Source organism: Melospiza melodia, chromosome 9 (genome assembly GCF_035770615.1).
Source record: "Melospiza melodia melodia isolate bMelMel2 chromosome 9, bMelMel2.pri, whole genome shotgun sequence".
NCBI lineage: Eukaryota > Metazoa > Chordata > Aves > Passeriformes > Passerellidae > Melospiza > Melospiza melodia.
In genome coordinates this window covers 6,834,533-6,971,367 of record NC_086202.1, presented here as the reverse complement: position 1 = coordinate 6,971,367, position 136,835 = coordinate 6,834,533, and the positions used below count along the sequence as shown (strand labels likewise).

Genomic DNA, 136,835 nt, shown 5'->3' with positions numbered 1-136,835 from the left:
AATGGCATTTGCTCTGCTCTCTGTGAGCTTTATTGCCCCTGAGGACTGAAGGTGTGGCACAGAATTTAAAGCTGTAAATATCTTCACATCTGCACACCTGAGTCATCTCAAAAGCCTTCACCCACCCTGCACACACTTAAAAGACTGTTTCATCCTGAAATCCCATTGTCTCATCCAGGGAAAATGCAGAACTCATTTCTCCCGCCTCCCAAAATCAGCTGCACAAACGGGATTTTCTAAATGCTGGGACAGCAGCTCATTCCTCTGCTCTCATGGGAGAAACCTTCTGTCCTTGGGGACACTCAGTAACTCCCACGATTTCCAAAGGCAAGGACAGCGTGCAGTGGGACAGGGGCGCTGGAATTGCAGCTTCTTGCTCTTCCCTTAGCTCCACAAAGCCAGGCAACAAAGGGGAACATCTGGCCAAGAGTCAGCTTTAATTACCTATTCAGAGTCAGGCTGAATATTTATGCTGTCATTAAACAGCCTCGGAAATAAGAAACCAAACAACTCTAATACTTGGTTTCCTGACAAGAGACTTAAATAGCAGAAACTTTTGCTTCAGATTAAATGCACTTCAATAGCAATTAATGGTAGGCTTTAAACGAGTATTGAGGAAATTAACAAAGGCAGAGGAAAAGAAAAGAAGCAACCAAGAAGCTTGTAAATACACACCCAAATCATATACTTTCTGGGAAATAAAATGTAGTACTCAGGCTAGTTTTTTGTGATCCCTCAAGCAACAAGACAACACACAAAAATAGCATTTACTGGGTACAGACATCTGAGTGCCACGGCAGTGACTACATTATTCAATATCAAGCCAGGTTGCCTAAGTTACACACTCAGCTGTAGGTGTTCTGAATAATGCAGAAGGAGAATATTTGAAGGCATGTGACTGACTGCTAGTTTCAGAAATTAGACCCTTTTCCAGAGAGCTTAGTATGTCCTTTTAAGACCTAATGAGAGGAACCACATTAAAAAAAAAAAAAAAGGCATTTGAAGTAAAATTAGATTCTCAATCTGAAATATTAAATTAAGAACTAAAGCCTCTTTAATTTTGTTTTATAAAGGCAAAAAATCATAGAAAAATAAATTATAGAACAATAAAATACCGGAGTTTTTTCTCTTGTCATCTCTCTCTCCTGGAAATGAAAGAAAAAGTACATTTCATGTGAAAGAAAAACACTTTTTGAAAAGGTCACTGTCTCAAGTGAGCCTGCCCTGGGGCTTCATTTTTATTATTTACTCCATAGGAAGTTTGTCATTCTTATGGTTCTTTTGCAAGGTTGTTTGGAATCTGTGTGATTTTAAAGGTTATCTTATAAGCACCACAGAAAATGAGTCAAAATATAGTGATCAAAATGTAAAATGGATGGTCAAACTTTGAAAAGGAGCCACGAGTAGTCATCTACATGCTCTGAACACCTGCTCTTACAGACGCCTTAGCCTGTCCCTTGCACAAGAGTCAGGTTTTGTGTGGGTCTGGAAAGAGTTCCTTTCCTTCTCAGGAAGCTGACATCAGCTGGCTTAGTGCACTGCAGAGGAGGAGCAGCAGAAAGGAAGAACCTTTTTTTTGACCCTGAAACATCAAAGTGGTTTTGTGTCAGACAGCCAAGGCACCCATCAGTGTTCAACTCAAGCACCAGCTCAGTTGTTATGGTGCCACTCTGAGCATGGAGAAAAGCAAGATTTCTGCAGGAGCTTGGGGCAGTGTCTGCTGGTAATCCCCCCTTGTATCTGCTTGGGAATGAACACCTCTGAGGAGCAATCAAGCAGTGATTTAATACTCTGTACTCTTTGTCTGCAGCCTGGGTGATCCCCAGAAAGCTGCAGCCTCAATCCATTCCATTCACCACACAAAGGGCTCAGATACACTGGCATAAACTGACAGGACAAGACAAACAACAGCTTCTTAACCTAGCCCTGATTTTAGCAGAGCTACCACATGCATGTTGTCCATTAGCATCAATAAAAATTTCATGAGGGAATTGGAGGTCAGCACAGTGTCCTCTCAGAGCCATTCCCACTCGGGGTAAGAGCTCCACAAAACTGTGTCTGGTGAGTGAAAAGAGCTATGTGCTTCTCACTCCTGAGTACCAGAGAGGCACTGGTGGGGTAGCGCTGAGAATCAGTGAGCTGGAAACACCAGGCACAGAGATCTGGAAGAAATAGAGTTATTTGAACATTGTTTTCAATGCACCTGGCAACAAGATGTCCAGACATTACCACAGACGCAGAAACCAGTGAGCCACTGAAGCCCAACACCCAGTTCAGTCCTGGCACCAGGGAGAGTTGAGTCTTTAATAAACTACATCACATTTAAAACAAAAGAATAGAAGGCAGGTAAGCATGCCTTGCATCTTGGCAGCTCAGGAACCCCTCATCAAGCGCTGTCTTCATCTGCTCAATTAAAATTCCTAGAGTAATGGTTTCTGACTTCAAAATTTCCTCTTATGTAGTTTCTGGAGCATCACTAAACATACAATACCTGGTTTTTATTTGTCACCTGTGTAACTGTTACTGCAGTCTCCTCCTTCATTCCAGCTGTTCAGTTTTTCACCTTTACAGCACTTTAACCTCTCCAGTTCTGCTTATTCCTGGAATAAAAACTTAGAAATTATTTTTATTACAGAGCCAACTGGCAATCTGTTTCCCTAGATGGAATTTTATCTTCCCCCTCCCTAAAACCAGCCTTTTATTTTAATACTCAAGAAATCTCTATAAAGATGAAAAGAACGAAAAACTCTTCATCACTGTCACAGCCTTTCAATAAAGAAGCTTATTGTGCACTGAGGAACATGAAGGGTTTCTTCAAAAGGAGCAGGTTGCATAATTTTCACCTGTCTTTTATACATTTCTCATTTCCAATGTCCCAACATCTGTTGGAAGTGTATCACTGCCTGCAAAGAGTTCTCCTGCATTTCTCAGCAGGATGGTTTTCCAGGAAAACTGCTGGCCTGGAGACACTGAAGTGTGTTGTGCTCACAGATCTCTGGCTCACTTACTTATCTCAAGAGTACTTTCAAGTGTGACAGTTCTCACACTGTCTGGGTGTGAGCAGCACTCCAAAACATAAATGTTCTATAGTCTGCTCGTGGACCCAGTGGTCTGCGTGGTCTGTGCTAGGTGCTGTGTGCACAGAACTAAAAGGTAAGTTCAGTCCCAAAAATCTCCACTCACGCTGTATGTCCTGAACACCATTTTTTCCTTAAATTCATTGCTCTTCCTCGATCTTGGATGTATTAAAGCCAAATTAAAAAAAAAAAAAAAAAAAAAAAAAAAAACAACAAACAAAAAACACCAACCACCAAACCCACACAAACCTCAAACAAACAAACAAAATCCCAGCAGAAACAGATTTATTATATAACAACGTTGTCGCCCCATCATTACTCTCCAAACAAGCACCCAACCATATACAGTAAAAACTGCTGTTCTGTCAAGGCATTTTTAAAATATCAGCCAGATTGTGCATCCATATTGGCTTGCTTCACGACTCATTTCTCATCACTCTAAAAGAAGCAAAGCTCTAAATGCATCAAACAATTAATTTAGTTTTGTGACATGGCTCTTTTGAACATGCGCACTGCTCAAGTAAGTGATGAGCATGTTGGCTTCCACTAAAGTCAATAAAAGTGGCAGATGGCTCAGCCACCTCTAAAACCAAGGAACTACAGAAAATTCTGCAAAATCATCTGCCTACTTTATGTCTTATTTCTCTGTCCCAGAGACAGTTGTACCCCTCAGGAGGCAGGTTTGGGTATTGTTCACACCCTTGCTGTGCAGACCGCTTCACTGAATTTTACAGCATTAGAAAACGGCAGGGCTATTTCTGAAATAACAGATATATTCTGAATTAACAGATATATTCTGAAATAACTCTTTCTGAGTTAAGAGTTCTGTCCCTTAAAATATCCTGCAGCAGCTCAAGAATATAAAATTTGCCAATGTAAAGGGGAAGGGGCTCAGAAAATCATCAGACTCATCAAGGGACATGGGAGTCCATTCTCTCACTGTGCACCTGTGACAGATAAAAATGTCATCACAGAAATACACAGAGCATAGGAGAGCTACCAGGCTCCTTCCTAACTGCTTCCTGAAGCTGCTGAAAGAAAAGGCAGCTTGCTGAAAGACAAGCAACACATGATTGACATGGTACCCAAAACAAATTGAATCCAAGGGGAAAATCTGAATCTAGAGTTATATGTAATCTCCACAGACTGATTGCTCATAAACAGACATTTAGGTTTTATGTAGGGATATATCAGCTTCATGGTTTTGGGGATTTTTCCCTCAGGTGTTTGAGAAACTGTGTGGAGAATATCCAAACCTGATAAAAATGTCACCCAGATCCTCCAGATTGGAACAGAATAAAGTGGAAAAGTGGGAACTGGGATGCACGTCATATTTAATCCACCTCACCTCTGTCTAGGGGTTGGAAGAGATCCCACTGAGATACACACACAGAGGAATGAAAGGACTTCAAAGGCCAACTGCAGAAATGGAGGTGAGCAAAGTCATGGAGTAAATGAGAAATAACAGCAGAAGCTACTTGCAGTATACAGAGGCATCTGTGGCTCCACCTAAGGCTGGACAAACTGATTACTTGCTGGAGTAAATCTAAAGAATTCCATTGACCTCCTGCTTCTATCTGACATCTAAATGCAGCAGGGACATTTTAGATTTTCCAGGGAAATGAAAAATGACTCTTAAGAAGTGCCTGGTAAATATTTAGTTTTTTTATCCTTAAAAATATTTTTTGATAGGTTTTACAACCTTTAACATATCATATATATGAACATCATCTATATGACTATTTTATATTTTGAATTTTACTTCTAAGAATATTATCAAAAATAAAAGGCTAAGCTCTTGTAACAGATGTTTTACAAACTATGTCTTAAGAATGCTCATGAAATATAAATCAGCAGATATAAGTGATGTTGAATATTTTCAGACCATAACTTATTTTAAAAAAATATTTGGTAGAAAAATAAATTTAGAACATCAAATGGTACTATTTATTCAGTCCTGGACAGAAATAGCTCAGTAAATCACACACAGGAAAGAAAAATAGAAATGCTTTTAGACATAGTAGATATTTTAGCATGAATCTACTGGTTGAAGTATGTTCTTAGAAAACATTTGAGAAAATTCTGGTAACTGACACATTTGTAAAAATTAAAAGGCTAAATCATCAGACAGTCACCACTGTGAGTAATTTATTTACTCTTGATTAAAATGAATGGTGTCCTGAGCATCATCAACATTTTCTCAAAGTCTTAATGTGCTGCTCCTCTCTGCTCATTCTCTTTTCATGCCACATAGTTCTATTTCTGGAATCTGTAATGAGGGCATTCACATATAAATGGAATATATCCCAAATATCCCAAATGAACCCAGGGAGGTTTTCCACTCAATGTCTAATTTATCTCACCACAGGTTGCACAGACCTATGATAATTTCTTTCCTCCCTAATCACTAAAGGCAAGGAAATCCCATAAAATTATACCATTCTATCACTTCCTTTAAAATCTCCCTGGGGAAAGACATCAGTACCATTTTTTTTACAATTTCTAAGCATGGAGTCTAGTGTGCTAAAATAAAGGCTATGAATCAATAAGCTGTGTTATTCCTGCAAAGATGAGGGAATGCCATGAGTAGTAGCAAGTAAGTAAAAAGTCAAATTATATAATAAGTAACAATCCAACAGTCATCTAACAAAGACATGATTATTTTTAGGAAAAGCAGTTCATCTTACAAGATTAGCATCACTGAAATATCCAGTACATCTAGCTTCTATAAATGAATGCTGAATTAATTACAACAGCTATATAAAAAATGGAAGCAAAAATAAGCAATTTCCTGTATTTACACAAATGTAAATGAGAGTACAATTTGTCTCTGACTTCAGAATTCAGTAATTAAAAAAAAAAGAAAAAAGATAGCAGAGGTCTACTGCCTTAAAATGCCCTTGTAATCAGAAACCATGATTCAAATCTTGCTTTGGTGAAGCATGAAGCTGGGAGTTGGAGAAGTTATTTATTTTTTCATTCCCATTTAATTACAACAAACTGCACCAAAATCTTTAAATTGGCACATACAATGCAAGAAACATCCTTCCTCCTATTAAACCTGTTGGATTTCCTTGAGGTATTTTCAATAATGATTTCCTATTTTAGTCTTCTTTTCCAGCAGAAAATAATGTTGTTGACATTCCTCTAAGTGTTTAGCCTAAACTATTACTAAACAACTCAGGTCTGGTAATTCAATAAACCAAGAATTTGTTCAGGAGAAAAACTAATACTTGTTTAAATGTTGTCACTTTCTTAAACTTAACTACCAGAAAAATGATGCTTTAATTCCTTGAAGAAACATAATGAAATCATACTAATTTGCTTTTTCATTAATGAAAGAAGAATCCCATAACATTAACCCCATTAGCTGCAATAAAAGATCTGGTTTTTATTTCTTGGTGAAGATTACAATTTAGAAAAAGACATAGATTATTATTTTACTGCTCTGTGTATGCATATGTGCCTTATAAAGCCAGGATTTTCACTGAGCACAGGAATACTGCAGTACTTGAGACGTGAGGGCAAACCTTGGTTACAGCTTCTTCCTCTGCATCCAAAGTGTTTTTAAATCAATGGAAAATCTCCCAGGGATTTTTTTTTTTTTTTTTAGTTTTTTTATGTCAATAATTTTAAATCAGGTTAGATGATAGCTGCCTTGGTGGTGCTGTTACACAGGAGCTGGGTGTACATCCCACAATGGCTGTCACAGAATTTGGATTCAGGCTTTTAAAGAAGGCTGTTACATATTAGGAATTTGGATTTTAACACACAGGGACAAATGACACATGCTGGAAAGGAGACTGGGTTGCTTTCATAATCCTGCAGCACCAGCAGATCTCAGGAAGGATGTTTGGAAGCCCAGACAGAGGAAATGCTCTGAGATCAATGCATTCACACCTTGCATTGTCCATCCAAGTTCTCCTGGCTCTGAAACACAGGGCAATGAAGGTAAATGTAAATAAAAGCTTCTTTAAATCAGTTCTGCAAAAAGCATCTGTCATATGGGCAGGGTGCAGGCACAACAAAAAAGCCATCACCACAGGAACTGCATTTGGTTTGTTTAGAATGGCAGCATAACATTTCTTATAAAAAGAAATGCTTGACAGTGTTTATAAATAGTGAAATATGTGTAAAAATACTCTTCAAATCTGTTTGACATCTCTCTTCCAAAGGACTGTATTTTTGGCTGAGTTGTATTTTCAGTCTTTTGCCTTAAGCTTGCATATGACTGCTCTGTTATTTAGAAAGTAGTGACCTTCTTTTATTGATATAAAGAATGGGCAATTTTAAATTGAAATGTACAAAACTACTGCCATTAAATTATAATTTAGTGCAGTGCTCAATGCAGAAGCAGTCCTCCTCCTGGAATAGCCTTTTCCAAAGAAATGGAAAAGAAACAGCCAGAGATGACAAGCTTAAATCACATCAAGTGGTTCACTGACATAATTCTGTGGCTAGCATAAAAGTAGGCCTTCAGGTTGCACGACTTAAACAAAAATGGGTAGTAAACAAAAAAATAACTATGAAAGTACTGCTGAAGAAACAGGAGGAGCACATGGTGAGGAATTTACAGCGAGGAGTCATGGCCTGGAGAAGAATAAGCATGAGGAGATAAGAATAGTATTTTTGAAAACAAGGTCATTGCAGAAAAGGTTTCAGATTCCAGACTGTGTTTATAGCCTTTGGTGTCAAGCTGCCTAAAAACAGATTCAGAAGGACTGACTTTGTAAAAGTAAATTTTCTCTGTCATCCTTTTTCTCACCCGAGGTGCTATCTGTCAAGGCCTATCAACCTACTGTAGACAGATTATGTTAATAAGACATGAAATAATGTATATGGCTACAGGGAAAAATAGGGTGCTTGTATCAAATACATTTTCCTGTTCACTGACGCAAGATCTGAGGGGCCCTTTCTGCAGATAAATGGGCCTGGAATGATGCTAATTTAAAAGTGTGTTCCCAGTTATAAACAGATCATGCAGACAGTGGACATGTAAGCAATCTGAATGCAGCCATAAACAACTCTTCATAGCTACCCTTCCTTCTTGGAACTATTCAATACTGGATATCTAATCCATACAAGAGCAATACACTTAACTCTCATCATCTCAATTTTGCACTTGAGGTGACTTAAACAAGGGCTTATAAAGTCAGTTTTTCCCAGGAATCTATAACTCATTTTCAATAGCACTGCATGGGAGCTGTGAGGGTTCTGTATCCCTCAATACTTAAGGCTGGGGCAACAATAGTTCAGAAGTGCTCACTAATTCTGAATGGTTACTTTTGGGTTTTCAAAGAGCCAAACTTACTGCTGCTTCCTCTGAGCTGCAGCTGCTGAACATCAGAAAGAGCATTTGGAGTCCTTGGATACAGCTAGGTTCCTGTCTTGGTTTTCAAACCCACAGAGGCACCTAATCCTTTGTGAAAATCACAGGAGATAATTGTAAAATTGCTTTCCAAGCCAGCTGTAAAGTCATCTCCATTTCCAGGTCCTTTGACAACTTTACTGGCACCAGTGTCTTTCCCTGTAATAGATATTTCTGTGTACTCATGCATTTGCAAGATTTTAAAGTCTGTTAGCAATTACAGGGATTTTTGCTGGAAAGAAAATTAAGTTTGCCTTGAGGTAGAGCTCTTAAATCTGTGACTTCCTGCAGGCATTTGCAATTTTAAGGACCTTGAATGGCTGGATACAAACAGCTATCACAGACAAAGAAGGGAAGCAGTAGTACTTACAGATGAAATCTTGTGTGTTATGCATGAACAAGTTTTATGTGGATACATACCATAATTTCCCATCAATGTGGTAAAGTTTATAGGAAAAAATACAATTTCAGATGAGTCATTCCAATCATTACTCCTTTCAATCCACTGCTAAGTCTCCTCTTGATAGACACTTTAGTTTGTAATATTTCTTTATATGTGGCTGGCCCTTCTCTGAGAAGGAGCACCAGATAAGAGTGATGGCCTGGCCTCTTTGTAGGTCTCTTTGTTCACCAGACAGGGACCACTGCTCTCACCAAGTGCTGCTGCAGCATATTTCTGTGTCTGTAGGTACCTGAATTCCTGCCAGCTGGCAGCTGCTGGTACTCCTGCACAGTTAATAAGCTGCCTGCAGCTTCAGCTCCAGCTGAGGCCTCAGGAACAGAAGCAGGATTTTGAAAGTGTGACTTTGTGTGTTTTCACTGCCTGTGCTTTCTGATCCTTTCAGGTGCTCTGAGCACACCCAGGCCAAAAGCTGTCCAGATGTGTGTGGTGGGGGAGAGAGGTGCCTGTCACACAGGTGCTCTAACACCGAGGCTTGAACTTGTTCTTGCTATCAAGATTTGCAGGTTCAGGACCTTTCCAAATCATGTTGAGGAAATATCAGCATTCCGCAGGCATATCTACCACTCCAGGACCTTTCCAAATCATGCTGAGGAAATATCAGCATTCTGCAGGCATATCTACCACTCCCTTCATGGCTCCTGTTCACACACTCAGGGTGTGCTCACACAATATGATTCACACATAACCCTGATTCTAGAAAATCCCCAGGTTTAGGAATCCAAATGGAAGTGTCTGCTTCTCCAAGACCATCTAAGTTCTCATCTCAGTTCCTGATGTAAAGATCTTGTTCACTCAGATTTTCTCTCCATGCAGCTGACATATGTGGAGCTGCTATGGGTCACCCAGCCCTTCCCTATAAATTGCTGGAGGGAATTCTGGAGCTGAGGACTTGGTTTAGCTTCGAAGCTCACTTAGAGACATGGAGAAAGGCAGTGCCAGGGACTCAAGTGTTCAAATACCTTTAAAGGTCTAGGTTGAAGCCAGCTGGATTTCTTTTTATCCCAGCAAGAGGTCTTTTAAATACCTCCATGTAAGTAATGTCGCTTGTCACAATAAATAAATCACAACAATAAGCCTGGAAAGCATTTTCAATTTTAAGTCTTTAAGGGAAAGATGACCTAAACTCTCTCTGAAATACAAAATTAATGAGAACTCAGAAGAGTTTGTTAGTGTCTATGTGCGACACCCACCCTGAACATGAAAAGAGAGGCAATACTGTGAATCCATTGAGGGATGAATTTCTGCTCAGTATCTTTGTTTGCAGGTAACCAACAGGTAGACTCCAACTTCAGACTTGTTTGCCTGACAACCATCCCCACAAACCAGCAGGCATTCCACCCCCACTAAACTAAAAACCTACAGAACTCAGATAAAAAGATCCAATTTGAATTCTTCGCAGAGGCTCCTTGCTCCTTCCTACTGAAAACAATCATTCCTGCAGGAAAATCCACGAGAACAGAAAAATATTATGCTCAATATCAAAAGCTCAAAAGCTGCACAGAATGCAAGTTAAACACATTCCCATTGGCTCAAAGTTCCCTAAATCCTTGTACCAAACTCCCTCGAGGTTTAAAGCAGAGAAAGGATGCACATGAGCCCCTAAGCCTGTACTCTCACTGTAACATCAACTCCTGCAGTTAGAAGTCATCCAGACAGGTGACTTCAGAATCGTGCTGGATCCAAATCCTTCAGGACTTTGAACACTTCATCATTCTCTTTAAATAAGGCAGCCACCACTTTCCACAGAAGCCCAAGTTCCCAATGACTGCAGTGTGTTACTCCAGATACCATGTGCTCCCCATATCTCCTCAGGAGGTGATGGAGGCACAGAAAACCCTGTAAGGCCAAACTCTGAAAGGAAAGGTTGCAGACTCCTGGGCAAACAGGGATGATAAAAGCATTCCTGGCAGCTGTTGCTATCTAAGCATTCTGGAACAGTCAAGGACATCTTCAGAATGGCACAATATCATCTTCAGAAATCCACTCCCATTATCTATTTTGTTTGTGCAGTGCTTGTTTTGCCCCTCAGCACCCTTGCATGACCCTGTTTAAAGCTAATGGATGTTAAACATACTCAGGCAAGAACAAAATGGAAATCAACACCTTCAAAACATACATGCATAATCTTTGGGCTAAAGGCAAACCTGAATCCAGTAATTCATTATCCAGTATCCATTATTTTTGGATAAACATCACTTTGATTTGCCCCTCCAGACCCAAACATGTAACAGAGAATCAAAACCACAATTGCCAACATATTGGCAATGAACTGAACATATGCTAAAAACAGAAACAAAACCACAAACAAAATTCAAATTTAAGATCAAGAAAAATCTGAACCAATCTGAGAGAGCATAAGTTTGAGACCATGTCCTTACATTTCACAAAAGCCACAATGCTCAGACCAAACTCCTCCCAAGGCCTGAATTTTACAATAAATTTGTATCCTTAGGTTGCCTTTTCTTCTCCGGCATAAATGAAGCAGCCTGGAGGTTTTATTCAGTTCTCTCTGCAAAATCTGTAAGCACTCAACCACTGACAAAAACACTCATGCCATCTCAGTGTTATTCTCACTGTATCTGCTTTTGGGCATCCCCATGCATGGCATTAAACATGCCCAAAAAACTGCTATGACAGGAGCTGCAGAAACACAGAGCCAGGGCTTTCTTGATAGCCCATGACACTGTTCCAGCTGATTAATCTCTGCCCTGTGATGTGATCTTTTTCTTTCAGCCAAGTTGATATGCAAGCTTAATTTTGTGGAGGAAATCAGTCAAGTTCTGCTTACAATTCCAGCAGGGAAGGCAGTTCACTGTTCCATTCCCAGTGTTGCATTTTAGACCTACAGCACTGTGAAAGGTGATGCATATCTAGAATCAGACACTGGTAATGCAGAGAGATTACATTTTAGATAAGCAGCAATGTCCCAGTGGTGCACAAGGAAAGCAATGCAAGGAAGCTTCAGGAAGAATAATTTGAATATCCTTACATACAGTAAATTCCAAATGACAAGTGTTGAGCTCTTCTATCACCTGCAAACTGAGTAGAGTCAACGGGGAAGGAGTTCTCAAACAATGTAGTGAACAGCTTTCAGCTGCTCATCAGTGGGACAAGTCTGACCTTTCCTTTCCCAAACTGACCCAAAAGATCTCATGTATCTAATACATAAATATGTGCATAAACACATGTTCTAATACATAAACATGTGCATAAAAACACACCATTTAAGAACTGTGTTGATTGCTTCTTGTTGTCTTTTCACATAGAAAAGATTTGCAGAAGCAAAAGGGCAGAGGAGCCCCAAATTCTCACCTTCTTTTGGAAAATCTCTGCTGAAATATCATCATGGAAAGTCCATACTTTTATCACATATTTGTTTTGCATATCTTGTTCACTATCCCATAGATTTAGCTTGTTGAAAATTCTTAATGCCATTTTGGTGCTATGAAACACATTAGCACTGGTGTTTTCTCTGGATGGCTCCTTTAATCTTTTCCTAGTGGCCCTTCAGTTTTATTTTTCTAAAGAAGTTCCAGCTTATTCAGAATCATGCTGCTCTTTTAATCTCTTGCTGAACCTGCTGTTCTCTTTGTGATAACAATGTTATGTCTTGAGCTACATTAAGATGACTTGAAAACTGAGAAACAGGATTAAATCTTTGTTGGTAATCTTTATGACTGTAACAAAGCCTAATGGGAAATTGGAAGGGATTCAGAGAAGAGTGAAAATTATGAAGGTGCTTGGGTAGTACATATTTAATTACCTTCAGAAGGCAGCAGCTCACTGACACGGGTATAACCAGTGTTACCCAACCTTCAACACAAATCCGAGGAATATGAGGTCAGACTCACAGTAATGGGAGGTAAATTTTTACTGTTAAAAAAAAACGTAATGGGACAAAAGGAATAAAGTTGTTTGTGCCAAATACCAGAAAGTATTTAAAAACTTTAAATCTGATGTTTTGAACAGATGATGTCACTGAGGAAATGGTTTGAAGGTGGAAGTGGGTGGCTGTTGTCAACTGCCCACCCAGGCTGCAGCCTGTCCCCAAGGCACTCTCAAGAAAGGCATGGCCCCAGCAGCTCCTGGACTTTGTGACCTGCTCTGCTGCACAGCTGGAATCCCACTGGCTGGAAATCAGCCCTCGTGCTCTCTGTAAGGTGCTGCACATACTGGCTGCACCTGTGCAAGTCCTTAATGGCTGTGTTTGCATAGTTGCCTGTAAACCCACAGAGCTGGGATTCTTCTACAGCTCCTTTAAAAAGCTGGGCTACACAACCCAGCAGAGTTTAAAGCTGAAGCATTTTGCCCACCTTTGAAAATCTCAGCCCAAATGACCAGTTTGGTTTCCTCAGAAACAGCCCCTCTCAGCAGTCTGGGTAACAGCAAAGATTCATCAGGCCTTAAGCTGCAACACTTCTCCATTCAGAACTGTCTAGGGGAAGGGAAGGAGCCTTAATTCTGGAGTTTGCTTTGCCTCTAATCTAGCAGACCTCAGCTATCAAACCACACTGTGACACTCCTTGATTACACAAAGTTAAATTTCAACAAATGTGAGAGGAAGGAGGGATGGGCTGTTCCCCACTGAAAACTCTGCCACACTTTTTGCGTGCTTTGTTTTGCAATTGTTTTAAAACTATGCTGAGGATTATGGATAAGAGTATTTTAGGCCAAATAAATAAATGGGACAGAGCAATTCTGCAGCATCATTCTCCCCCCTCTCCTTTTTCTGTGCTTTGAACAGCTAAGCCCACTGCAGAGAGTATTTGACTTGGCAGTTAATCACCAAGGCAAAAGGTCATGTACAAAATCTCAGCTTCCAAGAAACACTCAGTTTAGCAGCTGCCACTAATTGACACCAAGAAAAGATCAGACTCCAAGCACTCAGACACTCCATTTCTCCCCACCAGCAAGTTAATTGCTGCCTCTTTCTCCACCTTAGGAGACTCACTGGCCTCTGCAACCAGAGTGCCCAGCTTTTGAAGGGAGTCACACACAGTGACCCAGACTTTTGCAAATGGCCCTTCAAAAGCCATTCTGCGGTGCTTCTTAAAAAACACATTAAAATTGTGATCTTTCCTTGCTGTCCCTAATTATAAGGCTAAGCTAATTCTCACTAAATGTTACAGCAGTTTTCATACTGGCCCCAGCAGGAGCGGAAACATGGAGTTATATTTAGCATCCAAAGATGATCCAGTGTTCACAAGGTCACAGAGCCTGGAACTGAGAAGAAGCTGCCACTTCTTGAAGTTACTCTCGTGCTCTAGGGTTTATTGGAAAGGAGTTTCTGCTGTTTTTCAGAGATTCTTTGTGGATATTTTTAACCAGATCCCTGGGAAAATCCTCCTAGGGCTAAAATGAGGATTCGATAAGCCTAAAAACCAAAAGTTTCAGTAACCCTAGGTGGAAGTACATTCAGCAGAGTTGGTGTTCAGCCCGGTTTAGCAGTCCTTGTCTTTAGCCAACAGCACACTGCCATCGTGTGGTTCAGGTTGCCACCGGCAACTGGTGGAACATTGGGATGTTTTAATTTTAATTATGTTAATAATGTACCAACTTTATATTTTCAGGGTATTTATTGAAAGAATTTTTTTAGTGAAAGGTTTTACTGCGGTTCCCTCTTCAGTCTAGAAGAGTCAAAAATGTTCAGTAGCATTATTCAAAATGAACTGTATTTTGTTTGCTTTACTTTAATAGCGGGCTATTTCTAATGCAGAACATTGCCATCCTTCCATTTCCTTCGGTTGATCCAAAATTTATAGGTTATTTAAATAATTACATTATTTTTTATATATGTGTCTTCATGCACATAACTTCAGTGATCTGTTCAGCTGCTCTTCTAAACTGAGAATGAACTTTCTAGTCATTCCCTCAATCAATTTGGATAAGTCTTCTAATAATAACTTGCCACTCCTCTCCCAGTTTATATTCGTGCCTGGTTTTACTCCATCCTGGGAGTCCTGGGATTGTCAAATTTCATCCCATTAATTATTGCCCAATGCTCCAACCTATCAAGATCCCTCTGCAGGATGTCTTGTCCCTCAAGAGACTCAATAGCATCTCCCAGTTCGGTATCAACAAATCTGCTCGTGGTGCATTCCACTCCTACATCCAGACCATTGAACAGAAATGGCCCTAAAATTGAGCTTTGAGGAACACCGATGATATTCTGGTGTGGTATTTTTTAGAAATTTGATTGTCAGCAGTTGTCACTCATAGCTGTTATTGCACCAGATCACTCTAAAAGGCTGGCTTTATTTTATTCACAAGGATTGCAGCAGCACCTCCAAGGGACACTCAGTTGTTACTATCAAATTAACAACTTGCTTGGAGAAGATAGCATTCAAAGCTCATACCAGGTATTTGTTATTGCATGCCATGGAAAAAGGTCTTCCTGACTCAGTCCCTACCACGATTCCGTGACATCCTGGCTATTTTTCTAAGCTGGAGTTAATAAAAAGTCAGATTTGCTTTCCTTCTGGCACTTCTATATTCAAACATTTAAAAGTAATTTACATGCATACAGTTTTGTATATATAAACATACACATTTATATCCCCTTTCAGTTTCCTTTTTTTTATAGTGTAGCCTTTAACTGTTGTACTGAGAGGACAGATACACTGGAATATCCCACAGGTATGTCATGCCATACATTATTTTCCGTTTGGTTCCAGAAAACAGAGTTTATAAAGAAGTCTTTCACAAACCCTTGTCAGTGTCTTGTTTGTTTCCAAACTACACACCCATAATTCAATTTTGGAAGCCTTCTCCATTGCCTCAGGTGAAATGCAGTGTTCCCTCCCACGGGGGTCTGTGCCTTTGGGCACGGCGAGCCCAAATCTCTCAGCGTCAGGGTTCCAGCAGGGGCTCTCCCTTCCCTGTGCTGCTCCCAGGGATGCTCCCCGTGCGCAGGACGTGCCCTGGACACGGCGATCCAGAGGAGGGCGTGCTGTGGCTTCGGAAAGTGACCGTGTCCCTGGAGCCGGGCACAACGCGGGCAAACAGCGCGAACCCAGCGTGGGGAGCGGCGCTGGGTGCGAGGGGAGGCGGGAGAGTGCGGGGAACTGTGACAATGCATTTTCCCTGGGCACAACGCGGGCAAACAGCCCGAACCCAGCGTGGGGAGCGGCGCTGCGTGCGAGGGGAGGCAGGAGAGTGCGGGACAATGCATTTCCCCCGGGCACAATGCGGGCAAACAGCGCGAACCCAGCGTGGGGAGCGGCGCTGGGTGCGAGGGGAGGCGGGAGAGTGCGGGGAACTGTGACAATGCATTTTCCCTGGGCACAACGCGGGCAAACAGCCCGAACCCAGCGTGGGGAGCGGCGCTGGGTGTGAGGGGAGGCGGGAGAGTGCGGGACGATGCGTTTCCCCCCTCTGTGCCCGCCTCTCTCTGGGGATGCTGCCCGCCCGCATCCCTGCGCTCCCAGCCTCGCCCTTGCTCTTCCTTGGATTTCTCCAAGCAAACCATCACACAACACTCAGGTTTCAAGAAGTTTTGTAGCGTGGGAGGTCTGCAGTGAAAGGCGAAGGTTTTAAACCTGGTCGGTTTTCTGAGCTGCTAAACGCTAATGGCTTCTCAGAATTTTAAGCTGAACTCACAGCAAAATACGTGAAAAAACATATTCAATATTGAACCTGAGCTCTTTTCCTACCAGAAAAAGAGTGTGCAGGTATTTCCTTTGGAATTCAGAGATCCAAATCCTCTGATAAGCTTTTTGTGTTGGTTCCTGTCGCAAAATTTCATAATATTTTGCAGAAAATATTCTGAGTTGGAAGTAATCCAAGGAAAAGAGCTGCCATAATTTCATAATTTTTTACAGAAAATATTCTGTAAAATTTCATAATATTTTACAGAAAATACTCTGAGTTGGAAGTAACCTACCAGAAAAGAGCTGCCATATCCCTTTATGAGAAAGACTGTTCAAAATTGGACACTTAGCAGGTCGTACAGTCATTAAAAATAACTAATTTATATCTGTAAACAGATAGCAGAAGGGACATCCCAAAGACGAGCTCAGGTGGTCAGAGCATGGTGCTGGTAACACCAAGGTTGTGGGTTGTACTTGATGATCCTTGTTTTACTTGATGATCCTTGGGTTATTTCCGCCTCAGAATATTTTCTGTAAAATACTATGAAATTTTGGGACAAGAACCAACACAAAAGGCTTAACAGAGGACTTGGATCTCTGAATTCCAAAGGAAATACCTGCACACTCTGCCCTCCCCAACAATTTATGAGATTTACTTTATCAATCTTATGCCTTTGGAAACCCTTAAGAATCATGAAGGAAAGAAATCCTGCCTTGAATAAAAGTTCTCTTTAAGTTTAACATCTTTCCTGCCTTGAATAAAAGTTCCTGCCTTGAATAAAAGTTCTCTTTAAGTTTAACATCTTTCCTGTGGTACAAGAATGTTTTTAAATGGGAGAAGCTAGACTTCTTAAAAATATTTCACCAACAGCTGGCTCCTGCCTTTTTGCTTAAAACAGCAAATATATTTCAAACCATTCAGTGATGAAAATAAAAGAAAATGTATAGGAACAATATATTTAAAGAAAATTATAATGTAGATGAATGTCGCATTTTTTAAAGCATGAAGTATTTTTAACCTTATCAACATCCATATAATTATATTATGCAGAAATAACTATTACAGGCATTTTTAACATTTAAATTCTATTGCTTTTCAATTATTTGATTTGGTAAGGATTTTTACTAAATGAAAGCTAGGATAGCTTTCATGTCTTCTAATGCATTCTGTTGTTGTATTACTGAAGTCAAGGGCAGCTTTTCCATGGACTTGAGTAAGAATTGAACTTTACAGTTCCAGTCAGAGGGAGGGATCTTAGTTCATCTTGATCAAAAGTGGGTACTTTGAATTATAAATATAATATAGTTTTTGATAACTTTTGAACAAATTAGTATCTTGAGGCACTTATCAAAAGAGTAGACAATGTCATACTCTGCTGCCCTGGAAATATGCACTTTTACTTTTTCAAAGTCCTTTAAACCTGAATTTCCCGTCTTGACCCGTGAACTGTTATGATGCACAATTAAACAGTTACAACCTTTTATTTCTGTGATGTTTCATTCCACAAGACCTGCATTTCAACACCTCACATGCTGGTGCTGTGTCTGCAGGACAGTTTGCAAAATGCTCTGAGGTCCTTTCAAATGAAACATAGTGTGGATTTAAGGTGGTCAAGCTGACCACTGTAACACATCAGAGAGCTGACACAGTCCCTGATATCTGACCAATGGAAAATCCTCATTCTTTCCACAATATTCAGCAGGTCCTGCAATTTTTCTCTCAACAGGAGACAAAATGTTAGGTTACAGAACCCTTAAAATTCCCTGCTGGATCTCACAGAATCTGCAAGTCCCACCCCGTGGAGAATGCCACTTTGTGGCAGTCTCTGCACATTCCCTGAAAGAGTTCAAATTCTTTACACCAATTGAGTGCATTTCTGTCTCCTTTGAATGGCAGAGTGAATGGGGACACTTGAGAGTTCTTGGTCGCAGACATTCTAATTGATCTCTTGGCTGCAGTATACTGTAATTTGTATGGAAATATGCATTTCTCTCTGGAGGCTGTCCTGCAGTGGACTAAGCATAGCCATGTCACCTAACAAGAGCACTCTATGAACCATAATTTTCTCGGTTCAAATTATATCTCTCAACTTAGGACGTGCATGAAGAACCTTTCCACATACACACACACACACACACAGGAGAGAACCTGTCAAAACATGTAGCTTTGATAACATTGACTCAAAACCTGAAGGCTTAACAGGAGCTCTCTATGAAACAAATGGAGAAGAGGCTAAAAATCGTGTTCTCTTAGGCTAAACTGCTTTCCACACTATCCACAAGACAGCCTCAGCTGTGGTGTCCGCGGTGCAAATCTCATTAGATAGGCATGCAGAACTCACTTCTAAGGAGGGCTCTGCCAGGAGGGGGAATTGGCAGCACACAGAGCACTTCCCCTTCCCGTGCTGTGGGATCTGGTGAGTCCCCAGCTGCTCTCCAGGGCAGAGCTGTCAGGTCTCATGGCCTGGCTGCCTCCTTTGTGCCCGCTCTGCCGCCAGCAGCACCGCTCGTTTCCTCCCGGCCGGAGCGCGGCCTCGCTCCCACTCTGGGGTCCCGCACAGCTGCAGGTGCTCGGTGTGCTCGGTGATTATCTGACCAGCTGCACTGACACCAGGGTCAAGGAGCAGGAGAAAGGTCACAGCCCTGCCTCTGCAGCTGGGGAATGTGCTCTTTAGCAGGGCCCAGTGCTGACAGGAGCCCTGCTAGAAGGCGTGCTCCCCTCTCAGGGCTGCAGGGTTTGGCTCTGTAATGACTGGATGGAGGCTTGTCACCTAACCTTGCACTGGAATCTGTGCCCCAGCACATGGAATCTCATGTCTGAAGACCAGAGACTTAAGAGGTTTGTTTCATAGGCTTAGCTTTCCCATGAAATTTCTGCAAGAGACACGAAGAGACCTCAGAGATCTGGCTGGTATTTCCACAAGGAACCTTTTGTTGACCTTACCTTTACCCCTGTGCTATTACTGATCAGCTATTGGAGACACAGAAACAACAACATGAATTATGACTTTTTTAAAAATTTTATTTACAGAATAAAAAGGCAATAAAGAAGTACTTATGGTGAAGGTAACAGTTGTGGACTGATTTATGCTTATTTCTGAGTCTCTCTTGGTGGCAATCAAAAATTACATGTCATAAATACATGTTTGTATACAGTTACTTAAAATGAAAAAGGCAAGTTTTCCATTGCTGAGATTTTAAATGTCATCCACCCAAAAAAAGAACTGTTAACATTTTAGCTGCCCTCAGTAGAGGAGGCCAGTGACTGACATATTAAAAGCCTCAAGGCTGTAGTTATTTACAAATTTTGATTTTCTAGATTCTTCCACATGTTTAATTCTGCTCCTCACCATCAACCTTCCCACTCTATTTCATTGACTGGCATTTTAAGAATAATTTTATTTATTCCTAACATTTCATTTTCTGGCCTGATCTTTCATCACCTTCAGTACCATGCCAAGGAAGAACAAGAACTGGGAAATATCTTTATGCAGAAAACTTCCATTTGGTCTTGTGTACCATTTATGCCACACTGATGGATGCAGCAAGTTTTCACTGCTGCACATGACCCTCTGTGGTATTTCCATAAAAACAGGAATAGCACTTCCTAAACAGAGGCATAATAAATTAGCAGAATTTAACAATTTTCCTCACAAATGTAGCCCCAAAATCCAGTAAAATAAGATCAAGGAAAAAATTAGATAAGCTGTACTTTATATTAATTAGAATCTTATGGTTTATTTGTCAGAAGAACTTCGTGTGGCACAGTCTCCACTGACAATCACATTTTGTTTAGGGTATCATATTTGTTGGAACATAAATATATGTTCTTTAAGGCATTAAATCTTTCATTATACAAAAATGCACAGTCCTCACATGTAAGGAGAATTTCTGATCCTAAAGATTTATAATTTCTGTTATATTTCCTGAATCTCAATTAGCAGTGTGCAATTGCATTTATTTTATGTCCTGAGCACTAAACATCTGCGAGGCTGGAAAAATCTTAGTGCATTTTAAAATTTCATTTTATGTAGAGATGCAAAAACAAAAAAAATAAAAACCTATAAGAAACCATAAACATGCCACCCTATCCAAATAATCCAATGCAATTAAAATTATAATGTTATTTTGTAAGAAAATCCCAGTCAGAGAGTCTTTTAAAAAGTTAAAAATAGTAGTTCACAGTAAAAAAACTTTAAAATGGAATGTGTAAGTTTGCTATCCATCTTATAAGATAACAACACAGAAAAGATATAAAAATTAAGTATTACTTCAAGAATTTAGAGTATGTTTCAAAGACAGGTGTATTAATAATTCCCCCTCAGGAATCTGTATCCATACTCAGAGGAGTCATTAATTATGCTTAACCTTCAACAGCAGTCTGCCCACAATACTCTTCTGCAGAACTTAATGTGTATCTGCTTTCTCTAAGCATTTTCCTCCTAGTTGTAGCATTTTTAGCAACCACTGTTGACTGCTGTATCTGATCAAAGTGAAATAAATATTAGCCCCTGCAGATATCGTCCACCCTCCTTTTTCCTGTGGTCAAATGAAGCCAGGTACTCAGGAGCAAAACCAGCAATCAGAATTCCTCACAAGATCTAAACCCTCAGTTGTCAGGTTCCAAGAACTTGACAATCCTGTTCCCATACCTTTATTTGCTATATTTCACCCATTATATTCCACTTGCTGTCTTTCCATGTGCTACCACCAGCTACAAGTGGGTTTGCTGTTGTCATTTCACTAACACTGAAGAAATTTAATTCTGTCTTCAAAGTCCTTGTCCAGGTGGAGTCTCAGGCATCTCCCACAATGTGTAAAATAAAGCAGAAGCAGGTGGGAACTTGCTGGGCATTTTTTCTGTGGCTAAAGTTGTAACCTGCATGCAAGAAGATCTCAAGGAACCTTAAATTCTCCAGAGCCAAGCACCCCTTCTAAAAACATTCCCACCAGTTCACTTCTTCTTTCTTAATTTTGCTCACAGTTCTAACAATAGTTCATCTTACACGTCTGCTTTAACTCCAGTGGAAGAAAGAATGGGATCTACATTTCCTGGGCATTATTCAGCTTTGAGCAATGCACCCCCATGCCTCCACTCAGAAAGGAAAATGTTCTTGGGAAGGTTTGGCAGATGAGCCACCTCGCGCAAAAGTCAAAGTTTTAAATATCTGGTAGCTTTGGTTCCCTGCACTGCACATGTTGGAGCCAAGCCCAAAGGAACAGCCTCACTTCCCAGTCCTCAGCAATCTTCTCTCCCCTTCCTCCCTTCTCTCCCCAGTATTCCCAGTGAGCTAATCAGTTCTTCCACAGCTGCACAAAGGGCAGCTTTAAAAAACTCTCATTATTACACCGTGCAGTACATCACAATGGTGATAAAGGGGGCATCTCTATTTAGCCTTACCTGGTTTCTAGGTTTCAGTCAAAAAAAGGCTTAATTTTAAGGATGACTCTTGCTACTTTCTCATTATTACATAAGATTCAGATATTGCATTTCCATCTTTATTAACTGATAATCCATGCTGCTCTGGATGTACTTTATTTACTTAGTTTCCTGAAGAGAGAATAAACAATTTGATCCCTGAAAGCTTTCTGATTTTTCCCTCCCCCCCCACCTTTTTTTTTTTTTTTTTGTTTCATTCTGCTATTGAACATAAAACAGATGGACAAGAAAAAAACAAGGGTGGAAAGAGTGTTCTAATGGACAGGATTAACTAATCAAAGAAAGATGAGAATAATGTTTCCTACTGGCAGGTTTGCAACTCTGTATTTTGCTATTTTGCTTCAGATCCTTAGCAAAATCTAGACTTAAACACAGGACAAGGAAATGAAAAGAATGCAGAAGCTGCTTTGTGTTTGGGATTGATTCTACTTCCTCCTATTCCTTTCCTCCATTATTTGAAAATAAAGAAAGAAAATATACACACCCCATGACTATATTTATTTCCAGTTAAAAGAAGATTCATGCTTTCTTTTTTTAAGATACTGTAAAGGCTGAACACTCAACTAACCCCCTGCGTTTAGGTTTTCCTGAGTGCTTCACAGAGATTTGTTAAAGATATAAAATAGCACACCAAACAATGAAAGATCTTGTTTCCCCAACCATTTCTGTTGAAAGCTACTTTGTATTTGTTCCTATGCAACAAAAATTAACTTTATGTGTAGGTGTTCCATGTTTTTACAAACTCTACACTCCTTAGTTGTTATAAGATTAAAACAATTTTCTCCCTCAGTAAATGCTTCCCTTGAAAACCGCTGGAAGCACATAATTCATCTGTCCATTTATAGCTTCTATTTTCTTCCAGGCACTGAGAAACTACTGATTGTGATTGTTGTTTTCCCTTTTAAGAAGCTGATGTTGAACAAGTGACAGATAAGACAATTTAATGTTTTGGTGACCATACAGATCGATTTTTCATTTATTCTGAAGTTTAAAAGACAAAAAAGACAAGCAACTAAGGTATGATTGCAGAGATTTTGTTTAGCAAATTACTCTTCTATACCCAGAAAATTTAACAAGGCACTCTCATTAAACCTGCAGGGAGTTTTAAGGTAGCTTTAGTACCAATATTTTTCAAAAAATGCATTCAAAGATTTTTTCCCCTGAACCATTTTCTTCTCTATGGAATCTATCAGAACAGTTTAGAGATACAGTATGAGTCTTTAGGTGTGAATAATAGAAAAAGAAGAAAATAAAAAGAAATTTATTACCACAGGCCGCAGAAGGTCTCAATAAAAAGATAAGTGAAAAGGGAACATTGTGGGATTTCTGAATTGGACGGAGAAATGGAAAAAACATTACAAATTTGGGAAAATGTTTGTATGGAAAAGGTAAGGATTGGTATCACACTTTACATAAAGACACTAAACACTGCTGAAATTTGCTGTTCTGCATGAAGAAATCCTTCTGGGGAGAGCAGGGGGCTTTGGGTATCTGACCTGGCTGTCCTCAAGATGTTTAAGAATGAAGAACACCGAAGTCAAAATATTCTTTCCATTTATTCTTCAGGAGTCTAAACTTGGATGCCAGAACTTTTCATCTGTACCTAGTCCCGATGCCAGGTAAGGTGCCACTTGCAAGGAATATATGCAGTTTTCATTATATTACACAAAAATAAAAACTGAGATGACTGATCAACTCTGAGTAGTCAACAGAGACATTTAAATTGCTTTCAGCATTATCCTAAATAGCTTTCAGTCATATCCACCATTTTCAGCTTACTGGATATTTGCAAGAAATTAAAAAATTATGTCAAGGATTTGACAGTGATATCTCAAGCAATCCTAGAAATGTCCTGGAGATACTATGTTATTTTATATTCATAAATCTTACTGCATTCACAATGTTAAACATCACAGAATCACTAGAAAAGAAAGCAGAATTTTAGGTTCAGTAACTCCAGAAGTAATTCTAGAGATAAGCTTGGTTCCATCTATCTCTAGATAGATAGATATAAAAAACATAAGGCTACTAAAAATAGCAGAAAATTCTCATCTTTGTTCTTATGAAGCAATTTTTTTTCTGCCTGCTCATTTTACTGATGGAAATTTTACATCCCAGGGATCAATATCTGTGAAAATAATTTAGAACATGTGTCTGTAGATAGTAATTTGGCACTGGTATTCACTATGAGATTTTTCCATGGGCTCAACTGTTATTCTCATTATTAAAAATACTACAAATCTTAAGCCATATTAATGAACATGTTTCTATGCAAGTTTTGCAGTACAATAGAATTACATCACTATCAGTATCCTAAAAATAACCATTGGCTCTGCTAAATGCTAGCAGCAGATTTTATTGCCTCATATACTACTCTTGACCACTTAATTAACTACCACAAAAGCTAATTAATTAGACATCACAGTCTCTAATCATTCTGGAATTTGCTCTATTATGTTCAGCTGGAATATCCTCTTTCCTCAACAGACCCCCTAAAGTTTAGATGAACACAATAAAGCACTATGGGTTTTTTATTTTCATCTTTCCAGATACTCAAGATCAGGATTGATTCTTTTTTTTTAAGATTTTCCCTATTTAACTCTGTCTTTAATTCAGTGGATGTTTTTGTGAGCTTTAAAGCCTTCAGCCTGTTTGGTGTTAGCGTTCCAGCATTTTAACCTAACATTGCCAAAAAAAATCATTCTTGAGAAGGCAAGAATTTCACCAGCTTAACTCAATGACTGCCTACTGCTGCTCTATCACAACATGCATGTCACATGTGCAGGTATTTTATCAAGTGACTCATCAATTAAACTCAAAAGCTGCGCCTCCAGCATTCTAAACTGTTTTGTCAACAAGATGCAGCCGCTCTGTAAAGTCAGCCAGTGTATCGTGGTGGAATGAAAGTACCAATGAGAAACAAGCTGATAAATTGGTTTGACTAATCATTAAAACCCATCCAGTATAATCGTTTTAGCTGATCTTGTTTAAGTCATTCCGAGGAGCTGCCAAGAGAGTTCAGGGACAGGTCGATCTTCTATTCGCATCATGCAAGGATCAGGCAGATAAAATCCGATCAGTTACCTGACCGTTCTTGCATTTATATGTAATTATTCCCTGTTGTTTTAAAGCTTCCATCTGGAGGAAAGAAATCTGTTCTGCTCCTGACCTTTTCAGACCTCATGTCACTGTATTTAGCTTTAACAGATGGATTCCACTGATCTGATATGAAAATAGAAATAAAAGATTGAAAACATGAAAAGAGCGGAAAAATATAGAATCATTAAAGCCCTGATTCACTGCTAAGTGCAGGTCAGTGGGTGAATCTTCACTGGATTCATGGGTCATTGGTCAGGCCTCACAGCTTGTTCCTGCCCTAAACTGCAAAAGAATTAAAGAGACTCTATTAAGAAGGTGACTGGCACTACCTTGCTCTGGGTGGGAGAGAGCAGCAAGGACTGCTAGCACACACTGTATCCCCAAGGTCATGACTACTCCAACACACAGCTCCAGTCTAAAGTGCCAGCTCTGAACAACACTCACATCTACCTTGTGGCAGCGAGAGCAATTGCTCTGAGCACAGCAGATTTCTGCACAAAAGTAGAATTCTTCCTGCCTCTGCATGTCTTTTTGTCAATTTATTCCATTTCTTATTCAATTTCACTGAATGCAACAGAAGAGTATTTGTTGTCTCCAGAGTGGAATGTTTTTTGAGTTGTCTCTTGGATCAGAGATAAGAGCAAACAAAATAAATAATTTTTTTTAAAAAGGGAGTGTTCAACATCATTAATAACAAGGGATGCAACTGTTTCCTATTTTATTCTTCCTGTTTAAAAAACCCCTACACATCCTATCATTACAATATAGCTACAACTATCAAGTGATATAATTTCCTTTATTGTTTCCTGCCCTTAATACTATTGAGTATTATTAACCAGTTGTCTGTAATTCTCCAACTGCTGCCTTTTACTGCATTCCATAGAGGCCAGAGCAATTCCTGCACGTAGTGACTTTTATGTAAATGGGGAATGGTTAAATTCACCAGCCTAAATTTAGGAGTCACAAGTCTTGGTTGTAAGTTCTAGAAACCAGACAACTACTGAAAATTACATTCACCTTACATTAAGGAAATCCAGTAAATGATTTCACCCTTCATCAGTCTAATGCTTTGTGCCATTTCTGGGTAAACAAGTTTGAAAATCTTGACTTACTTTTACAATGGTCAGCAATGTGTTTATGTTTTAAGGGCTATTTTCTCAGTTAACATAACTCAGTTGAAGTCAAAGTGCTATCAGCTAAGTGAGAATTTATGTTTTAAAAGCCAATTCTCCAATAAGTTTTTAATGCAATTTTCAAGACTCCTAAAACTGGCCAACTGTTCCAAAGCATGCGGCCACATATGAAGACAGTCAGTGTGCCACTAAAAACAGGTGAGGTCAAAGGAAAACTTTATGTATTCTATTGTTCTTACTATTTTTAAGAAACTCGTTTTTCTACAGTAGTAATGACATAAAATTTTAAACGTGTATCTAGGCTTTTTATTGTGACTGCAGAATCATTTTATGTTTTTAAGTGCTACCCAGGGTGTTTATTTAATATACATTAAGAATAAGGAATAAGTTTGCAACAAAGAAGTAGGAGGGATATTATTTATGCAAGGATCTACATTTATTTCTTTTCTTTTCCATATCTGGACTGCCCAGTGCCTGGCTCCTGGAACCTGTGCTGTTTCTGCCCCAGTGCCTAAGGTTTATTTGGGGAGGGGAGGGAGAAGGGCTGCTAATGATCTCCCAGAGATAAATGAAATTGCTGATTTAGTCAAGCTCATTCTTGACCTTGACACAAGATGGGACAGGCAAAGGGAAGAGCTCAAAATAGAGCAAGTGTAAGAAAGGAAGATCAAACGAATGCTCAGGTCTGGCCAAGACCCCCCCTACATTCAGCTAACACCTGGCTGGGTTAGAAAACATGACCAGCCCAACCTTCCTGTAGGAGCCGATTGAAGCTGTCAGCTCCCGGCTTGTCACCCACTGCATCAGGAGGCCCCTGGGCTGCCACAAGAGCCCTAATTAGGCAGAAATGGCACTTGGGCAACTGACCCGCCAGGACCTTTGGCAAAGCATTTAACATCATTAGTTAACATTTTTATTAAAAAAAGTGTGAATGTAAATGAACAGCCAATGCATTTCAATAGGGTTTGTCGGTGGCATTGCACGCCCCCCCACTCTCCCAACCACACACACACTTTTTTGCATGAATAGTTCACTTGTTTTCTCTAAAGGGGGATGGGGAGGTAGAGACTGTTTTTCAAAGGGAACAAGACATGTTCAAAGCAGAAACAAGGTCTTAAACAATCAGACACAAACTCTTGCCTTTTGGGAAGCGTGTTGGGGAGTGAACAAACAGCCAAATGCAATCCTACCTGCAACATGCCTAAGGGGATGTCTAAAAGGGAAGGCAGGCATAACCCACACCTGAGCACAGAGATACAAAATCACATGTTCATCTGATTGTTCCAAGGGTATTCATTGTGCTCTTGTTCTTTTCTGTTACATCCAAGAATAGGTGCCTAATCCAGTAAGCCTGCAACCCTTTGCCACAGCTATCAAATGCTACAGCAGTGGAAAAGAATGAACATTTAAGAATATACTGTCCTCCTCTTTCTTTGTAATTCCTTTATTCATTGCACATTACCTTTGACAGAAGATTACCAAAAAATACCACTCAAGCATATTAGCAACCTACCTTAATTAAGTCCCCACTAGCAGCAGTTTATCTGTGAAAAGTTATTTATTCATACAGAAGAGTATGCAGCCTTGAGGCACTTTATTGGTACTCCATTTTTTCTGTGGGTTATTTAACTGAAGAGTTTCCATAATTTATCAATACCTGCCCAAAATCCTGGGACAGATTTTGGAAATAAGAGACACATGAAAATTAAACTATTACAAATACTTCCCAATAAAGAACAGGACAGGGCTTAGAAACGTGTACTGCCCTGTGATAATTTATGTCTGCTTCCTAGGAACATTCCCCAGTCCAGGCAACTTTTATTTTCTTTGAACCCATTATGTCCTTCTTCCTCCAATGGAAGCTACAAAATTCAGTACTAGGGCTGATTCCTTAGGCCAGAAAAAGCCCATATTACCCCAGATTTTGGAATTTCCTCCCTCAGTCTATAAGAGCCATACGTTACCAGCAACACTTTTTTCTCACCAAAGAAAAGATTTTTTCATTCCATAACATTCTACATACATTCCATTACATTCTATATACATTCTAGCTATATGGCCTATCACTTATGCTTTCTAATTAAAGTACAAATGTAAGAAGAAAATAAAATAGATCTCCCACAATTTGGGACTCTTCAGGTACTGAAGATATTGGTTCAAAACCCAACTCATCAGTCTTGCTCGGAAGCCCATGGAAGTTTATCCTTTTTCTCAGAACCATGTTTAAAAAAATGAAATAATAATATTATCATTTTATCATACATTGGCTTACCCAGAGATTCCAGTCCCTGACTGTTTCCAAGTCATGTACATGCCATATCAGGGAAAAATAACCCCAAACCCAAAACTTGGCTATGCATCTCTCCTGGTTTGGGCTGGAACAGAGCTCATTTTCTTCCTAGTAGCTGGCACAGTGCTGTGTTTTGGATTTAGCAAGAGAATCATGCTGATAATGCACTGATGTGTTTAGCTGTTGCTAAGTAGTGTTTACTCTAAGTCAAGGACTTTCAGTTTCCCATGCTCTGCCAGTGAGGAGGTGATCAAGAAGTTGTGAGGAAGCAGGGCCAGGATATGACCCCAGCTTGCCAATGGGATATTCCACACCACAGAACTGGAGGGAGGTGGCCTGGAGCCACTGGTCACTGCAGGAGGATGGGCTGGGTATGGCTCAGTGGATGGCAAGCAGTTGCATTGAGTATCACTTGTTTCTCTTTCATAAATGCTCTGGGATCTACAGATTATGTCATGTAAATTCTTACTCTCTTTGTGTGTGTATGTATACACAAACAAGAGTTTGCATTCTCTTTTTAAACAAGTTTGTGTAGCCTTTGAAACAACATGGAATTCTAGATATACATTTTTAAAGCACAATACTAAGTCTGGGAATCCATGTAAGAAGTCTGGCTTGATGTCTTGACTCAGCTGTTGACAGCAAGTGAGCAGGTAATTTTGGCAGCACAGAAATAATTTTTATCAGTGAATTAACAAAAACAAAATCCATGTATTTCTTTCTAGAGCAGAAATAAGATGAGATAGATATTTTTAAAAATTTATTTGCTAATGATACTCATCTGGTGACTTGTCTATCCCCATGATGCAGGTTTTTGCCTTGTAAGCAGTAATAGGGAAAAAAAAATCCTTGGGAATTGCCCAAAAGCAGAATCATCCAAGGCTCAGAGAGTTGGTAACTGTAAAGAGTCTATATGTGAACCCTCTTCCCATCACATGACTATTTTCCAGTCTGGTTCTTCAGTATGGCTGCTCCTCTCCCGCTGGGAGCTCGAGGGGTGGGCGAAGGGAGAGAGAGGTGACAGCCCATTGAAAAGCCACTGCTCCCTGCCTGGTTTTGGCACATTTTCTGCAGGTGCCTCGCACTATAGCCACAATAGGCTCTGGAAGAGAGGATTCAGACCTGTCAACAGCTACAGGAGGCAACTGCACAGCTTTGTCTTACAGGCTAACTGCATTGTCTGCTGCTGTGAACCCTGCAGCACAGGCACCCGTTAATGAGATGAGCCCCTTTTCCCTCCATTTGTTCCTCCCTCTGCTTCTCCTGCCTTTCTGTAATGATTTCACTCGATCGCATTGGTTGCTTTCTAGTGGGGATTGCTCCAACAATCAGATAAGATAATTGCCTGTAGAATACTGCTCAGCAACAACTATTACTTCCTTTGCTGAAAATGTCAGAGCAATTGAAAGCTCTTAGTGAAGTTCAAGAACAAGGAGGCAGAGAAGAGGCAGCTCCTCTATAGGTACCTATCTGTGTATATTGAGCAAGTTTGCAGTGGCCAGCTCTCCTGGGTGAGAGCTTTATAAGCAACATTTTGAGCAGACTTTATATTTCCATGACTTAAACATACCAAGTATTTCTCACATTTACTTCAGCCTTGGAAGAGAATATTATAGAATTGCTTGATTTGCATTTCCCCCAATTCCTATTTCTACAGGCCAAATTAATGCAATTTCTTTTTAATCTTAAATTTTAATCTTAGAATACTGTCTTCATACAAAAGTTTCTGAGGTGAAATGACAGCTGATAGAAAAGTGACATACCAAGAGAAGATCATTTACATATTGCACTCCAAATGTAAGTACAATTAAAATACCAGAAATCGTTTGGGCCACTATTTAATTCACTCCTTCACCTGAAATACATACTGCCACTGCCAAACCATGTGATGTTACGCCCTGATGAACAATTCAAGAGCAAACCCACAGACATAATGCTTTTTATCACTAAAGTATACAGGCTCTAGAGATTTTGTATGACATCAAGATCTCCATTTATTTGACAGACAGGGCAAATAAGCAAGAAAAAAAAAACCACACATGCAAAAATTTACTCAGAGCACAATTGGAAAAACTGCACAAAACCTCCTCCTTTATCCTTTTCCATTTCCCATTTTCCTGTACTGTATATGCACTGTCAACAATAACACACCATCACATAGCCATAGCCATCAATTCTTTTTACTGTGAATTTCATAAAGAATAAATAGCTTTTGAAAGCTTCTTAGAGTTCTGTGAAAAGAGCAGAGAGTTGAATCAGCAGCTGGACCATTACAGGCTATTCATATGCTGAGTTACTGAGGAACCAACACAGGGAAATTCCTTATTCTTTGGAGAGGAACTTCAACATAGGCAACCATATGACAGCTGGTTTTTGCAGCATCATGGGATTACAGCACCTAAATCAGTGACTGATATCTGGAGAGATATCTGGAGAGATATAGGCCCCAGTCTTGCAATATTATTCAACCAGACTTACACTAGTTTAACTCTGTAGAGAGCCAGATGTACAGCTTGTTTATACATTGGATGTTTCAGAAACTGAACACTATTTGAGAGTTAATTTCATGGTTATGTTTTGCTATATAAAGCTATGTGCAGTAGGACTTGCTCCTCAAAAAACTGAATTAATCATAGTGTGGGTATCCAATTAAACCAAGCACTGATTTCTGAAGTCCATTTTAACTTCTTCTCAGTTACTTAGAGGCTTTTGCTGGATAAGTTTTGCAGCAGTGAACTAAAAGGATTCTCTAGACATATTAAATATTATTTCCTCATATTCTTTTAATTAATATAGTTTGATCATTGCAATAGGCACATTTTTTTTAATAGTGCCATAACTTGTTTGTCAAAATTAAAGTTAAAATTCTGCCTAAAACTTCAACATGAAGAACTGTCATACAGAAAATGGAGAGTAAGTGATCTCTCTTTGTGTCTGAAGCTGAGGCTAGCAGTCTGACTCTGGAGCCCTCGACAAAAACTCACACTTCTGGAGAAAAGCTGGAAGTGGTAATTGCTACTGATGCTTGTCCTGAAACAACTTGGCCTTTGAATGAACTCCCATTACAGGGCAGACTGGTGCAGGAGCTTCACAAACACTTCATGACAGTCCTGAAAAAATGACCCTTTAGAAGCAGGAAACACAAAAGAAAAGCTCTGCTATCTTCTAACAAGGAGCCAGGGAATTTAAGATGTTCCTGTGCTCTTTTTCTTGATTTTAATCCTCACAAAATGTGGGTAGAATTAAAACAAAATTGAGAGCCATGCTCTTTATTAAGATGTTTCGCTGCAAGCAGGCAATAATCCAGCTCAGATTTAAGCCTAAAAGCCTTTCAACTTGTACATCATATTCTTGATATACACAGGAGGTGAGGACTAGATGATCCAACAGCCCTTTGTGGATTTCAGCTAGTAAGTGCCAGGATACCATTTAGCTTTTACAACAGAGCAATAGCGAGCACTTCTTAAAATAATTTCATTGTGTCACCTACTTATACACAGAATGTTCTAGTCTGTGTGTGATGGGCTGCTTCTCTCCCCATGGAGCAGGTGTCTGAGAATTATTAAACTGGCACAGTCAAAAAACCTGAAGGTTTTACACCCTGACAAAGACAACTGTGTACATTTGGTACTAATCTTGGCTTAATAACTAAGCACCAGCAATTGACAAAAAATACATCCTCTTTCTTTGCTGAGGAATATGATGAATTTTATGATGGATGTTTGGGCACATTAGGTGTAGTGATTGTTTTCCTGTTGAAGCTTCATGAGTTTTACACCCAGTCCTTCTCATTGCTTTAGGTGCATTTCACAAAACACACAAATGAAAATTTACTATTTCTTCCTGTTCTACAGTCTTCTGTCAAAAACCTCTTTTTCTCACTCCTCCCTCATTTTGTTACATTAGCTATTTGTAAGAAATGGAGATTAGAAAAAAGTTAAAGGTACATTCCTATCAGTGTAACAGACAGCAAGTAGACAATATTTTGAGTGGATAGCAAGCATATTTTCTAATAAATAATACATCCTGGCAGAAATCTGACACTGAATTCTATTCTTCAGCACAATTCCAGTTACGCTCCATTGAGCCATGACTTTTCTTACACTAACATAATGAAATACACCATATCAATACACCACAACCAAAGAGGGTTGTGCAAGTCCATCAGGGCAATTAATGCAAGAAAGAGAAGGACTTACTGGAGTGAGTCCTGTGCAGGGCACAAGGAGGATTAAAGGGCTGCAGAGTCTTTCACAATGGGAGAAGCTGGGACAGCTGGAACTCCTCAGTCAGGGAAGGGGAAGGCTCAGGGGGCTCTCATCAGTGTGTGTAAATACTTGATGGGAGGGAATGAAGAGGAGAAAGACAGACTCCTCTCAGCAGATCCCATTGGCAAAACAAGCAATAGGAAAAATTTAAAAATAGCACATTCAGTGTAAGACAAGAATATAATTTTTGCCATGAGTGCAGTCAAACACTGGAGCAGGTGGCCCAGAGAGGTTATGGAGTCTCCCTCTGGGGACATTCCAAACCTGAGTGCACATGGTCCTGGGCAACCTGCTGGGTGGACCCTGCCTGAGCAGGTGAGATGGAGTAGATGATTTCAGAAGGGCTCTTCCAACCTAAATTATTGTGAGTCTGTAATTTACATCGTAGGATACCTTCAGGAAAGAAAGATCAAATTTTGTGAAAATTCATTTGAAAGCTGTACCCTTGTGCTCTAGGAATCTGAAATGCTGTGTTAATATTAAACAGCATTTTCTTCTAAAAGTCATCATGTTAATTACCTTATTTATTTAATAAAGTTTACAATTGTTCAGTTGAACCAAAAATATTTTCCAAAACCAAGCCACATTCAGAAGCAGAATATTTCTACATTGGTCCATATGTGTTTGAATTTTGAAGCATTTTTATCAATGTCTGAAGATAATGAATGCAGGTTTTCTATTAGAAACATTCACTATCTCTATATTTATATCAGCCACTGCTAAATTTTAGAAAACAGAGATATTTGAAATCTGAACTAATCCCTTCTGTGCAAATGCCCATGCCTGGTTATTGCTCCAAAAGTCACATCTCTTCCAAAACACTACAAACCCAGGAGAGACTGACCTCATGGCCATGGAACTCTTTAATTTCCAGCCTTTCTGTCAGAAATGCTATGCATTTACAAGTGTCATCGATTTTCAATGGAAGTCAAAGGTGCACAGGCTCACTCAAAATCTTCTGCTTTGAGACAAGCCACACAACAAGCTTCTAATGGGATTCTCTCAGTACAAAAAATTTATAAAAATAGTATTTCATGGATGAGTACACCCCTGAGCACTAATGCCAGTCAATGGATTCTTTTCCTACAAAATAAGGTATATTTCATTGCAGAAGCTGGATGCCATTCAAACATGTCTGAGTGTCTTATATGGAACTGGTAACATTATGTATTCTTCAAAAGTCAGACTTTGAAAAGCTTTTCAGTTTACACTCACATCTCACTTCAAAAATGTGCATAGAGTATGTAAGATCATTATTTTCTTTTCTTTCTTTTTTAATTAACTGAGTCCTGAAGTGAAGAAACAATTAATGGTAACAACAGAAATAGGGGAACATCAGGAATTTTGCCTCCACACCTCACACAGCATTTCCCTAGCCTCAGGGGAACTGTTTAAAACTTGTTTGCAGAAAAAAAGGGATCAAAATGGTTATAAATGTCACAACTTTCATAAAAGATCTGAAAATTTTGCAGAGTTGTGTAAAAATACTGCAACAGGAAGCAAGTTTTTTGAAAAAAACAGACCAAATTTTTGAATTAAAGAAACCTAAATTAGTGAAATGGAAGAAATGAAGTCAGTTATAAATTCATATGATCTTATGGGCTTATCACGAAATGATAGTCAAGCTTTTGCTCCAGATGGTGCAATAGTGCTTGTGACATCCACTTTGAACTGCAATCTAGTTATGTGTCAGGCAGGAGAGTCCATTATTCACTGCATCAGTGCTGGGGAAAGAAGGTTAAAAGTTCAAGACATGCCCCAAGTGATTAAGGTTGTAAAAATCAGGAGATATACCATGGGGAAAAAATGCCACTCTTCCTTTTCTTCCATACTCAGTTGGTTCCCCAAAAAAATGTGCTTAAGAAAAAAAACAAAAAAACAAATCCAAACAAAACACCAAAATCCCAAACCAACAACAAAAAAAAACTAATAGGATGCAGGAATACCACAATTCCCTACAGTAATGTACAAATTATCTTTTTATTTTAACTCCTTAAACCATTCTGCCACCAGCTTCATTTCACCTACAAAGAAACAAAAAGGCTTCTCTTAAAATCTGTCCACAAGGACTTGAGTACTGAGTTAACACTTTCTCACTCGTTGTGATCTTCTTCTCAGATATTACACACTTGTAACTAATTCAAATTTAAAACTTTATTTTTCACGTACCCCACGGATCACCAGTTCATCTGCACTAGTCAGGCTTCACTTCTCAGCCATGGAAACCTTTGCTCTGCTGACCAGTAACACAACCTACAAATTGCTTCCCACCACCCCAAAAGTTTCTGCATTTGGAACTCCAAGTGCTACTTCTCCAGTACTTAAGCAAATTTAGATTTCTAATTCAATATAAAAAGAAGAAGATGCAAAACTTAAATGGTGAAGCTAAAAACATTCCAATTAAAAAAAAATCTCCTGCTAAATTCTTCATAGTGAGAGTAATGTATGGAAAGTATTGGGAAAAAAGGTGCTTTAGTGCTCAGAACCTTTGAAAAGGAATGAAGTAATTATTTTCAGGAAGGTCTCATCTTTCAACAAACAGGTAGAAGAGAATAATTCCATTGTAATAATTTTTCTCTCTGCCGTTTTCTAACTCTCTGTTTATCTTGAGCTTGACTGCACATTTGTATGAATTGTATTATGTATTATGTACTATAAATGTATTACGGCCATGTTGCTGCATCCTCATTGAAATTACCTCATATGCAGTAACTGATGTATTAGCACACATTTCATGTAAAGGAAAATACTGAATATGAATCTCACAAAGCCTGATAACATTCAGACTCTGTATATATTTGTAAGTGTGTTAACATTTCAGAGTAGCATATTGACAATGCAGACAAAAATCCTTGCAATCCATCACATCAGGGTCCTTGAACTATGTAGGATTTAGTAATGCCCTAAAGTTCACAACAGTTACTTCAAAATGCACACACAAAGAAATCCTGTAGCAAACTCCAGATATCCAAGACTAAACCTAGCACTCATCAATAACCCATGCATTACATTAAAAAAACCTACACACTACAAAACTATATCTAAATTTGAGGACGACCTTCTGCAAACTCAAAACTCAGCTCAAAAACTTGTCTTTAAATACTGTGTGTACCAAATCACCTTTGGAGCTAGGATGATAAATGAAACCCTGTGAGCTCCCAGCCTGCAGATCAGCAGGCTCCTGCAGACAGGGCCAGGCTCACCCTCGCACAGCAGGAGCTGAGCAGACCCACAGGAAGGATCCTCAAAGTTTAGAAAGAAATTAGCACTAAAGCCCACTCAACTTGAAGCAAGCACTGGAGCGGAGAATGATTACTCAAGGCAAATGAACTCACATAGGAGTACTTGGGAAATTAAAATAATAGTGCTGGGGGAGCTGGGGGAAGTCTTAAATAATTATTAGAAATTTCCAAACATGCCATATATATGTTACTTAAGTCCCTGCAAGTTTTTATCTAGACTAAAAGTCTAATCTAAATGTTGTGTTCAGCCACGTCCAAGGACAGAATCTTTTGTTTAATCTTATACATCAAGTTATATTTAGCTTTGTTACTGGAGTTTTTTTCTTAAGAGGATCTAGAATATTAAGAACAAAAAGAAACACTACAGAAGCATTTTATGTAAAAAAGTAATTTTAAAAAAGCCTTTAGGAAAATTAAAATGTGTCAAAAGCAGTAATATACCTGTAGAAGAGAATTTGTATCACCAAACTAAAAAGACAATCCCAGTTTTATTGGAAATGTCATGCAGTTTTTATGTACTGAGAGCTGACTTCAAAGAGGCCTTTGTCAGTGGAATGAGCACACATTACTCCTCTGTGAAATCCTACAAGAACACAGACGGCAGTGAGACCATGATCTTAATTGATTTAAGGGTCAAGTTTATATCTTTAAAGAAGCATTTTAGAACAGCAAAAAGCAAATCCTTCATACAACCCTTAAGCATGTGGTTTTATATTTGGGTTTAGAGCATTAGCACCACATATTTGTACCCAAAGGAGATGCAGGTGAAAAAGGGAACACACACAACACAGTGTCACAAAAAAGGAAAAGCTGATTGTCATTTCTTTCCTGGCACAAGAGTTATAATAAAGGCTTGAGGTGAGATAAAACTGTACAGTTGCTCTCAAAAGGAACATGACCCATTTGTCTCTGAAACCAAAATAAGAGGCAATCTAGAAGATTTGGGGCAAAATCTGCTGCTAAAATATGATGCCACCCCTAGGAATGTCATGATTGCAATTACACAGATGGGGTTTTAATGTATGTGTTGATATAAGTGAAGTATCTTCACCGTTTAAAAACAAAAACAAAAAAAAAGAACTGCTACAGGGTGTCATTTGTACCCAGTCATTTTTCAAAGACCAGAGTTACACCAATCACAGGCTTTTCCTCACTGGGCTTGTTCCTTGGCTCTTGTTACATATACTTTGATTAGAGAGTTTTTAATTACACTTTAGCCTGTTAGCACCATGGGGCCAATAAAACTAAGAGAAATAGAACTAAATTCTTTTCATTCAACACAACTGGTAACTAAACACCAATTAATTACACCCACACAAGCCTAATGAAGATAATGGGGTTGCAGAGAGTTCACGGATGGTATGAAGTGGCTTGTGGTATCCTAACCTTAATCAGTTAACTACTTTGTAATAGGGAGGATCACAGGATAAGCCACCCTCTTTCTACATGCTTACAATTACTATTACTGTTAATGGAAATTACATGGCCATACAGATAATTCATGTAACATTCACTTGATCAGGAAACAAAAATGATAAATACTTGAGGGACTCCCTAGTAGTATTTCCAAGAGTTTATTGAAAACAAGAGTGTAGAATCATTCTTTTTCATCTCATTGCTTCACTTAAGGCAAACCTGACGAATTTCTTCTTTTCCAGGGAGGGGACATCCATAGCATCTCTGGGAAAGCTGTGCCAATGCCTCACCAGCCCCACAGTAAAGACTTTTTTCCTAATATTTAATCTGTGTCTGTTTCAGTTTGAGGTCATTGCCCTTTCTTCTATCACTAAATACCCTTGTAAAAAGTCTCTCCCCATCATTCTTGTAGGGGGCCCTTTTAGGTACTGGCTCTAAAGTTCCCCTGGAGTCTTCTCTTCTCTAGGCTAAACAATGCCAACACCCTCAGCCTGTTCCTCAAAGCAGAGGTTCTCCAACCCTCTGAGGATGCCAGCTGCTTTCCTCATTCTAACATTCTACATCCTCCTCATGCTGTGCCCCCAGACATGGCCATAGTGCCCAAGGGGGGTCTCAAACAATGGACTGAGAGCCACAATCACCTCCCCTGGCCTGCTGCTCCTCACCCCTTTCATGCAGTGCCCAAGGGTGGCTTTTGGGCTGGCAGCACAGACTGCTGACTCAGGCTCAGCTTCTCCTGCACCCACAGCCCAAGTGCTCCTGCTCAGCCCCTGCCCTGCCCAGCTCCCTGTCCCCTGCAAACACCATACTCCAGGGGAGCTCCATCTGCTCCCTGTGCTACTGGCAAAGCCATTCAAGAGCCCTGGGGCCAAGGGCAGAGCCCTGAGGGACACCCTTCATCCCTGGCCTCCACTTGGACATGGAGCCAAGTGGTCCATCCATCAAATCCATCTCTCCAGTTTAGAGAAAAGGATGTCATGCTGGCAATGTCGAATGCTTTGCACAGGTACAGGCATCAGTTACTCTTCCCTCAGGTACCAGCACTGTTACCCCTTTGTTCTCTCAGTCCTTAACTTTTCTTTTGCAACTTGGGTGGTGTAGCTGCAGCACTTGCCAGTGAATGGTAGCACAATGGCCATTGAGTGTATCAGCCTTCCTCATAATCCTGGGCAATCAGTTCTCCCACTCCCTTCCAGAGAAGTCTGACATTTTCCCATGTCTCCCTTTTATCTCCAACACGTTCCTTCACTGTCACTCTGAGTTTTTAAGATTTTCTAAGCCTTCTGATGTTTACATTCTTGTAGCAAACTTTCTCACACACTTTCTGTAAATAACTTGTTGTTTTGCATTCTTTTATGGAGGAGGAGAAATTCGACGGACTATTGGTTTGTCTAGTGTAATTGGAGAGGTGGCACTTTCAGCCTCGAATCCACTGTCACTTTTGGAAAACTATAAATGTTGGAGTCAGAAAATAAACTTCCCTTTTTCTTCACCTTGAGAGCAGCAATGTGCTTGTGTTGTTCCATGTCCTATAGCCACACTTCACATTTTGTTTAGAGCCTGTTAAAGGGCAGAAGGTGGGAAACTGGTAGAGAGAGGCACTTAAACATATCAGAAGGCGCAACTCTCACAATGGATGGCATTACACAGCATATGATCGTGCTCAGAGACCACCACACCAGCACCATTTACCTCCAGAAGCCTGTTCTTCCAGGACCATTTAATTAAACTGGAGCTTTCTGGGGAAAGCCTGTGCATGTGACAAATATCTGGCATTATGTCACTACTGCCACCCAGGCCTCTGACTGCACAAGCCTCTCCTGAGACAGTTGTGTGCCCAAAGGACCAGCCACCCACCACACCAACTCCTCCTGAAGTAAGAAAATCTAATGAGGCATCTTGCTACCCACTCTCCTCAAGGAACAGGTAGTGTCAGTTTAGAAACTTTTTCAGAGGAAACAGCTTTAAAAAAAAAAAAGAGGGTTTAAATCTCTGGAGAGGTACCATAGTGTTTCTAAGGGATGTGAAAGGAAAAGAAAATGATTCCTTGGGGATTTTTCTTCATTATCACCCCACCTGGAGAAGTGAGCACACAATGGGCAAAGGTCCACACATATTGATTTTAGAGCTGGGGAAGTGTGCAGCTAACAGCTTTTAAGTATCTCCATTTTCAGTTACTTCAACAAAATTACCAGTGAACAGTGTAAGAAAGTGAAAGTTTTTGTAGGAAATTGCGGGCTAAAAATGATCATTTAGGTCGCGAAATGTTTCCTTTCATTGAAAATGAAGGGCTTTCAAACGTAGGAGTTACTGCGGGCGTATTGCAGCATCGTCTCCACCAAACATTTCCCAAACCACAGCCTGTCCCTCTCTCAGAACCGTAATACTACAGAGTTTTGCTGCTCGGAAGCTTTTAAAACCGAGGAGCGCTTGGTCGGGGCGTCCCGACTCCGGAGGCGGTGACCGGGCTCTGAGGGAAGTGCGAGCACCACGCGGCTCTGAGGAACCAAACCCAGACCGAACCAGCTCTGCCCCGACCCTGGGTGCTCCCTGAGGGAGCAGAGCCTCGGGAGCAGAGCCTCAGGAACTTTGTGGAGCCGGGCACAGCGCCCTGAGGCGCCGCTGTCCCGCCGTGGGGCAGGCGGCGAGCGGGGGAAGGGGCGGGCGCTCCCTGGCTGCGTTGCCCGGCAGCGGCCGCGGTGCCGCGATGGAGGCGGACGAGCGGCGGCGGCTGCGGCAGGAGGCGGCCGAGTATTACCGAGGGCTCCGGGTGCCGGAGCGGATGGAGGAAGTGCTGAACGCCCTGTTCCCGCTGCCCCCCCAGGATCTCTACGGGGAGCTGGTAGCGCGGGGCGGGGAAGCAGCGGGGCGGGAGCGAGGCGGCCTCTCGGAGGGGCCGTGTGGGTGCCCGCCGTGCCCGTCCCTTTGCGGTGCCCGTGCCTTTGCTGTGCCCGTCCCTTTGCCGTGCCCGTGCCTTTGCCGTGCCCGTGCCTTTGCCGTGCCCGTGCCCCCTCCCGGCCCTTGCCCTCAGCCAGGGCGTGCAGCGAGGGGCTCGGCGTCTCTCTGGTGGTTTGTCCCCTGGCCCGGGCAAGCATTGCCATGGTTCTGTGTTTGAGGCCCGTGGCAGCTGGGTGCTGTGCATGTCCGCAGCAGCCGGGATTCTTGTCTGGACACAAGAACAAAATAGTCCACAGATGGACTAATGTTTGTCCCTAGCAAAGCTGCTGCTCAGCAGGGATGGCTCCCGGGCCAGCGGTGGCAGGAGTCTGGGTGCTGTTCACACTGCATTTGGTGAAGGGCAAATGGGCCCCCATGGAAGGGTCAAGAATCAGACCAATTTTATCTGTTCCCACTTGACAAAATACTGTTGACAATAGTCATAATGAAACTTCAATTAGTGGCGATACTGAAATCACCAATACTAGAATAGTGAGCAGCTCTTGAAAAAGAAAGTTTTCTAGTATGGTCTTTGATGGGAGAGTGGCTGTGGGATGGAAATATTTCATTCCATCTTACACTGGTTCCCATCTCCAAGTGTTTTGACATCATCAGTGGAAGGGACTGGAACTGGTAACATCTTTCCTTGCTTTGCTTGGAAGTTGGCATGTTCCTCTTCTTCGTAGCCCTACTTCATACTTTTCCCACTTGATAACCCATGGTTTGGTGCCTCTCCAATACTGGATTAAATAATGAAACTAAACTAGTAAGGAAGTATGTAGTAAATATTAGAGGTATAAATGCAATCCTTTTTCTAAACCAACATTAGTGTTTATTAACTACGAACTCACACCCAGATGTATTGAGTTATGATATTTCATCAGGCCCAATAAAGACCATGTTGGAAGAAGAATGAGGACTCTGCCTATCAGAAGTCATGGTTTTCACTTTCTCACAGGGCTCAAAGCTTGCTGGAACATATAAATCATGGAATAATAGAATATGCTGGGTTGGAAGAGACCTGCAATGGATTTGTTTAGTGGTGGATTTGATTCTAAGGTATTTCATGGACTAAAAGCCTCTTTGCTTGGAAATACACTTTTAATTGAGTTCTTTCTCTTTCATTTAAGGCTAACTACTTTTCTAAATTTTCAAAAGCTCCAGTAATATGCAAATTAGTTGGAAGAAAAGTTATTGATGGAGTTGGTGAGCCAACGTTAGAAGTGGAAATATATTGTACAGTTAAGAACTATGAGAAGGTATGAGCTGTTTCTTCTTGTTTTATTTATTTTACTAGGACAGTATCTGAGAAAGTTACTATTCTTCTCACATCCCAATGTATGTTTTATTTTCCATCTTTATGACAAGACATAAATCCTAGTTGAGTGTTGTAACTTGGAGAAAAAGGTGTAATAAAAAGTTAGACAGTGGCAGCAGCTATGAAAGCTTTATTTTTCAGGAATTAGACAATATTTTGTGAGTGGGACCCGATAGTGTATCTCTGTATATTAATTTTTTTTCTATCTTAATGATCATGTAGGTTTTCCTTACACATCTACTAACCTTATACATTCACTTTCATTTCACCTTTTCCTTTAATTTTCAGATCTTTATATTTCTCTTTGTGTGACACTTTCAGAAAAATACAGTACAGCTGAAAAACAGTATGGATAGAGGCTCTTCTTTTACATTGAGCTAATAGGTTGATGTGGGTGACAGTAAAGTCAAACTTACCCATTTAGCACCTGCAGTGCAGAATTGATGGCTCATCTCTTCCCCAACCTGAAATATTCAAACTATATCTTTGCAGCTCTAGCTATTGTGGAGTAATTATTTCTACTTTCCCTCAGCTGAACTCTGGTTCACTTAATTCTTGAATTACATGTAACCTCATAGATATTCACAGGATATAAAGTTAATACTGTTAATGCAGGCAACTGTGGGAAATTTGTAAATTATGTCTTCCTTTAAGTGAATTTTCTTAATATCATTTGTTGTTCATCAGAACAGAAAGAGAGGTTTGAATTATCTAAGTAGGAAAAAAGTAATTGATCATGAGGGATGGCATTAATGCTGATGAATCATGGTACAACAGGCTACCAACAAATGCAATAAAAGGTGTCCTAATGACTGTGTGGTCCTTAAAATAACTTCATTCTATTCTGATAGCATAGGGCAGATCTGTCAAGAGGGGTTTTGCCTATGTAGTTATAGTTTTAGGTCAAAAAGCTTGAGTAATGTCTGCAATTACCAAAGTCTAAAAAGAAGGTGCTGGATGAGAAAAGACAAGTGGAGGAAATATATTTGGAGATATGTACTTGTAGAGTTGGTAAGGAGATACCTCTTAGCATTTCAAAGGACATTCCAAGATAGAAATTAAATAGTGTTTTAACCCTTTTACATTGTTTTGGTGGGTTTGTTTTTGTTTTTTGTTTTTTTTTTTTTTCCAGAGGATTTGTTCCAGTGTAATGGCTACTCATTCTCAAATACCAGAAAATGCTTTACCTGAAACAATTGAAGCTGATGAGAGAGAAAGAAATGAGTCTGTTTATACTGCTGTGGAATGGGTCTGTGACTCACTGAACACAATGTTAAGGGACTTGGACCCTACTGACCAGTGTCAAGCTGATAAGATCCTTGGGTAGGTCTTGCATATTATGAAAATTATTGCATTTGAATATTTGAAATATTCACCATTAATTTATAGTGCAGTGAAAGACATGTAGAATATTCAATGTTTTCTACTTTTTAAAAAATATTTTTGGGATATAAGGTCTGTCTCAGACCCATTTCACTACATTATTGCCTGCTTTTCATAATTATTATATAAAAAGCATGCTGGTTTGGGTTGCAAGACTGAACACAGGCTGTAGCAAGCAGACCTAATTGCCTTCCATGTGCATTTGGGAAAACCTTGATTAAGGGAATAAGGACTCAGTTGGAAAATGAGTCAAAATAAGATTTTAATGCATTGTTTACACTACTTTATGTATCTCACATACTCAGTTTGCCTGAATTGGCTTTCTGTGACCCTTGGGTGAAGATTTCACTTCATGCATGTAATTGAAATTCATTTCACCTCACTGTCTTAACCTAGGCCAGGCTGATGGATGTCATGAAGTCATGACAGGATCTGTTCCTACCCATGCAAAGGAAATAAATCCTTCATGCTCACTCTGCTCAGAGCTGACTTTCAAACCACAGTGATTTACAAAGCTTGTCCTATGGTTTGCAATCATTGTGGTCCTTTTTTTGTTTAATCAGTGCTGCAGATGACTACCAAAAAAGAATGATATAATAAATTTATGGACTTCTCCAGCTTCCCACAAGGAATCTATGGCAGTAGCTCAAATACAAGCACTTTTCCTCCTAGCATGTTCTTCACCCTGCATCACATCTGTCCACATGTCACATGTCTAACAAAATTTTGACCCAGTAATTTTTATGCATCCTCCCTCAGGGAGTATTTTGAAGAGAAGGTAGAAGAAAGAAAGGAAATTGAAAGGCAAGAAAAAGAAATGAGAGAGGAAGAAGAATCAGGAAAAGTCACTACTTCCCCTGCTTCAGGCCATTCAGGCGCGACGCCTAAGCAAAAAAAGGGACGAAAATCAGGTTGTACTTTATTTAATTTTAATATTTTCTGCAATACAGATATTGAAAAAGGTCCTAAAAGACACCCTGTCTCATGTTCAGAGGGTTTGGTTACTCTCTCCTGACCTTTTTGATCACAGCAGTTTCTGCAGCAAAATGAGGGAGGGGAAAATACAGTTTCCTCATCATTCACATGCATTGGTTGAACAGTTTCTGCCTTTGTTTTACTGTTGGTTTAGACAGGAGGTTATTATTCTTCAGAGTGAGGAATAAGAATGGAGGAGGATGCAAATGAAGAATGAAAATGATAAGGAAAGAAAAGGAAATCACAGAACTGAGTAGTAAAAAGGAAATAGAATTAAGATAGAAGCTGAAAACAATTGAAAGAGGAAGGAAAGTTTCCTTCTAACACTGAGAAAAGGAGGAAATACAGAGAAAAGCGAAAGAGAAAGAAAAGGGTGAGACAGGAATGAAGGGTAGTATAGAGTAAAAGGAAGTAAGCAAACATCCTACTAGAAGAAAAAGGAAAAAATTATGTGAGACTAGAAAAACAAGGTAAAAGTAGACAGCCAAAATGAAACAACGCAAAGAAAAAAACCACCACATGTTATCTCCATCTATACATTAAACTCAGACAAAAAAGGGTTGTTGTCATTTGTTGGAAGGGCAGAAAAATTTGGCAAATTATTATTTCTTATCAGTTTACTTGCAAGTATCATATACTGTCAGTAAAAAACCTCCTACTTCGTATGGGGAGGTATTTTACACTTCATATTGGATGTGTGCACAGTAAGTTCACCTTTCACCTGAGATTTAACTTCTGCAGTTGTCAGGTCCATCCAGATATCATCATGGTGTATTTGATATTTGAGTCAAGCTCCTGCTGATACATCTATTTTGTGTTTTCACTAATTGTGGCATTGACTGTAATATTATTGTCAGACTCAGTGCATGACTATTTGGAGCCAATATCAAACAGTTCCCAATGAGGTGATTCTTAGGAATCATCACTTATTTCAGCTTCAGAAGGTGCTCCCTCTAAGTGTTCATGTAAGCAGTGTAGGCAATCAATATGGTAGTGGAAACTGCTTGGTTTAAAGCATTTTGAACAAAGTTATTGTATCTGAAAAGGAAATAAATTCTTCTGAAAATTTAGAGTGTAATATTTAAAATACCTGTTTTCTCTTTGGGAATTCCAATTGTAATAGGCCTGAATTTTTTCTCACAGTCATTACTAGATGAAATCAAGTACTCCCAATCAGGTTATAATGTAATCTGAAATTTTAATGCAAAATCTGAGCATTTAAGGAACACAATAAAGAAGATTGAAAACAATACTTTTGAAAGGAACCTGAAAAACGATATAATGTTATTAGATTCAAACACAGATAAATAAAAATACATATTTCAGTGGCTGAAAGGTCTCCAAAAGAAACAGACTTGAAATGCATTAGAAACCAGAGTGAGGGCAGGTACTCTTCTTATTTGTAAGGTCATTCCATATAAAACAGCTGACAAAATTAAGTTTTTAAAAAATAAATTATTGTTCTTTAGTGCATTGAGTACACAGTGAATATTTACTCACATAACTTGTGGGATCTCAGCACCTCAGGACTGATGTGCAGAGTGGCCGAGAACACCCTTGGGGGGCTCGGGAGTCCTGGAACGTTGCCAGAAGTGTCTGGTGGCTGGACTTTGATCCTACACAGGAGACGACACCTGTATGAGGATGGGGGGATTTCACTGGGTGAATGGTGAAGGGATAAGTTAATTAGAGTGTAAAACACAGGGTTTAGGATTTCTGTACAGGGGGGTCTAAAGAAGTAAGATGGAGGAATTGGGGCGTGTCCTGTCCTTCTTCTTCTTCTTCTTGGCCTCCATCTTCTGCGGTGATGTTGGCACTTTGGGATTGGTCATTACTAAAAGTGCACTGGTTAATAAGGGTAAAAGGTATTGGGGAGAAATGATAAATATTGTATATGTAACTTCAAGTATAAAGATAGGTGACCGCCCCGGGGGCTCTCAGTGTGCTCATGGCTGGCTGCTGTGCAGACCTCTGTCGGGCCGAGAGAAAATCTTTTAGATAAACAATTAATAAACACCGAGACCGAGAAAAGATCTGGAGCCTCTCCTCGTCCTTTGAAGCGCGGGCTGTCCAAGGCCACCTCGGGCCTTTCCAGGCCACCTAAACAGCCGAGAGACCGACAGTAACTCTGATCCACAAGCATATATTTAGCACCATGAAAATGTTTAGCTACTCTTGTCTGTGTTGCAGGAAAGAAGGTGTCAGAAGACACTCCCATCCCACCTGCAGAGCCTGCTGAGCCAGTGCTGTGTGGCAGCTTGGCCATTGGGGGAACATCACTTGCCATAGCCAGGGCTGGGGCCACCATCAGCCGTGTCCCACTGTACTTGTACACTGCACTGCTGAAACACAAGGTACATGGGGCTTTGGTCATCTGCTTTATTTCATCCCAGTTATCATAATTATTGCAGTTGTGACAGTGTTATTAAATCTGCCTCATAGAATACGCCCTTAACACCATTGCCCATGTTTGAATCCTGTACCATAACTCAAATGTGTAAGAAATTATTCTGATTTTTACATTTTTATTTTCACCTGGCACTCCCAATTACAGGAGACACCTAAAGAAATTACTTTACCACTCCCAATGGTTACTGTGTTGTACTGTGAAAAAAATTCACCTACAAAACTGAAGTTAGTCAAAGAAGTTATGCTTATACCACCAGTTGAGTTATTACTCCATCAGGTACTGTTTCCTTTTTTTAAAAGTGTATTCTATAGACATCATACTAACTACATATGTACATAAATATATAGGTCTTTTCAATATAGTCCTTACAAATGATAATTTTCATTTTTTCTTAGCTTAGAAGGCCAAAGTTTTGGCCTTCTGCACAGATGTTAGTGCAGAATTCTAACACTAATAATATTAAATTAAGTAAAAAGATGATTTAAAAGAAGAACCATTAAGATTTGAGTTAAAAATGGATGCTTGTATAGAGGAGAAAATCAGTGCATTGAAGAAGATGTCAAGGAATTGTGTTACACAATAATAGATTTTGCATTAGTGGATTATAAATATTACCAGTTGTTTGATATAGCATACAAAACAACAAAACCCATAACAAATTCACAGGAAAGCAGGAAATATTTGGGAATAAGTTGCTTTAAAACGAAATTGTGACACTAGAAGGGAATACGAAGAGCAAGAAGGATGGGTGAGACAGATGGGATCAGCCCTCTCTCTTTTTGTTTAGCCATGTGTTGCATTAAGCAATGTATCTGCACAAGATGCCTCCATTAGGGCTGTGATTTCTACTTTGTGTGCTGCTGACCTGAACAAATAGCTGAGCTCGATTCTCTTTCTTTTTGCTTTTCCTTTGACTTTTCTGGATTGTCCCCCAGAGCTGATAACAAGGTCCCTGATTGTGCCCCATTCAAAGGCAGGATGGCTCCCAGTGCCCGTGGCAGAGCAGGAAGGTGTTTGCTGCACTGCAGAGCTCCAAGCTGTTTGCCCTGTGTTGGTGCCAGCTGTGACTGACTTCTGCCCCCTTCAGTATTCCTGTGCTGGCACTGTTTGAGAAAATCTGAAATGTCCTTTACAAAGTTCACACTCAGCATTTACTAGCTCAGCTGAAAGAGGAAAAAGAGCCTTGCGTTAAAAACAATGAATTAATTTAATTGGAGTGTTTAAAGTCCAGACAGTGATATTTTTTTTCCTGCTCCTTGGGAGTATTCTGAAGGTAAATGCACTCAGTTCTTGTCAGAGTTTAGGCAGTCTCAGGCAGAGTCACAATTGGGAACAGGGATTATCACCTTCCCACTTCTCAGATAGAAATGCACACCCAGATGTTTTTTACTTGTTAGATATCTGAAGGGCTGCTTCTGGGGAGGAGAGTGCTTTCCTTGACATCCCATAATCAAATATTCCTGCTCATTCCACTGCTGCTAACCCTTTATCGTTGGACATGGCTGCATTTTGTGGATGGAGAGATTGTGATAAGGAGTCTGTAATGGTCTGACCTTTCTTGAAGACTTTATATTAAAATTTTCATTTAGAATGAGTGTTGTCTCTTCTGATTTAAGCTGCTAAAATGAATTAATATAACTTTCTTTTGAAGATTACTCTTGTTTCATTTCAGGGCATAGAAATAGTTCTGGAAATTCAGAAAGAAATTACAAGAAAGATAGAGTCTCCAGGCAAAACGGTACAATAAAAAATGTGTTCTTACAGTGAGATGTACTTCATTTGATCTTTTACTACCCTTGTCCTTTCAAACATCCTCATGGAACACTTAGCCTGTTACAGACCTGTGACACAGAACAGAGGATGTTTTTCTCTCACAGATGAATAAAACACTGCCCATTTGATGATACTCAGTTAAAATTTAGAACAAATCATTGTTCTAAGCTTAAGGCTTTCTGTTTATCTGAAGAAATATACTGGGAGTGAGTGGTATCAGAGGGCATATACAATATATATTCTGATCTTGCTACACCTCTCACACAGAACATATTTTATTCCAGGTACTACTACTGTAGCAGCAAATCAGACTCAGTGTGTGCATGTGCTTTTTGGAAAGCAATGTTGTGTTTCTCCAAGTACAGAGTCTAGATTCTCATTTTTGATGGACTGGGTGAGAAAGTCTTGAAAAACGAATGATGGTTGGACAGATGTCCACCTAGAAATAAATATTTTAAATTAGTAACCACTGCAAAATAAAACTATTAAACTATTGAATAAAGCTATTTCCTAACTGAAATATTTGGTCTCTTATGACCAAAATTCAGTCAATTCCTGTCCTTTTTCCTTTCCTTTCCTTTCCTTTCCTTTCCTTTCCTTTCCTTTCCTTTCCTTTCCTTTCCTTTCCTTTCCTTTCCTTTCCTTTCCTTTCCTTTCCTTTCCTTTCCTTTCCTTTCCTTTCCTTTCCTTTCCTTTCCTTTCCTTTCCTTTCCTTTCCTTTCCTTTCCTTTCCTTTCCTTTCCTTTCCTTTCCTTTCCTTTTTCTTTGTATTTTTCCATGGAATTGATTTTATCTTCTTTCACTCCCAACAGCCTGCTTCACGAGCAGAGAGCAGGAGAGGAAGAGGGCACAAAGCTCAGGTAAGAAAAAAGATTTTATCTCTAAGCCTTCAACAAGGTATTAACAGCAGCAGGGAATTTAAAATGTTCTTTAGAAAGGAAGCATTAATCTACATCACCATTTTGGAAAGGTCAAGGCAAGACTTAAATATTCCAAATGCTCATATTTTACATTAAAATTTAAATTCTTCTGACTATACCTTCCCTTTGAGGGCAGTAGAGGAAATAGGGAGAAACTTCTGGAATCTGATAATTTTTCTCAGATAGAAATCCTGGTAATTTATCCAGATGAGCATTTTGCAGGCCTGTGGCACCAGCAGAGAACTTTTGATTGTGTAGACCATAAAGCTGTTACCTGTAAGATTTGTGGATTGTGCTGTTTCCCAACCCTGGGAGCATCACTCCCCTCCTTATCCTGCTGCATTCAGTGCCCAGTCCAGTCTGAGGTTATAGATAATGTAAACATCTATAATGTAAATAAAAATAAAGATACAAACCAGTAGCTAAAGGGCAGCACTCACAATAGTCCACAGGACATTATTTTATATGGCTCAAATTATCTTTTTTGTCCCTTCAAAACTGGTAGTTTGTTGATGAGTTTTCCAAACAGTGGGATGGAAATGCCATGCAGGTTTTGCTCTTCATTCTGAGATGATTAAATATTATCAGGTGAGAGGCATTACTGTTGTGAATTTAAAAAGGAAGGATCAACAAAAGCTTTCCTATTTTATTGTTGCTAAAACAACAAAAAAACTCCTCATCATGAAGTGCTGGCCAGTGTTTTCCTGGAGGGTAGTTTCCATATCAGTACCACAATATGTACAGCAATCATAAAGTAGAATATTTCTGTAAGATATACACAAGGAAACAATGCATTAGATTCTCTGAAAAAAATTCCATTCATTTCAGTAGGAGAAAACTAAAGGAGACAGTAGTGAAACTGAATTTAAAGCTGATAAAGGCACCATGTTAGTTTGAACTTTTTTGTGAGGGGAAAAAAGGAGAAATTACAAACTAGGCAGTGAAGAAGAACTTGTTTAGGTTAAGGGAGTGAAAACTAGACAGAGAAAAATGTTTTTATACAGATAAACAATGCTTTTAATAGAATGTAACAAGGCACAGCATATGGGCATCTTGAAAACCACATGAAACTGCAGATTTAACCTCCATCTGAAGTGCAGGAAAACTGAGGCATCTTTTGCTGTCTATTGCTGCATCTTTATAATCTAAAATTCCCCAGACTTTAAAGTTAAAAATCAATCTTTGGAAAACTACAGAAAAGCTGACAACAGAGGGAAATACATGAAATATTTGCTCAATACTTGCAAATGTGGCTGATGTGCAGCAATACTGTCCCTGAAGCAGACAAGTGTGTGCAGCTGGGCTGGAGGTATTTCCCTTCTATGAAATTTGTTCCTTCTAGAACTCTTGGGAGATTCTTGAGGTTTCCTGAGCACTCTCCAGAGTCAATATCAATGTTGTAGTTGAGGATTAATGAGTAAAAGCTATTTAAAAGTGGAGGATATGTTGTTTTTGGAAAAGAGTTGGTCCACAGCACCAGAGCATTTATGGCAACCCAGTGGTTGTTAAGAGTGCCTTTAATATAATTTTTTAAACCAGTGCTAGCCATGCAAGACTGAGATCTGCATGAGTAGAAATATTTCAAGGACTGTTGCCCTCTACTCATTAGCACTTGATAATCCCTCTTTCCTAGAGAATTGTCCTTAAAGCCACTAAGGAGATTTGTGAGAACAAATCTATAATTTGATGACTAAATGCAGACTGAAATGACCATGAAAAAAAGCCCATAAATATGTATAATAGCTATGTGTGTAAATAAAATGATTATTTTTGTTCTGCTTTCAGCCAGGACCCTTAAAAAGATTTTCACACTTAGGCTGCCTGATAACAGGATATGATAGTCTGGAACAACTGCTACTCCAACTGCAAGCAGCTTGCAACAGTTTAGGTCTGGAGCTGGGAACAGACCTGTACTTAGCAATAAATTGTGCTGCTCATGAATTAATGGATTATGTAAGTTATTTTTCAATTTCAATTTTCTTGGGTTTTAAAATAAATGTAGCTTTGTTAACATCATTATTATTATTATTATTCTGTTGCAAACTCACCTACAAGCGCTTAACTCCCTTTTTTAAAGCTAGTAATCAAGCAAACAGAAAGAATTATCTCTGCAAGTATAAATTCTGTCTGAATCTGCTTGTTTTTCCATTATATTAAGCTACATCTCTTGTTTGCTTCAAACTGTCCTAACATTTGCTTGTATTTTTACTATGGTGCGTTTATACACACATTAGTGCCCATCTTATCAACATTAATGTTTTAATATCAGTTTTTTATGTTTTTATTTGACAAAATCTGTTTATCTCCTGATAAAGTCTTACAGTTCTTGCCCCTTATTCCAAGATCAATCAGATTTTTTTCCAAGCAGAAAAAGAAACTTCCAATTCCATTTAGTACCTTATAAGCTTTTGTGTGTTGGGGTGTTCTGTAGTGCCAAAGCTTCCATTACCAATATCTTTTGTGAAAGCAAAAGATATCACCTGGCTGTTATATTTGTATCCTCTACCAGAATGTGCAAAATCTTAACCATTGAATTACCAGTAATTCTGTAACTTTCTGCTATTGAACTGTCAAAGCCACTAGAGCAGTGGATATCCTGGCACAGTTTTACAGGCTGCCCTTAAAATTCCTCCCAGGCTGCAGTTTGTGCTTCCCAGAATGATGAGACTGGTTTTAAATTAGTCTATTTTTTTTTTTGGAAGGGGAAAGAAGCAGGGAAAGGCACTATCTTGTTTTTGGGCACTGAGAGTGCACTCCTTGCCCCAGCAATATTTTCTTCATCAAAATGAGGAGAAAAAAAATCCCTTTTTTTTTTTTTTTAAGCGAAAAATGAGATTTTTTTTTTTCACACGAGATTCAACAAAAACGTCAGATATTGCCAGGTTCATACTGCAATTGTGTCAGACTGGCAGTGTTGCCTAGAAAATGCTGAAACAGATCCCTCTTCCTTTGGCATTGTTCAGAGCCTTTGGCATGGGCCCGCTGGAGCCCACGGTGTCACTTGAGGCAGAGCTTTGTGTGACAATGTGCTGGCAGCTCAGGCACAGGGTGAGGCAGAGGAGTGAATGCCTCCTGCCTGAAGCACACACAGCCCCTGCCTCCACAGAGATGGGGGCACTCTGCTGTTCAGGGTCCCAACTCCTCATCTTTCATGCTCTTTACTTTGCTCTCTAGGATAGAGGGAAATACGAAGTACTCACTGGAACATTCAAAAGTCCTGATGAAATGGTTGCCATGTATGTGGAAATGATTAAGAATTTTCCTTTTATTACTGCATTAATAGATCCCGTAAGAAAAGAGGTAAGATACCATAGTGCGGCCCTTTAAAAACTGGTGGTACTGTTCAATGCATATCACTAACCTTTTCTCATTTTTACAAAACATGTAAAATACAAAGCTTCTGATTTTCAAGTTTTTAAGCACAAAAATATTCCTGGAAAATGCATCTAACAATTTATTTGAATATATTTTATTAGCAATATCCAAATTTTTCAATACTTTTTACATAATTTCTGATGGAAAATCCTGACAGAATACAGTCAGTACCTATACCTTAAAGAATTACAAGAATTTGCTTTTTAAATCTGATTCTACTTGCTAAACCACTGTTATTTTGATTACATTTTCCTCTTTATGTACACTATTCAAATTATAAGGTGAAATTGTAAAATTCAAGTGTATTACAAAAAATTGATGTGTAATGCAATGTTATATTAAGCTGGAGAAGCAAACATTTGAATGTTATTGTACATTCAGCCAAAAATTCACCAGAATATGTTATTGCTGCAGTTCTTTGTGATGGATATTTATAACCAAAGTCCTGTCACTGGCAGCATTGCTCAGCAGAATTTTTCAGGTGGGAGTAAGACACCTCTGTTATCAAAGTTAGAGGAGTTAATTAATGTGGCCAATCAAGTACAACAATGAAGCACAATAATATTAAGAATGTTATCAAGCTGTAGATGGATAAAAGAGATTGTGTAACTTAAAATATTCACATTTATACATGAGGTTAAATTTCCATGTGTTAAAAAAAGAATAAAAACTTAATTGCTGCAGAACCTACAATTGTAGACTGAGATTCTGCAGTTGCCCAGCTTAATACAAAATTTGCTGTTGGTGTCAAATTTCACTTTATCGTCTTAAAAATAAATATAGGGAGTTCATTTTCATGAACAAAACACAAAGACTGTGATTGAAGGGAGAAGCAAAGTGATGTTGACTCTGTGAATCTGTCCAGTGCCTGAATCAATAATTCTAAAACTGATTTCCTGCAAAATACATCTGATTTTATCCTCAACTGGAACTTTAAAAGTTCATTTTTTGAATAACTGTGTTTGGTATTACCTCACTCTGGTTAGCCTTGCCTCCCTGTGTTGTTTCAGTCTGACTCTCTGAATTATCACATTCCAAAACACCAGGTCACTCCCCACTCCTGCCAGGGCTGCAAACTTCCTTGAGAATTCTTAGGAAGGAAAATCTGTGCAAGATGAGAATCAGCAGGAGAATTACAGCACACAGTGAAGGGCAGTTGGGAGCAGAGTCCAGAGTTAAGGGAAATGCCTCTGCTCCTCCTCCTCCTCCCAAATCTCCAAGGTTTACCCATGCCACATCTTTGCCCCTGATAATCAGATCCTTCAGGATTAGCTCTGGTACCAATTCAATAATTCATTGCCAGACACCAGACCACTTTGGTGTTAAAATTTAAAACATTTGTTCAGGTGTCAAAAACTTCATTTTCTCTTATGCACAGGCTTGAAATCCATGCAGGAATGGCATCTGATGTTGATTGCAAGTACATAAGTACAAAAAACTGATCCACAGACCAAGAATGGCAGAATTATGAAATAGAGATGTTTCTAATGTGAGAACTTTGCATTCTGTGCATACAAAGCAAGCAAATTAATTCGTAAATTTCTTCTTTCAAATTCTTTACATATCCTTGTCCTTTATTTGGCATGTGGACAATGCATTAAAATAAAGAAACAAAGACCCTGAAAAATGGAGCTTTGCTAGAAAAGAGAGCATTGTATTCCTCTGTTCCCTATGGGTCCTGCCATTGAGTCTATGTCTCCTGTCCATTATTTTACGTTCAAACAACTGTGACACTTGAAATATAACACAAAAATGAGTCATTTGAATAAAACAATAAAAAATTATTTTATGTTCCATCAAAATGAAATACATTTCAGTAGGGAAATCAAAATAGCAGACCCCTACATTTAATTTAAATATTTTAGCTGTATTTTGTGCATATAGTGTTGATTAATTTCAGATTAAAATTTATGTTTTCTAGCAAAATCTTAAAACTCAAGGAAAATCCAAGTGGTATGTTTTTCTTAGGCAGAAGATTTAAAATACAGTATAAAATGTAGTATGTTTATATGAAGGGCATATTTAGGATTAAACCCAGATTATTATTTGATTTTTAGACTTTCCATTCAGTTTAGTTTTTTAAACTGCAGTTGTTTGCTCAATTTGTTTGTGCAGGACAGGGAACAGTGGAGTAGCATCTGTCGTGCCCTTGGTTCCAAATGCTTCCTGATTGCTGAGGATGCTGCCACACAAATTTCCAAACTCAAAACTGACCAAAACATAAACATAGCAATGTGCAGTGGTGTTGTCCTGAAATACATTAACCAGACCACGGTGTCAGACCTCATAGAACTGACTGGAATTCTGGATGGTGAGTAGAGGGGGGAAAGGCTGAAACCAAACCCTGCAAGCCACACCTGTAAATATTACGTGTTTTTATTTAATTATTCTAATTAATAAATTCTAATTTAGAAGGCACTTGTCAGAACAAACTGAAATCAAATTTTTGAATCAAAACTGAATCAAATTTTGATTCAAAAATTGCTGTCAAGGGTCTTAAAACAGCAGTAAAGGCTTCAGCTATTGCCAGTTAATACACTGTGAATGTTTTGAACGTGGGTGCCCTTTGACACTGCAGCTAAGTGTCATGCAGTTAGATATCAGAATTAAAGAAAATAAGAGAGATGTGGTCAGTTCATCTAAATTTTGAATAATTTTAGCATTAATAATTTTAAAATTCAGACACGTGAAAACTGTTTAAAATTGCATTTAGGTAGATTATTGACTACATATTATTGAGCCGTTGTGGTAAGTATTAAGAAACTGTGCAGCTTCATATGTAAGATTTCTCTTTGTATCAGATTTCCTTTATTCATTTTTACCTAAGGAATAGATGGACAAATTTAATATAGTTTAGTTTTTTTCTTGTTCCTTAAAAACACCCAGAATTGCTGTATCAAAGTGAGTAAATAGCAACTAAAAGATTCCATTCAGTCAGGATGGTAAAGTCTTTTTTGAATAGAAGAAAAATAATTATTACAGTGAGGAACACATTTAAAATAAATAGCACAGCCTGATCAGACAGATCAGTGAGAGGCAGAGATCAGGACAGGATGTTAAATGTTCTCTTATCCATCTGAAAATAAAACAGAATGTTAATGTAGCAAGGAGCAAATATAGCAATGCAGTTTACATTTTTGTCAGGTGGGGTTTACTCCTGTTTAAGCTTGCATAGCCCAAGGGTAAAAAAAAAAAAAAAAAAAAAAAAAAAAGAAGTCCAAACAATTTCTGTGTCAAATATATAAAATATACTCTAATGAAGGTGTTCCCTCCTGTTATATACAGGTCAAAGACATATTTCCATATTAGGAAGTCCAGATAGAGAATCTTCAGATGAGAGCCTCGTGGATCTGGTAAGTACTGAAAGCTGTTCAATTGCAGAATTGCAAAAATACTGCTTTTAACATGCACTATTTTTTAAGGAGAAAGCCTTTTTGTGCTTGAGAAAGAAACATTTTACAAAATGGGCTTTTTCTAGGGGGTTGGGGGTTTTTTTTCCCCACAGAGAATGGTTATTCTTTTGAGTGTAAAGAGAGCACACAGGAAATTTGCCAAAGCAGGGAGTATATTCAAAAGTGTGTATGATCCATTTGCTTGCATTAGTTTATAAAAAACTGAGTTACTTACAACATTCCAGCGTAGTAACAACACTTTAAGCAAATATCCTTAACACTGCTATATTTAATCTTTTGCACATAAAATTTCCCTTCATATGCCAGCTAAAATTACTGTTTGCATCGGGCAGATCTTTCACGGGGAGGTTTTATTTCCCCGTTTTTCTCAGCGGAGAGAGGAGGGTGTTCAGTTAGGCTCAGGACACGGTGTTTAATTTTTGGGAATGACTTCACTTGGCCGAGTGAGGATTTTCTCGTTGCAGGCTGTGGGCCTGGGTGCCAGGTTCCTCAAGTTGGGAGGTCTGTCCCGCGGAGAAAGGGTGGCCAAATACAACCGGCTGCTGGCTATAGAGGAGGAACTGGCCGCGAATGGAGCGCTGCGTACGAGCTTCTTTCTTACTTTGTTTTCAGCCTGCCATGAATACGGGCACAAAGATTGGAGGGAGAATGATTGAAACTGCACCGCAGGAGGGAAGCGGAATCAAAAGGCTATAAATAAGGGCTGACAAAAAAAGCCTAGGATAGCACTTGCCACAATGTATATTGTTGTCCTAATGGATTATCTGTTTACTGAATGTTAAAATAGACCCCTTCTTGAGGAGTAGCCTACATTAAGCTTTTTTTCCCCCAGAATTAATTGGTTGGAGTCTTGAAGCCCACGGTGCAAAAAGGAACAAAACAAAAAACCGTGCATATAATGTGTCGAAAAGCTGCCAAAATGGAATTTTAGGCCAAATACCCCACCTCCCTCGAACCCGAAACATATATTGCTAACAAAACTTCATTTCACAACCCTCTTTTGTATGTTACATTTCCAGCAAAATGTGTTTGGAAAGCTACAATTGCGTGGGTAAGCCTCAAATAAAACCCAAGAAAACCCCAAGTTGACGATGCACATTCAGCCTTAGCCACTTGTATGCATCTGCCTGCCTGTTTCAGGATCTGCATCTTCTTTTTACACTGTACCAAGGCACTGTTAAATGCTTAGCAGTTCATTAGAGCCACTTCTCCACTTGCTCAGGTATCAATCAAGCCAGAATAAAGACATGCAGTCTAAAGGGGAGGCAGAGAGACAAGGAGAGGAAGAATGGAAGGAAAGGGTTTGCAGGAATTGTATTATGCCTAAGAAAAGGAAACACGAAGCAGAATTAAGTCATTTTACCCTCTTGTTTGTAATAATTTCCAGTGTTCTACACATAGGGTAGCAGCACGTGACATGCACGCTATAGAACAAAAAGTTTTAATTTTTTTTTTAATTGAGAATATGGTGAGTTTTTTCAAAGCTCCCCCTTGCTCATAAATAACCATTGTAAAAAACAGAAACATAGAAATTATTTTTTTTGCTGATAGTTTCACAGAATGCACTTTTCAAAGATAAGATAGATAATTCTAGAACTATGAATTTTAACTGCATCAGCAGTATTAATATATTGCCTCCTCAAATAGTATAGTCTAAGCAAAGGCTCTCGAGTCTGACAAACATTTAGACCTATATCTGGTGAAATGAAGCAGCAGCAATCCCCGACACCGTTAATCACTTGGCAGAAATAAGATCCAGCAGCGAAATCAACAGCAGGGCAGGAGTGGAGCAGGTCTGAGCTGCATCCCAAGCTCCTCATTTGCGGGGTGGGAATGCCCAGGAGAGCGCAGGCAGGGCACTCCGGCGGCTGCGAGGGGACTCTGGGTGACACCAGGGGCTGTGAGGAGCCTGCTCGGGGCTCAGAGCATCGAGCCCGGCTCTGCCATGGCCTGGCGTCCCCTCCCTCCCTGCACTGCCCCTCCTGCAGGGACACCGGGCCGGGCTGGGGAAGGATCCCAGGGCTGGGAAAAGCAGGGAGCTGCACTGCTGCTGGCCGAGCTGCCAGTGATGGGATCAGCACTGGGACAGGGCTGTGTGAGCACTCAGCTGGTGGGAACGGGGCAGGAGCAGCAGTGCAGGGGGAAAACAGAAGGCAGCAAGGTGAGAGATCAGTGAGGACAGGAATGCAGTGAATATCCCAGCTCAGGATGCAGTGCACCATGGCCTGGTCCTGTCATCAAACTGTTCTTCCTTTCTAAGGAAGGACCAGACTTCTAAAGTGTGTCCAGTCTTGTAAGCATCACGTGGCATTTCCAAAAGAACATTACAAGAAACCCCATTACAGCAAACATGAGCTGCCTTTTTCTTTTTCTTCTATTTCAGGTAAACCAAAACTTGAATTTGTTGATTTTGCTGAAGAAAAGCCAGCACAACTTCCTGATGTGCTTCCTGCCCCAAAGAAGGTTTAGTTGCCTCCACAGCTCTCAGCCAGCCCTGCAGATTCACAGCCTGCCTGCTCAGCTCCCAGAGAACAGCACACTAACCTAGGCTGTCAACACCAACTTTGGGATAAATTTCTAAGAAAAAACATTTGCTAAGAAACTTACATATTAACTATTCCTAAATCCATTTATTTTTGAGCAGTTCAGCCAGATATCTCTAAAATATTTCAAATACTGGCTTCTCTTTTCCCAGGGACCATTGCCTTCAGCTGAAACTAAATTAACTGAGCAGTGACTATAGTCACTGAAAATACCACAAAATTCTGTGCTACGTTTACAAATTGACAAAACAAATACTGCTGTGTTAAGTCCAAAACGAAATGTTTGTTTTGAGAAAATCAGAATCTCCCTCCATACAAAGAGCAAGCTGTTGACAAACAGTAAAAAAACGCCAAACACAAACAGAACACCACATTTTACAAAAAAACAAAGGCCTTGAGTGTTCTGCTGCTCCATCCTCCCCACCCCCTCAGTGCTGCTCTGAGATCCAGCCTGCAAAGAAGATTTTGCTCCCCTTGTAGCCCTCAAGACAAGTGCAAACCCCAAATGCTGGGCACAGAGCTGGGACTGGCATCAGTAGGAAGCCTGCTCCAGTTGGCAGCAGTGAGTAACAAGTCAATTCCACAAGGTCTGGGAAACTTGTCAGGAGTCTTTTTAATAAGGAACAATGAAAAGTTAAAGAAATAATTTATGTTCTAGGTAACAAAACAGTTTAAGTAAAAGAAATGCTTCTTGAAAAACTTCTGGGTTTTGCATAATTTGAAAATCTGAACATATAATACAGTAGCAATAATTTGAGGAAAAAATACATATATGAAATTTTGCATTTTAAGTTCAATGTAACAGACAACTAAGTAAAAAATTAACAACCAGAACCAACTGCCCCCAAGAAATGAAAATATCAGTGAGAGACAAATTCCTGCAAGTTTATGAACTGTATGTAATTCAGTCATTAGATCAAGTCCAAGATTTTCGTAGCAAACATGCAAAAACCACCAAAATAGATGTGAAACCACCACACTCATTACTATCATTTTATTTTTAGGAAAAGCACCAGACAGTTGCATGCAGAGCCAAACCAACAAACTCAGAACATTCATCCTTTCAATACTATCACTGTTTCAAATAATTAAATAAAAAAGAATCCAAGTGCATTCAAGTACGTGCCCACCCAATTTCAGTTACACCAATCTTTAGGTAAATCCCTGATTCCATTTGTTCATTATAAAAGAATGAGATCCTGTGCTGAATTTAAAGAGACCACAATGGAATGTGAATTGGCAGTGGAGCAAATCAATGATGTTCCTATCTCACCCTTGCCATAGAAATAAGGGCTGAGGGAAACTGGGATTTGTGTTATCAAATACAGACACCTGAAGTGTCACCTAATAAAGAAATTAATGCCACCAGTGTGTGCCAGGTTCAAAGCAAGGGCTCATTTGTGAGCACTGTGAGCTTTCAGCTGGGAGTTCTCAGAATGTTGATGATTCCCAATAACTTTCAGTCCTAGAATGAATCCCAAATGCAGCCCATACCCACTGGAGCCTAAGGCAAGTTATTTTTGTGCAGCAGTAAAAACAGACTCCAGCTGCAGCAGTTCCAAAAGCTGCTGTGTAACATTGAAACAAAACTCAGGAACAAGTCTTTCTTTGCAAAGCTTTTAACCCAACTGAGAGCACCAGTCCCAGCCCACAAAGCCCTGACTCTGGTTATCACTGCCAGAAATCCTGGTACCACAGTGAGATGCTGCACTGCCTCTGCATTTCAGTCTCTGTCCCCTGGCAATCTGAGACAGAAGGGTTGTGCTTGTGCTTTTCATTTCCTGCCTGTGTGGGGACAGCAGGCAGGGTACCAACAAGATCTTGGTTTAAGTGGGTATCTTTAGAGCAATGCATCTAAACACATTTTTATTAATAATCAGTAACACCCCCATACTGAAGCTGATGAGGGTGTAATCACTTCCAGGGTCTAACCCAAACCTGTCCAGCTCAAGAGGGATGCAAGGGGCTTCTGACAAGCTTTGGAACAGACCTTCAACAAGGCATCTTCTCAATAAAAGAAGAGTTTAAAAAGCCTCTTCAAATCCATTTTTAAAGGTAACTGACACAATCTAAGAAATTAATAACCATACCTGCAAAATTAAAACGGGAAAGGGATTTTGAGTGACACACAGTTATTTAACACTTCAGTGCATGTAACAAAAGCTGCATACAAAAGACCATTTCAATCTGTATTATTTCTGTCTGGAGTACAGACCGTGGCCCCTAGTAACACACCTAAGCAATTCACATGTCCAGATAATGATTCCCAAAAGGTACAGCCTTGCAGAGTAACAATTAACAGCTAGAACTATCTGTTTCTTTCATTTTCCCAACGTTAGTTTCTTTATGCAGTGGCTTGCTTTTTTCCTCTTTCACTTTGTTCTGGTTCAGGGCATTTTCAGACACTTGATCCCCACTGGTGGACACAGGATCTAAAACTACCACGGATTCTGTCTCTTTTTCACTGCTAGAAGCTTTTCTTGTCAATTCTGTGTGACTAGTTGATCTAGAAGAAAAAGAATAAATATATAAATACAAATGACAGTTCACATATGCAGAAAAGCATAAAAACACAGAAAAGCATTTCTATTAGTAGCACATACAACCAAGACAGGTCTGCTAAGCTAATAATAGATTTATAGATTTAACAGCTGTTATGTACAGATAGCAGTGCACAAAATGCAACAGTCACATTCCCTCTCCTGAATCATTTGTTAAGCCAGGCATGGAAGATGAAAAATGAACTCACAAGGCACTGAAAAATGGTTTCTGCACACCTTTAGCCCAGAGCCACCTGCCTGGGGGCTGCACTGCATGACTGAGGCACAGAGTAACCAGATGTTCCCTTGGCTGCTGCTGGTCTCACTGGGAGCAAGCACTGAGCATTTCTGGAAATTCACCCACTGGCTTTGCTGAACTGTCAAGGGCGTCTGACCCACGCTCTGTGCTGCAGAAATGGGGTTACACCACCATTGTTTGCAGAGCAGGGATTCGTGGGGATAAAAAGCCTCTGAGCAGGGAGGAAGGAAAGGTCAGAGACACCTGGGTTATTTGTCAAAGCTGGCATCAGCCTATAAACACTGAAAGCACTTGTGTGTATTCAGAAGCTTTGTACTGATGTTGAAAACATGCAGGCAAATCCTTAGATTAGCTGGAATGCACCAGCAGAGAACATGGCAAACACTGGGAATTCTCAGCCTGAACAAGTGGCAGACTGGGGTGTTCCCACTGCCACCTTAACCCTGCTGGGTGGGCAGACAGAGAGCCTGAGAGCACAGGCTGTGCCTCCTGCACCCTGCATTGCAGAGCCTGAGCCCCTGAGCCCCCAAAGCCTGAGCACTGCAGAGCCTGAGCCCCAAAGCCTGAGCCTTCCAGAGCCTGAGCCCCAAAGTCTGAGCATTGCAGAGCCTGAGCCCCCAAAGCCTGGGCACTGCAGAGTCTGAGCCCCAAAGCCTGAGCATTGCAGAGCCTGAGCCCCTGAGCCCCCAAAGCCTGAGCATTGCAGAGCCTGAGCCCCAAAGCCTGAGCATTGCAGAGTCTGAGCCCCTGAGCCTGAGCATTGCAGAGCCTGAGTCCCAAAGCCTGAGCATTGCAGAGTCTGAGCCCCTGAGCCCCCAAAGCCTGGGCACTGCAGAGTCTGAGCCCCAAAGCCTGAGCATTGCAGAGCCTGAGCCCCCAAAGCCTGAGCATTGCAGAGCCTGAGCCCCCAAAGCCTGAGCATTGCAGAGCCTGAGTCCCAAAGCCTGAGCATTGCAGAGCCTGAGCCCCTGAGCCTGAGCATTGCAGAGCCTGAGTCCCAAAGCCTGAGCATTGCAGAGCCTGAGCCCCTGAGCCTGAGCATTGCAGAGCCTGAGCCCCCAAAGCCTGGGCACTGCAGAGTCTGAGCCCCAAAGCCTGAGCATTGCAGAGCCTGAGCCCCCAAAGCCTGGGCATTGCAGAGCCTGAGCCCCCAAAGCCTGGGCATTGCAGAGCCTGAGCCCCCAAAGCCTGGGCATTGCAGAGTCTGAGCCCCTGAGCCCCCAAAGCCTGGGCATTGCAGAGCCTGAGCCCCCAAAGCCTGAGCATTGCAGAGTCTGAGCCCCTGAGCCCCCAAAGCCTGGGCATTGCAGAGCCTGAGCCCCAAAGCCTGAGCATTGCAGAGTCTGAGCCCCTGAGCCCCCAAAGCCTGGGCACTGCAGAGTCTGAGCCCCCAAAGCCTGAGCCCCCAAAGCCTGGGCATTGCAGAGCCTGAGCCCCTGAGCCTGAGCATTGCAGAGCCTGAGTCCCAAAGCCTGGGCATTGCAGAGCCTGAGCCCCCAAAGCCTGGGCATTGCAGAGCCTGAGCCCCTGAGCCCCTAGGGTCTGGGCATTGCAGAGCCTGAGCCCCCAGACCCTGAGTCTTCCAGAGCCAGTTCCCCCATAGCCTGAGCCCCCCAGAACCAGATCCCCCAAAGCCTGAGCCTTCCAGAGCCTGAGCCCCCCAGAAGCTGATCCCCCAGATTCTGATCCCCCAGAGCCCCCAGCCCAGTGCCTGTGGGCAGGGAGCTGGGCAGGCTCAGGGATGGCAGCCACATTGCGCTGGCCCATCCTTAGGCTCAGCCTTACACCATCCACACCCACAGAGCCCAAACTGGGCAGGTGCTGAAATCCTCCAAGCTGCAAGGTCCCACATGCACTGTAGGCTTGTCTTTTTTCCTCTAAATTTTCATGTTTATTTTTAAGGAACAGTTTTCCATTCTGGTAAGGTAACACCCTTGAGAGGAAAAGGTAGAATCAACTCGGGGCCAGGGAAAGAAATTTAGCTACAGGATCCATCTGCCATGAACTGCCCTTTATTGTGACAGTCTTTGTCCTAAAGAAAATGACAAAGAAGGAAAAGGTCACCCCACTCAAAAATCAGAACACTGGGTGGGGACTGCACCAGCTCCCATGTGACGGGGAGAGGGTAAATGAACAGGTTAAAAACAAAAAATAACCACAGAAACAACAGTTGCTGCACTTTCCATTTCAGAAAGAATTTACTCAGCTTGCTGCTGCAGCACTGGATAGAACAAATGAAATCCATGTTCAAGCTTTAATTACAAGAATTGTCTCTAACATTAGAATTTTGGTATAAGTTAATTAATGCAGAAATTGGCACTAATAGATACAGTTTCAGACTCATTTGATTATCATCAGAAGCTAGTGATTTCAAAAGGAAAATAATGCTTATTTTATGCAAAAGTTGTCAATCATTCCAGAAAAATACAAGGCGGGGTATTTTGAATGTTACAGCAAATTAAACTTTTTAAAGCAGTGTTACCAGAAGAGGGTTATTTTAAAAAGTGCTACTTTTGAAAAGCTGATTGCCCAACACTATAAAAATGGTCAAAGCCATAAATGCCAAGTTCATTTTTATTTCACTTTGGAGGTAACTATCTTTCAAATCCCAACAGCTGGACTATTTAATACAATCTGGTGAATCAAAGTATAATTCTTCACTGGGCTCACAGTGGGGAGTCTGCATTAGTGTATGGCAGCATTCCAACAACTGATGCACAGCCAAACGCTCTGAAGTCTGTTTCATTTGTAACAAAAATGGATAAAATGGCAATCATATTTACCACCTTCAAAGGACAGAAAAATGAAAGATGTCGATATAAAGTAGTTTAATGGAGAAAACCGGTGATTAAATCAGTGTTTGCAGCATAAAAATAAGAATTACTATCTGACTTTGTTGTACCAGTATTGCCTTCTTCAAATCCTTCACACTGGTGCAGCACCAGCCTGACAATGCTGCTGTTACAGCTGAGGCGTTGTTAAAAATTATTAACCCTATTTATCAGTTATTCACAGCTTACTTTCAACAGTTTGCCAAGAGCAGAATGTTTCAGTGGGAAAAATGAACATAATTTTGGTGCTCCTTTTCAAAAAACAGCATCTACTCATACAAATAAAGCTGGGAAAAGCAATGAGCAAAGACAGAGTTTGCTACAGTTCTGAAAAACTCAATTTTGTCCAGCCAAGGTATTTGCATTCAGTTCTGTGCAGAGCTTTTCCCTCACTGAGATTATTAATGCTGTTATCAATATTCCTGTTATTTGTCCAGCTTTATATTTAAACCAGAAATCGAGACCCTAGTTCTATTGTACTCATGCACACACAGTTGCTCACAAGTTTGCATGTATTTTTTAATGACTAAACACATCAAATCTGCACTGTGAAATATGGACTTAGATGAGAAATGCATTTGAGATTAATTCTCTGGGATATGCAATGTTCCATGCTTTTTAATGTAAGAATATCAGAAGCAATCTGTTCTGTTTATATAGTTACAGAACCTACAGAAAGTGTAAATACTAAAGGGTTACTGAAGCCTGTGACGTAGCACTGCTGTGACCTTTGCATAAAATTTACAGTAGGAGTACAAAAGGACAAACTAAGGATCAGATTGTCAACTGAGACTTGGATTTTCTTTGTTTCCTCTGGTAATATTAGAACCTTGGCATTATTTAACCTGGGTCAGTGTTCTATTCATGAAATCATTGTAAAATCATTGTAATATGTATCCATTAGAAAACAGAATTTTATGCCAGTACTCATTGAGAATAAAAGCAAAAAACTGCACATGTGTCTGTTATTTCAGAATTCTTAACAAGGTAGTAGAATAAACCAGAGAAGAGCACAGGCTAATACTGAGCAACAGTAAAAAACACCAATTCCAAGTTTTGAAAGTCTGAGCTGAACAAAGAATTCCATCACAGCCCTACCAGTATTAGTCCAGCCGTGATTATAGGGAATATTCACAGTGACAGTGGTGAATGGGCCCTCTGCTCCCTACTGAAGTACCAGTGCCACCAGACATCTGTGAGGGAAGGCAAGAAACCTTCTCCATTTCAGAATGCCCCTGCTGAACCCAGCTGAGTACAAAGGGGGCCAGCACAGCAGGCAGCAGGACAGAACTGCAGAAAATCTTTAGCACGGACATTGTTCCCACTTTCAGGTGCTTCTTTTGGAACAGCTCAAAAAGATCAGAAAATTTACTTAAATGAAGAATCTTGGAGAGCTTCTGCCTGCACTGAGAGGGCACACAAAGAGTACAAGCTAAGAAAAATGCCTCAGTGGCTTTTAAAACAGTTAAGACTGAGGAGACCTCCAACTCCCAGAACATCCCATTGTTTTCTTCATCTGTTGTTTGAACTAAATTGCCACGTTCAAGCTGCACTGGAAAACCTTTGCAGTTCATTCCAGCTGAGGCTGAGCTGCTCCCTGCAGAGCTGGTGGATGATTTGGGGTACTAAGATTACAGCTGGGAGAGGGAGGACAAATCCTTTAATTGTATAAAATCATCAGATTAAGACTAACCCTCTCTGTGGTGCACTCTGTCAGCAGAGAACTCTGCACCCCAGAAACACAATGTTTACCAAGTGCTGAAAAAACCCCACCAAAAAACCCAAACCCCAGGGGCAGGGCCAGACACACCTTTCCCTTCTGTGCCCACACACTGCAGGGGTCATGGGAACTGGCTTTGCTGCCAAGGAAAGGAAATTGTCACCTCTTCTAAGCAGCTGTCCCAAAATTACACTCATGCTGGGTTAAACACTGGGGAAGAGATCTGCAGAGGAAGTTACCTGCACACTCAGGTGAGGCCTCAGTTTCTCTACAGGACACAATTACTGATGTCTCCCCCCTAAGCACCACCTCAGCAAAATTTCACACATTCCAAACCATCTCCTTAATGGCTTCAGACACACAAGAACCTCTTGCACTGAAATAACACCTCACCTAGGGGCTCTGAACTCTTTCTATAGCAAGTTGTACATTAAAATCTAGGTGAAGAGAAAAGAATAAACCCTGCCCTGCAAGAGACACCTGGCAATGATGAGACATGCAGTGCTCCCTGTGATGGGAAAGGTTTGCTCAGCTGCTGCTGCAAACATATTAACAAGTCCCACCTTGGTTAGGTTGCAAGGAATTGCAAATGATGGGAGCTGCATCTTTTAATCTCAGGTGGGAATAAGAAGAGGATTTCTCCTGCAGGGTATCCAGTCCAGGCAGGGCACTGTTTGTCCTTTAGGGAATGCAACAGGAGCAGAGTGTGGAGGGAGCAGCCCCTGGTGCAGGGCACACAGCTCAGGGTGATTCACTGTGTGCCCCCCCAGGACATCCAAAACCATGGATGGATCACATGCCCTGGTTTAGCTTCACTCATGCCATGAATCCAGGGATCCAGGATGCACTAGGGGCACTCCAGATTACAAATCAAAGCATGGCAAGCACAGACAATAGTGAGATTTGCTTCAGAAGTGCTCTGCTGATCCAAACTAAGCTGCTTGTAGGGAAATCCAGAAAACTGCCTGGTTACAGAGCTGAGTTGTGAGAGCTGCTGGCCAGAGGAACTGCCCTCTGCTGCCTGCTTCCGAGGAGCCCTGCTTCCAACAGCTTTCACACCCCAGAGTCTGGAGGCTGCTTCTACCAACCCCTGCTGCAAACAGCCCCCAGGAGAGAAAAGCAAAGCAGCTGCTCTGTACTGTGGTGTGGGGCCTGCAGGTTATCCCTGCTCCTCCTGCCAGCCTGGCACACAAGAGGAGGAGAGCCCCAGCACCTCCTCTCTCCTGGAAATCCATCCCCAAGGATGAGTGTTCCCAATTCAGCAGGTTTACACCAGTGACTCAGAGCAAGCAAGCCCTGCAGCACTGAGGACTCTGGCCCACCACATTTGTTTTAATGCTTTAAACAGATAAATTCAAGTGAAATGTGTCTTTTGGGATGTCACCGAATAGGCAAGCTGAGAAATAAACTGAGCTTCACATATGCTTTTCTAACACATAACAACTGTGACTGTCAGCACAAGATCCTTTCCACAGCCAATTCACCACGCATTCTGAGAGACCTTGGGGCCTGCAATTATTTCATTTCCTTTCTTGTAAATGCAATTTCCACTTAGTTCGTTGAAATAAAGGTACACAAAAGGTGGCAGGAGTTGTCTTGTGTTTTCTGGTTTGTTCCAAATCACAGAAATCCACAAACTACAAACACAATTTTCAGGATCAACCTCACCTTTCTGTCAAGGGTAGCTGCTCAAGAAAATGCAATGGCATTATTCATGCCTAAACAACTGCTGAAAATATCTTCATCTTTCTGATTAAATTAAAATGAAGATCATTTTTCTTCTAAGGATACTTAAATGAAAGGGGAAAATGCATATGAGTGAAAATTGCATTCTGCTTTTAATTCTCTGTGGGAATTAAATACAACTGCAGAGCACAAAAGGAAATTGGGTTCTTTATCCACTCAAAAATAAATGATGAAAGTACCTGCATAAGAGTGAAGTATCAGTTCATAAAAATACATGCAAACTGAATATTCAGCTCATTTGTCATGACTTCTTCCTCTGAACAAAACAACGAAGACTTGCTAGAATAGGTACTGGTGGTATGAGTTTTCTAACTGACAGAGCAGGAAATCAGGAGTTTAATTAGCCATAACTACAATATTTTGCCAATCTGATTTGTCTCATCTCTTTCCTTTTCTTGAAATGACAAACTGACAAGCAACCTGGCAAGGCAGCAGAAGCAAGTGCACAGCCCAATTCCAAAAGGAGCCTGGTACTGTTGGAGAACAAACCAATCCTGCAGGGAATCTGAAATAAATATTGCTGAAGTAGATTTAACTCTGAGGCTGGTTTCAGGTCTTCAGTTTGCTGTGATGAAAGATTCTGAAGATTCTGCTGCCCATCTGTGCAAATGCAGCACCTTTTTTTTTTTTTTAACTTGAGATTTCAAGGTAATTCAACCTTTTTACCAACACATTTTTAAGAGTAATAGTCAGGACTTGTTTTGGTTCAACAGAAACTGCCCTGCACACCAGCATATAGACCAAGATGACGCACATGATTGTATTTTTTTGGAATATTTGCCAGAACAACTTTTAATCAAGAGTTAACAATATAACTATCATCCCTCTTCAGGATATGGAAAAAACCTTTAACCTTGTGATTCTTCAAATCTCTTGAGGCTTTTTTTTTTGACAGAGAAAATGAACTATTTTTTTTTGAGAATGTTCACAGGTTTTAGAGGAAAAGAACTTCATTAAAGAGAATTTAATTTCTCCTTTCACATGAGATGCAAATTATCTGGGGAGTCGGTGGTAAACAGCTGCAGACTGTGCATTTATCTTGTTAACTAAAACTGATATTAAATCACTTCCCAAACACATCTTGTACTACAACGTATCTAGAAATTCATGTTCTACTTACTGTAAAGTAGGCTTGGAGCCCGTAGCACCCTTAGGCTGGCTGGGGACAGGACCTGAGTTGGGTACTTTGGAAGTGAAATCTGTCTCCACATCTTTCTGGTTCAGTGCTGCCTGTGGGGCACTGGCTCCTGAACCCAGCACAGGCAGAGACTTTGATTCTGATGTGGCCAGGATTCCAGTGGGATCTAAAATCCAAAGAAAGTTTAATGCTTCTGTTACCTAGATTGGTCTGGAAACAACACAAGAGCAGAGCAGAACTCAACTAACTGCAGAAATCAAAATGGAATTTTAATGAACAGCATCCAGTGCAAGAGAATGTCAAAATACTTCATTTCCAGCTCCTGCTCTCCCTTCCTTGTACCACAGGCAGCACTTGCTGTGTTGATCCTCCTGCCTTCTGGGGGGACGAGCCCTGCTGCCCCCAGCCCCACCCAGGCACAGCTCTGGTGCTCTCCCAGCCTGACTGCAGAAAAGCTGCTCCCAGTACTAATGAGGAGCCAGTGAGCTGTCTGCAAATCCAAGATAAAGCTCTACAGTGACATTCAAACCAGCCACAGACTCACATTTGTACAAATTGTGTTTGCAGCCAAGCAGAACATCAACAGTTTCTTACAGAAGATGACAGTAAAGCACAGCATAAAAACTGGAGACCACTGGTCTGCAGAAGAGGTTAATTCAAATCACCACTCCTAAATCTCATTTCTCTGGCCAGCATTACTCTCAAGAGAATTTTCACAGTAGGTCTGTCATGGTTTGATGCTGGTGCAATGCCAGTGCCCCTATGAGAATATACTCTCCCTAGTGCCTACTGTGAGATGTGACCAGAAATAGAGCAAAGCAGAGACAAGGTTCAAGCAAATAACATCTGAGCTCCAGGATGGAAAGAGGAATTTATGTGTCTGTGTGTGCATAAAATCCTGACAGAAGCATCTCTTGGAGAAAATGGGATGAAAAGCAACAGGTGAGACAGGGAAGAAGAAGAAGAAGGTGAAGTTCTCCTAGTGGCTGCAATGGCAGTGGTCTGGAAGGGCATGTGAAGGCTCAGGAGTCCCTGGGTGCAGGGAGGGGAGGGGACTCCTGAGGGGCAGCACTCACTGCCACTGTCCTGCTCAGTGGTCACTTTCCGGCGCCGCAGGACTCGCTCCAGCTCCGTTTCACCGCTGTCTGTCTCCAGGGACTTCAGGCTCCGGGAACTGGTGGATTTATTCAGGGTTTCCTGCAGCAAGAGAAAGTCAGGAGAAGCTCTCTGAGGACAGATGACGCCAAGCAGCTCGTGTGCACAGCTTCAGAATCTTTCACACTGCAGCTCCAGAGCAGCTGCCAGGCTCTGCCATTGGTACAGCAGGAGCAGCTGGAATTCACTCCCCACAGCTCACCTTGACCTGGATTCGTGATGCAGGGACAAACCACACTCACTACACATGAGGGGAGTGATATCAGGCTGAAGAGAGATGCCCTGGCCCTGCCACTGATGAACAAATTCTGATGTTTGTGGGAAACTGCCAACTTCCTCCATCTTAACGTGTGAAGGATCTTAAGGAACTGCTGGAGAGTCATCATGCACATAATTAACCTCTGCTAACAAAGAGCCAAAGATCCATCTTTTGCTGCTCCAGTGGGTTTTATATTTTAACACTGTCCTGTGTTGCTGCATCCTGGTGTATACATGTGCAGAAGCCAGTATTTACCAGCTACAGCTGCAGCAGATGATATCCTGTAATGTAACTGATCTGCCATAAACCTGACTCTATGTCTATATACTATATACTCTATGTCTATATACTCTTTTGCACAGAGTTAGATCTCAAGCTGAAACAGTTTTTTATACATACAGAACATAAATAAATTATATTAATAAATATTATTAAATAAATGCTATTAATAAATACATAAATAAATGCTATTACTGCCTTGTGCCAAGGCCAGCATGTGGTATCAGTGAAGCTGCAAGTCCAGGAGCACTTTTCTTAAAGTGGGTGGAAAAGAGGCTTTAAGCAAAGCCTGAAAAACTTCACAAACTTGCCTACATGAATTTAAACACACATTTAGTGCATACCGCATGCATTTCCCCACTCCCAAAAATCAGTTGTTGGATCAGAACATACTTGATTGTAAAATTTGCCCAAAATGTTTATAATGCAACTGGAAATTTGGTGCCCATATACTATTTCATTTTCCCTCTGAGTCTTTCCATAAATCTTATTTATTCAGCCTTCCAAAACATGTCAGATTCATACAGCATTTTACCAGATCATAAATAACATTCTATTGACATCTTTTGTTGATAAGCACATAACCTTTGATCAGAAATAGCCAAGGAAATAACAATGCAAGTTGCAAAAGCTGTCCTATTTTCAGGAGCCCTGCAGAGAAGCCCTTAATTCTTCACTCCTGCCTAGAAGTTAAAACATTTTCTTTCAAAACTATTTGAAATTTAACTGAGCAGGTTATTCATTAGTAGTATGCCCCAGATCTGTACAAATGTACATGTACAAAAGCAACTTAAAAAAGGGAGTCACTCAAACTCTGGAATTTGCACAGCATAAATGTGTTTTGTTTGTAACAATTATATGGAGGTCTACACAAAATGCATAATTAGCATAGTAACAACAAATGTTTACTCCATCACATTCCACCCCCATGTTTGTTGTCTGACTGTGCATAATCACTGCTCTCAAGAACAGACTGGAGCTGCATTTTATCCAGTTTGTCGTGCACTGCAAATACCCTGAGAGGCTCAAAGGCAAGGAGCCTGGCGCAGACATGCAGGGCCTGCAGGATTCTCCCTGCTCCCCCTGAGTGCACAGTCCAGCTTCCCTGGTGTCAGTGACACAGTGCTGGAGAAACAAAACAGCTGCTGGAGAAAGGAGCCTGGGCAGGACAGCCCTGTCCGACCCTCACTACTGTGCAAACAGCACACCACTCCTCTAATTATGGAATTCTGCTTAAAGAACACTCTCACTGTTGCATTTTATTCCTTTCCTATTTACTGCCACATTTAATGAAGTGTCCCTCTAATTAGGGCTCAGCATTAGGGTCTGGTGACTCTCTAGACCATTTCTTCCCTTCTTCCCCTGCTTTCACATGACTGGAGAACAGCAACTTTAACCCATCACTGGTGATTTTAAATCCCACTCTGCTGTACTGCCTTGCATCCCCCAAAACACCACTGAAGTGTTTTTTGTATGGGCTGTTTAACCACAGGGTGATGAGAATGATGAGCTTCACCTTCTAGAGTGGAAGTGAAGCATTTTGCCTCAAAACTGGCAGAATTTCACCTGCCAAAGTGGCACCTCAAAAGTTTCAGGGTTACAGAAGCCAGGGAGCAAGAACTACAGCTCCTTCTGACACAATTTCAGCTCTTGTGCAAAAGAAGCAACAAGCAATGACTTGAGTAAAGGACACAACAGGAGCACATTGCTCTCAGCTGGACCAAACATGCCTAATGTTTTTATTTTGTGGTAAGGGGTTATATGGACAGCTATTCAGAATCCATTTTTTCCACATATAAATGCAGATAGACCAGAGCTATTGCTTTATTTAAACCTCACCTATGCTGACAAGAAATCTGGTGCCACAGGAAGGAGACCAGTTGATGAGCACAACTCTGCAAATACTGTATGTGCAGTCCAGGGGCTTTACTTTGGACTAGGTATCCTCCATCCTTAAGCATCCCCACTGTGAGTATTTGGAATTTTTCCAAACAATCTATGGCAGACACAGACCACAAAATCCCCTCTAGTGGCAGGAGCACACAAACCCAGAGAGGAGTGCAAAAACTAATTCTCCTTAAGTCCTTAAGTCAAACCAAATCAAAGGTGGAACTGGGGAATTTGCTTTTATGGCTTCAACCCAAAGTGCAGAAGTTTCACAGTTTGCACAGAAGGCCCTGCCAGCTCAATGAGAAGAAAATGAAATTTAATACGAAAGTTTCCTCTTACCAGAATCCCTTTTAGTTCTTTCATTGCACTTTCAGAGGGCTTTGGTGTTTCTGGCTGTAAGCAAACACAAGACACAAATGTTAAAAGCCACATGAAGTGGCCCAGGACAGACTCTGTACCTGCAGACAGACCTCACCCAGGGGCTGAGTGACATTCCTGTCCCCTCCTCTCCCGGGCACAGGACTAACACTCCATCTGTTTCCTTACTCAGATGAAGAGAAGAGCCTCAGCTCTCAGCACTGTGAGCCACAGACTCAAATAAAGATTATGCTTTTGTGAAGGAGGTAAGCAATGTTCTATAGTAGCCACATCCACGTATAAGTTGTGTTGCATAAAAGAAAAAAAAATGTGTTAATGCAGCCCACTTGTTGATCATCCCCTTTAACCACTTCAGGTATTCTCTCTGTGCTTTTTGTTTCTTAGCAGCTGTTTGTTTACAAGCTTCTTTTATGTGTCAAAGAAACTGGCCTTTACTTACTTACTGCTGCCTTCATTTGCATTGTTTTTTGTTTGTTTTTTTTTGTTGTTTGTTTGTTTGTTTTTGCTTTCTCTCTTTTTTTTTTTTTTTGTTCTTCAGGTATATGCTGCTCTAATCCATTTTATCCAAAATCAAGCCAAGTAAACGAGGGGAGGAAAATGTATTCTTCTGAATATTTAAAAGAAAAGTTTATTTTCAGTGTAAATTACTGTACTTAGCTAAAATTATTGATTTGCTACTTATTCCAAACCTTTGTTTTAGGCCTGCTTGACTGGTTGACTGGTCTCAGGTGAACTCCCTTTTTAATCCTGTCCATCATTTCTTCCACAGCTTGCCTCTTCAGATCTGTAACTTCTTCACCTGCTAAAAAAGGCAAAGAACAGATCACATTTCAGACAGGAGCTGCAGAGAAATGGTACAAAGTGAAAACCATGTTCTCATTCTGGATACAGGGATCTCTGCTATCAGCTCAGCTGCCCCCAGCTCCTCAAGGATAAAATTCCACCCTGCACTGAGCATCCTGACTTTGCAAATGCCCAGCTGCAGAAGTTTGGACAGAAGCAGGGCCCTCATCATGACAAACACAAAGCTCCAGGACTGTTTGGGAATTGCACAAGCTCAGTGCTCAGGATGAAGCAGCAGGGGCTGGAAGAACCCAGCTCTGCTTCCACTGGGGCTCAGCAGGAATCTCCACAGCTGCAGTGACACAGGAGAAGCTGATAATGCCCCAGGACAGGGACTCCCCCATTTCTCATGGGTTTGAGGAGCTGGCAGGAACAACACACCAACACCTCAGCCTGGCCTAAACCCACCCCTCCTAAAAACACTGCATCACGTTAAAGGGAAAAACTGAAATACCACGGAAGGAAATGGCTGCTCTCTCAAGAGATTTGGTATCAGGACTGCAAATTATTGAGATGACAGGAAGCTCTGTGATGAACCTAAATAATGCCTGTTAACTTATTCTGGATAACAAAAGAAAAGACCCTTAACATACCAGAAAGGGGAGGGGGGGAAGAGCACTTAAATACTTGGAGAAATAGGGCTGATGCTATTCAAAGCTGCCAACTTTGTACCTTATGTAACAGGAATTTTTTAAAAAGACTTCTGCTCTCTCACTTGTCAGGGTACTCTTGATGATTCATAGAAATATGGTTTATGTATTCTAAGTTGATTTAATGTCAGCCTTTAATTTCACAAACAGCCTGTTTCAAATATAAAAGCTTAATTGGTGGTATGGGATAGAAACCACTCATTCTAAGTCCTTAACAGGGATTAAAACAAGACTCAAGTTTGATATAATAACTAGATAAAGAAAGAATTTTCTCCCTTTTTTTATTTTAAGGACAGCTCAACTATTAAGAGGAAAAGCAGTTTATACGTAATTGAAGAAAGGTCAGAACTGTTAGTTTCCTAATAAATAATGAAAGAATGAGGAGTTGAGAACTTAAGAGTGAATTTCACAGTATTTCACGCAATCACTGCCTGTGACAGTCTCAACAAAAAGTTGTAATCAAAACATCTAGGATGCTTCAAGGAACTCTGACAAATCAAGGCACCGTAATTGGACTTCTACTGAAAGATAAGACTGACCCTTCATCAGAGATCTCAGACAAGGTCATCTCTCTAACTATTCTATCCAGACCAACAACCTTGTTTCTCTCAGACTGGTAACCAGTTCCCAGAAATTCCCCCAGGGACCTGCCCAAGTCACTACACTCCTCAGTTCCTCACCTGAGAATGGGAGGAGTAAAACTCTCCTTCCCCCACTTCCTTCCTGTTGGTTCCATGCAACAATCCAGCCTGACTTACATACCATTAGTCTGCTAACAGCAGGGGTCTTTTTAACAGTTATATCCTATAATTTCAGCCAGGTTCCCTTCTTTGTTTAAGTGGCAGCAAATGAGTTAAGCAATTCACTAAAAACAAACTCCTGCTGCTTCAGAAGGAAGAGAGAAACAGCAAGAAAACCCCTGGTTATTTAACTGGCAATGCCTGTCTAACTAGCCCTGACTCCTCAGGCACTCACAGTCATTTGCAAATCTGTACTTAACTCCTGTTCTCAACCTGCTAAGTTTCCAGCTTCCATTAACAACAATAAAATGCAATTTCAGCTGTTACTTTGCATGCAGAGCCACCTTAGTGCAAGACTGTTTTGTTTTAGGTTTTCAGTGTTATTAAAGGATTAGAATTACAGTCAACTCTGAGTGGTAATTTCACAAGATATGAATTGAGGGACAAAAACTTAAGTATTTAACAAACAAGCTCTGTGGAGAGGCTCTGGACAGAAGAAATTGCCATGTGGAAATTCAGAAATTTCCCTGTATTATGCTGAATATAACCTGCTCTCTGTTTAATGCTTGTAGGTTTGGTCTTCTGCCTCTTGCAGGTAACCTGTAAAAGCACAATGCCCTGCACATGCTGCAGCTCAAGCAGGATTACAACTTTTCTCCAGTTACAGCAAATGTCAGGTGTTCCCTTGAGGTTTTTGACCTCAGCCTCAAAGACTGTTCATACTCAAATCCTTTTGGAAGAAGTAAATTGGATGCTGATGACCAGCTCAGTTGTGGAAGCAGAGATGGCTATGAGGGCCACACAAATTACTTGGGATCTCGAGGAAATTTGGAGTAGAATACAACAAAATGTTTCAGCTGTGACCATCTGGTCTAACAGCCTGACCACTTCAGGGCTGAACAAAAGTTACAGCCTCAAAACCTTACAAGCTTGGGGCACCAGCCACCTCTCTGGGAAGCCTTTTCTAGTGTCTGACCATTCTCACCATAAATAAATTCTTCCTTATGTCCAGTCTAAGCATTCCTTGGTGCAGTTTTAAACACTCCCATGTGTTCTGTCACTGGAACCCAGAGAGAAGAGCTCAGCATCTCTCTCTCTACCTGTCCCTTCCTCAGGAGCTGTAGAGAGCAATAAAGTCACTCCTCAGCCTCCTTTTCTCTGAACCAGACAAGCCCAGAGTCCTCAGCCACCTCTCCTAGGAATATCAAAGCTAAAGTACCAAAAATACCACTTCCCATCTTGGTGCACATATTCCTGGGCTGCAATCCCATTTCTGGGATTGTGCTGGATGTGGAGATCTGTAGTTAATGCTGACAATCAGAAGCATCTGAACCACCATCTTTATGCCCAGCTCCTTTCCTGCAGCCCCAGAGGATAACCCACACAGCCTGAGAAGGGATGAGCCATACCTGACTCCTGCTGAGGAGGTTTCTCCTTCTTGCTCACGTTGGTGTTGGAGTGAGATCTCTTGCGAATCATTGACATGAGAGACCTTGGGGGGAAATGAAACTGCACATTGTCATTGTGTCCTGGGCCCCCACTGTCATTCTGTCCTGGGTCCCCCCACTGCCAGAATGAGCCTGAACATGACACACCAGCAGCCTGCTTACACCTGATTATACAGCCACTCACAAAAGACTCATTTAATGATTCTTGAATGCAGATGCACTGAATTACCCCCCCACAATGCCTCCCATCAAAATGCACCAGAGAAATTTATTTCTTTTTAACAGGCATTAGGCACAAATCAAAACACTCCAGATTTGAATATTAAAAGCCGGGGTCTCATTGTGACACATGACAAACAGAAGCTGCTCTGGCATAATAAACAGAAAGAAGAGCTGTAGATGTTGAAGTATTGTTCTCCAGAGGACACTTAAATATGGTGATCAGTATCTCCTCACCATTTCCAAGTTTGTAATCTCTTACAGTGTCAAATAATTATCCCCTCACTATATTCACAATGTATAAGTCCACACCAGCAAATGATTCATCTTCAAGAACAATACAAGCTCCTGTGCACATCTGATGTGTCAGTGAGGCCAGGCACTCCCTACTGAACATCATTCCTTACCCAGCAGTGACATCCCTGCCTAAAACGTCAAAACTCTGTCCCAGAAAAATGCAGTAGCCAGTGCCTATGTCCTAAAACAACTTCTATTCACATACACATCACAGTGCATGAGGGAATAGTCTGACTTTGCTATGACAGGGCTTAAAATTAATATTTTCACCTACTCCAAACAGTAAAGGGCACAAATTTGAACAGAAAAATCCCACAACACTCCTACACAGTTAATTCATGCTATCCATCAGTGAGAAAGGAGCAGGCAGGCCAAATGAGTTAATGGACATAAAAGAAGCAAAAGGCCAAACACAATCTGCCTGAATATGTTTAGTTTCTAAAAACAATGCAAGATGCACAAAGGGATGAATTGTCCCCAGTAATCAGATCTATTCATAAGTTTAACACAGTAGTTAACAAGACTCCTGGATGTCATTTCTATTACAGAAGGTTTCAAATTGTCATCCAAGTCCATTTATTTTTAAAACCAAGCAGACAATGTGAAGATTAGCAGTTTTTAAAATTAACTAAGTGCCTTTTAATGTTTTGTCAATTAATTTGGGTCTAATGCCTGATACATCAGCAGAGACTGGTCATCCTCTTTTATAGTCCTTTGTAGAAATCAAGCCAAATTTTGATATTTTTGCCCAAAAATGCTTGATGACTGGGTGGTGATTTTCATTTGTTATTTTTTCCTCCTTTTTAACTTATGAAAGTAATTGTGAGAACTCAATAGAGTCTGCATTTTCATCATCAGTATCTGACATGAAGGGACACACAATAATCCAACATATCCTTTGGTTCAAAGGAGTTTTCTTGGCAATAGAAAGCATTTCACAAGTCTATAATTACAGCTATCAGGTGAATAGGAAAAAAAAAATCTCCTAAATTTAGAGGAGACAGGTATCCCTCCTCCTCCAAAATCACAGTCTAGACAGTCTGCTAGGCTTGGCAAGGCAGGCACTGCTCAGAATTGGCCTGGATGTTAAGTCTGGGGGCAGGTGGGGCACTGAGCATGTCCTGCAGTAATACAGTAAATAGTAAGTATAGTAAATACAGTGGGGAGAAAATGATGCATCTGACTCCACTGGTATCAGGAGGCTAATTAATTACTTCATTATACTATATTATTTTATATTATATTACACTGAATCTGCTCAAGCACTCAACTCCACTCAGCTGAACTGCACAGAATCTTGTGACTGACTGCTGACCAACAGCCTGGACACAAAACCCCCTCACTCAGGGTAAACAATCTCCATATTGCATTCCACTTCTGCACAAACACAGGCACAGCCAATGAGATAAGATTTTTTTTTTCCTTTCTCTGAGTTTCCCTGCTGCGATTCCCACAAATCTCCTCGGGAAGTTGCGCCTTGCTTTTCTCGGGGAGGAGAAACGCGGCCACACTGCAGCTCAGGAGCCCCACACGGGTGGAGAAAGCCTTTTTTGCTTTGAACACACCGTTCCTGCCTGGATGCCAGTGATGAAGGAGCTGTCTCTGCCCTGCCCTGACTGGGAGCACTCACCGGATGGGGTTGGGAGGAGGAGGAGGAGGGAGAGGAGGCGGAGGAGGAGGTGGCGGAGGCGGAGCAGGATTTTCAGACTGCTGGATTCGCTTCTGGAGCTCATCAACTGCACGGGGGCGAAGAAACAAACCACAGTCAGCTCTCTCATCCCCTCTGCGAACCAGCTTTGAGAAAAAAACTCTACTAATTGACTAAAGAACAAACAAGAGTAAACCACACAACTGCCCAACGTCAATTTTTTGACATTTTCTACCAAGAACAAAGCACAGGATTCCCATTTGAACAGCTGCCTCCAACCTGAGTTACCACTGAAACTCTCCCTCACACAGGACTCTTCATATAAAATGACAGAGCAAGGAAAACTTGGTCCCATTTCTGCAACAGTGTACCAGAGGTTGTATTTGAGAATGAACTAACAGGAGATCAAAGAAATGGACAATTTCAACCTCCAGACCTGTCTCTGTCTTGCTGGTGGTGTGGGCTTTCTCCATAAAAATGGGTGAAATTGGGTCGTGGTAAAATGGATTTTTTTCTCTCCTGTTTTCATGTCAGACCTAAAATGCAGAAATTACTTTTCTGTGCTTGAAATGCTGTCAAATATAATTAACTGGGGATGGGCAGAAACAGAGAAAAAAAATCCAAAATTTCTTTTAGTTATAAAAATCCTTAGCAACTGTTTTGTGTGCAGTAGATTATGGGAGAAGTAAGAACATGATTTCCAAAGTGGATATGGTTCTTTGTTCTTACAATGATGGATTCAATTAAAATTGCAGCATTTTAAGCTTGCTTTTAAATTTTAAAAGGTAAAAAAAATTAAAAATCAACTGAATGACTTTAAAGTCCAGGCATAATCTTTTGTGTCTTTCACACAGACACCTATTCCCATATATTTATCCATCTGTAAGACTCAGGGCAACCTAACCACAGGATTTTTGTTCCTTTACAGAAGTTTTACAGGGTTATTCCTTCACACACATTTTGGACACAGTTGTTCTGCAGATGAAGGCAGCTGCTGTACTTTGTCTAATGAAGCAAAGCTCTGGGTCACAGCTACGCAAAAGTTTCTAGGGTCTCAAATGCAGATGTGCACCAAGCACACACACACACCTTACGCCTAAAATCAAAGTTATTACACGGTTTTACCTGAGTGCTTTAGGTCTCTAGCTTTTTCTTCTGCATGCTGACACTTCTGCTCCAGTTCTTTTTTATCTTCTTCCAGAAGTTCTAGTTGCTGTTTAAGGCGACCAATCTCCTTGTGCAGTGACTGATTCTCTAGCTGCTCTTCTAATTCTTTAATCTGCAGTTGGCAAACAAGAGCATTCATCACAATAAAAGACATTTTCTGTCCCTCCTGTTGACAAATAACCCACTAGGCACAGTTATGCCTGAAAACATCATGTTATAGTACAGGAGTGAAGCAAAAGTCCCAGAAAAATTTTGAATGAAAGCTGGAAAGATTTTTCTGAGAGATGTCAGAATTTTCTGTTATGATCCCAACTTGCTTTAACTCTTCTTTAAAATATGTATTTAGCTCCAAAGTACTTAAGCTTTACATTGTTCCCTTTTCTTTTTATAGAGTTTTTATCACATAATTAATTTCAGAACATTTCCTCATTTGAAGCACGAGAACGTTGACATTTTTGTTCTTTTACTGCTTCCACTGACAGGCTCATTATTTAAACTCCCTTGTCTCAACTCATGCAGATGCCAGTGGGGGAATTATGGAATATCTGAATCAGAGGCAGCATTCAGATGCAGAGCAGCAGCAACTTCACAGCTCCCCAGATATGTACATTTTGTTCTAGACTTCAAAGTAGCCGAAGATGCAGAGGTTTTCTATAAACTGGAAATGATTCTTCCAAAATATTCATTCAGAGCATTTGAGAATGCAGTCTTAGTATTGCTGCATTAATGAAAGAACATCTTTACCTATCCCTAGTCCTACTCTACTAACAGAGTTTTAGGAAAAGGCCTCAGGGCTAAAGCAAAGCTCATTTTCAGGCTTTCCTGGGAAGCAATGGTGATTTCTCCCAGTAAAGAGATTGATCTAGTCTAGTTTTACAGAATAAATTTGTTTATATCCTATCAGTTTATATCTTCTCACAGCACTTTGCAGATTCATCTTACACGTCCCTGCTCCAGTGTGTCTGTCTGGCTTTCCCCCATCCATTTTTTCAGCAGGAACCAAACCACTGCCCACCTCTCACCTCCTGTTCTTTCCTTATACCCCCAAGGCACCCTTTGCATTACTCAATGTCCAAAATATGCTCTTGCCATCTCTTCACTTCATGGAGCCTGACTCACTGCTTGTAACTGCACTTCACTGGCACCCAGAATAAAATACTTGCCTAAACCAGAGCCTCTTCAGGCTCAGGAGCCTCTGAGTTCTGTACTCATATCTGAACAGTGACTCAGAAGGGAATCACAACTTTCTCTGAAATTTAAGTTTTTAAACTCGAAGCTCTTACAGGGGATGTGATTTCAAGTAATTAAGACACAGCACTCCTTAAATTCAGGAGGTTTTCAAAGACTTCCAGATGAGATGAAAAGAAGTTCTGCTTTACCTTTTGCTGGTGTTGAAGCCTCTCTTCTTCTAATGTGTGGGTTAGCTTAGCATTGTCATCCAAAGCCTTCAAAAGCTGTTGATCAGGAGCAAAATTTTGCAGAAGCAACTGACTCTGCCTTTTCATCTTGTTTTGTTCAATAAACATCTGCCAAAACAAGCCCACACCCAAGAAAAACAACAGTCAGGCAAGCACAGTCTGATGCTAAAATGGCAACTGGAAAGAAAATGAGATACTAACATTGTGTTAATGTGGAAGAAATAACGAGTAAGAAGCTGAAAAGGAAGGGGAGAGGAAGTTTGAGAGCAAAATTCACAAGGGCTAAGCTCACACTGAAAGGAACCAGGTGTTTGCTCAGAACCACCCACTGCTACACCTCAATTACCCACATGTTGGCAGCATTCAGAATTTAAACACATCTCTCCATTCTGTTTCCTGGAAATGGGAACAATCTGAGCCCCATGCTGGGAGCTCTGGAAAGACTATAAGAACTCTAGATGGAAGATAAAATGTCTATGAATTCACAAGCTATCTCCTCAAACACATCTGCAAGCCTTGGCATAAAGCCACTGACTTGAGGGTGAGCTGGGTATGTGAATGATGGAAACTCATTTCTTCAGGAAACGAATTTCAGTCCATGGCTGTGTAATCAGTGTAGGCACTTGCCCTGGGAAAAGGCTTTTTAGGACAATTTCAGCCTTTTAGTTCTAATCCTTGTGTTCCTTCCCCTTCCCAAGTTATATTTTTGATCTTGCAAATGAATACATTGTGGGGGGCAGGCAAAAATCAAAAGGTCTGGAGACCTGACACTAATAAAAAAATCCCACACATCTCTAGGCTTCACTTAAGAGGTGCAGACGCTGTCAGCATATGCAGTTACCCTGACAGATCTGTTCCTCCCAGACTGTTCAGGAACTAGGAAAAAAAAAGATTGCTTCCCAAAACAAAAAATTCCTAGTGAATTTGTTCTGCACCTTGACATCTCTTTCAGGTGGATGTTTGCCCCCAGGCAACGAGGGCTTCCACTCGACAAGCTCAGCTGTGCCTGTTCTTGGAGCAGAAACAGGGACTGGGTCATGCTGAGGTTTCAGGTGAGTGTGCACAGGTCAGCAGAGCCACTTCTGGCAGCAGCACAGAGAACAGCCTGAGAATGCAGGTACTCCCTCAGACTGCAAAAACACTGTTGTAGAGCTCAGCAAAAGCAAGGACATATTTTAAGAATGAAGTATTAGAAATATAAAAGTGCTGTGACATCTTTTCAGATTCCCATTCTGTTTATTCACAAACCAGAATTACAGAAACAACACATGGTTTCTTCCCCTCTGGTGCCACTGCAGTGCTCTGTGATTTATTTAATTTAATACAATTAGATATTAAGTATGAGCTGATGCTTGTGGCAAGCATTCTTTGCACAGACACTTCAGCTGAGCCTTCCCAGCAAGCAGCTCTGTGCAGACAGACTGAGAAAATCACTGAACTTTTCCCTGCCCTGGCAGCCTGTGTGACCCTGCATGCCAGGAGGAGTCAACTGATGCAGCCCTAACACCAAAAACCTGCAGTGAACACTCCACTGGGCAAAGCTGTGCCAGGGGGGCAGGCAGCAAAGCACTGGAAGCATTTGATGGAGAGGAAATGATGAACGTGGGCGCTGGTGCTGCAATTTGTTATACAGCAAACAGGACCAAACTGCTGACAGTGCAAAGTCAAATGTGCACTGGACATCAGCTCTCTGTCCCCACCAGTCAAACCAATTTATGCTTATGTTATCCTTTACTAGTAGGGCTGGGGCAAAAACAATTCAAGGGCAAGAGAATTTCAGAATCAAAGCTACCCACAACAATCCATAAAGGTTTGCCTTTGTACTGCAACTGATTTAACACTTGGGAGTATTCTTAAAAGAAACAGCATCTTTGAACCTTATACTTGAGAAAGGCCTCTAAATCACTGCAAAACAACTCAATACTGTCTCTGAGTTTTCTGTGTTCCTGTCAAGTCACTCACAGAAGTTATCTACCCCTGACAGAAAACAACCTCTCTCCAGAAGCCAACTTCAGCAAACATCAGTTTACACACTTTCAAAGCAAAGCAAACCTGGATTTTTATTTTTTTTAATATGAAAAATACTTCAAGGTGATCAATTCCAGATTTTTATTCACCGAGTTTCTGCCACTAAATCCAACCAGAGTTGTTCCAGCCTGAGGGAGCAGAAAGCTGCCAAAACAAGAAGAAATCAAGTAGAGCAACTTGATTTCTTCAACTTGAGCAGATACTTCACCAAGTGTAGAAAATTCATATTCACTTTGTTTCATGTTCTTCTGCAACAGAATGATAAAAATCCTTTTGAAGACCTGGATGAAAACTTTTTCATTCAGAAGCTTTCACATCAAGTCCTGCATTTTCAATTAGCTTTATAAACTGCTTTAGTGATATTGCAAATATTTTCCTGCTCACAAATACGAAAGCATCTTCAACATCACAGAAGAATAATTTTGATTATAAGGTAATGCTGCAATCAGACACATGGGAACCAAATTCTCACGGGGAGTCCCATCCATCTCAGAAGTCACTTACATAATTTCAACAACAAGTGTCAGCATATTCTAAGTGGAAGGGACAAAACCAGACAGGACAGTTATGTCAACCAAACTAGTGGTACTGATTCCAAGTTTTTGAGAGGCTGCACTGTTTGACATAGGACAAAAAAGACCCTTGCAAATTAATTTTAACTTAAAATTTTAAAAAATCAATTCCTGCTTTAGCAGGGTAGAAACCTGCTGTCTGCACAACCCTGAATATTAATTAAAGTGACTGCTGAAAGGGCAAAACAGCTACTAACAAGATTATTTGGACTAGGTGGAATTTAACCAATTGATGGATTAGTTCCGACTTTGCCACCTGCTAGACAATTATCTGCAGAGCATCCCAATCAATGCTGGAAACACAAGTCAATGGTGCAGGAATCTGCTGAAAACCACACGTGCAGCTGAAGGCAGACCACAAAGAAAAACAATTTGGTTACACCTATCAGTCTCATTTTTAAAATCACCCATTGTTGTGCAAACCAGCTATGCATCTTCCTCTCCCTGAGTTTACAAAGAGAAGCTGCAAAGTACAGGAAATCTGGGAGCTGGCCACTTTCTATCAGCAGAGTTTTCACAAGAGCTGGGGAGGTGGAAGGAAGGGGGTGAAAATAAAGGAAGGTTTTCCCTCAGCCTCAGTGAGGCCACAGCTCATGCTCAGCCCCTTACCCGACAGAGCGTTCACTGCAGCTGGTTTTTGTTTTTACAGCAGGGCTGAAAAAGGAATTCTTCCTCATTAAAAACGTTAGAAGGCAACTCTGTTAGTGTCAAATCCCTGGGAACACCAAGCCTTGTTCAAGCAAGGTTCAGGATAAAACTGGATACTTTCCAACCAACCCTTCTCCCAGGGGCAAAACTATGACAAAGGGAATTCTTTAATATCCATGTGAGGCTGCACTTCCATCTAAGCATCCTTTGGGTATTTGAGCAATAACCTTTTTGTCTTAGTTACAGTTTAAGGGAGAAAAATGTCCTAATACAGCAGGTGTTGTTCCAATAAGGTAATCAATGGTTGCATAAACTAAAATAAAAATCAGTGGCATGATGTCCATTATAAATAGAGTAAAAAAAGGTAAGTAGTAAGGCGGAGTCAAACTTGGGAGAGTCAAACAGAAGAGAAGATCACTCAGCTGAGCAGCTGGTCATTTCTTCAATCCTTAGCAGCACTGCTCCATCCCCTCCACAACCCAGTGAGTCACAGAGGGGTAACCCATCCACATCTGTCACAGTTTACAGGAGCTGATGCCTTTTGCATTATGTGTACCCCAAAGCCCCACAGCTCGTGTTCACACCTCAGCTAAGTCCCAAGAGAGGTAGGTTCTAGGTATTTGTATCTCCCCAAAGAAGAGGCTGTTTGAAGGATTTTATCTGATGGGGAGGACAGAGTGATCATGTCTAATTATGGCTTGACAGGGCACTAAGTGGCACTAAAATTAGGATTAAAATATAACTCTAGGTATAGTTTTTAGTTCAATGGCTAATCAGGAAAAAAACCAAAAAAACTCCTTTAGAGGAGTCAAAGTCTGATCTAGCTGTATTAAGTGAGCAGTGTGACCATGAGACAGCCAAGAGTCACTCATAGATGATTCATAATATTTCTGACCAATAAAGATAAAATCCAGTTGATTTTAGTCACCTGGCTAATTGCCAGACAGCTTCTGAAGGGACTGTTTAAAGAGCTACAAGCTGCAGCAATAGTAAGTTTTTTGGCTTAAAAGAAGAGATCTAATTCATTCAGAATGGGAGAATTGGAGTAGATGAGTTAAGCCTATTTTCTGTCCATCATTTGCTTCTCAGCACAGAGGTGCTTGGAGCATGTACTTTGGAGTGTGAGCAGACTGTACTCCCATCAACAATGTGACTTCCTTAAAAACAGAGCATTATTTATAAACTTATAATAATCATTATTTATTTTACCAGCCTTCTCTGTACAAAAGGGTTTCTCAAACTACAGCACTCATTCTTCACTTATGAGGCATAACTGCACAAAACACAGGGGAAATATAATCTCTATTGTTATTTATTTCTTAATTTCCTGCAGTTTTCTTTTTGTTATGGTAGAAGCATAGTGATACACTCAATAATGCTCACAGCCTTACAGCATTTAGACACCATCTAACAGATTCACAAGCAGATCATACACCACATGAAAAAGGAGGAAACATCTTCACTTTTTTTCCCCCCACAAACTAATTGCCTGAACAAAAAGAGATGGGGGGAAAAGAGACCAAAGATTTTCCTGGAGCATACATCTGTTACCATTCCCCAAGCCTCTTCCTGGGAAAAAGCTTGATGAAACAAATTAGCATTACATCATGCTTCAAAAGTGGTAACATCCAAGCTCAGGAGAATTCATGTACTAACTACTTATGTCTCTTTAATTATTAAATCCAGTTCAGTCAGCTGGACTGCAAATTAATTATCTCTAGATACCAGTTGCAGTTGAACTATGTCTGGGTAAAGCACAGAGAGTGGTACTGGCAAGCACAGAGTTGCTTCTCCAGCGCTGTTTTTGCAGTATCCACTCACAGATGTAATATGTTAATGCAAAAGTCCTCACAAATTAACCCAAAATGTCACAAATGCAACTCAGGAAGAGGTCTTTGGGAGCTCATGTCATCAAGATAACCAAACCCATTGCATTCACTCTTCTGAGTAGTGCAGACACCTGCTAAGATGACAATGATTTTCCCCGAGTTGACAGCCACCTTTTATCCTTCAATATGGGAAGATTCAGTCCCAGAGTAAGTAAAGTCAGCTGTGCACTGGCCCAGGTATGGGATACAGGTATTTTTAGGAAAACAGGTTAAATACACACATTTTGTTGTGCAGTAGTTACTTAAAAGCACAAACAGCTGCAGGATGGTGAAGGCATTGAGGAGGGAAAGTCAATGAAAAAATGAACGATGCACATTAGAGATTCACTGAATTGTTTTAATTCATCTGGATCATATTTCCTCTGAATGCAGCCTTTCAACTTCTTAACTGCAAACTGTTTTACAGGTTACCATAAACACTTGGGAAACCTTTCTTTTCTTTCTCCAGTTGTGTATTTTGAGCAAAAACCCTGTGTGAGCCTCAGAAGTGAAAGGAACCCCAACAAACTGCTCAGCAGTTTCACACTTCATTTCTATTTGTCCAAAACACAGAGGGCAGGGAAAAATCAGCTCAATGTCATCTCTGAGAGCACACTGCTCCTTCTCCATGAGGTTCCCAGAGCAGTTCAGGTGCAGGGATTATCTCTCCACCAGCATACACTAATAATAAACTGTTCACTTCTGCTGGTTTTGGCTGGAAGAGTTAATTTTTGTCACAGTAGCTGGTGTGGGGCTGTGTTTTGGATTTGATAACAGAAAGATATTTTCATTATTGCATGGAGTCGAGGCCTTTTCTGCTCCTCGCCCCACAGTGCGTGGGCTGGGGGGGCACAGGGACGGGACAGAGCCAGGACAGCTGAGCCCAAATGCCCACAGGGACAGGTGCCACGTGGCACCACGCTCTGCATCTGAAGCTGGGGGAAGAAGAAGGAAGAGGGGGACACTCAGAGTGATGGTGTCTGCCTTCCCCTGTGGCTGTTGTACCTAAGGGAGCCTGGCTTTCCTGGAGAAGGCTGAGCACCTGTCTGCCCATAGGAAGCAGTGCATGAATTTCTTGTTTTGCTTTGCTTTTGGGTGCAGCAGCTTTAGCTTTACTTAGGACACTGTCTTTATCACAACTCATGAGTTATCTCATTTTTAACTTCCAATTTGCTCCCCCATCCTGCTGGGGGAAGGTGAGCAAGCAGCTGTGTGGGGCTGAGTGGCCAAACTGGTCTTCAACCCCAAAATCACTTTACAAAATATTGTTGCAGGGCAGGATGTGTGTTTAATAAACAACTTATGCAAGATTATTTTGTTAAACTCATGAGATTTTTGCATGTCTAAGAGTTTCAATTTGCTTCTCACACGGTGTTCCTGTGCTTTTGGCCTGCTTTGGCTGCATGTACTGTATTTTGCTCATCTTTGTGGGAGAGTGCTTTTCAGGGCTACCTCTATATTATTGCAATGGCCTTCAAGATACTCTCTGCCTTCCTTTGTTTTCTTATAAACTGCTTCACAAACAGTGAGAGATCTTCAAGTGTCTCTTAAAACCTGACACTAGAATTCTGGTTAAGCTTGCCAAGATTCCTGTGTTAACAACCCTGTTTTATTCAGGTAGGTACAGATTTTTCCATGCCTCCGCCCCTTACACACTCTATTTATTTAGTTCTTTTATGCAGATTCCTGTACCTTTCACAATGGATTGTGACTCACTTCAAAACCTCTCTCCTTTTCCTTCCCCCTCTCCACACCACGGCTGACAATATTTACTCAGTTTCTTTAGAACCTCTAAAGAACATGAATTCTAATGTTTGAAGTTGGATCACTTTTGATTAATTAAATATATATTATGGTGGTGCCAGCAGCATGACTATAATTAAAGCTGTATTGGGCTTTTTTTTTCTTAATTTTAATCAAAAGCTCTGATTTTCAAGTGTTGCCTCACTCCTATATGTGCCTGCTCCCTCCATGTCTCTGCTCTCCCCCATCTGTGCTGGCTTCTGCACACAGCTCACCTGCCCTTCCCTGTCACACCTGCACTCCCCAGTGCTCCTGTTGTGGGAACAGAATCCTCCTCACCTGCCACAAGGGCAGGAGGCCAAGGGCACCCCTTTGAAAAGCAGCCACAATGCAAAGAGAGAAGATGAAGCCATGCCATGGAGAGAGGGAAAGGGCTGAGTCTGAGTGCATGGGCTGACCACACCAGAAAGGCAAACTTAAGGTGCTTCAGCCCCTTGGACAGACAACGTGCCCACCACCACACAGGCACCTCCATGGGATGTAGTTCTGAATTTCACTGAGCTAAAATACACATTTGGCTGCTTGAGACATACAAAAATACAAAACACTAAGATGTGCTATTTTTCAGCTGCAGTGACAGCCACATTACTTGGAGCCTTTTTCACTTCTCTAAGTGCTCCATACAAATCAAGAACAAAGCACTGCACATGCAGTGTTGTCCTTTACTCAAAGCTCTTCCTTCTGTTGACACTGCACAGCTTAACACAACCAACTACAGTGGCTTTTGCAAAATCCAAGCAAAATCCTGCAGAAATTTTGAGGTTTAAAAGAAACATTTTACAGAGACAGAGAAAACAGGCTAATGCAAGCAGGCAGAAAATCCCTGAACATCCTTACCATAATCCAAACATAGCTACTGCAAGCACATCCTAGAAAACTTAGCTCTCCAAACACAGCTGTGACCTTGCAGCATGATCCCTGTGAGAGGAAGCTGACACAGCCTCACTCGAGCTGAAAGATGTGCTGCTGTGGATGCAGTTGTGGCCAGAGCCTCTCTGATGCCTCAGGTCACTCAAGGGACACCATCAGTGTGAAACTAGGCCAATGACAACAGGTTTTTAAAACCATTTTAAATATTGGTTCCCCAAACGTGAATCAGCAATGCCTTTGTTGTCATGTGGTCATGTATTTTAAGAACTGTTCTAAAAATCTTTCTGAGCAGCACAATATCAAAGGAAGACAAGCAGGTACAGAAAGGGAAGAATAATACAGGCCTGAAGTTCACTGTTATAGTAATCCCATTTTGGATAAGAGAACTTTATGGAATTTAAACATTCAAGTGAACAGCTTCTCTGACAGTCTGCACCAACAGGGGCCCATAGTCTGGAAGTGGCAACAACTAAATAATGACAAAACCCAAGAAATAGCTGTTTAAAAATAATCAGCATTTTTCTGGCATTGTACCTAAGTTGCCTGTCAACTCATCAGTCAATTACAGAAAGTACTTTCAACATAATCTTTCAAAATGTGTCCCTCAATTGATACTGTAGTTTTGCAATGCCTTTTTTAGGAGTCCACATATTTTTCAGGAAAAAAAACAGCCCTTTAAATTATATCACTAGAAAGATAGCTAATCCCTCCCAGCTCCAACCACTACATATTCCACACTGGGATGTTGTAGCAAACTAAGCCCATGATAAATTTAAAACCCTGCCTTGAAAGGGGACATAGGTAAGACTGCATGAATAATTCCAAAGTGCTTTATAAATGCTTGTTGAAACAGTAAACTCGTTTTGATGGATGAAATACAGATGTTACCTAAGAAGAATGGATGAGAGCTGGGAATTGAAATCAAGTCATCCAAGCTGGCAAGGTTTTGCCCACTTGCAATGTCTTTGATTTTCCCTTGACTACTCACCTCCTGTGCAAATGACTCTGCCTTCTTCCGCAGGTTCTTTTCCAGCTCAAAGTTTTCATGAAGCTCTTCATATTCCTCTACTGCCAGCACAGACACTGTTTACATGAATTAAACAAGATCAGAAGGAAAAGTGGAACAGATCAAAAGAAGAAGTACTGTTTGATTTTCACAGATAAGCTGCTATTCCCTAGCACCATGGAGCCCTGACTGACAGCATGACCTAGTTTTACATTTTCATATACAATCTTCTTTGCAGTATTTGTCCTAAACCTCACCACATATATGCACAATTACTAATCTTCTGAACAGAGAAACAGTCCTCCTTTTCAGACTCAAAATCTCCAGTAACAGGCATCAAGTAGCACAGACCAGATTTTGCCTCTCTTTGCCTCAAAAGAGCTTTACTGAATCTATCAAAGATTATGTTATTCTTGAGAAATCCATATTTGTTTACCTGGTTTGGAGATGAGCATAACAGTTTTCAAAGTGGTAATTTAGTTAATTTAATTTAATTAAAAGTAAGTGGTCATTTAGACAGTGGGATACACATCCCAGCATACCTGACTCTCAAAGCAATTCTAACTTTAAAAAGCAAATAAACAAAAACCAACCACATACACAAAAAATACCCAACAAACAACCCACATATTTAGAAAGATTTAAAAATCAATTCATAAACTCTGACTGAAATGCACTGAGTGCACAGCTCCAACCCAGTGCCACATAAACAGAGGGTACAGGAGGTATTGAATACTTTGGTAGCTCATTTTATGCACACAAAAAAAAAATCTTGCTTTAATTTAACTCTTCCCTCCAGGAAAGCAGGCAAATGTGAAACTAGGGGTTGTTCTTTCCATAATGCTTAGAAAAAAATTTCAGAAATTTTTTCATCTGTCATATTATCCCATCAAAATCTTCAAGCTAATCTGTTTAGTCAGCTGTTCTGAAGTTTGGTGTTTTGAGAGCCTTCAAGTACTGCCTGTCATAGGTTAAGAAATGCAGACACATGGAAGGGGTAAGAGATGGACACCTGGAGAAAGCTTACAGGATATGCTCTAGTAGATTTCAGCCACTTCAGGAAAATGGAAAACACCCAATGATGCTTTTTACCAAACAATTTTTAATTTTTTAAGGCTTAGTAAGCAGCAAAAGGAAAAGGCAGAGTAATCTAAAACCTAAAAACTTTTCCCTCTCCTCTAAATTTCTTTGGAATCAACCATTACTCATATAGAAGCATGCACCCTCATTAAGCAAAACCCTTCCTTTTTTGAGCTATATCTCTTTTTAGTCTTTCCCTGTCCTGGTTTTACCTCTCTTCTCTTTCCAGTAAAGGAAACTTCATTATTTTCTTCCATAACTTGGAAATCTTAATTCTCACATTCTAGCACTCCTGCCTTTTTCTCATCATCCTCTGAACATAAAACAAGTTACTCCCAAGACATTAGACATTCAAAATGAGAAGCTGTATCCCAATGAAAAGGAAGACCGGTGTAATAATTTAGGAAAGCAGGAGATTAAGGTTCAAACCCCATCTCTGTGAAGGACTGTGCCCCTGCCCTGGTTTCCCACTTGTGGCACACGGGAAAAGATTTCCCTGTTCTCACATAACACCTGCTGTTCACTTTGTCACATTTTCCTGGAGTACAGAGAGTCTGGAATAGTCCATGAGTTGGTGCAATGCCTGCAGCAATCAGGCCAGGTGTCAGATCTGGAGCACCATCACTGTGCTGTAACCTACTCTGTACTGCAGCAGAAAAGCTCTGCACTTCTGCAAAGGATGAAGCAAACTCTTGGAGATGCAGATCTCTTAGAGAACCTGCTGAGACTACACACCTCTGTTACATTTCTCCAACAGTTTTTGTTGCTTATTAACTTCGGTCGTCAAAACAGCCTTTTCTTCTTTCAACTTATTTACCTAGAAAAGTATAAAGAACACATCAAAACCAAGAGCATTTCAGTTAATGGCACCAGGCATACAGCACATACAGAATTCAAGCAGTATTTTGCTGTCAGTAGCTCTGTTTCCTAGGTTTGGCTGGATGCTGGGGTTTCCAGTGGCATGGAAAGCATTTTTACTCCACCTTACAGATGTTGTAACAGATGTCACAAAAGGGTTATGAACTAATCCTCCCAGGCATGTTTCAGTCACAGCTGCAAACACATGATCTTTGGAACCTTTCAGGATCAGGTGCCACAGCACCTGGCTGGAAAGTAACTTGACTGTTTGCATTTTAATACAGTCAGAGCCCTGTTTTGGTTGCTTTTTTCCTGGGCTCTGTCTATTGTCCAAGTGCTGTCAGCTGTGTCTTTCTGAATGCAAGTGCTGCATGGACAGGAAGAGCCACTAAGTCCTGATTTGCATCAGTACATGGCTTATCCAGTTTTCAAGCAGGAATGAAACTCTGCTGGCTTAAAAAGCCAATTTGCTGGTCTAATTATGATGACACAGCACTGCCAATGGCTGAACTTAAGGATATACTCAAAGAAGTAGCACCAGTGATTAAACTATGTGTACTTCAAAAGTATTTCTGACACATCTATGGGTTTAAGGAAATCCAGAAAACCCTGCAGGCTGTGATGGGTGAGGGGCTGTCAGGAAGGGGACCTGACAGTTGTAATATGGGCTTAGATCAAACAGGTAAGGAGAAGTCATGTGCCAGCTACAGTGGCACTGGACTGTGATGCAGAGGATCCCTTCCAGGGACATGCCCTACGTGATCCATCACTGGCAGGACTTGAGATTAGACAGTATTCAATTAACTTCACAACTGTTTTCAGCAAAATAAGCTAAAAGTTACAGAAAGGACAGACTCCAGGCTAACATGGTCTCGCCTTCCATGGTACAATACATACTTCTTCAATTACTTCTGCAAGTTTGCACCTCAGGTTTTCCAGTTCAATGGCCAAGGTCTTCTTTTCCTCATGAACAGATATGATTTGATCTCGCAGCTCTAGGGTTTGAGGAAGGAAATGAAGAATATATTTCATTGGAAAAACAACAACAAAGGAAATGTCACAGCAATGCAAGTACAGTTGACTATGAAACACCTGAACTACGTATCAAGCATCAGTTGTAACCAAGGAACTTCCTCAATAATTTATGAGCTTTGCATAAGTGTCAAGTAACAGATCTATAACTGGGTCACAGTTTCAGATTTACTCCGTTGAAGTAAGCTCCTTGTTCAGGCCTGCTGTCTTTATTTGCATTTTGAATGATTCATTTCCTGCTACAACATGGCCAATCCTGCCACCACAGAGGGTCCTAAGTCCTGTTCTTGAGACTGTCACATCACAGACACTCTGGTATGGAGGCAGCAGAAAGCAATTTTTAAGAAGCATCCTTTAAAACAAATTAATACACTTCAATTCTTTTTGGATCGTGAGCTCTTGTCACAAGGGAAATAAACAAAACAACAGGCAGTTAATACTTGGGAGGTTTTCACAGAAGAAATTGTCCTGAACAGCTGCCAATTTATAGCCTTTGTAACATTATGTGAACAGAGTCAGAATATAACCTTTACTGATGGAAGAGCTAATGCTTGTAATTTTCCCCTCAGAATTTTTGTTCCTTAATTATTAAAATATGAAATAAATTAAATTCACAATGGAATAAAACACTTGATTATAATCACTTCTTAACAGGAGATCAGTTTGCATACATAATATATCAAGGTTTAGGTTAACATAAAATCACCACAAAAATCAAAATTTATTGATATATATTAGCTTTCAGTAAGTGCTCTCATTCCCCACCTGCTTCCAGTATTTCACAGCACTGCTGTTCATTGAACACCAGCCATGAGTTGAGAAAATTGTGGCTAATCAATTGCACATGATGATGTGACATGCTAGATGTCATTCTGGTAGGTCTCACATCTTGAAAATGTCCATTCTACACCAGCATCCCCCTCCCAGTTCTGAGGCCTCAGATTTATTTTCCTCTAAATTAAAAGCCTACACTTTTTAAAGTAAATAAAAAGACCTGTTTTCCCAGAAGATTTTTGATACAGCTTGTCCATTTTATGGATTTGTGTTCTCCAGAGAAATTAATGGGGAAAAAAGTCTCACTGAAACTTATGAGACTTGGTTTAATTCTGGTTTTACAATGCATGTATCAACCTCACTATGCAGAGAAGAAATCATATCTACAGACCACAGAGAGCCTCAGGTTTTACTACCTTATTTGTGTATCCTTACAGAAAAGTGGTGGGGGAGAAGGACTTACTCCAAGAAACAGCCAATACTTTCTGGAATGGTGAGAAGGCTAAAGGACTTAGAAGATTCCCAAAATACCACTTTCCATGCTTTAATGAATTGTTCATCAAGACAGAAAGCAGATACATCAAAACCTTTCTTCAATATTTCTCTAATTTGACCCTACTACACTCCTCCCGTCTGATCTGTAGCCAGTGTTTATTCTCTAAATGTATTCCTGACACCCTTCTCCACTACAAAAGTCTCATTTCCCATTCAGATGGGTTGCATCACACCATTTGTTGCCTTTCCCTACATCTAGAGGATGGAAAACTGATTACAGAAGGGTACTATGACACCCTATTTCTTCAGTGGGACTGTTTCACAAGCATTTTTACAACACACACACCATTTTTCTTCAGTGATACTTTGTACCACTCCTTACAGCGGCTGCATTCAAAAAGACAACAGCTAATAAGGTCAAACTGAAAGTTCAAAAAAGTTGTACTTAAACATCATGTGCTGCTCCAAGTTACAACAAAAAAAAAAAAACCTGAAAGTCTTTTTTTAAAGAAGTTAAACACTTAATCTTGTCACAAAATCCAGAATGTTGGCATTCCCCTTTTTTGGATACTATGCCATAACAATATAGAAAACCATGATGACTTCATCACAGGGATGAGAAATAAGGCTGATTTTGGACAATGGAAATATTAACTGCCTTTCAAAAAAGAACCAAAAATTTCTGCAAAAAACCCCCCACAGATCTGTCTTATCAATATCTTTCCATGTTTTCCAGCTGTGCTGTTTTACTCAGTATAACAGTCCCTCTTTAGGCTGCTTGTTTGGTAATGGCTCTGGAACATGAGTGAAGTTTGTGCATACAAAGGTACATAATGGAAACAGAGTTCTGTCTGACAAGCTCTGAAATTGTGACATTGCAGCTGAAGGTGACCTTGTCCTTCAACTTAACTTTTATTTTTTTAAGAGTTTTAGGAAATGTTTCTTTTACTGATTCAGTAGCATTGAACTCTCTTAGCTGGGTAGTCTCATTTTCCTATTGCATTTAACCTCCTCTGCAGGCTGTGCCTCCCCCACCATTTATGTTACACTCTACCAACCCTCAGTTCTCAGCCATTCCATGAAATCCTTTGATTCTGACCACTCCCAGAAGCATGACTTGGAACAAGACCAGTCTCTGGTCCACACCAACACTGCTGTTCTAGAGACAACTTCTGCCCTGCAGGTGGTGCAGGATCAGCAGCAAGGCTCACCTTTTATTTGCTGCTGACAGTGCACAGAATTGCATGATCCAGAGGTAGCTTCTGTATCCGTGGATGATTCATCCTCATCAATGTTAATCTCTTCAGTGATAATTTCCGGGCCCAGTTTGGCCATACAAAGCATACTAATTCTTTTCAAGGTTTTATTTTCCTTGTTCAGCTGAAAGGTGAGAAGTACAAACAGTAAGGACCTAGTTAGTCTGTCTTTAAGCTGCTGGACAAGAAAAAAAAATTCAACTGTCTTTTGTCCTTTATCATTAAAAGATCTATCAAAGAAGTCAAAAGTAACATTAGATTAAGTTCCACTGAACATGAGAATGGTCTGAAGATGGGGTGGTTATCCACTTTTTCCTCTGAGAGGTTTCAATTCAACATGATGGTTTATCCATGCCTTTTTTTCCTTTCTGGTACTTCTGTTTAATAAATACTGTGTAGGTTTAAATCAATCAAATCAACTATCAAGCTGACTTAATGCTACACAGGCTTTGTGACAGCTGCTCACCTTTAAACATGTACCAGGAGTCCCAACTGAATGACCTCAACAACAGTTTGTGCCCCTGAAAGCTCATCTGGTTTTTCAAGTTGGATCAATTGGTTAAATAAAAATCCTTGCTTCTCCTATATATAAACTACAAATTATATAATAAAATAGAAACTATAATAATAAATAATATAACAAGCTATATTATCTATTATATAATTATATATATTATAGATATTATCTCTATATATATATAATATCTATAATATATATATTCTACAAATACTACTACTACTATATTCCTAGTCACAAAAGAATTATCTCAAAATTCTTTGGAGTTATTACTCCAAAGTAATAACTTGTGTAGAGTCAACATACACAAGATGAGAGCCATCTCATAAACCAATTGTTTATGGGTCAGACCACAAGTCAGAAACCACTTAGGGCTGGATGCCTGAACACATGGCTGGTTAGTGGATGGTACAGAAGAGATTCTACAAGGCATCTCTGTCTTAATCAACAAAAACTGAACAGGAATCACTGCAAATATTTAATTCTCTTTCACTGTCCTGCATCCAGACACCCCAGGGGTGTTCAGGTAAATGTCAGGGTGACTGCCCACCCATCAGCCAAGCATTCCCTGTGCTCAGGTTTAAGAATGAAACTCAATTTTCTACTATTGATACACCATGTGCCAAAGTCAACACAGACTTCAGAACTCCAGTATGCATCTTCAAAGAAAATATACACTATACTGTTCATCTGACCCCAAATTTTCACCTAAACAATCATCTCTGATCCCCCTTATCCTCAGCCCTTCAGTTATGGGAGATTTATTCAAGAATTTATCTCCTGCCTAAGGAATGAAAGTGAGACAGTGGGGAGAGAGGTGTGAGGAGCCCTACATGGTACAGCCAGCTCACAAACAGCCCCATGGAGCAGAGGGAGTCTTTGAACTGCCCTTGTCTCTGCATTACAGGCAAAATGCAGAGAAGAAGACAAGTTGCATAAATGTGTTCATTTTCTTACTTATATGCTGATTGTCTATCTTATGAATTCTAATATAGTGTCATTATGCAAACAATTAAGTAAATACCTCCAGAAAGTACATTGCTAATGCATCTAAATTAAAGTGATTTCTTGCTGGTGTGATTTTTACCATAACTAAGGATGTACTTTGGGCAGGGAATGGGGAGGGAGGGAAAAAAAAAAAAAAGGAAAAAAAAAGGCAGTCAGCATTGCTAATGAAATTTGGTTCAAAATTGCTGTAATCCATTTTCTGATGAAGTGGCTCAGATGCATTTTACACAACCAAAAATATATAAGAGAGATAAAAACATTCTTTAATAATAATGCACTTCTGATGAGATGGAATATAGAAAATTACACACTTGCTAAATTCATCAGACTAGACGCAATCAACAGAGCAGTGGAGGTCACCTTTCCCCTGCCCTTGCTTTGCTTTCATAAACAATCACCTGAAATGTAATGCAGTGGTTGACTTTTTCCATTTGATTTAGACACTGAAATGCTCATTATTGTTTTCACACAGAGGAGTTCTAAAACTTATTTTCCATTTAACCTAAATGCATATGAAAGCTAGAGATCAGGATGCTGGTCCATGAAAATAGAAACAACATTAAAATGGTTTTTTTTCCTTTAAAGGCAGGAACAGTATTTTGCATCTCGCATCTGGCTGTTAGTTTTTTGCCACTTCTAAACTATTTCACAGCTCCACAAGGTTATACAGAAATATATAAGGGTCATGCATACATTCTCAAGTTTTAAATAAATAAATAGATAAACAGGTGAATAAATAGATTTTTAAAAAAAACCCAGCATCACCATAATTTTTCTCACCTTAGAAGCCAAAGCCTCAGCACTTTCACGGCATGTCTTCTCAATCTCAAGATGGTTCTGAATACAGTTCACTTCCTCAATAACCATGTGAGAAACTAAGGGAAGAGTTCAAAAATTAGTCAGTATTTTCCTGAGATTGACACATGCCTCCCATGATCAGAAATAGAATATCTTCCTTTGTTAACTTTCATTGTGAGCAATTCAAACACAGGGAGGTACATACTTAGATATCTCCATGGATAGGAACGGTTCTGAGCATTGGATATTTGGGTTGTTCCTTTAAGCAGTTCTCTCAAGCCATGTTGGCAGCATTAGAGGGGCAACTGTAGAACTGAGTACAAACTTATGGAAGCAGAGGACCAGCAGCAGCCTCCCTCACTCATTATCTTTATTTCAGCAACACTTGAGGAATCAGAATGACACCTTTAGGATAATCCCTTAGGAGATGTTTACAAAGTTCCTCTTCACTTTCTGGTCTGTTTCTCATTGCCAGTCTCTCTGTGCTTGAGCAGGCCCCAAAATGAGCACCACGGTCTCACCTACCTCCACTGTTCACAACACAGATTTCAACACACTCCCAAAATCTTCCCTGAAACCAAGACTGGGCTGTCTGACTGCAGCTGGAATGCATGGCTGCACATTTGATGTCACGGCTGGAGGAGCAAGTGCCACATCTGTCCTCTGCACTTAGAAAATCCCTATTACAATTGTGGGTACACATCACTCTGCCAAAGACAGGCAAAAGAGTGACCAAACAGTTCTGGAACAAATCTTGTTTTATAACATAGGAGACCAATGTGAATCAGAAAGAATTTAAAAGCACAGATAAATTTTATCTTGCAATTCTACTCATCTCCCATCGGTACATATGTACTTCACGAGTGTTCAAAGTCTTAAGGGACAGGTTTTAGGTTGCACAGGGAAGCAAAGCAGAAAACTCAACAATAGTTTTCCATTTCTCAGGCTCATTGATGCAATTCCCCCTTGGCTCCTGGCACCCTCATCCCATCCCAAACAGCAGCCTGGATCCTAATTCTGCAAGTCACTGCATGGCACAAATTCCTCCTCAGCCCAATGTCAGGATTTCAATGCACAGAAAACTTGCAAAAATGGACAGGTTACTTGCAGCAGAACAACAGTTTGAAGCAGGAACAAGGCTGGAAAATACAGTGTAAATACAGAAGAATTTTTCTAGTATTTTTCCTCTTTTTCATCAAGATAAGCTTTAAAACCTAGGGATTTTATACCACTTGGTAGAAAACCCTCCTTTTCCAAGAGTTTTGACCAAAGACTGAAGAGAGATATTTAAGCCATCTTTGATTTACAGAGGTCATCTTGAAAACTACAAAACAGAACTTCATGCAAGGAAAAAGAAGGTCATTAACAAATGTTATTTATGCAGCTTTATACTTAACATCCCCTGAAGCTTTCATTTTTGAAGTTTTGATGTTGTCAGAGGAAACTAGCAACACATTGGTTTGCTGAGTAGCTGCATCAAAGACCCAAAATCTACAAAAAAGGAAAGGCAGGGCAGTGTACTGGTAAATCTTGGTCTAAAAACTATATTCACATGAAGTCTTCTACCAGGAGTGCAACCAGACCTCTTTCTTTGAATGTCTTTTTATTTTCATTTCTCCTGGAGAAATTATCTTAGTTTTATTTTATTTTCATTTCTCTATGGAGAAATTATTGGCTCCAAATGTGTCCTACCAGCTGCTACATTTGAGAGACATACAATAGATACAATCAGAGAGAGGAAAAGTTTCAGGCAGTACATCTCCTGTCTCTTCTGGTTTTATACTACTGAGCCCTGAAAGCTTTGAGCAGTGAGATGCTTTGGGCTGGATGAAGGAGCAGTGGAGATACAGAGCTGCTCCCATTTTACAGACAGGAATCCAAGGGCCTCAAGCAAGGCTAAAGTTGGGAAACAAGGATCGGGCACTCATGGCAGAACTAGGGATTACTCTTGGTTCATTTAAACTTAATTAACCTGCAATTATGATTAACTCAGGGGAAAAAAGTCTTTCCAAATTAAATACAAAAAATATATTATTTCCTAAGTCTGTCCAAAGTTCTTATTATGTTAATATTAATATTCATAAAGAAGCACTAAGTGGCCTGAAACATCTCTAACCTTGACAGTTTTTTTCAGGGGTAATAATAATCCGCAGCAAATGCAGGCCAACCAAAAACCACTTAACTAATTAGTAGTTGCAGTCACCGAGAAAACATGAATCAACACTGTTATTACAAGTGGCACATTTGAGTGGCATCTAATTATGACTTGATGAGCACGATACTTGCATTATCAACATTACTACTGCATCCCATCAGGGACTAAAAGCCGCTGATGGCATTGACTGCGAGAAACTCCCCCTCAATGGCACCGCAGCACCCAACAATCTCCTTGGCAGGGGCACCCTCACTAAATGACATGTTAAGCATAATTACTGGTAGACATTGTAAATAAACAGGATTGGAAGTGAAAATTGTACCAAGTGCATAAGACACAATCTGACACATTGGAAGTGGCAGCCTTAATTGAGAGTTTCTTTGACTGCTCAAGATCATTTCAACTGCATTTCTCAGAGGACAGTGATTATAACTGTGGAGACAGACGGCATAATGGTATCAGCACTGCTGACAGAGCAGTGAATTAAATTGTATCTGCTGTTGTGTGAAAGCCTTGATGAGAGGTACAGATCCTTAGTGGTCTTATCATTATAACACAATGGTCATGTTGTCATCAACCTTGCTGGCTCCAATTGAAAAGAAATGATTGTGTGTTGAAGCTTTCCCCCCCACCACCACCTTCTATCTCTTGTGCTCAATAGAACCAATTTTCAGAGAGCTATGAAATCACGCAATAGGGCCTAAAATGCAGCTGCTTGGCATACAAACGGGGCCCCATTAAACTGGAATCACACACAATATGTGTTTATGCCAGGAGAACAAATAGAAGCTGAGTACAGGCCAAGTTTATTCACAGACACAAAGCCAATGTAGCTCTTCATCAATATAATTGCCTTTTATATTGTCGTTTAAATAATGGGCTCTATTATTGCTTTAAAATCCTAATATTCCTGGCATTTTATCACTATGTTTACAAGGTATGTCCTTTAAAAATGTGAAAGGAAGATAAAAGAAACCTATAAAATCTTACAACATTAAATATTACCTCAAATTTTAAGTCTTAACTACTTGACATTTTCTGCCACACTCCAGTATTCCTCGTATCATAACAAAAACAAAACAGGCAGCCGTTTTTCCAGAGGAATTGTACTTCTTAGAGAACATTCTTGGTTACCTAAGATCATTCAAGGCAGTAGACAATTCCTGTTGATTTCAGATTATTTTCCATAATTGTACCACACGAACTATTATAAAACAGAAGTGAGCAAATTCCTCTTTAACACAGTCACACAAAAGTACAGACCATGTGATTTCCTCCTCCTGCATTAACTTCATCCACATTTCTGATGCTTCACCGTGCAGTTCACTGTACTGGCACAAACCAGATGTAACAGACCACAATCCCATTGTAATTGTCTCTTCTAAGGAGCTATTCCACTAGGATACTTCCACTCCCATTAGATGTGCTTTGTTGCTTCCAGACACCACACAGTTTCAATAGAACCATTACCATAAAAGTGCAAAACTGAATATTGAGGTTCTCACAGCCCAGACGAGATAGAACTTGCTCTAAAAATTAGCACCTGAGAACAGTTCATCCTAAAAACCTTTCCTGGTGTGTCTGTGCTTAAAGTAATATTAGTCCTTCATTAAAAAAAATGGCCATTTTAATTATTATTATTATTATTAGGAATCTCAGCATCAAATCACTTCAAGCATGCATCATTCCAAAGTCACTTGCAGGATCCAGGTGAGATAGAGCCACCTTTGCACCACTGTATTTTCACCACTTTGCACCTTGAGAGTGACTACCCGTGCCAGAGAGTACAAATGCTGTAAAAGCATTTATTCTGACTACTGTGGGCAAAGTCTCACTGGATTAGCTTCTTAAACTCAGCTTGCAAGAAGAAACAGCAAGTGGGCCTGAATCTCAGCATTGTTAACACTGCTGTAGAGTGTGCAGAACTATGTTCATAATTCTCTACGTCAAGAAAATCCCACTGACATTGTCAGCTTACTTTTCTGAAACTCCTCCAGCTTTTTGACAGCCTCATCTCGTTCTTGCTTGATTTTGTCACACTGTAGGAAAAGAGAAAATTGAAATGAAACACTGATCCCAGTTATTTAATTAGCAGTCAGTCACAACATGCAAAATCAACCAGGATCAATTGCCAGCACAATAATGTACAGAAGCCTATCAAAGTATTTCTTTTTCCTTTCAGCCATGTAAGATCAATGGAAATTATGCATAAAAAATTCATTACTCAGAGTACTTCCCAGCCAAACTGGCACACTGTACTTGATTTAGGTTCTGATTCAGAGCTACTCTGAAAATATTTTAAAGAGACACATTATCCAAAACTGAAATAAGCAGTTATCCATGTTACACCAACAGTAGAAGCAATACTTTGCATGTCAAAAATAGGATTTAGGTCCAGTTTCTTCAACACAAATAGACTCAGAAAAGAGGCCTACATTTCTATATCCACCATGTGCAGGGAAAACCTCAAAGCCAACCATCAGGGACATGCTGAATTATTTCATTACATCATGAGCAAAGTTTCAGCTTTGTAGAGAGAAAGGCACTCATGTTCATGCTTTAAGGAGTTCCCATCACCTCAGTTTTATTAATTTTGTGGTTATTGCTAACACTACACAGGCTTGCAATCATTGATCTTATGATGGAACGGGTTCTTCACAAAGCAAGAATAAAACAGATGTGAAATAGAGTTCTCTAAGAAAACCCATTCTGTACGTAAATGAAAGAACTCAAAGAAATGAGTAAAATTCACAAGAGACACAGTCAGTGATTAACCACAGGGTGAAAAACACATGACCCAGGGGGAAGTATGACTGGCACACAAGGTGCCTTACACACACATCCTTCCTCACATGCAGCTGGGCATGTTCACAGCAATAAATCAACCTAAAACCATGAGTTAACTTCTGGAAGAGGTCTGTGTGACTGAGCTCCTTACAGCGCAACTCCAATTACAAGGATGCTGGCCACTGGAACAGAACTGAGTAAAAAAATAAAAAGACAAAAAAACCCAAAAACCCTGAAATGATTTTGCTCGATTTTCGGTTTTTCCACATGAGGAGCCACTTTGAGTTAGCTGGGAAAGGAGCCTGCTGTTAAGAAACAAGAAGTGGGAGAGTCTGATTCAAAGGCAGCCAAATTCAAGAGAAAACTTCTATCAGCTACAGAGGACCCTGGATGAGACCCAAAGAAGGATCTGCTCTCGGGCAAGGCGAGGATGCCACTGGTGCTGGCTTGAGGCAGATCGTGGCTATCTGTGGGAGCAAAAGGAGCTGCACTCAACAACAATCTCTTCTGATGGCACTGGGGTGATGAGGCTTCAAGGGACAGGGCTGAATAGGGGGACAGGTCAGTCCCAGCTGCTGTAAGGACTGTGAAACAAGGCAGAGCTGCAGAAGGAGCAAAGACACGCTGAGCCAGCAGTGCCGGACGAGGACTCACCATTTCCTGGGGCCCTGTTAACAAAGAACCCGTGGAGAGAATCTTGCAGAGGAGAGGTGGGGAAGGGAAATCTCTGCATGAATCTTGCTGCCCTCCCTCTGCTTCCTCAGAAAAGATCTGGGTTACCTTTGTGGCAGAAGTGCAGTCTAAGAGCAGAAGGCAGGAAAAGATGCAGAAGGTGTTTCTGGCTGTTCTGCAGAGCACAGTTCTGCCACAAAAGGGAACTGGTGGGAGCTGCTGCCTCCTTGGATTTCCCAAGAAAGACCCTGGAGCCACAATGACATATTTCACCCACACATGATTTTTCTGCACACTGCAAGCTTTCAGCCCACTGCACGTTAAATGGGCAATTTAAAAACCAGAAACATTAACATTTTAAGGATCTGTTGCCTGTAGAAGTCAACAACTTTCCTACTGATGGAAACCTTGCTGTAGAGGACATAGCACACTCCCTTATCCCAACGACAGGAAAAACTCCTTTTAAAATCCTCCAGGCAGCAAAAACTCCTTTTAAAATCCTCCAGGCAGCAGGCTGTAAGGCATAGCAGCTTTCCCTGTGCAGTGAAAGGGGAAGTTAAATGACCTATTCCACTTCACCTCGAGTGCTATTTGCAGAGAGAGCTCCATTTGGACCACGGCAAGCTGACTATTCTCCTCATAACTGCCACATTTCTCTGCACAATCAGGGTCTCTAGGCTTGGGTCTCTGCAGAGCAATTCCTGCTCCCAGTTGCAGTTTTCTCAATACCTTCCTTTTGCTGCTACTGTGCTTCAGAATGAAAGAAGAAGAAGAAAAGGAGAGTGGGAGATTGCTGCCCTTGCTGAAATGATCAATGGAAAGCACTTTGCCTTCTGTCTTGCAATCAGAGCCATGCAAGCAGAGCTGTTACAGGTCCTTCCAAAAAATACCCTAGTTTATCTTCTAAGCATTAGGAAAAAATTTGAGATTTTCTTTACCTACTTAAACTGTTTCAATTTTGAAATTTACACAAAAATAAAAAGCCTATAAACTATGTTTCATAATAAAAACTACTGTCACCCTTTAAAATAAATTGACCTTACCTTTAAAACGGAAAAGTTTAAAAATCCAAATTTAGATGCATGAGCTGCTCCTAAAATGCTCCAGAGAAGTCCTAAAAGTTCATAACCATCTCACTTTTCAAAAATGCAGTTTTAGGCATACACAATAATCATTAATGGACAAAAGTATCACTATTCCTAAATATTAAAAGGCAAATATCATAACATGACTATAAAATCTTCACTTTCCACATTCAAGCACATGCAACTGCTAAGGAGAAAATCTCCATGTATTTACTAAGCTTTCCCTTTTCAGTGTTAAGGGGTAACTCCAAACTAAAGAGTAACCTTGAATAAAAATTAAGAAGTTTGTAGCTCCTGGATTGCCAGTAAATTTTCAGTTTTTAACTTAATTAAGAGTTCCAGCTTCTCTGCAAAGTAAAACAGCCCTTTATTCTATTTTATTTAATATATCTAGTATTAGTATTAGTAATCTAATATTTATACCACCATTATATCACCTATAAAACCCTAACAAAGTAAACAGAAAATACTGCAGTGCTGGACTGGCTACAGTGATAATCTCCTAGCAGTAAAAATACATAGCATCTGTATTTTTAGAAATTAACAGTCCATTTTCCAAAGCTGATTTTGTGAATAACTCCATATATTCTTCATCTTTGCAGGCACAAGTTCAGAAGATTTGTCAATCCCACTCCTTTCAGATTTTAGCCTTCTAGGTAGCCAATACACAAGGCAATATTTTAATTTCTAGTTTCTTGTCTATTCTCTACTAACAGGCTTCTTTTTTTGCCAACTATTTTGCACATAAGCTCCTACAGACTTCAGTAAAAGGCCTTCAAAGGGCAAAAACAACAGGGAGATTGTTCAGCCCAGATATTAAGATGCAAAAAGTTCACGTAGTAGTCATATAGTCAATTAAACCATTGCTAAGCAACACAAGACACAATTCTTCCTCATTTAAACAGATTGTGAAATGTATGCAGATTTAATGCTTGTTCTGAAATTGTGAGTTTGGTGCAGTGCTCAAAAGTATCCAATGACATTTGCAGTGCTCTGCTCAGAGAAACAATGAGTATGTGAGCAAGGCAGAGTCCCTTCCCCATTCCCACTTGGTGATAAAACATATAATCCACTCCATCCTGTGCTTTAGCAGAGCAAACACCATGAATGATGTATCAGAGATACAGAATTACACCTACTGTTTTGGATAGCTGTCTTGCTTTTTTTTTCCCCCTACTGGCAGCATGACAAAACACTGTCAAAACCAGCGTTCAGAGTCATTTCTGTCTGATTAGCAAGTAGTCAAATATTTATTCATGATCTGACTCTGAATATGTCAGAACTGCATATTAAGTTACCCACATTTGTGTGCAGCTGAACATTTGTTATCCATTTTTGGGGGGCTGGTATGAATGTTTTGTTGGCTGCATCAATAAAAAAAAGGTGACCTAAGAGACGTAATCTGACAATATAATTTTGCCTCCATTGTTTCTAAAAGTATTTAAAAACACTAACAAAAAATGTCTGGGGAAATGTTGTCAGAGACTCCACCAGTGGTCTCCAAATTGGCAGTTTTGCAAGGCAATGAGGAAGAGACATTGTGGATGAAAGATCTTGTCTTTTGCTCCTGAATTTTCATGGTTATTAGCATCCCTTTCAAAGCAGCAGTGCTTTGAACAAAGTAACCCACTTAAAAGTCAATTTACTTCCTAATTTTAAGGAAAAAATATGGAACAAAGAGGATAAATTTTCAAAAATTAAAAATATATCTTAAGTTACCTGCCCATTATCCACTAAGTTCCACGTGTCTAATGGAAACTAGGACGATTTCTAAATGCACAGCTCATCTTTCAGAGCCACACAAGCACTGCCGTGACCTAGGAAAGTATTCCAAGTGTACCAAAAGCACATACACACACACACTGCTATTTAATTTCTCTGTGGCACTTTCCACACACAGTCTGCAAGTCACCTGCTAAAAGAATTAACATCTCATTCTCCTGTCCACGCAATTATGTGACCACAACTGATACAGAGGAAGCCACTTGCTGACATCCACAGTGACAGATGTGGCAGAAAAAGGAACAGAAGTCACCCACAACTTCCCAGACCCACAGGCAGAGAAAGTCTGTGCTGCATTTTTCCAGCAGCAGGTTTGATCCTGCAAAGCACAAAAAGATACAAAGCAAGAGATGCTAAGGACCTTTAGGATTACTCTGCCCAGCCATAACACAAGGAATAGTTTCTTTCAGTATTGGCCCTGGAAGCAAATATAGCTATGAACTCTGTATCAGTAGATTTTTTTTTTTTTTTTTTTTTTTTTTTGTGGAAGAAATGCACTTAAAGCCTCACACTAAACCACTTGAGTCCAAGCACTTGAACAATGAACCATGACTGCTTACACAAGCACACCAATTTGCAGGATGGAGATTTTGGAGGTAGAAAACTTGCACAACAACTGAAAATCCAGCCCTGAGCACGTGTTTAACTATTTGCTCAGCTGGGAATGTAATCCCCATAGGCTCAGACTTGGGGGATTTTTGGGTGTTATGCAAAAATTCTGCAAAAGTTCAAAGCAGCCTCCAGATGAAACACTCAAGAGTAGCTAGAGATATGCAGCTGTAGGAAAGAAGTCTTGTGAGAAAGAGGAGCAAGGAGGCAAGAAGAGCAGAATGGAAAAAACAACCTCAGAACATCTCATTCCATCTCAATTTCAGAAATAAAATTTTTCATTGACATTCCTTTTGAAGAAAAAAATAAATAAATAAAAATGTAGCTCAAGGGAAGTCTCCCCATTCCTCCCTTCTCAAGCTAAACAAAGTTTTGCTGAAGAAACACCAAAGCTGATGTAACTTGGGTTCAGGGCAAGCTGGGGAGTCTGTTTTTCATGAGGTGTACTCATGTCCTGGCACAGCACTCCCCACATGTGACAGAAGCCAACAGCCAGCATGGGACAAACTAAAGGAGCAGAGCAGTGCAGGACAGGATGCTGAAACCACTCCCAGGCTGAAAATGGTTTGGAGAGTGCAAGAGAAACCTGCCCAGGTGTTAAACACGCTCCTACATGCCTCCCTTTCTGCTGTCAGAGACAGCAATCTGGGCTGGATGGAGTCTTGGTCCTAGTCAGTCTTATTCTCATTTTCTTCTGTGCATTTCCTCCAAACAGCAAAGAGAGAGCACAGATTTCCTGGGATAAGGTCAGCAGAACAGGAATGCAGCAACAACCAAAGTGAAAAGGACAAGGAGGTCAGAGCATAGAGGGAATGAAGCACATTGTGCTGACCTCAGTAAAAATACAAATAATCTTTGCTGAATCATAAGTGTACATAAGTATCAAACTTTCTTCAGCAATAAGAAAAGAGTTAAGGCCAAGGTCTTCTCAATACAGCCTTGAATTGAAACATTTGTAACTAAAAATGACCATTCCAAAATGATTTCAAAAGAAGCTAAATTAAACCTATGTCTCCTGGCAGCTAACAGGGATTTAAAAACCAACAGATTTCTTACATCTTCAGCTCACTCATACTGGAGAAGGAGAATTGTGCTTACAATACAGTGTAGCACTGACTCCCCTGCATGCCTCCCTACCTTCAGAAATTATATTCCTACATTATGAAAGTTCAGAAGCTGAGGGAAGGTCTTCTCTTTTTTTGTTTCTTTTCAGTAATTAATTCCCCTGTGCAAAGGAAGTCATAATAAAACAAGACTTAGATCAAAGAGAAACAATTTTATCTGAACACGTGACTTGGTCTATGCTCCCACTGTTATCACATACAAATCTAGTAAAGCAGCAATCACTTAAAATATATTCACAGGAACTTTTCTGGAGTGGGACACCCAGACTAGTTGTGAAAACTGCATTTATTGCTCCATAAAACACAAAGGTACAAGTAATATTTATTATTATTATTATTGTTATTATTAATATTATGTAACAGTGAACTCAAAAAAAGCAGTCAACAATCTGCCACAGTCCACAAGGCATTCTGGTATTCAGCATTTCAGTATTAAATGAATAATTGGTTCATACAAACCTCTTCCTTCGTTTTCTTATTTTCTGCTCTAAGCTCTTCATATTCGCCAATAGCTACACAAGGAGGAAAAAAGAAAAAAAGTTAATATAGCAGTACCTCTTCCCAAATTAGTTCTCCAATTGATTAAATTGAAAACTCTTCTTTTGTCTATGCAGACTTCCTAAATAACATGGGTCATAAACTTCATTAATAGCCTGTTAATATCCTTTGAACTGGACTGACCTCTAGAACTGAAGCAATTAGGAAGTGTCTGAAAAAGATGATAGCTCCCAAAACAATCAATTTTTGATCAATGTAGAGTTAAACAATTTTATTGATTGAGTTCAAAAATTACAAAGTGGATATACTGGTTTGCAGTGACCATTTTAAACCCACACTGGCTCAGGTTATAGATCAAGGCCATAAAGAATGGTTGGTGTGATATATGGGTACTTGCAGAGCAGCTGATCTGTGCACCAGTAAAACCAGGGTCTCCCATCCATCCCTTTACTTTGTCCCCACTTCTCCTTGTGCACCCCAAATTCCATGCCCAAGAAGAAGGAAAAACAAACAACAAAACCACAAAAAACCCCAACAGATAGATGAACAAACAAGAAACCACAGTGGTGAAACAATGTATTTCCCACACAGGAGCACAAAGGCTGTACCTCTTGGTCACTGCTCCACTGCCAAGCTATTCCCTGTCCCCTCAGGAGACATCTACCATCCACATGCAAGAAAAGGAATGCAAACTGTACCAACAGATGCCATTCAAGTTTTTTCATACTTGAAAACTGCTGGTGTTTGCTCGCCTTTAAGGCAAAATCATTCTTGACATTCAATACTTTACAAATGACTGGAAAATGTAAATACAGATTTGCTCCACCCTCAACAGCTCTCTTCACTCACTTCATGAACAGAGAACTCTGACTCATTAGCCCTGAAGGAGAAAATAACAGAATATTCTGGGCTATAGCTCTTAACCCACCCAAACTATTCACAGCCAACCCTGCTCTTTCTTACAGTAAAAGTAAAAGAGTAAAACCCCAAAAGAGCCAACATGAGTGAACACAGCATGTTCCTCCACAACAGTGGCCTCACTTATTCACCAACTACTCACTCCACAGCTCAGCTGGCCAGAAGGGACCATCCTGGAAACACATCAGGTAACTTTGTATGCAGAAGCTCCTTTAACTATAACTTAGTCTTTTGATTTTCAGTTGTCAACCTGTGTCTCCTGAACCCGAATTAGCTAACAAAATATGAGTATTATCTAATTTAGATGTTTTACATATTAGATACTTACTATGGCTGAATAGGACTTATTACTAAAACAAGGCCATAAGGGTAAAAGTATATAATGACTACAATTCACAATGAACAACAGGAAAGACACCTTTACTCACACAGAGTTGAGGGGGTGACTCTTCCTACTCTTTCTATTAAAAATTAATCAATCCCTTTCTAAAGCTGCATATTAAAAAACACAAGTAAAACAAAAAAACCCCCCAAACTTTAAAAATGCTACATGCATAAACTTCAGTATTTATATTGCAAACCAGGGCAGCCTTCCAGTCAATTGAGAGCAATTCCATGCCACATCAATAAGTAATGGATTTAAAATCTATTTATTTACTCAAAAAATAAGCAGAGCTGTCAAAGGAAGCAAGTGTCACTCCACTTTTTTTGCTCCCATACCATGGACCAGGCATGTCTTTACTGGTAGAGGCAGGAGAAAGAGCTGATGGTGCAAGAAGTGCTCTGCTCCAGATGAAACAGACTATCCCAATTAAGTCATATTTTATTTGTAGAAGTAAACTAACACCTGGCTTTTTGGATATATCATTAGAGACAGAATTACCCCTGTCAGCACCAGAAGTTTTAATGGAATTGCTGCCACCACACTGCTCCTCCCAGTGTACATGGAACAGGAAGAATCAGGCCAAGAGTGCTGTGAAAACTCTCGAACAACAATGGCCTCCTACATGTACAGCATGCACAAGACTGTGACGTGCTGTCAAAAGGATAAAAAAAAAGCCAAAAGGGATAATTTTTTTCCCTTGTTCACCATTTTAGGTTCAAAGATTCCTTCTGCTAAATCCAAGTTACCAGTATTTCAACAGGATGCACTAAGGCACCAGCAGCACCAGCCAGGTGCACACTATTTTCAGATAAAGCCTGGATGGCATTTTCAACACCTCCTTCTGTTCAGGGCAATCTATGGGACAGCATTACACCCAGCACCTTACAGTGACTCCAAATCCTGACTCACAAACCTATTAGCAGGCCTAAAGCTTACATGGGCAAACCAAGCTCTGGGTCAGGTATCAGTTGCATTTGCTGAAACCTACACGGCTCAATTACCTTACAGTTCTTTAAAAAATAAATAAAAAGCGCCTGTGTAAGGACACAAAGATAGGTGTTAGGTACAAATACTGTAACTCAGCTCCTGTATCTGTGTTCCCATATGCCTGGATTTTACTCAAATCTGTGAAAGTGTGTACAAGTAAATTTAATAAACCCTGAATTTGCATCTTGCAGTCTTACACCTTCCTTGAAAAAACAGAGCAGGAAAAATAAACACACCACTGCCTGATAAAGACCAAGCACTAAGTTCACACCAAAAAACTTGCCTTCACAAGTTTCTGAAAAAAAAAAAAAAATAGGGTTCAACACAAGAAACTGAAGTGGGAAAAAATCTGAACTCCAAAACATTCAAGCAGGATGGGTTCTGCTGGGGAATTCTGTGTACTAAGATACACACACAGGTACATGAAGAAAAAACAAATTACAGAGCAGGTGACTATAGAAGGGAAGACAGGGGCCAAGAAGGTGTCCTAGGAAATTCCTCTGGCCATAAAAATTACCCATCTGCCACAAAGTAGAATGAATTTGTCAGACCACATTAGGAGCTTGTCAATAGCATACATTTAAAAGGTACTCCTATGAGATATTGCTGTCAGATTGGCAGTCTAGTCTGTTCCTAAGAAGATATATATAAGATGCTCCCTTATTCAAAGGTACTGACATTATAAGAAAAAGTTTAAAGAGATCAAATAGATCATAATTTTTAAAAAAATGTACACAGAGCCACAGTGCTTGGGACTAGAGATTGGAAATCATCACACTTCATCAAATCCAGCCAAAAAACACAGAGCAAAGTTAGACCATTTGAAAATGAAGAAAAAAATCCAGGCAATCTACCTTCAGTATATGTGTGGTTAGCACAATTGTTAACCACTTTAATTTAGTGAAGTGACCAGAAATGTGGCTATGACAGTGCTGAAGTGTAATTTTACCTAGTTTGTAACTCCAGACACTTTGATCACTGACTCCTGTTTTCAGCTGGACAAAAAAGGCACTATTGCAGAAGATGACTCTGTCTTTAAGGGCAAGGTTCCAGCAGTGCCAGTAAAACCAAAGACAAACAAGGTAATCTTCCAGGCAGGTAATCAATTACTGTTATGATTCATCTGTTAGTCTAGTTTGCTAACATTCCTCAGGTTCTACAACCAACCACTAATAACACAAAGTTTTGCCAATATGCTTTTTTTTTTGTTTGTTTTATGTCTTACCCACAGAAATATAAGGGCCAGTTGAATAGAATGTACATCACTGGAAACATCACTTAAAGTACAGTGAGGCAACAGTAATATTTATAGTGAAACTGCTGTATTAAACCATGACATTTCAGAAAACTATTTGAGGATTAAAACTCAAACAACACTTTTAAGTCCAAAATATCATCAATACAGAGATCTTGTTTCTTCATGACGCTCACCTTAAACTTAGTAATGGAGCAAGCTGAAGAATGATCAGTATCAGGTATCTGAGTCTAACACACAGGGCTTGGAAAATTCAGCATGGGTGAAAGATAAGAGTATCTTACACACAGACGGCTTCAGTGTCCTTGTTACTGCTCAGAGCTCTGCCAAACAACCAAGCAAATTTGCCCAAGCCCCAGAGAGCTTCACAGCTGCCACTGAGAATCGAGTGGGCAGCTAGAAAACACCTGCCTCAGGTTCAGTCTCCTGGCCTTGGTGAGGAGCAGTAAGAGCAGCGGCTGGAATGTGACAGCAGTCAGCCGCAGACACTCCTTTTACCTGGTGCCAGGCAAGCCTCTCAAGAGCAGAAAAACACATCCTGAAAAAGAAACCAAGCCAACAGCTACTGAATGAATGTTTTCTGAAACCTTTCCAAACCCATTTGCATTTTCCAGAAAGCTGACTACGCATCAAAATGCTACAAAAACCCGAAGCCGTACGCTGCTCTGAACAAAATAAAGATGGGATGAGTCTGTGTACCCATTACCCCAAATATTCAGATCCAGCAGATCCTTCCACCAGCTGCATTTATTCCCAAAATAATACTGTTATCTGCATTTGGAAGCAATAAACAAGAAAATTAAGAGACTGTTCAACAGAGCATCCTAAAATTACTTGAGGGAAGTTGGTAGTATCTAAAATAGTCTTGTTTTGTTATCAATAAGAATGGAGGGGACACTATTCCAAATTACAGTACATAAAGAGTTAGCAAATTTACTTGTCTACAGTAACAATGCATTTTATCTAACTACAAGAATAATTGCATTTATGTCATTATGTCATTTATGTTTTCACTGCTTGAGTTTTTCACTCTGGGAACCAGACTCATCAGTCAACACAACTTAACTACTGATTTAACTATGTGTGCTACCATTTTTTTTTTTGCATAGTTTAGAAGTAAAAAAGAAGAGTATTTTAATTTTTTTTCCTACTAGCTAACTTTTTGCCTACAAAAAACAACTTTCTCACCCACACATCTTCACAAAAGTGTATGTTAGCCTAACAACAACACACCAAAACTCCTGTGTTTAAGGATGAACACCCATCAAGAACGGAGCCTTACAGGACTGGGTCTGCCAAGTGCAGCTTCTGTTTCAGCTCAGGTGGATCTGGGACAGCCAGTCCTCAAGTTACAGTAACTTTCCCTTGAACTAATTCCTCTAGTCCTGTGAAATTTCCTTAGACATTAAAGGATACCCAGCCCACTGGAGGAGAAGACTTTCAGAGAGCAGAACTGAAGCCCTGCTCTAAACAATTTCAACAGACTCAATTTTCTCTAAAGAATAACACAAACTTGTCTTTTTTGCAACTTATCATTGTCATTTTAATAAATGCTCTCTTGGAGGCAACAGTACTGGAGGGAAGCAGTCAGTCAGCACAAGAACCAGATTTTGAGCCCTATTTTTTGGTCTCAGATTACCTAAAGACCCAGCTGTAAGACTATCATTTTACACCTAATGAATCCTTCCAAGGCAGAATGTATCTTGCGCTGATGGTAATAATGAATGTCCAAAGCTGACCATACAGGAAAAACTCAAAAAGTGACAAAGCATGTCATAAATAGTCCATGAATATTCAAATGAAACTTGGTTAGGAAAAGCTTCTGCTAAACACAAAAGTGATGGAGCACATTTACGGTCAGAATGAACGACAGAAAGATGGGCACTGATCACAGCCCTGTAATTTCACTCCTTTACACAACTTTGCACAATAGTTCCTTTCCAAATTACCCCTCCCCAGCTCACAGGAGACCTGGCGAGCTCAGTAGTGGGAAATACCAGATGTGAATTCCAGCGTGGCTCCTTCACACCTCCTGCACATGCAGGATGCCACACCAACCGCTTGGTGCACAGGAAGAAGTTCACAATTTAAACAGTTGGGTGCATGGGAAGATGTTCACAATTCAAACAGATCTTCAAACGTTTCAATGTGCCCACCTGACTAACTAAGGCTGCAGCTTTGCTGGATCAGCCTGGCTCAGGGACACACTGACCACAGGGGAGTTAAAAATGGATCATGAGCACCCCAACTCCTTTCCATGTGCCTTCTTGCAGAGGATTAAGCATTACAGTGTTCTAGTTTCTGAGTCAGACTACGATGAAATCATATGAAACTCAATGAAACTGAACATGCTGAAATTCTGGCCTTTCCTACTAAAGCACCGAAAGTGACTCATACACACCCAAAGCAGCCCAGGGTGGAAGTACTGAAGTGCTACAGAAACCGACAGCGCATCAGGACAGCCCTAGCGACCAGCGGGAAGTTTGATCGCTGATGGGGACAGGGATGCCAGGAGCTCCATGGCTCGGGCCAGGACCGGACCCCGCAGCACGGAGCGGGACATGGGACACTGACAGCTCAGCACGGCCTGGCTCAGCTCCACGCGAGGCTGAGCTCCTCGGAGGGACAGCGGGGAGAGCAGACTGTCACCCCTGGAGCCCTGGAGCTGTCCGGGGCTGCGGGCTCCGAGCTCCCCGCCAGGGCAGCACCGGGCACCCGGTACGGCCCATGTGCGGCACCGCCGCCTCCCGCCACCGCCATCGGCCCCCACGACGGCCGCGCCGGCAGAGCCGCTCCGTCAGCGGGGCGGGAAAAGCCCGCAGAGACCATCGGCTCCCAGCCACCTTCGGCCACAGCGGGCACCTGCGGGGGGCGAGGCGGCCGCGGCGGGCGCTCACATGGGGAAGAGCCAACACGTTCCACTACCCTGCTTTATTTCATTAAGGCTTTTATTATTTCGCTCCGCACGGGCAGAGCAAGGGGCCTGGGAGCGGGGCCGGGGGACGCCCAGGCCGCGCCCGCCCCGCCGCGCCCCGTTCCCCCAGCGGGCACAGAGCCCTCGCCCCGCGGCGGCCGCGCTCCCGCCGGCCGAGCCCGGGCCCGCGGCGGAGCGGGGGGAGCCGCTTTCTCCGGCGCCGGAGGCGGCGCCGCCCGCCCCTACCTTGGTCCTTCAGGCTGGCGAGGAGCTCCAGCTGCTTCTCCTCGTCGGAGCTGTTCATCCTGCCCCGCCGCCGCCGCCACGGGCCGGCGGCTGCCCCGCTGCGCTCCGCCCCGGCGAGCGCGGCTTCACCTGGCAGCGGGCGGGCGGCGGCGGCCGCAGCCCCGGGGCGCGGCGGGCGCGGCGAGCGGCCCGGCCCGCTCCGCTCTGCACATGCCCAGACTCCCGCGGCGCCCCAGTGAGCATGTGCGGGTGCGGGCACGGCGGGCCCGGCCCGGGGCGGGGGTCCCGGCTGCGGGAACCGAGTGGCACAGCGGTTCGGCTGGAATGGGCTTCGGAGGTCATCGAGCCCAACCTGGGAGCGAGCACATCCGTGTCAGCCGCACCGTGGCACCAAGGGCCACGGTCAGACTTTGAGCATCTCTAGGGATGGTGACTCCACCACATCCCTAGGCAGCGCATTCCAATGTCTAAGACCCTTTCTGTGAAGAAATTCTTCCTAATGTCCAACTTAAACCTCTCCTGCCTTAAAACGGTGCCCTCTTGTCCTGTCTGATTTCTGGGGAGAGAACCTGACCCCCATCTGGCTCCAACCTCTTTTCAGGGAATTTTAGAGTGAGGCGATCTCCCCGGAGCATCCTCCAGGCTGAATACCCCAGCTCTCTCAACTTCTTATAGGACATCTGCTCCAGACATTCCACCAGCTTTGTGGTGTGTCTGAAGCAGATGTCCTACAACGTCCTACAGCCCTTCCCTATACTCAACTCCAGCACCTCAGTGTCCTTCCTGAACTGAGGGGCTCAGAACTGGACATGACACTTAAACTGTGGCCTCAGCAGAGCCGGGTACAGGGGAAGCATCACTTCCCTGGGCCTGCTGCCACGCTGTTCCTGATCCAGGTCTGGATGCCTTCTTGGCTGCAGACCAGCACCCCCAGGTCCGTTTCCACCGGGCTGTTTGCCAGCTGCTCTCCCCCAGCGTGTGCTGCTGTTGGTGTGGCCAAAGTGCAGCACTCTGCCCTTGGCCTTGCTCAGCCTCGTGCTGCTGGCCCTGGCCCATCGATCCGGCCTGTCCAGGTCCTGCTGCAGACCCCAGGCAGGGTGTCCCACAGCATCAGTCCCCCATGAACTGGGATTAACCCTACTGATCCACTCCCACACTGCTGCCCGTGTGTTGCTGCATTTTTAATGGGCCCTTTTGCACAGCTTGCATAGCACAGCTTTCCACTGAGGAGCCCTTGCCCAGAGGAGTGGGGAGACATAAAATGCTTGTTTGAGTGCTTTGGTACAAAGAAAGCTAAAAGGTTTTAAAAGAACCCTGGAAGCTTGCATTACTGTTTGTGAGGATCCAAGGGAAAACAACTGCATGCCAGTGTCCAGCACTTTAAGGAAACTTTGGTACAACAGAGGGCTTTGACAGAGACCTGCTGTGTTCTCCTCAGAAGAACACACTTCTTCTCTCTGCTATTCTCTGATGATCCCTTTCTGAAAAAAGAAGGGGATCCAGTCATAATCTCTGTATTGAAATGGTTACCTTACCCAGCTTACCCCAAGGCTGACAGTAAGTGCAATGCAGAGTTTGCTCCTGTTTATACATTTTGCTGAGCTCCAGCAGCAGGCAGCTGAGCAGCAGCTATCTCCAGAGTGACATGGGCAAAGGTGCAGTTCATATCCCTCCCTCCCTCCCTCCTTCTTTGGCAAACACCCATCAACCCCTGTGGCAGGCAGGTCAGAACACACCAACTACGTGGCAACATTATTTAGAAGTACCAGAGAGTGAAAGGAAAAAGAGCCTGCTACAAATAGTTGCTCAGTCTTCCTGCCTCCTTCCTCCCATACAGTATCCTCTAGTTTTCCCATTTTTACCTAAGTAAACCTTTAAAACATGAAGAGACTCTATCTGGATGATTTACAGCATTTTCTGTCCTACAGGTAGTTAATGACACGTGTAACATCCTGGAGAGAAGCCATAAGAACCATGTGAGCTGTGCTGATGTCTCAGAGGCATGATATGCCCCAAGGCAGAGGCAAGTTCACAGGCTAGTCAGCTTATTTTGAGCTCGTCAGCACAAACACCTTTAACTGTACCAAATGCAAAATTATGGATTTGTGCTCCTAGTCATATGCGAAGAATGGGAAGTGACCTTGGAAAACGCTGGCTCTGTAGAGGAAGTGGGAGGCAAAGTGCAAGCAATTATGTGAGTGCTGTCAGAAAGTTACTGCTGTAAAAGAATGGAGGTATGCTGACAGCAGGGTAAAAAAGTTTCTTCTGCAACACTAACAGGACCAAAATAAATTTTCTGTATCCAGTTCTTTAAAAAATGGCACCAAAAATTTAAAGCAAAAGCACAAAGACCTAAGGTTTGAGGAGAGTGCTTTGCAACAAGAGACCTTAAACCCTTGATCTTTTTAATTGAGCAAAAAGGGAACAAATTATTTGGTTATGGCAGTTTCAATACTTGAGGGCTTTTCAGCCTAGTGGAAAAGAGTCAACCAGAATCCCTGTAACCAGAAGCTGAATGTAAAAGCTACAAATAAAGCCACGCATCAATAAATGCCTCCGTTTGAAGGAACACAGAGGTCCTATTTAGGTCCTTGGAGTTCTGGGATGACCTTGGTTTTGAATAGCCCCCACTTTAAGTCAGAGCAGTTTTGCCAGTGTTTTACTTTTTAGTGTCCTTTCTTGGGCTGCCTTGTTGGCTTCCCTTCAGCCACAGGTCTCCTTCCAAGTCCCTCTTCCCACTGCCGATATCATTCCCTTTCATTTCCAAACCAATTTCCTTTATGCAGTGCAACAGCAGGACTTGCAAAAGAGTCATTGTAGGGTTGCTTATCCCTGCACAGTGCCAAGGCACTGGACATTTTCATCCTCCAACAATGTTCTGTCTGTTGTATGCAGCCAGAACAGGGCATAAAATCCCTTTGATATCTGCAAAGGCTGCAAGTCAATTCTTCCATTATTTTATTTGTTTACTCAAGTTAAAGTAATATGTCCACATCAAAAGAATTCACTTCCATAGTTTCTATATTAGGGCTTCTTAAGTTTTCTTTTTTTTTATACACTTATATAAGTTACAATACTTTGAAAAGTCAGTATTTTAAAACAAGGATCTCCTTGTTTCAGACCTTGCTGGTTGCAAGAATAGGATGGCTGTCACTGCAGTAGTATTATTTGCTATTACTATAGTAATAGTAGTAGTAATGATAATAATAATATATTAATCAATGGTTGCTAATATTTTTCTAAGTTAGGAGATAGCTGAAAAATTAACTCTATTGCTGGTAACTGATGTCCTTTGAGAGACCAAAATTCAGATGGATTCATCATAGCTCTAAATTCTGCCAACTCATGGTCGCAATGGATGAGAATCTGTCTGATGTTCTCAATTACACAGTAGCCATCAATTATATAAAGTAGGCTAATTGCAGGGGAAAAAAGAAAGAAAATAAAAGATGCTGGAAGTTCTAACTTTGTCTTACTTTGGGATAGATCTTAGTGAGTGTCCAACACCTCCTGTTATTCTACTGCTTGAACCTGATGCAAATGATCAGTTCCCAACAGGTGTGTGTAACTTAAGCTGATGTACCTGCTTGCATATAATTTTTTCAGCTTTTTCCATGGTTCCCCTCGTGGATGGGACTTTGATGAACAGTCAAATGATGGACTTGGCAAGTTGAAAATATTACCATATGACAAACTGGAGCAGGTTGCAGTGATTAGTCACATAACTCCTAAATTCATTCTGGGATCTAGAGTGAAGACCTAGGAATTCACAGCATAATAGAATTTTTGAATTTTGAAATGTTGAAATTTTGAATAATTAAATTTGATAATAAATTAAATTTGATAATTGAAACCATTATCATGCGTATGAACAACTTTGTCCTGGGACTGCCTAGAAACAGTGAAGTGTGAACTTTATCTGTAAATCCTTAGAAATTTTTTTTTTCTCATATATTAGCTGTTTAGCATAACAACACTCATAACTGGGCATACAGAAGTAAAGATTTTGATACCCTATCAAGTAGGTCGGGAAGTTGATGTGGTTGTTATCTATCTATCTATCTATCTATCTATCTATCTATCTATCTATCTATCTATCTATCTATCTATCTATCTATTCTATCTAAAACATGCATATTCCCATTCCTCATTTTGGGATAAAATTTACTCAGACCATCTAATGGATACCAAGGCAGCCTTACCTCTCTCACATAAATAAACCCCCAGCATCTCCAAGAACAAAGAGCAAGGAAGGGAGCAGGGGACCCCTCTGGCTGGGAGAGAAAGGCGTTCCCTTTGGAAGCAGTGCAGCCCATCAGTCCCTGCAAAGCCTGAATTGACTCCTGAGGGTTCATCACCCTCCTGTTGAGGAGAGCTGCCTGGTGGAAAGAGCCGTGACTGCAGGCTGAGCACACCCCCAGGGCACCACTGCAGCCATGCGTGTTTGCTACTTCCACAGCACACAGATTTCATCAGGAGTGGGGGGACAAGGTAAAATAAACTACATAATCACTGCACAGATAAACAACTATCAATAAACTGAAAAAAAAATAAATGGCAGTAGCTATTTGAGCATCTAATTAACAGGATGAATAAGACTAAGCAGCTTGTCTTGCTGAGGTAATGTATATTTTTCCATCAAACCAATCAGTGCTGAATAATGACCGGCATAATATATTAGGGTAAATATAAGCACTTCTTGTCTCCCTAGGACAGAAACTAACTAATCAGCACACATTCAAACTAGAATATAAGTATGATTAAAGATTAAAAAAAAAACCTCAGATAATACAGATTCATTTAAAAAACTTTAACCATTTGATTAGAGACACTAGCATGATCTTTGCTAGTCATCTCCATCTGGGATGGCAAACATGTCTGTCTCTGCACAGCAAAAAGGCACAAATTGATTGGGGGATAAATCAGAGGAAGATTAAGTATTTATCATGGCATTTTTAAATGCTCTAATTGTACCATAATTGACAATCCTGGATATTAAATTTGCAACTGTAAACTATAACTAGGCAAATTAAATCTACTCACCCTTCCTAGCAGTTCGTTGTACCTTATGCATGCTCACCTGGTATAATTTGGCTGCTCCATCTTCAAGCACAGACAGGTGGTGGATTTCACCCACTCAGGTGTGAACATCAGCCAACACCTGTGAGGAGACATATTTAGAGATAACAAATAGCTCACTAGTGAGATTTCCCATGCTTCCAGCCTGTCAAATACCACACTTTTGGAGAGTTAGAAATTGAGTCACTTTTCAGACCCCTTTCCTGAAGTGGGAAACCCTATTTCACCATCACTGGGGAGGCTGTTGTTGCAGTGGCTTTTATGAGCTCCTCTGGGGTTCTTTACTTTGTTCTGCAACAATTTGGATAACTGGGCTGCCAGAGTAAAGGAGAAGAGAGGTTGTACAGGAACCTCTAAACCACTAGGTGTTATGTGATGGTAAATGACAATAGCAAAATAATTTGGCTTTTTTTCCTTAGGAGGAAGGGATGATCTGTTAAAAAAAGGGGGAAAAAACCATCTTAGCCATATAGGATCAAATATATCTGTGCTCATAATTTCATGGTCACACATGGACATAATCTGGTTTTGGTGTGGACAGATGTTTATGATGGAAGAAATCTTAGGGAAACAGCACACTGCAAGCTGATGAAGTGTCATTGAATACAAAAACTTGTTCCTTAGTAAGTTATTCCTGTACCTTGCAGTGCTTTTTCATACCTTGTTCTTTAATAAAAACTAACATCATGTCAAACTAAATAATAAAATCAGTTAGTTGGGAACTTAAATACATTGCTATACAACAGTCAAGGTCTTTTGGTACTGATCATAAGCATCTTAAAAGACCATTCATTATGCATAGCTTTTGAATTCAATGCCACTCTTATTTTGCCTACATCTTTATTATACTGATCTGCAAAGTTGCCATCATAATTAATTTCTACAGAAAGGGCAAGTCATTTCACTTTTATTAAGCAATTTTGCAGCTTATGAAAAATAACCCATTGCCCTGCTTCCTCAACACACTTTCCATTTGGTATTTATGTGCAACTGGAGCCACTTTGTCTGTCTCTCTCTCCCTCTCAGTTGAACTTTGCATACAGCTCAACAGCAGTTGATGCTTTTGTTCCTGTTGCAGACTTGTCCCTTTTCTGGTGCTTGCACTACCTCCATTTTTCCACATAATTAGGGTCAGATGCTAGTTCCCTGAATTAAAAGGCATTTGGGCTCTCCTTCCAACAAGCCTTTCTACTCCCTTCTTGCAAAACAAAGCTGTCACATGCATTCTTTAGCTGGTGTTGGATTACATTACACCACTTGACCACACTTACTACATTAAGATAATTATGCCAGGTATTTTGCTGATAAAAATCACCATGGCATTATTGTGTGCCGTGGAACTCTATCAGTTCATGTCAGCAGAAAATTGGGTTCTTTGTAAGAATTTAGGGACAAGCCTCAAAGTTGCCATAAGGATTCTCATCAGCTTAAGCAGCATTTCTGGAAGTCCTTCAAGGATTCAGAAGTAAAGTGGAAGTAAAGAGACCAAGGAGTAAGCAAATTTATTTCCACAAAAATACCCCACAAACTTTCTGCCACTTGCCCAACTGTACATCATCAGGTAGCAGAGAAATTCATCCTTTGCAACACTTGATTTTGCTGATTTGCAGTGCCACAGGCCAGCTCCTACAGCTCACACAAGCACTGCTCCTGGCTGTGCTATAAACAGAGATAAAGAAATTCTGTAATGAACCTTGAACTAGAAAGTCTGAGAGGATTATAAAGGGCTGTTCAGGAAGGATAAAAAGCTGCTCTCAGTGGAGTTTTACTGGTACTAAGCTTGGCCCAGAATGTTAAAATTTAAGAGAACTCCTTGCTTTGCTCTGTGGCTTCTCAGCATTAAATGGCTTTTCAAAAAGCTGCAAGTTCCCACCAGAGTTTGAAACCAAGAATCACAGACAGTGAAAATGGAACACAGTGTGCCCACTAGGGATTGCTGCCATGGAGCCTTTTGGTCAACAGGGCACTGCAGTGTGTCTTCTCTATCAGAGCAGGTCATACAATGCCTCCTAAGAGTGACATTGAGGGGGAAAATCCTGCCTGTCATGCTGTTCCCAGTAACCATCTTCAGTTTAAAATTATTCTTAGTTCACCCCATTTTATCAAAACAAATTCCTTGGATAAGAGTATATACTATCACCAGAAGTAGTATATATGATATTCTCACTCTGCCAGTGCTTTTGGTTTTTATTATTTTTCTACATTAAGGTTTTTTAATTAAAATAGATGACAAATCAGGCATTAGCCACATCTCTGGGTCTGATCAGTCAGTTATGTGCTGGCTTAATTGCATTACTTTTAACTGACTTGCTTCACATTCCAAATATCAAGCATATCATTACTCATATATAATAAATATACAGTAAGTATAATAAAATACCCTAAAGCTATGTGAAAATACTGCTTTTATGCAAAAAAATTGAGGTATTCTCAGAGAAGAAAGCTATTTCCTACATTGTACAGAACTAGTGCAATGAAACAATCTAATAAATGAGAGTGTTCTCACAAGGTGAGTTGTTTTGTCAGTTGAGTGCTTGAAATGCTATCTAATGTCTCTGTGGAAATGGCTGAAAGAAACAACAGATGTCTCAGATTTTTGCCTTTCATGTCTTATTAAAATCAAGGAAAGATGGAAAGGCAAACAAAGGGTTACTCATCATTTTTCTTTCCCTGGAAGAAGTTCCTGTGAACGCCACCTACAAGAAGAGGCAGTGATAACTGAAAGACAAAAAGCAATTTAGATAATGATGAACATTTATAAAAGAAAAGATTCATTAGGAACACTGTTCCCAAGGATAAAAGGTGGAAAGGAGACAAGAAATTCTGCAAGCAGCTGATGTGAAGAGTGTGGCAGTGCCACTGCAGCCTTCAGCAGAGCCATCTTGTGTTGTTCCCTGCCACTCACATCCACTGAATGAGAGGCTTCTGATCTGATTTGTGCTGCATATTTTTGACCTCCCTCCCTCATTCAGACTCACAGCTCTGGCCTCTGAGGCACATCCCTGCTCTGCAGGGACTGAGGAGCTCCTGCCTAAGTAAGGCTCAGGGATTTGGGGCGTCTTGCTGGGTGTTTGCATCAGGCTGTTCCACTGTCACCCCCTGAGATATCCCCAGCTCCTGCTTTCATCCGCTCCCCACGCTGCCTTACATGTGAAGCAGCAATGTTTGCCATTGTTCATTATCTGCTAAACTACAGGAATTATTAAAATCTGCTTCACATTGCTATGGTAGCCACTTACACTTTGCACTAGAAGCCAAAGTAAACACCCAATCCCTCATTCTGTTATTTTCTCCTTCTGTTGCTGCAGGAAGATGAGTATGTAATTTGCATTGGCTATACCAAGCATCTCCTGATAAGATGAGGATCTTATCAGGCTATCTTAGAGAAAATGCACATGCAAAACGTGACCCAAGCAGTATTTCTGACCCAGGTTTCAGCACAGCCTGGGGAGCACGTGTCCAACCACCATGCTGTGTGTGTGTGTGTCACTGTGTGCTGGGTGTCACACAGCCCACCTGGATGGCTGGAGATCCTGACAGTCCCTGAGGACACCTCTCCTGCCACTCCCACACCTGCACAGGCAAAGTTCTGAATCCACCCAGGCTCTGGTTGGCAGCACCTGATGAAACTTTAGAGAAAAGGTGCCAGAGAAGAGATCAGACTGTTCTGCAGTAAAAGCCACTTAGAGGAGACGTGCAGAAATCCAGCTGAAATACTTAAAAAAATAAAATAACAATCCTGCTTTTGCATTCCTGAGCCAAAATACTGCAGAGGAGTTCACACAGAATAAGTTGGCTTTGATCTTAATAATTTTACACTTCAAATAAGGAAACTGAAGAGACAGTGCTTCTTTCCTTAGTTATTTTTATTTAAGGCCTGAATCCCAAGGTGCTGATACCAATGGGATGTGCTGATGCTAAGTGCCACTGAAAATTGAGAAAAAACAGTTTTTAAAGCATTCAATGAATGATATCATACATAATGCCAAAGGCCCCAGGCACTGGAAAAGATTGGGCTGATGGGTGATATTTGTGAACTTGTCTTTAGACAAAGCTGTCCTCAAATAGAGAGCCATAGAACAATTAAAAAAACCCCAAAACCTCTAATTAATTAATTTTTGGACACTCCCTACAAAGATTCAGACCTTTTATTTATATACAGATGCATGAGAATCAAAACACTTCTGTACCTACTGTAAAAGTTTTTAGACTGACTGTAGAGCTCTGTTGTAGACATGTCTTTTTAAGGTTTACTTTTGTTTGTAGAATTGCCAAAATTTAATTATGTGGACTAAAGCATTCAGTGGCAAGTTTCTGAGTAAAACCAAATTTGAGGTTTGTTTCAGTGATGCCTGACACTAATTTTTTGTCCTTTAAGGAAAAAAAAAAAAAAAAATCAGACCTAAACCAAAACAAATTACTGCTGCTTGGTTGGGAAGCTGTAGCACCTCTCCACCTTGTGGCAGCTCTAAAAACCCAGCCAGGGATCCCTGTGGCCACAGAGTTTGGTTTTGTCAAGGCAGAACACAGGAGAGATGGGGCAGAGCATCCCGGAGAGCAGAGCCTCTGCTCTACCTGGGTCAGAGCAACCCAGAGATGGGCTCTGGAAAATCCATCCTAAATGATCACTCATGTCAGGGGGAAGCTGAGCAGCATCCTTTCCTGCCTCCTGTCCTTCCCCTCCCTAGGTTTAATATACTATAAATTAGGAAATACCTCTAGGTGATGAGACAAACCCAAAACAACCGCCCTTTTGAAGATGACCTGTCAGGTGTTGCACTTTCCAAAGAAAAGATTTGGGCACATGTGCCCTAAACAAAGGTTCTAATCTTGACAATTCTTGGCTGGAGCAGGAATTTACAGCTGCAGGTGCAGGATGAGGGAAGGGAAAAGGGAATGCTGTGAAGGGGCACTAACCCCTCTATTAGGCCAGGCTGCTGTAACATGCATTCCTGTCTCAGGACAGGATTACAGCTGCAAGTCCAAGCAGCTGCATCCCCTCCAGAGAGGGGAAGATACAGAGCCATTTCACTCTCTGCTGGGATTGAAATCAAGTCTCCAATGCCTGTGGTACAGCTCATGTGAGACAAGAGATTGATCCCTACAACACCACCAGCTCCAAGATGTTTCCAGACCAGCTGTTGAAATAGGTATAGAGTGGTTTAGGTATTGAAAATAGGTATAGAATGGCTTTGTAGCAAAAATGTCACAGCAACACACTTCCACCCAGGCTCTGGGTGCTCGCCCTCAGTGAACTGACCTACAGCCACAGCAGCATTTGAAGAAACCCTCCCTTCCACCAAACCCATCCACAGCCCTCCAAGCCACTCCAGAGGCATCAGAGGAGCCAAAACCAGGCAGTCTGTATTGAACAGCAGATTTCTTTGGAACAAATGCTTGGCAAAAAAAAAGCTTTTACATTTTTGCTTCCTGCAGTGCCTCAGAATGGTGTCTGTTTAACTAGCATATGCTTATTAATCTGGTAAGGAAGGCATTCTGGTGTGGTTAGTGAAAAACACAGGCAATTGTGTTTTGTGTGGGAGACAGTCCAGCTTGCCAAGCTTCTCTCCACAGCCTGTTCTGCCCTATCATTTATGAATAACTATTTTACTTCTCTAAAGGAACCAGCTCTATTTTATGGAAGGAAGGGTGATCCTCTGATCAAATCCATTGGTAAAAGGGTCTGAAAATGACGGCAGCTTGCAGAAGTGAGAATTGCTGCCCATCTGGGGAGAGCTGGCACTGTGGGTCTATGAGATCTCCAGCCCTGGCTCTGGTGCCAGCATCAGGGTCAGTAATGAGTCTCAGGCCCATCCAGATCTGATAAAGTTCTTGGCAGGCACCAATGGCCATTTAGTCTCCCTTCTTTCTGCTGAAGAACAAGAGACTGCAGTCAAAAAACACTCCAAATTGTCCCACTCACAAGTCATTCACACACTTACCCATGCTGGCAGATGCTAGTACCTTTCTGTCTCTTTCTAGAAGCTAGATTTATTTTATTAACAGATAAATCTTGAGCCAGTCTGAGTTGGCAACCTAAAGATGAACAGTTTGAATTTCAATTTCCTCTCTTATGCAGTCTCACCAGAACACATTCCTGTGTGTCCAGAACTACTGAGAGCCAGCCACACTTTCAGTAAATACAAATTTTCTAACTCTGCTGCTTCTAATGCTCTACTGTCTTTGTCTCTAGTGTCTTGTATCTCAGTAATACTTTTGAAATTTTAGCCTTGAGTTCCAGGTTAAGAACCAACTGGATTTTACCAAACAACAGAAAATCATCCTCCCATCAGAAGCTGAGGAGGAAATATCTTGAAAATACCAATTGCTTTCCAGTTCTCTGATGTGTGGGAGGAAGCCAGCTGCCTCAGTGGAGCTGCAGCAAGTTCAAGGTGTGTACAAATGGTAATGGAAGCTGGACAGAAATGTATGAAAAAGGGAGTAGCAGGGGAAATATCAAACAAAGAGTAGGTCAAATCCCAATAGGAATGAGTTTACAGTGAGGTGGGCAGTATTTAGCATAGGAACTCAACATTCTGGTGTGCACTTTGTCTTCCCCTGCAGTTCTGCCCTCTTACTTCTTTCAGCTGCTCAGCCAATGGAAAACATTGCACTGATCAGGTGTTTTCCAGGTTGCAGTTCCCTCCGCTCACGAAGCCCACCAGCCACCCTTTGGAGCTGTGGGATTTCATACCTGGAATTGCTCAGGGCTCTATTCAGTCTGTCTGCACTGCAGTGGCACCTGAGCCACCCTGGCTGAACCCTGTGCTGATCATCCCAACTGCTTTAAAAAACTCTTGCAGGCACTATACAGCTGAACCTCTGCACCCCAGTCCCTCCGCCCACCCCAAAAATAGTCAGCTTCAGTAGATAATGCACAGACTGGTACAAAGGAGGCAGCACCAGTGCTGTCATTAGACTGCCTCTGTTGCTGTTTTTTTCCATTTCCTTTTGCCTGTCAGCAGACCTTGAGCTCATGACTCTGGCCCTTTTGTCCTTGCTTTGGCACATTCAACATGTGGAATTCATCACCCTCATAAGGGTAGCATCTGCTTTTAGCTATGCAGGAATTCTATAAAGCATTGTTGTCATTGGGCCAAGAGAGGAGAGCTATCAGCACAAATATCACAGATGAACTGAAATAAGATTTTCAGGATATATAGGTCTGAAATATTTCTGACAGGTCAGCTAAAAGATGCATCAAGGCAGAATATAACACACATCAATCTCAAGAAATGCTTTTCTTTCCTTGACTTCTACCCATTGGAGCAAATCCTGAGCCTCTGAGTCAGCTTGTTGACATACTGGGCCAGAAATGACTGAAAAACACTTGTGAAAAAAACATTGCAAAAGCTCTGTAATAAACCTCTATATCTTAACATTATTGATATATACAGCAGTCATTCTTCATAGTCTTCTTTGCTCAGTGTCCTGGGCAGCCAGGAACCACACTCATTTTAGATTATTAAAGTACAAGTGCATCTCTATTGACATAAACTTGGAGAAATACATCAAAGGAACAAAAGTTAGGTCTTGCCTCCCATGAAATCAAATCACGAGAGATTAGTGCAGGAAGGACAGTGACAGAGAGAGAGCCTGCCATTGAAATTGTGGTGTTATAACCAGCTCAATTGCCTTCCCTCTTGGTTTTGTCAGGAGAGAATCCAGCACTGTGCTTTCCGGGGGTTAGTGGACACCTTGGAGCAGCCACCAAGGAGTCCAACACAGGCAGCAGTGGTGGAGGGATTGTTCACAGCTCCTGGATGGTGTGGATCAGGGAGGTTTGGGCCCTCAGCCCTTAGCTGAGCTGCAGGGCTGCCTGAAGAGGCTGGAGCAAAGCAGCCCCAGCAGAGGCTCTTGGGCTGGTGGAGTCTGGCTAGACTGGAGTCAGGTCTGACTGATTAAATAAATTCTGATTGATTAAATAAAGGGCATCTTTATGTCTGTAGACCAGCAGGAATGTCTGAGTGGGAGATCTTCCTGCCTGGGAACAGAGAATGACCCAAAAATGCCTAAATTCAGACAAATGTGTCTCAGCAACTGAGAGCTGAGAGCAGGAGCCACCTCTTAGCAGGTGTCTCTGGGTGCAGGGACACTGCATTGCTCCATCCTCCCTTTGCTCACAGACTGACCACAGGGAGGTTATCAGTGCTTCAGCTGCTCTAAATATCATTTATCCCATGCAGTCAAGTTTACTGTTATGGAATTATGGAATTATGGAACCCTGGACACTTTTAAATATGAAGACTGCATCGACTAATGCCTCTGCCAATGTTACATGAATATAGTTTAAATTTAACTGCATTACTGATTCTTACTGAAGGATGGCCTAACCCATCCCAGAGATAAATGTAATTCTGCAAAGGCTCACTTAGCTGCCAAATACAAACTGGAATATTTATTCTTATATGAATAAAATACCAACTGCCTCCCATGATGGTAAACAGGAGCAATATTTAAAGGACCTAAAGTACATGATGAGCAGTCTCAACCATTTTACAAAAGCAAATGTAATAATAGAGAAAAAAGGGGTCTTATAAAAATATTATAATGAAAATGGCATTCAGAAATCCATTAGCTGTGCTTCATCACAGCACCAGGAAAGTATTTCAAATGTAAGCAAGGATCTTTGCTTTTAAAATCCTTAATGAAGATGTAAAGTACTAAAAGGCACTGGGAAATCTTAAAAAATGAAAGCAGGACCGTGCAGCAAAGCGAACACCTTGGTTCATAATGGATTACAAGTCAATACTGTTGTTCTTGCATACATTACTGCAGGCTGCCATTATCTGAGTGAATGAAACTGCAAAATTCACCTACTTTTTTTTCCTTGGCCTCCTTATTTCTACTAAGATTTGCTTCATTTATTGATCTCCCTGATGGGTACCATAGCAATGGATGAAACAGGGCCATTTATTGAAAATTCCTTTTATTAAGTTAAACAAAATGCATTCAGGTGAAAATTGAATGGAAAGATAAAATGGGCACTGAAAACAGGTAAGGGGAGTACTTGTGGAGGATTGGGTTTTGAAACATAGCTAAAGTTTGTTCTTTTGGTAGGAAATTCAGTGTAATCTGTACAGTGCAAAGATCCCAATGGTTTTCAAGGAGAACTTTAGGATTTATTAGGTACAGAAGCTCCTAGTTTCTGTATTCTGCAGCAACATCTGGGGATCAGAGCCTCCCAAAGCAGATGGTGAAGACACTGCTAAAGACTTCTTTAAATGTCCTGCACTAATAGGGACCTTTTTCCTGTAGATGTACACTTCAGACAAAACCTGTGATTTTTTTATGACCACATTTTTTCCAAGTGCTCACCCCCTGTCATTTTGTTGTCAGGTATGGCTGCAGCAGGGTGTGTTGTGCAGCCACTGAATGTCTCTGAGGAGAGCAAGGGGAGTTTATAAGGGCATAATTTCACTTCAAACAAGTCATTCAGTAGTACATTGCTCACCCTGCCATGACAAGGAAGAGAAAATGCCCTGCAAGTTGCAAAGCCCTGGAGTTTATCCTTTACCAGTAAACGAATTGAGGAAAACCAAGCTGATACCTCACATTTATTAACGTAAACCACAATTAATGGAATCCTGGCTTCCAAGGCAGGGGGTATCTGAGAAAAGGATAATTGGAATACGTTCTGCAGCAAGAACAAATGCTGTGCCTGGGCCAGTAATGCAGGGCAGCTCTGCTCAGAGAGCTGGTGCCCACGGCTGTGCTGTGAGCAGTGCGTTTGTGCTGCAGGCCCTGCTCATGCCATGTTTGCTGTGGCACACAGGGAGGGAGCACTGGGGATGTCCCATGGCTGCTCAGCAAGGCACGTCCCTCCACACGTGCCTCTGCTCTATGGCAAGTTCCAGCTCTCATAGCCCTGTAGTTCCAACTGCAACAACATCTGAAAATTACCTGCTTGGCTAGGACTGAACTCCAGCACATTATAATGAGTAAAAAACCCCAAATCCCTGAATATAATCAGCTGTAGAACCATCCCCAGGGTCTCACCTTTGGCTGTCGTTCCATCAGAAGTCAAACAAGCCCTGGACTCACTGGTCACTTTCTGCTACAGACAGGATCTGCTCCTGGTTTGCACGCTCTGAGTAGCTCTGTGAGTAGCACAGCCTCCTTGCATCCTCTTTGCAGTGCAGGAAAGGTTAATGTTCAGCCCTAGATTGAAAGAATCTGGCTTTGAGCTCCCAATTATCTTAAATACAACCAAGTACACTTTTTTTTTTTTTTAAAAAAGATGCTTTAAAAGCACACAGCTGCATAAAGGATGAATGATTCACTTCCTCATGCCTGATGGAAAAGAGAAGTCAATGTCTTAAGTGTAATAAAGTTGATGAATTATGGGCTTTAAGAGGCAGATCTTGCATTGGAATAAAGAGAATGCAGCAGGCAATCAGTGTTGTGAAACTACTGTTTATGCACTTCACAGCTTAACAAATAACATAACAATATATAGAGATTGATTTTATAATATAACATAATGATTTCATGCACCGTGGCTGTTCTAAATGATGTATTGTTTATTGGTTCTGTCAGTGCCCAGCAGTAACTGGTTATTTGTCTCCCTGTGCAAGAAGGGAGTTGGCAGAATCTTACCTTGAAGGCAGTGCTGTTTTCTAGTGGTTGACCATTCAGAAGGTGTTACAGATACTGAATCTGGGCTGATAAACAAAGGAAGTCCAGGAATAAATCACTGTCCCCAGGGTCAGCAGGCTCAGCCTGGCTTATAAGCTTTCTGCTCAGGGCTAGGTCATCTTCATGAGCCATGGAGGTGGCCCTTGGTGTTTCTTAGGTACACTGTGGCTTGAGACAGAAATAATTGCAGTTTTAGGGCTTCTCTTTAACTTTCAAAATACATGAAACAACACAAGGGCTATGGTGCATCTCGCTAGTTTTGTGGTTTTGGGGTTGTATTTGGTTGCTTTTTAAAATTAGTGTGAACCATCCTATGTGTTGGGCAGTGGGAGTGAGACATGGGTGTCACCCAGCTGTCACCCAGCCCCCTGCTCTCTCCTGCACGGAGATTTTAGGCACTCAGTATTACTTTGCTGATACAGGTTTTTCAAGTGGCTGTGCCTGATGATTTGGGGCCAGAAGTGAGAAAGAAACTACTCCCTGCAAAATCAAGGTGGGCACTGAGGGATGGCAGATTGGGAAAGCAAAGCTCATCCTGAGCATGGGAGTCTGGACCTGCATCTTTTGAACCCTTCACAGGGATTTACCACACTGCCATGTGTTCAGGCCTGGTGAGGTAGCTGCTTGTTTCTCGTGGTCCATGGGTATCAGACCCGGTTCTCTCCTGGGCTGGGTTCTGCAAGGTTCCAGCATGTGGTGAAAGTTGTGCAGCTCTCGGAGGACAATGGCTGTGGGGTGGGACAAAGACAAAGGAGAGATGTTTGGAAAGCAACATCCAAAGAATAAAATGGCTCGTGCAGACAGACACAGTGAGCCTGTGAGTGTAGGTGTGTGCAGCACCTCTGTGGGCACATGCACCACTTGGGTTCTCTCTGTTGCATTTGGTGGTTTGAGTCACACCTGTCAAACCCGAGGTCTGAACCTCCTTCTTTCTTTGGACTATCTATTTCCTTTTCTTCTTAATTTTGCAAAAAACCCCTACTAGTTCTGGACAGTGGCAGGGAGGACTCACTGTTCCAAAGCATCTTTATTTGCATGATTTACTCTCTTTCACATCAAGCTGCCTGCTCTTGGGGCACTGGTAGAATCAGAGCTGTGTCTGTGCTTCTTCTGTAGGATTTCAATGTAAGATCTCAGAGCCAAAAGGCTTCTAGCCATGCTGGTACCAGTGGAGATATTGAATATTTGGTCTGATATTATTGGGTCAGCAAAGAGTTTGGTGTTGCATCCTCAATGGACTCTTTTTATTCTCATTATTTTTTCTGCGAGAAAATAAAGCTTTGAAACTACTCAAATGTTGTTGGCCTTGCCTTATTGCATGTAATTTTGAAGCATTTGTTCCAGGCACACTACAATTTTTGCCATTTAGTGATTACCTTTAAATTCCACGAAGCCTTTTCTCATGTGCCCTTGTGCAGTGCTTTGGGAGATTGTCTGATGTGAAAGGCACTATTACACATTGAACTGATTATTGTTGTTTGTTGCTGTTAACACAGACAAGAAACCCTCCTGGCAGGGAAACAACTTCTTTGCTAATAAGTATTCATAATTTGTATCTCAGCAAAAGATGTAAACATATATTATCATTAAATAGGCTGTAATTTTAATTGCCTATAAATGTTATTAATTCTGATTGTGATTATTCAATAGGTAATAAAGATAAAGGCTGTCAAAATTAATTAAGTACATATTCATTAAATTCAAGGTAGCTTCAGTTTCTTTATTGCACAAATACAATTAACACTTAATCTGAATCTCAGTAAGTTACATAATCATGTGACTCAAAATAAAGGGAGGATACAACCTTGGCCTTTTACTTTTTACATGGGAAAACATTAATGATGCTGACATTGGAGACAATTAGACAGTGTCGGCCAATTGTTTTTAGTCAGCTTTCTCTCACATCTGTGGTGTCTACAAGCAAGAAGGGCCATTGTTTCTGCAGGCCTCCGTCGCGCTTTGGCTCTTTGTGCTAACCGTCAATCTCTTGCTGAATATCAAAGCTGTGAGGAAATTAGAACAGACCAGCTCTACTGCACCACACTAAAGCTTAGCAGGGTGCATCCACTATGCTACTAATTAGGCAGTGGCCAACAAAATAACCTGTCAATGTGTGCTTGCCATTTCCCACACACCTGCATTTCATACACTAATAAGCGTACAGCCGCGGAGAGAAAGGAATAACTGCTGAAGTGTGAAAAATGAACAAAATATAACAATGTTTCTCTCCCCACCTATACTACTGCCAATTACCATTTAACATGAGGTAGAATCAACATGTCGGAAGAAATACAATACAGTATCTGAAACTAAAGAGGGGGTAGGAAGGAGCAAAGCCACACATAGCGAGTGTATTAATGTTTGCTGCAGAACATCGCGCTAAGTGGAATCTCCCTTTATTTGTATAAACCAGGAGGTTGAAAATGATCGTGATTAGGGTTTTTCTGGTCATGTCAGCCCAGAGAGAAATCCATATTTTTGTTGCTCACCAAAAATATGTGAATAAAAAACAGTGGCAAAGGACTCCTCCAGTGCTGTTCTAGCAGTCTGCATCCTTCATGTGCAGCAGTGCTGCCAAGCCAGCACAGGCTGGCTGAAGTTCTCATCTCCCTTTCATTTACTTTCTGCCAGCCAGTTGCAAGCCTCTCTAAAGCTTCTGTGCACCATCCTTCCACCTTGCAATTCCTTCATTTGAGATCATATCAGTCAGGATGTCAGTACCTGCTTGCCCAGTGAACTTATCACATTTGTGCAGTTATTTCCTGCCATGAATCTTTCCCCAACCATACACACAGTTAGAAAACTCCTGGAAATTACTTTTCTGTCCGAGCGCTGAAAGTACACAGAAGTGTCCTATTATTACTATTTTGCTACGAAAGTGGGAGGAGGAATGCTTGTGCAGTGATTAGAAATATTGTGTTTGAAAGCAGCTCATCCCCAAAACACAGAAATCAGTTTTATTACCAGCGTTGCGGCATCGCTGCGAGCTCGCACAACTCCCACTTACGAGCCCTTGTAAATTGCTAGGTTCCGTACCACAGTAATTCTCACACCATATATTTCTTTCCCTTCCCCTTTGCTTTAATGCCTGATCAGATTGCAGGAGTGATGATTTAGAAGTGATATGCACCAAAAACAAAGCAGAGCAGAAGTAAAGATATTAAGTCAGGTGCAAAGCACCCAGGGCCAGGCTGCTAAGGCCATTACCTTTGCTAAGGGTCTGACTCAGCTGAGTTCAGCACTTCAAACTTGGAGCTCTTTATTTTTTTTTCCCTTTGCACAAACCCAAGGATTATAAATGCAAATTTACTCATATGAAACACTGTGATTCCGTGTAGAACTCCCTCCTCCTCCATCCTGATGCATATACTTAAACTCTCTTTTTTTGTTTTCTTCCATGGACTTGAGCTTTGTTGGATCAGGTAAATGAAGGGCAGAATTCTCTTCAAAAACAGATTTATGGAAATATATCACTCCTGAGTAGCCATCCAACCAGACATCTTCAATATAAAGCTGAATTTAAAACATGAAATGAAAACCAGAAGGGCCGACACTATGTGTGGATGAAGCTGTTTTCCTCTACAAGAAAAATCACTTCATCTCAATATGTGGGAGAAATGACTATATTGTTATGCTATCCTTGATGGAAATCATACAATAAAGGCCAATATTCAAATGGTATTTGTTAGATACTTTTGAACACCACTCTGCCTTTCATTAGACTTTATCCAGGAGCAGCATTTTCAATTATAAATAAAAACTTTCTCCGCCTCTTCCCACTTGAGCTCAAGTACAGAAGGCCCCTATTTAAAATGCAGCTCCCGAGCAGGCCACCAGGCCGCCTGTTCAGCTGCCAGTGGCTTTTGTGTACAAAGATGTTAATTGGTCCTAATCCCCTCCTAGAAGCTGTTTTGGTAGCCTGACCTGGCACCCCAAAGGACACCTTGGTGTGAAAAACTAAAGGGCCCATTGAAAAGAGAGTGAAAAGCAGCACTGAGCATTCCAACACATTTTAATTTCAGGAATTAAAAAAAAAAAAAAAAAAAAAAAAGAGAGAGAGGAAAAAAAAAAAAAAAAAGAAAAAGAGAGGAGAGGGGAGGGTGTAGCCAGAGGGGTTAGGGCAGAGAGGGGGATGGCACACATCATCTTGCTGATTCTGAATTGGTCATACAAAGCTTTAGCAACCATGAAGTAAGCTCTACAAACACCCTTTACACACACACACATACATCCAAAAAGAAAAAAAAAACCAAAACAAACCAAGATATTCTTATATTTCAGCTTCAGGTTTGGATCTTTCTTCCATTTTGTTGTTCCCAATGCACAAACTCTGCTTCGGAGAGCTGAAGGAACCCAAACGCAACCCAAGGCTCTGACATCCTTTTTTCTGTCCTCCCCTGGAGGAGCTGGTTAAATCCAGCCCAAAGTTTAGTTTCCCTACGGATTCTGCTGGCCCATTATGTGTCACAAACAAGCATCCAGGACCTGAAGGAGAGAGGACATTTTTTTATTAGGGACTTCCAGAGCAACCAGGGCAGGGGCTGGGGCGGAGGACGGGAAGGACAGGGAGAGGGAAAAAAGGCAGCTATTATGGCAAACTTATAATCAAATGTACACAAGAAATGTTAGATATAAACACTCCCCCTTAGGAAGTTGTAAAATGCTATCTGTCCAGCACGCCATTGTGCAAAATGTACATTTACAGCTTGGGTGGTAAATTATGCTAATAGAATGCACAAACCTCAACCGTGAGGTTTTGAATTTTTTGACACAGTTCACAGATCAACTTCATAGGTCAAAGGAGTTTGCCTCCCACAGCCTGATAAAGTAGAGAGATATACAGTCTGTGTGTATTATTATAATTTTGCTGAAGGCAAGTTTCTGGGTAGGATATATTTGGTACATTTTCGTCTCCGAATTCGCTCATAATGATTATTTTTCATTAGACACTGCTCTAGGCAAGGACAAAACACTTAGGAGACTCTTTTCATGGAAGTGTTTCAAGGTGTTGAATGTAAAAACCCAGTAATAAAAGCTTCCATAGCACACCAATGTACACAGAAAAAAAGCTACAGTAGCAATTCTTTCACCAAAGAACAACTGCTCAGATGTACTTTTTCATGAGCTTTTGCAGTGCAAGGGGAGGAAAAAAGGGCATATAAAATGTTGGATTCCTTAATCAGCAGAGATTTTCTGCTCAAAGAACAGGGGCCCATGGTTAGAGTTGGAAGGTAAGACAAAGCCATGATTCTTGCACAATTATTGTAAAACAAACAAACCAAGCCCCCGAACACAAAGCGCCTAAGAAATGTGGAGTATCCATTTGGAGAGAACAGCAAAAAGTGCTGCATTCTCCTGCCGACCTCCTAAAGCACTTCTGGACAGCTGAAGTTTGCAAATCACACTGTTGGCATTTTCCAGACTCATAGAAAAATATAAATATATTTTAATGCCAAATTAGGAAAGGGGAGCTGTCAGAATTTCATCTTGGTCAGTTATCTCAAGGTTCATTTTTGATTTGAATGCCTGATTCACTGCTCTCATCATGATAAAATTACTCTGTCTCTGGCATGGCATTTTCTGGATCAGCTGCTTGAAAATGTTATGGTAAGGTATATCCCAGAAATATATATCTCAGAAATATATATATCAGAAATAAAGTGGGACCACAAAAGCACCTTAAAAGTGAATGAAAATGAAGATGATCAAGCTAAAAAAAAATTTCCCTTGGAAGCAGAAAAGTTAAATGAAGGGAAATGTTAAAACGTCAATGCAGAGTTAAAATTCTGATAACATTCCTTTTCCCAAAATGTATTTGTCTTTTTAAAGCATACAGACATATTTTATAATTTTGGCTGTTTTATGGGTTTATTTCTGTTTCAAATAACTACTTTGCAATGAAAGCAAAGGCAGGAAGGAACTCAAAGGGATGCAGGGAGACAGGGTTTGGGTGAGTGTTTCCATGTGCACCCCCTAAGATGTGCTGCAGGAGCTGCTCAGCAAGCACAGAGCATCTGCTGGTTGAAAAGGA

The 136,835-nt window shown here is 40.9% G+C and overlaps 2 protein-coding genes across 5 annotated transcripts; one reads left to right on the top strand and one right to left on the bottom strand.

The window, feature by feature from the left end:
* The first annotated feature begins 40,092 nt into the window (after nucleotides 1-40,092).
* Nucleotides 40,093-59,220, top strand: ENO4 (enolase 4). 3 transcript variants are annotated; one of them, XM_063163134.1, is made up of 15 exons: nucleotides 40,098-40,227; nucleotides 41,281-41,381; nucleotides 41,481-41,581; nucleotides 42,773-42,963; nucleotides 43,783-43,934; nucleotides 46,189-46,352; nucleotides 46,553-46,684; nucleotides 48,081-48,146; nucleotides 48,994-49,041; nucleotides 50,887-51,054; nucleotides 52,276-52,401; nucleotides 54,592-54,787; nucleotides 55,762-55,829; nucleotides 56,354-56,471; nucleotides 58,273-59,220. In XM_063163134.1, the coding sequence occupies exons 4-15, from the start codon at nucleotides 42,791-42,793 to the stop codon at nucleotides 58,356-58,358; spliced, it is 1,497 nt and encodes a 498-aa protein (XP_063019204.1). In that variant the 5' UTR covers nucleotides 40,098-40,227; nucleotides 41,281-41,381; nucleotides 41,481-41,581; nucleotides 42,773-42,790; the 3' UTR covers nucleotides 58,359-59,220. The 3 variants fall into 3 exon arrangements, with proteins under 3 accessions (XP_063019202.1, XP_063019203.1, XP_063019204.1); XM_063163132.1 differs by lacking the exon at nucleotides 41,281-41,381 and having other exon boundaries at nucleotides 40,093-40,227; nucleotides 41,453-41,581; XM_063163133.1 differs by lacking the exons at nucleotides 41,281-41,381; nucleotides 48,081-48,146 and having other exon boundaries at nucleotides 40,093-40,227; nucleotides 41,453-41,581.
* Nucleotides 59,221-59,411: 191 nt separating this feature from the next.
* SHTN1 (shootin 1) lies at nucleotides 59,412-115,178 on the bottom strand. Of its 2 annotated transcripts, none has more exons than XM_063163129.1 (17): nucleotides 115,088-115,178; nucleotides 108,344-108,396; nucleotides 101,804-101,864; nucleotides 97,653-97,747; nucleotides 95,303-95,471; nucleotides 92,688-92,785; nucleotides 91,668-91,749; nucleotides 89,835-89,929; nucleotides 81,019-81,165; nucleotides 79,598-79,751; nucleotides 78,455-78,560; nucleotides 76,270-76,352; nucleotides 73,317-73,429; nucleotides 72,589-72,642; nucleotides 69,743-69,863; nucleotides 68,649-68,832; nucleotides 59,412-60,938 (listed from the first exon to the last, which is right to left on the bottom strand). In XM_063163129.1, exons 1-17 carry the CDS (start codon nucleotides 115,143-115,145, stop codon nucleotides 60,728-60,730), a joined length of 1,884 nt encoding a protein of 627 aa, XP_063019199.1. In that variant the 5' UTR covers nucleotides 115,146-115,178; the 3' UTR covers nucleotides 59,412-60,727. The 2 variants fall into 2 exon arrangements, with proteins under 2 accessions (XP_063019199.1, XP_063019201.1); XM_063163131.1 differs by having other exon boundaries at nucleotides 73,317-73,426.
* Between the last annotated feature and the right edge of the window lie 21,657 nt (nucleotides 115,179-136,835).

Bases quoted from the DNA above. Each gene is read 5' to 3' on its own strand.
- SHTN1 (XM_063163129.1), bottom strand. From the start codon at position 115,145: ATGAACAGCTCCGACGAGGAGAAGCAGCTGGAGCTCCTCGCCAGCCTG. The intron at 108,397-115,087 runs GTAGGGGCGGGC...CTCCTTGTGTAG, and splicing joins CGCCAGCCTGAAGGACCAAG to CTATTGGCGAATATGAAGAG. The intron at 95,472-97,652 runs GTGAGAAAAATT...CTCACCTTTCAG, and splicing joins CTGAGGCTTTGGCTTCTAAG to CTGAACAAGGAAAATAAAAC.
- ENO4 (XM_063163132.1), top strand. From the start codon at position 40,093: ATGGAGGCGGACGAGCGGCGGCGGCTGCGGCAGGAGGCGGCCGAGTAT. The intron at 40,228-41,452 runs GTAGCGCGGGGC...CTTTCATTTAAG, and splicing joins AGGATCTCTACGGGGAGCTG to GCTAACTACTTTTCTAAATT. The intron at 41,582-42,772 runs GTATGAGCTGTT...TTTTTTTTCCAG, and splicing joins CAGTTAAGAACTATGAGAAG to AGGATTTGTTCCAGTGTAAT.